Below are 144,179 nucleotides of genomic sequence, written 5' to 3'. Positions count from 1 at the left end.
ATTTCGTAATTTTACCTAATCGAAATTTCTCATAATTTCTCATATAAGTTCCTTTAACATTTAATCTTGGATGATATAAAATATAAGTTACAAATCCAGGTTGATTTCTTTATCACTAAACACAAAACATGTAATTTAATTCTAACTATCCCTCAATTTCTTATAAAAATCATCTGAACCATAATCAATTATTGAACCCTTTCACCATATTCAGATCGAGTGTAGAACCTAATTAACTACACAAATGAGACCAACACTATCTTAATAATGCATTTACCAATATTCACATGTTCCATAAAGCATAAAGAGATAGTAAAGTATTACATCAATTTACGTGTAATACTAATCGACCATAAAAATTCCATTCGAACGCCTTTGATCTTCAATTCAACTTCCAATAATTCCTCAGATACATATCAACATAAATTATATAAAAAAACGGAGCTTAATTACGATAAACGGATCGAATCGGGTGATAAATCAGTGAAAAACAGCTTACTGGGTTCGAATTTGGCTAAACGAACCTCGGATTCGGATTCAGGACGTCGAAAGCATAAAATATGACTTTTCAGAAATTTAGAATTTTCGGTCAAAATCAAAAGGCAATGGGTTTGACCGGTAATTTTGAGGCCTTCGGGTTCGAATTTCGAAAAACAGACTGTGGAATCGGATTTGGAACGTCGAAAAATATTAGGATAGGTATACTCGGTCAAAGTCAAAGGTCGTTTAATGCACGTTCAAAGCCCATCAAGGTTTTGGTCAACTTTGGTCAGCACCGGTCAACGGGTCGGGTCCGGTCAACTGGTCAGGTCGGGTCAACGGGTCGGGTCGGGTTGTAACCGGTCAAAACAATTCCAAAACCGGTCAAACCGGTCACTTTTGCCTTCCCCAAGCGCAGTGGCGGCACGTGGGGGCGCGTGAACAGTACCCTGATGTCAGAAAATTCCCGGAAAAATTCCTAAAAATTATTTTAAGCAATTTTGAGATACTTACAAAGCTCGGTTCAAATTTTTGAACAGCGGAGAGCTCGATTTCAACGAATCAAAAGCTTTAACCGCTTCACCTCTTCACGCGCCGCCATCGACGGAGACCAAAGATGACACCGGTGGACTCGGAATGATGCAAGGAACACGATGGTACTGGTGCGGGAGGTGTCGTAAACGAATGCTCGGATCCTCGTGAATCGATGAAAAACCAACTGAAATCTGGTTATTACCGACGATACTTCTGACTGAAATTAACGACGAACGGCGATGATTCATGACGTAAGGTTTAAGGGGTTTTGTTCCTCGCTCGATAACGAACACGATGGTGGTTTTGACTCGTCGATCGAAGGTCGGACGACGAATAGATCGGAGTTGGAAGAAGAGTTGTTGGAGAAGAGGAAAATGATAATCTGCAGAAAAAACATACTGGAGGTGGTTATAATTTATTCCAAAAGAAAAATGGGTAAACTATGAGTTTAGCCACTGAATTTCCTGCACTTCTTAAAACGGTCTGCCAACTTTGAAATTTTACAATTTAATCAATCGTTTCTTTCAAAAATACCAATTAAATCCACTACTTTATAATTTCTTAAATTTAACCCCTAAATTGGGGTGTTACAACCAAACAAATTTCAACCAGTGAATTAGAAATACCTCAAAACTACCTCAAATATATTACCAAATAAACAAGTTTAATTAAAATATTATATTTAAACGAGCGACGTTTTGGCCGAGTGGTTAAGGGGTGTGCCTGCAAAGTACATGGGTTTATCCCGATAGAGTTCGAATCTATTAGGCTTCGTTTTTTTTTAATTATTCATGACATAATTTGATAAATTGTTATCAAAATCATTATCTTCATAATTATGGGGTATCCACATCTACTGATTATATATTTTTTTATTAATTTAAGATGATTACAATAGTAGTATTTGTTTTAAAGACTTTCAATAATTTGACAATGAACTTTTGAATACCTTGTAGTCGTTGGTGTTCAACTCAAAAACTCTAGGGATAACAATCATTTATTTAATATCAGGAATGAGCACGATACTCGAATTCGACGGGTTTTGGCCCGATCGGGAGTTTTAAAAGGAAATCGGGTTCAAGTCGAATTCATGTTTAGGGTGACAAATTCGACCCAACCCAACTTGAAAAATAATATAAAAATATATTATATATTTAAGGATAATTACAATAATATCTCTCTTTATATATATATATATTTTAATTATCTATTTTATTGGAAAAATAATAATAATTTTATATTATTTAGGGTCAAGGCGAGTTGGAGTTAGGTTTTATCTCAAAAGTTGGATCGAGTTTCGGGTCGAGTGAAATTACCCTAAACACGAAGCGAGTCTGGTGAAGGATATAAATTTTTTGGATCAGTTGGGATGTGCCTGCAACCCGACCCAACTCGACCCATGTCCATCCATATTTAACTTTATATGTGGTAGTTAGTAGTACTATTTTCCTCAATTTAGATTTAGGGGGTTTAAAAAAAAGTTTAAGGAAGTTTTTAATGAGGGCTCAATTTTAGGTTTTAATAAATAAAATTCTTATTGCTTAGAAAAAAAATTGACAATAAACATTCAAATATCCTGCCATTGTTGGTGTTCAATCTAAAATATCTAGGAATAACAATTATATTTTGAACCACTAAAATCGTTTGGTTAGGGCACGTCTACCTTATTCATTATTCCTTTAGGGCTTTCTTCCACGATTGGATTGTCTGTTCCATAATTTGCTGCTGAGTTTAATTTTGAGATTTATTGTTATTATCTGGTGGTACTTTCGTTTCGAGTGTAGTTCTTTTTTAATAGTTTCGGAGAATAATAGTATATATTTAGAATCATTTTTATTAATAACGTACATCACTTTAAAGATTCAGTTGCTTGAATTTAATACCTTTACGGTGAAAAGGTTTTCTTTGCAAAGTCAATATTTCATAACTTCAACCGTTACATAACATTACACAGAATTACTGGGGATAAAAGCAAGCTGTTCAAGCCCTAATAAAAACAAGCAAATATAAGTTCATTCGGCCTTCAAATATAATAAAATCCTTTCACATCCAACCAACACACAAACAGATAGAGAAACACATATGTCACTGCAATCATCTTCGAAAACGAAATACCCATTTTTACTTGAGCAGTTGCTGGAAATGCTCGGTCGAGGCCTGCACAGAATCATTGAAAAGAAAGAAGCAAAAAAATGGCGAATCATCAGCACAAACAAAACCCGAAGCTGAAAACACAATATACGCTTGCAAATGAAATCAAACACTTGCATCATTCAGCTTGGGTTGATCATCAGTCTCCAACATGAGTCCAAAATCAATGTGAGGGAATCGTGCCCACTGTGGCAACATATACAAAGTCTGTCAGATTGCTAGCAATTAAATATCTGACATTATTTTATTAATGTTAAGCTTAAGTTCTTGGCAGCAGTGCTAAATGCTTCCCTGTGGCTGATATCAGGATTGTTCATCTTGATCCTTTGAATCTCCTCTCTTCACAAAACAAACCCCATATTTAAAAAAAAAGTATAAAAATAGTTATCAATGATCAAATTACAGTCACTTTATTGTAATTACTTGATGAACTGATTGTACAACGAAGGTGCTCTATGCCTCTTTTCAGGAGCTGCAAAATGAAACAGTCCATGAAATGTAGATAAAGAGAGAAAGTTATACGAAAAATGTAGGTTAAAAGATCTGATACTCACGTCGATTCACAACCCTTTGTTGAACGGTTGTTGTTGGTCGCTTTGGAAGCTTCGTCTTGACTCTGGAAGAGGAGCTTAACTCAATTCTATACTCTGACGAGGTATACTTAGGCACCTAAAACATTCAATAATATTTTCAACAGACCAACATCAGTTAGGTAATATCATTGACCTGACCAAGCAACTAATCCCTGGCTTATTACTGGATATAGTAAGTTCCAGAGAGTAAAAAGATTTTTCCTTCATTGGGCTTAACTAAATCCTCTCTTTTTATACATTGCCAAGGGTTTGCCTTCATATACCAACTTATAGATTATTACGTATTTTCATATACATACAGTCATTTATGTTTAAATAAAAAGTAAAAACTTCAGTTTTAGGTAAATTATCTCTAGAGCAAGTAGCTAAAATCTTTCGGTTAACATCTCTCTTTTCTTTTAGATTGTGGGTCCGATATTTATTAGGGACTAAATCAATGATAAAAAAAAGTAGGTGTTTCTTTTAGAAAACTTAAAAAATAAATAAGAAGAAGAAAGCTTCGAGGGATATAAAAGCTGAATCTTTGAAATTTGGAACAAAATTTAAGAAAGAAGGGGAAAGATCAGCGTAGTGACTAAAAGCCTACAAACCCTAAAATTCATGTCAATCAAAATCGAAGTCAAATCCTTTTACAAATGACGGCTCAATGGAGATTAAGATTGAAAAGGAATCCCTAAAAAATGTCAATTTGCCCTAAATAACCAACCCATATACCGGCTCTTAACAGAGCTTTGAGGAATTAGGTTTTATTTGCAGGTAATTACAGCAGCACCGAGAACTATGGGGGAAAAGAAGCTTTCAAAATCAAATGAGGATTAAAAACCCTAGATTTCAACCCCCTGTGAATATTTACTGAAGTTTCCTTAGAAAGTGACGAAACCCCAGAAAACCTAACTAGATATCCAAGAAGGCAAGAAACAAGTTTGGAAAACCTGAATATCTTTCCCAGCTCTCGATTGAAAGGAAGCGGCCATGTTTATTGAACACAGATTGGAGCACTGCCCACATCGAATTGTCAGGGTTTCAAACAAGCTGCTGCATGGAACATTCACCTGCAAAAAACATGTAAAAATTTTCAGCTCTTTCTTCTTCTTTTTTTTAATAAAAAAAACATAATTTGCTTAATAAAATTTAGGGTTTCTGAAGAGCTATAGGTTATGCAAAGTTTCATGATCTTTCAGAGGAAACAAAAGAGGTGATAAATTATACTAAAAAATTGGACTTTCAAAGCAGAAGGAGTAGCAAAATCTGGGGGGGGGGTTCGTTTTTCAGGGTAGTCAGCACTTGTGAAGTACGTGAGAATGGGGTTTTTGAGGAAGACAACGGAGATAGTCCCTTTCGTTTTCCATGACCGTCCCAAAAAAAGAAGGTTTTGAATTGGGTTTTGCAGAAGAAGAACTCAAGGCAGGTACCTGCAGTATCTTAATGAGGAAAAGTTTGAGGTAATCAGAGCAAATATGCAGGATATGTCATCTTCATCCATTATAATATATATACACACACATTTTTTTTTATAGCTATAAATTTAAGATCCATATTTAATAACTTCTCTCAAAGGATAAGTTCTGCAAAAGAAGAAAAATCAAGAGAATTTATGACTTTTCTGCAATCAAATTAGAAAAATAAGTCTTAGGATAGTGACCTGACTTCATTACCCAGAACACCCTAGACTATTTAAAAAAACCCAAAGAAAATCATAAAAACTAGAAGTTCAGGCCTTTATTATAAACAAAAATAAAAATAGGGTAGGGTAGGGATCAAAGTTAAAATACCGCGAGAATCATGTTGCAAAGGTTGCAAGGAATGTAACAGAGTTGTTCTGGTGCATAAATAGGGTTGGAGCTTGACATCTTTGAGTTTTCTTTTCTTTTCTCTGATATCAAACAATTTTCGTTTTGTTTTAGGTTTAAGCCCAGAGAAACGGAGAGAACACCAGAAAGAAATACCCGGAGTTCGTATTTATGATCAAACAGCAAAGCAGCACAATAATGAAGAAAGAAATCGAGAATTCAAGAACTGTAAAGAAGGTGAAAGCAGACAGACAGGAACGTGGGATTCGTAGAGCAGTGGCAGGCAACACCGAAAAACAAAAGAGTGTACTCGCTGAGTCACTCATTAATATTTTCAGAGTCACTCACTCTCATGAAAGAGAAATGGCGATGGGGCCTTGTGGAAGTGGACAAAACAATAATGGGGGGTTAGGGTTATATTAGAACAATGAAAGGGAAAGGTTTTAGGGTACCATCAAACTTACAATGAAGGTGATGTATTGAATGAGAATTGGAAATTATTTGTGTGTTATGGTGAAATGAATGAACAAATTATAGGGTTTGGGTTCATAGACAATAGTCAAGAACATATTCACAAACACGTGCAAATGTTGTAATATTTAGGGGACAAGGTTACTTTATTCGAGAGTGTTAATTTAAAGTGTTCTGTCCGAAACCAATGGATCCTGTTGTAGTTGGCTATGAACTAAGACACCGGAAGGGATTTTTTTAAGATGTTTTTCTCATTAACTGCAATCTCGAGCTTAATTAGTTTCCAAAAGTAATGATTTTGCAAGACTCCAACAATCTTTGAAGAACATAATTTTATGAGACATTTAGTTAATAGGTGTAATAACATGTGTAGTACTCATTTAGTCTAAAAATTTAAATTATCGAAAAGTTTGTCTCTTCTCGAGACACCGGAAGGGTTATTGTATTTTTTAGATTTTTTTAATATTTTTTTTATTCATAATATATTTTTGTCTCCCTAAATTGTTATAAGTTTGTCTTTTCTTGAAAATTTAAAAATTCATATAAAATATTTCGTCCATCCCAGAACATGAATAACTACTTATTTAGTACTTGGGTATTTTTTTAATAAGCTAAGGTGATTATATATGTACTAAATACGTTCAACCATTTGACAATGCACACTCAACCACTCTGTTGTAGTCGCTAGTGCTCGAACCGTGATATCTATGAATAACAACGATTTCTTTAACTATTGAAATAAGTTGATTCATGCTAATACATGAATACTAAAATAGTTTGTAATATAACATGTTCATACTAAATTAGGTCTCATTTAGTTGGTAAGTGTAACAACATGAGTACCACTTATTTTAGTGCACTAGCAATGACCAGGCTATGTACACATTGGGAGGGCTATAGCCCCAACTTTTAAAGTCTAGGCTTTCTATTATTTTAAATATTAATTAATTCAATTATTTCTTTTTAATTTTAATGTTTAAATATTAATACATTTAATATTTACTTCAATATCATATTCTGAATTCGCCCTTGTATGTCAGTACTAAAATAGTTGTAATAGCATGTAAATACTAAGTTAAGTCTCGTTGTTTGGTAAAAACAAAAATGTTCAACAATTAAACTACAATTAGGAAAATGTTACTTTTGGAGTTAATAAAACAAATTACCTAATTACTTAATTTTTATGATTGATAAAATATTTTGAATCTTATTTTTTTATAAAAATAGTCTTAGGTTCATTTATTTCAAAAATTGATATATTTAAAAAATATATTATTCTTATGGAACTACATTCTAAATTTATTTTATATTCCTATCAAATAAAGTTAATTCAAAAATTATTTTAAAATAAAAATATTTTATAAGATAAAACCAAACAAAACTTAGCATGTACTTTTTATGTGAAAAAATGAAAGTTGGATTTTTTTTTTTAAATTATAAAAAAATCAAATTGTATAATTTTTAAAAATTGTAGTTTAGATAAATATAATTTTATATTTTGAGTAAGGACGCTATAGAACAAAATAGAAAATGGAAAACTTCTTATTAGGCATGTAAATGAACAGAAGCGTTTAACGAACCGTTCGGCGAGAAGTTCATTTATGTTCATTTATTTATTAAACGAACGAACATGAACAAGATTTTAGTTCGTTTGGTTAAATGAACAAACACAAACAAGAGGCTCGTTTGTTCACTAATGTTCGATAATCTGTTCGTTTATGTTCGTTCATTTATATTCGTTTATGTTTGTTTATTTATATTCGTGAATGTTTTTAAACTCAATTAATTTTAAACGGAAATAAAAAGTACTCAAATCAATTAAACAAAATATAAATCCTAAAATCATTTGAAAAATAAAAAACTCATCTCGAATATAAACCCAATTAATTTTATGCTCATTCCTTTATGTTCGTTTGCGTTCGTTCGTGGTGTTCGTTATGTTCGTTCATTTGTGTTCGTTTAGCATTTCAACGAACGAATATGAACATGCTAAATTTCTTAATGAATGAGAAATTCGATCACTTAGTTGTTCATGTTCGTTCATTTGTTCGGTTAAAGTTAACGAACGAACATGAATGTACATAACCTCGTTCACATTCGTTTGATTTCTTTACAAACCTACTTTTTATATTAGAATTAGATCTAAGTGATATTTTAGATCATGAAGTTAACTTTATTATCATTTTAATATTTGAAAGACTTTTTGATTAATTGATATTTAAACTGTTTAATTATAATGTATGTTATCCTTAATTTACATAAATGCTAATTATAGTTGAATTTAATTAATGTCATTATTATTATTATTATTATATTTTAAAAATGTCATAAATTCAAATTACATTTTAACAATGAAATGACAAATAAATGAAATTGATGATTTTGAATGTGGGCTTTGGTTAATGTGCTCTCATCTGTCATTTCGATCCCATGTTTATACGCTCGGCGTTTACAGTCTCCGAGCATCGCATAAGTAAATAAAACAAAACATAATCATAGTCTCGGAATTATCAGAGACACACACTTTGACTAGAAACTGATTAATGGCGAAATCGGTTAAGGTAAACATTTTTAGATAATACAGTGAAGAAAAAAGATCGGCTTAGATAAGGGATGAAAATGTTATCTTTTTCAATTAAGAATGTTTGTTATAGTGTAGGTAGGAAAATGTTTGGTTTATTTGATTGATTCTAGAAGATATTTTAATTGTATAGTTTGTTGAATTATATATAATATGTAGAAGATATCGTATCTTTCATTTGTTTTCCTCTAAAAATATTATGTCCTCTATGTACGCTTCTTTTCAAGACGTAAAATGCCCTTCACATCTTCCTACTTACATCCTAGCAAACACCTTAATTGAGAAAATAGATTAATCTATTTGAATCATTCTTTTTTCTCATTGCATTGTCTAAAAAAATTTCCGACCCAAAATTTTACCTTATTATATTTTGGTATTTAAATGAATACTTATCGGTTTGACTAAAGAGATACCTAAAAAAATAAATGCTCTTTCCCTTGTTAAGGACATTAGTCTAGCTGTTACGTCCTTGCACAGACGAGTGATAAAAATACCGTATTGGGTTATATCAGGGTTTTAAATCGCGATTGCGGTCACGTTTTCGGTCATTTCGGATTTATCATGATTGCGGTCGTCGCGGATACTACTGGGCACTATTGCGGGTGTAGCAGGTAACTCGGACGGCGGCGAAACCGCTATTTCGCGGACAAAATCACGTTTTCGGAATGTGATTTGAAACTCTGGGTTAGATGGACGAAACCACCATAAGGCTTTTGGATTCTTAATATAGATGCTGCAGGGAAAGCAACAACAGGTTTAACTTCAACGGTTGGCGTGATCTGAGATGAAAATGGATCTTGGACTTTATGCTTCGGATATGAACGACAAGTTACGAGGCCGCGGAGTTATTGGGAGCTCGCCAAGGGATGCTCCTGCCCAAGTCCCTGAATATCACGAATCTTATTGTAGAAATGTACTCGAAGTAGGCGATGGAAACCCTAAACGGATAACTAACGTATGACCGGCATGAAGACGTGTTGGTTAGAGACTACAAGGTACTGATAAGTGAAGGTTGGATTAACGAAACTAGACACATCTGGAGGGAGGGAAACAAGTGCGCATATAAACTTGCCAACTTGGCAATAGTCCAAGAGGAAGAGCTTAAATCATGCCTGAACAACTTGGCTATTAGAGGGGGACGTCAGAGGCATCGGGTGTTTAATACTGTAGCTCGCATAGTTTTGTCTTTTGTACTAAGAAAAAAGAGTGGACTAATGTTAATTATATGGGGCAAACTGATAAAATAGTTTCTTCGGAGTGGACAGACTTAGGGATAACATATGATTTAACCCAAAAATTTAAAAGGAAAAAACAATTTGTCCACTTCTTGCCCTTGGTGGTTCATTGGCGTAATAAGTTGTACGGGTCAGAGGCAGCAGCAATGAACTTTTGGACTCCCAAATTAAAGATAAAACAGAAAAGAAGGAAGAATTGATATTTCATAAAGATCAAAATTACTGACAGATTAAAGAGGCTACGAGATTAGATGATTAGTTAGGGTGAGGTCTATATCAAATTTACTCTTGAAAAAAGGCTTTGATTTTGGAAAAGAATTATTCTGCGAAATTGCTCATGAATTCCATGGGATTCTGCATTTGTCAGAACCCATATGCTATGGAAGAAGACAACCTAGGGTAGAACCTGTAAATCTCAGAGGCTATGGAACCTACGCCTTTCTTTTATCACAATAAAAATAGATTATTTAACCGATAATCGGATCAGGAAACTATAATATATCCTTATTATTTTTAGAACAATTACAGTACATCAAGATAAAATATTTATATACTTGTTTAACTGATCATTCACGATAACTAATGTAAAAAGGAAGCATGAAGGAGTCTTTGTGAATTGTTTGTTCTTGTATCTAATTTTACACAAATAAGTTGAGACATGCATAGCGTTCCAATTTTACCTTACCTACATACCATAATCTACAATGCAGCCAAAAGGAAATTAATGACAAATCCCTACACTCTAACATATTTTAAAAGTTTTCAATTTTCTCACTTAACTTAATATATTAAATTTTTTTCACATAACTTTTATTCTCTCTCCTACTCTGGTCACTCCGACGTTAAAAATGATATTGTTTTAAAAACACAAAATTTTCACTAATATGACGTCGTTTTGCATCTATATAACAACTCATTTTAATGCCGTTAATTATTTAACAGTCGAGTGACGAAAAAACTCAATGTATTAAGTTCAGTGAGAAAGTTAAAAAGATTAAAAATACAATAAATGAAATATGAGAGATAGTAAAATTCAGTTACCAATTTTGTAATTTATCCTTATAATTATATGGAAGATTATAAAATTAATTTACATCTATATATTGTTGAAAATATCGCTTTTGTCCGGAAGACTCATTGAAGTTTCTTTCCGACGAGCCAGTACTATTAGAAAAAGGGTAGTGAATGGTAATTTTCAACAGGAAGCCGAGGTGCTGTTGGGGAAAAAGTTGGATGAGAAAATGGTCAGGTTTTTGTGTCTTGAAAGAATTAGGCTAAAGAGGACATGACAACGATTGAGCTCATGTTTCACAAAACGACTAGTCGCTTTAAATGGTGTGAATGCCTCTGCCACTTTGGACACTCCCATTATTCCTTTTTCTTTTTCGTTTTTAAACAAGTTATGGCTTCAATAATTCAACCCTAATAATTGGGTTTATTTCTTTATTTGGGTAAACTGCACGTTTGGTACCTATATTATTACTTTTGTTCTATTTTAATACTCAAACTTTATTTTTTCCAAAGGATGTCTAAGGTTTAGTTTATGTTTTATTTTAAAAATCTGTCGTTGAAACTTAACGGCAATGTTGGAATGTCACAATAAGGTAATGTTACGTCATCATTGAGAAAAAAAATACCATGTCAACAGTTCTGTTAATTTTTTAATGGTAGGATACCGATTTAAAACTTAAATTAACTGTTATATATTTTAAAAAATAAATTTTAGATACTAAAATAGAATAAAATATAATTTAAGTATTAATCGAGGTTTAGATACTAGTCCTCTCATGAGTGTAGGACAATAATATAAAGTCAAAAAGTTGATATAAATCATGAAAATATACATGAATGTCGGTTAAATATGAAACGTAACACATGAATGGGTATATTTATTTCTTATAACATGTACAATCAAATTATATTTACACCAAAAAAAAATTAATGTATTAAAAATATATTAAATTCAAATTCATTTCCTTGAAACTTTTTTTTATATTAATGTTATCTCATCAGTATTATGATAAAACCCCTTAAACCAAATTGAGAAAATAAAACAAACAATTCTATTTTTGAAGTTACAATTAATATTATTTTAAGAGTATTAACCAAATTATCTAAGTGGTTAAAAAAAATAATTGTCGTTCTAGAGGTCTCGAGTATTAGAGATTGCAACAAAGGTGATTAAACATTCATTGTCAAATAATTAAGAGTATTTAGAATATATACTACTTCGCAATTACATTGGTTTAATAAAAAAAATACTATTTAAGATTTTTGTCACATTTATAGTCATTATATATAAAACAATTAAAATTATATTCAGATTTGAACAAAAATATTAATGAATTTCATATTCAACTCCCATACTACTCTCTATAATAAATTAAAAATTTATATAAATATATTTTTATATAATACCTAGAATATCTAGATCCGAACACACATCCTCTTGAATATTATATTACAAAAGTATCAATCAAACTAAATTTAATTTGATTTAAAGATATATTTATATAAAATATAAGTTAGTAGTAACAGGTTTCTCATGATATTAGAGTATATTTGGTTTTAGAAATAGGATTTTTGAGAATATTACGATGGTATCAATGCGGGAATTTTACCCTATTTAATTAATTTAATTAGACCATAATTACGCTCACTTGACTTTCTTTCTAGTTTCTATCCACACCATTCCTCTCTATTTCTGCCCTTTTCCATATTTTTCCTTTGTTTTCCTTGGTGCTTTTTTTGTTCTGCATTTCTGTTTCGGTAATGAAGGAAGAGGAAAGAAAGGAATAAGAGAAGAAAATAATATGGAGAGAAATCAAAGCTCCAATTCCAAGTTGAACATAGCCATCATACACCCAGATCTTGGCATAGGTAATTATTTAATTTTCAATTTTTTGTTGTACTTCGTGTAGACACCCGTTTTTGTCCGGTTTTTTTTTCGTTATTTTATTATTATTATCGTTATCTTATTATTTTATTATTATTTATTATTACAATTTTTGCAGGCCTAATCCCTAAGCCCAACAGCAGAATTACAAGACTGGGAGCCCAAACCCGGTTCAGGCCCAATACCAATCCCAGGCCCGCTCAGTAACCCAAAGTAATAGGGTTTGAAACCAACCCTAAAATCATCATCCAGCCGCCACCGCCAACAGCAGATGAACAGCCCCCACCGTCACTGTTCGGCTCACTCCGATGGTCCAGCCGCCGTTCCCGCGCCACCATCTTCATCTACAGTGAAAAATCATCAAACAGCAACCCCATCAATCCCAATCAACCCAATCAGTAAAAAAAATATATATATCCAAACCCTAAATAAAAAATCCCTATAATCCCGAAAATCCGGGATTCAATCACCCTAAATCAACAACCCATAATTCCCCTACCTAGACCTCATCATCTCAACCAAAGGCAAGATTAAAGCACAGTAGAGAAAAGGGGGGATTTTCATTCGGGTTCAGGGAGAGAAAAAAAAACCAGAAAAAAACAAGAAAAAAAAGATCTACTCGAACCAAACAAAAAAAAAATAAAAAAAAAAACAAGAGGGAAATAGAGAGGGAGGAGACATACCTTGATCGGAGAAGTCATCGAGAGGAGGAAGGGTCACCGGTTTCTTGTTTTCTCAAAAGGTACCTTGGATTTAAGGGTTTAGGGTCGGTTTTAGGTTAGGTAGGGGTGATTTTGGGTTGAGGGTAAAGGAGGGGGGTCTTTTGATGTTTACTTCCTCCGACCGCCGGGCACTGCCGTGCCGGCCGTCATGGCCTCCGGGATAGCCGCCGGTATGAGGCGGCCCTTTCTTCCCCCGATGGAAAGAAGTGAGAGTTTTAAACTCTCCTTCTGTTTCTTTGGCTAGGAGGCAAATGAGAGGATGGATGAGTGAATGCCCGTTTTTGGCTTATGTAATTTGACCAACGGCGCCGTTTCAAGGGTCTGGGCACCCGTGTTTTGCAAGCATGGGGTAACTACAGTTTAGGTCCCTTCTCCTTGTAATGCTTTATTTAAGTCATTCAATGAAATTATTATTGTTTTATTTCGAGCCTTTTAGTTTTTAATGATTGCATTTCAGTCATTAATTTGTATATTATGTTTGCTGATATTATAATTTGGTTGTGATATTATATTTATTTCGTTTAGTCACTGTTTCAGTTTATTGGCATTTTCCTTTGATATTCAGATTGGTCCTAAAATTTGCAAATGTTGATATATTAGTCTCTGTTCATGTTTTATATCATATTGTCTATATTTGATTCTGGATTTAATATTTTCAAATATTTAATTTAATCACTGATCCCATGATTTTATTATCTTTACATGCATTTTATTATCTTTACTGTTATTTGAGTTGGTCATCATATTCGTATATTTTATTTTAGTCATTATCTTACTTTTGGTTTAATTATGATTCGGCCTTCATGTTTTTGGTTATTGCAGTTTAGTCCTTCTTTAAGTGCTTGTAAATGTTTAATATTTTGATTTTGGCTCTGTTTTTTTATTTACCGATTAATCTTCTATTTCTATTTATTTCATTTAGTCCTTTGAAATTCATGTTTGTACTATTTTGGTCCTTTGAGTTATATGTTGATTTTGGGTTTTGTAATTCAAAGTACTTTTTGTCATTATAGTTTGGTTTGTAATATTATTTTCTTTTATTTTAATCCCCTATGTATGTACATTTTTCATGTTATGTATCTATTTGTACCATATGTAATTAAATAGTTTAATTTTATTGTTGTAAATATTTATTTCACATATTTCTATTTCTATTTATTTCCATTTTTTTATTTAAATATTGTCCAATACTTTTAAGAACGTATGCGTAGAATGAGCGTGGAAAGTATCACTTTGTCGAAGTGGTGCGATCCGATACGGCATTTTAACGACATAGTAACTTAAAATAAGTTGAATATATTTTGTTAATTTGTGCAAATGATGCAATGTGTGTTATTTAAATAGTAATTTATTTTACTTATGTAAATATAAACTTCAAATTTTTTTCCATCTTATTTGCGATTCATGTTTAGTTAATCAATTTATTTTGTTGTATACAAACGTCAATTTATTTATATTCGATTCACATTTTATCAAGAGGGAAATATTCTTTATGGATGAGAAATAGTCGAGTTAGCTTTCCGATGGAGGATTGCTAATTTCGAGATTCTTTTCGAGTTAAAGAATTTTCTCTAATTATTTAATTCGAAGCAAATAATCAACGTTCGATAATAGATATTTTAACTTTATATTTATAATTTCCACCATTTAAAACGATGTGTAAGCGACACAGTACCAATTTTGGGCGTTGTGGGGGTGTTTACCCTTCCCCGCACGTAACGACCCGAATCCATTAAATGAATCTTTGGTAACGCAGACCGAATCTTGTCTTAAAGAATGATTTTTCTTAAAATTGTTTTAAAAGACGTTTTTAGGTATTCAACCTACCTAACACAAAGGTTGATGGCGACTCTTTTTAATTTTATTCAAATCAATTCAAAATCACCCATTTTTTCCAAATTAAAGTCATAATTGTTTTAAAAAAATATTTAATTGTTTTATAAAAAATGGTTATGAGCGACTCCGCTGGGACCTTTTTTTTGAGAGTCAGGCTGTATGTCGTTTACAATTGTCATCTTGGTGGAATTATGATTCTAGTTTTTAGTAATTTATGATCCATTTATTGAAGTTTTTAATTGCTTCATTTTTAATTATCATACTAACATTTATCTTTTTGCTTTCAGCTCTGTCCAAGTTTTGTCGAGTTTTTTCTTTTTCATTGAGTCAAAGGTAGGTATGTTCCTCCTCACACACATCACATACATGTGCATAACATAAGCTCCAGACACGAGCTTCGATCCAAATTAGTCGGGGTGAGTGCTTTACTCTCGTAAGAATTTATTCTTCGTATGAGTTTTAGCAAACCCATGGGATACATATCTTATACCTTCGTAGGGATTTATTCTCGTATGGGTATAAGACATTGAATCCCCTCGAATTGAACTCGTTCCGTTAGAAACCTGTAATGGGTGAGGATCGAGGGTTTGGCAGTCCAAGGGGGCACCGACATCAAGGACAATTCGAGTCCCATTTTCCGTTAGAGCCGAAACCAAGCATATAGTGAACCGTCGAACGATCACCCTAGGTATAGTCATACCGAACCTTTGTCCGTCAGTAGGTACCTAAAATAGGTGTACACAAAGGAGGAATATTTCTAAACCTTATCTTTGTTTTAATTTCGTAGAATTTGTTTTCTTTTGAATAAAAGCATGCGAACTAGATACCATGCGGTTAGGACCATTTTTGAAATTATTCATTTGGGTAGATAACATGTACGGGTAGGACTATTATCTATTTAAAGCATGCTCGGGTAGATATCATGATGGGTAGGTTATATTCATCTTTTAATAACACTTTTATCTATATCGATTGTCTTACCTGTACTAACTAATTTCTTTTATTTCTTTGTGTGCACTAACTTATTTATTTTCTGTTGTTTTTGTTTTTTCATTCTTCTTTACATTGCATCATAACATAATGCGAAAATGTTGATCAGCAAGGGGATATTCGAGAGAAATTTCACAAGAAGAGATAAAAGTTTTCAACCAAGCAGTCGCGTACACAGACATGCACGAAGGCTAAAAAAGAAATGCACAGAGTACGAGAAGGAGACTTGCTCAAGACGATCGTGCAACGTTCGAGAATAAAATGATGAGCCACTGATCCGATGAGTGATCCAGCAGTCGATTTTTATCTACGATCATTTCATCGCTATTTATCAAGGAGCGGCACACTGACTTCCGCACCACTGGGGCATTAACAGAGTTAGGTTACAGAATGTTTAGGGGCATCAGTTCCAAATACAAAGATCCGAGACAAAGCAGTGAGCTCGAAGATCGTGCAACATTTAAGACTGAAGTCTGGGGATTAATCCAGCAGTAGATTATTTACGATCGTTCCGACGTTATTCATCGAAGAGTGATGCACTGACTTCAGCATCGCCGGGGCATTAAAAGAGTTTGTTTACAGAGCGCTTGAGGGGCATCATTATTGAGGACGAAGATCCGAGATGAAGCAGTGATCCATTCCAGGCTCACCATCTAATTAATCCAGCAGTAGATTATTTACGATCGTTCCGACGTTATTCATCGAAGAGTGAGCACTGACTTCAGCATCGCCGGGGCTTAAAAGAGTTTGTTTACAGAGCGCTTGAGGGGCATCATTATGAGGACGAAGATCCGAGATGAAGCAGTGATCCATTCCAGGCTCACCATCTAAGCGAAGACATGTCTGTAAAGTGGATGTCTTGTAATGTGAAATTTTTATCTCTGGTGGGAATTGTTCTACGGTATTTATCGTTGGGATCAATATTTTGCATCCGCATTTGTATCATTGCATTTTATTCAACATTCATTAAGCATTGTTACGTGCATTAATCATACCTTGTGGAAACTTTGAGGAAGCGCTTCTAACTGTGCAACTGCATTCACACAATATTGAAAATGGATGCAAAATTTGAGGAATTGAATTGAAGAAAGAGCTGAACGAGAGTTGCAAAAGTTGCAAGCAGAGTGGGAGGGTTAGAATGGAGCAGATGCAAAAGACCACCGTGGATCGTATCTTGCAAAACCAAAAGACCTAGTTGACCAAATGGTAGCAAAGATGGCTGAGCTAACCAAGAAAAGGCCAAGAAAGATTTCATTGACCCGTGAAACAGTTGAATGTGTAAAGGCACAGGCTAGTTCACAACCAATTATATCGCCCAACAGGATTTCTAGTCACCTAGCGACGAGAAGAGCCAAGAACGAGATCCCAGATAATTTGAAACAGTGGTGCAGAGAAACATTCCATGGAACGAGGGGACAAAACTCTCACAACGGGATGGATGCAACAGAACTAGTACTAGTTCCTGACCTGGTGCTTCGCCCAAATTCAAGATGCCTGAATTTGAAAAGTATAGTGGAACCAGTTTGCCTTAATTCACATCTCACGATGTTTATCCAAAGGATGACTGTATACACTAACAATGATCCGATGTTGATCCACTGCTTCCAAGATAGTTTGGTTCGACCTGCTTCTCTGGGTTAATCAACTGAGTCATACCCAGTCCGCTCCTGGAGGGATTTGGCTAGTGCTTTTCTGGGCCGATACAAGCACATGATGATATGGCCCCGATCGAGCAATGTTTCAGAATATGAAGATGAGAATTATGAGAGTTTCCGACAATATGCTCAACGAGGGAGGGATGTCGCATCTAAAGTGCATCCACCAATGACTGAAAGAGAGTTCATCACTTATTCATCGATACATTGAAGTCTCCATATATCGACTACATGATAGGGGTTGCCACTAAGAGTTTCTCTGACATTGTCATGTGTGGAGAAATGATGATGAGAGCAGTCAAGAATGGCCAGATAGGAGGCACTAGTCATTCCGACAATGAGGAAAGAGATGATATTAACATTGAAGGATCTTATCTAGCTAATCTGGGACCAAACCTCATAAGGCATTCTGTCGCATCGATCCAATCCAATGACATATGAGGAATTGCTCCCAATGCTAGTTGAGAGGAACCTGTGACTCCAGTTCAATCCAAACCAAGAGAGACCCCATATCCTGAAGGCCATGATATTAACGCCATATGCAGCTATCATGTTGGAAGCTCGGGGCATACCACTGACAACGGCAAGACACTAAGCACAAAATCCATAATATGATTATTAGGGTATCTAATACTAAGCCAGAGAAGTCATTGCATCAACCACTTGCATCATAGAGATTGTTTGTTTGAACTCGTTTTTGTTCTTTCTTCAATGTTTGCTTAAATATTTTTAATCTTTGATGACTGAAATGATGCTATCTTATAAGGTTAAATAATGAACAAATTTAATCTTTAGTTCTTTGAATATCGATGAATTACATATTCTTTTAATTCTTCAAGAATATAGATTTTTGACATATGGCAAGATTAGACCTATTTTATCCTGTCTAAAACCCTAAAATAAAATCTCTCAATTTTTACCCGAAATAATTCCTGGTCATTACCAAATAACCAATTTTCGACATTCTATTTCTTTGAGACCTTGAAATATTCTTTTCGACCTTGAAACATTCCCTCTCTTTGAGACCTTGAAATATTCTTTCCACCTTGAAACACTGTATTTACTTTTGAGACACAAAAGTCATACCCATACCTTTCTTTGAGCCAATAAAGTCATCATTGTCTTCTTAGACGTAAAACCAACATTTTCTACCAATGAAACCTACAGACATTGATACAAGATGTTCACTTGAACATAAACCTTCCTACAAGAAGATACAGTGTGGGGCATTTCGCATCAATTTTCTGAAGACGAGTATGAGCAATTGAGACATGTTGAGAGCAAGAAGCGAAGAAAAAATAGAATTCACTCAAAATAATTCTATCATGCTTAATTACTGTTTTCATTTAAATAAAAATTAATCGTGAAATAATCCCCTGGGGATACCTCTTCTGCAAGGACTTCTATGTATGAGATGATGAACGGCTTTCTTTCTTTATCCCTTCACAAAGGAGAAAATATCCCTTGTCCCCTTTGAGCCTGAATGATATTTCTTTTGATTCAACCCTAACCAAGGATCACCCTCCACACTGGGGGGCAATGTGAAGGAAATCTGAGTGAAGAAAATTGATCCAAATGAGATACGAAAGGTGAACCAGACGCAGAGTGCAAAGATCAAACCAAAGAAAAAAAACAAAGAGCAAAGAGAAAAATCAAAGCAAAAATCAAAGAAAAGCAAAGAACAAAAGAGGACAAGAACACAGACAAAGAGTCTCCTGACTTAAATGACGCATCAAGCTGTAAACTATGAGATGGATCAAGCACAATCATTTCATAATCACTTTATTTGAAGATCATAGAACATTAAGAGAAAAACACATGTGAGCAGATTCAAATTGAGCAAGACAAAATCGAAGGCATCAGAATGAATTGATCCTTGGTTTCAATTACCCGTAAACACTGTTTGGGCCTTTTATCCATTTCTTTCATAACCCTGAACCATGACCTACATTACGTGCCTTACAAGTCCCTTCTAATCATACAGGATTTCTAAGCGGAAGAGACTATCCTCATATTTCATCCCGCCTATCAGGATTAATATTTACTTATAAAGATTTTCTAAAATCTTTAATGCATGATAGAGAAAAATAACAAAGGGGGGTTAAAGACGTAAAATTCTGAGTAACGTCTTGAAACCAACGGAGGATTCGAGTTGAAAACCTGAAAGGGCGGCTCGAATATGAAGCTTATTACATAGGAGACGATTGCTCAAATCCCTTGATGAGGCCTCGCACAAACTGAATAAGAACATGAGAGTTGGGAGTCCGAGAACACTTCCAATAAATGAGTACAGAAGCTACTCCATCAGGCCAGTGAACATCAAATAAATGAGAACACTATACTTTTGACCAAAATTAACCACTTGAGACTTTTTATCCTTCCTTTACTTAACCATCTCTCAAAGATAGCATTGATCTTGACACTTGTCAAATAGCTATAACTTATTGAAGGATTAAAAGAGTAATTAATTCTTTGATATCCAATGAACTCTTGTTTTATGAGTTGTCAATTGAGAAACCTTGAAAGGAGCAATATTTTCAAAACTTTTGATTAAACATTTTTCAAAACTATTGATATTTTCAGACTTTTGAAAATGAAAGAAGAAGAAAAACATTTTTAAACAAGATAATCTCTCTGGAGGCATATATTAGAATTCAACGAAGATCCCTCTGAAGCTCAAGATTGAAGCTGGGGCAAGAAAAGACAAATTTTTGGGGAAATTTTGATGGGGCAAGGAAAACAAATTGTCTCAGTTTGAGGTTTGCAAGAGTACACATGGTGGAAATGAAGACAAAATAAATCAAAGATAGAGTGAAGACTGCTCTCGCAACTATTCTCCTTCCAAATCGAGAAAACATATATCAATGCATACATACATCAACACATATATACATATTACATGAGTTTGCATCGTTGTATCAAACATTTATCATCATGTGTATTAAAGATATTTTTCTCCTCGCTGGAGGACAAATTCAATAAAAAATCAAATACATTTCATCTTGACATCCATCATTACATCCAAGATAGTCAGTCAAAAATACATCATTTTGATCTCTCAGGAAATCAAAGCTCAGAAATGACCAGAAATCCCTAACTTGAAGAAGCAATGATTTGACTCCTTGAAGTCAACAATCAAGACATTTCCTCAACATACAGGAACAAGAAGACTATCTATCATCTTTTGAGGTTTTTTATTGAAGTAAAATTCAGTCTCTTGAGACATTTTTCCACAAACTTTGAGATTTTTCTAAAAACAAATTTTGTCTCGCTTGAGACAATTTATTTCAAAACAAATTTCGTCTCATTGAGACATTTTTCCTTTGAGATCCAAATTTTGAATTGTTTCACATAAACAAAGTGATCTCTTTGAGATCGTATCTATTTCAAAACAAAATTTTTGTCTCACTTGAGATTTTTCCACAAATTTTGAGAATTTTAAAACAAATTTTTGTCTCGCTTGAGACAATTTCTTTCAAAGCAAATTTGTCTCGCTTGAGACAGCTTTCTAAAACAAATTTTGTCTCGTTTGAGACAATTTCTTGAAAAACAAATTCGTCTCACTGGAGACATTTTTACAAATTTCGAATTTGATTCACATTAAACAAAGTTGATCTCACTTGAGATCGTTTTCTCAAATTTTGTTTTGCTTGAGACAATTTCTTTAAAAACAAAGTTGTATCACTTAAGACAAATTCTCTTAAACAAACTTCGTCTCGCTTGAGACATTTTTCCTTTGAGATACAAATTTTGAATTTGATTCACTTAAAACAAAATTAATCTCACCTTAGATTGTTGTTTCTTTCAAAACAAATTTCGTCTCGCTTGAGACCTTTTCCCTTTGAGATCCAAATTTCGAATTTGTTTTACATTAAACAAAGTTGATCTCACTTGAGATCGTTTTCTCAAAACAAACTTTGTCTCGCTTGAGACAATTTCTCTAAAAACAAATTTTGTCTCATTTGAGACTATATCTTAAAGCAAATTTCGTCTCGCTTGAGATTTTTTGAGATACTAATTTTGAATTTTTCCACTTAAAACAAAATCTCACTTGATATTGTTGTTTATTTCGACAAATTTCGTTTCGCTTGAGACATTTCTCTGAGATACAAATTTAAATTTGTTGTACTTGAAACAAAATTAATATCACTTGAGTTTTTCAAAATCGATTCGTCTCGCGTGAGACAGTTTCCCTTTTAAAAAATAAACACATTTGAGATTGTTTCCCTAGAAACAATATCGACAATCTTTGAATCTTTTTCTCTTAAAACGAATTTTATCTCTGGAGACAGTTTCTCTTGAGATAAATCTTTGAGTCTGTTCCTTTTGAATAAAAAATCTTGGAGTTTGTTCCTTTTGAATAAATATCTTTGAGTTGTTTCTTTTGAAAAAATCTTTGAGTCTATTTATTTGAAACAAAGTTTTGTCTCTCTTGAGACAATTTCGTGAAAAATCTTTGAGTCTGAAACAAAGTGTTGTCTCTCTTGAGACAATTTTGTGAAAAAATCTTTGAGAGTGTTTCTTTTGAAACAAAAATCTTGAGTTTGTTTCTTTGGAAACAAAATTTTGTCTCTCTTAAGATAATTTCTTTGAAACAAAAATCTTTGAATCTGTTTCTCTTAAAATGAATTTTGTATCTCTTGAGACCGTTTCTCTTGAAGTAAATCTTTGAATATGTTCATTTTGAAAATCTTTGAGTTTGTTTCTCTTAACAAAATCATCTTTGAGTCTATTTCTTTAAAAACAAATGTTGTCTCTCTTGAGACAGTTTCTAATTAAAAACTAACTTTTGAGATTGTTTCATTTGAAACAAATTTGGTCTTACTTAAGATGTAATCCATCTTTGAGTCTATTTCTTTTGAAACAAAATTTTATCTCTTAAAGACAATTTCTTTTGAGAAGAAAATCTTTGAGTTTGTTTCCTTTGAAAAAAAATTTTCTCGAGACAACTTCTTTTGAAAATACCCACCTTTGAGATCGTTTCTATTAAAACAAATTTTGTCTCGCATGAGACAATTTCCTTTCAATGTCATCTTTGAGTCGTTTCCCTTGAAACGAATTTTGTCTCTTGAAACATTTTCTCTTAAAACAAGAACATCTGTGAGTTTGTTTCTCTGAAAACAAGGTTTTCTCCCTTAACATAATTTCTTTTGAAGAAAAATCTTTGAGCCTGTTTCTTTGGAAACAAAATTTTGTCTCACTAAGATACAATTTTCTGAAAAACAAAGTTTTGTCTCTTATGACAATGTCTTTTCAAAAAAAAAATCTTTGAATTGAATCTCTTTCTTTGGAAACAAAATTTTGTTTCTCTCGAGACAGTTTATTTGAGAAAAATCTTTGAGTTTGTTTCTTTGGAAACAAAATTTACCATCTTTGAATCTGTTTCCCTTGAAACAAAACAAACATCTTTGAGATCGTTTCCCTTGAAATGAATTTTGTCTCATTTGAGACAATTTCCCATGAAACGCCGATCTTTGAGAACGTTTCCCTTAAAAACAAATTTTGTCTCGCTTGAGACAATTCCCTTTAAATGCCATCTTTGGGTTGTTTCCTTTGAAACGAATCTTGTCTCTTTCGAGATAGTTGCTTTGGAAAAACTTATCTTTGAGTTTATTTCACTTGAAACAAAGCAAATATCTTTGAGATCGTTTCTCTTGAAACGAATTTTGTCTCCCTTGAGACAATTTTTATCAAAATCCAATCTTTGAGTTTGTTTCTATTGAAACACATCTTTGAGTTGGTCTCCTTTGAAACCATTATCCCTAGAGATAACCAGCCGTCCTCATCACGTAGGAACCATGTTATCACCTTTAGATGGCCAAAACTCTTCATCACGTATGAGCCGTGTCATTCCCCGACCAGATCTCTTCATCACGTATGAGCCGTGTCACCCTAGATAACCAGCCGTCCTCATCACGTAGGAACCGCGTTATCACCTTTAGATGGCCAGAACTCTTCATCACGTATGAGCCGTGTCATTCTCCGACCAGATCTCTGTATCACGTATGAGCCGTGTCACCCTAGATAACCAGCCGTCCTCATCACGTAGGAACCGTGTTATCACCTTTAGATGGCCAGAACTCTTCATCACGTATGAACAGTGTCGTCCCCACCAACAAAACTATCCATTTTTTTCAAACCAAAAAGAGGAGAACCAGACAAAAACGTGTTTTCTTGTCGTCTTTGCCCTATTCTTGTTAACACAAGAATGTGCAAAGAGGGGCAGCTGTAGACACCCGTTTTTGTCCGGTTTTTTTTTCGTTATTTTATTATTATTATTATTATTATTATCGTTATCTTATTATTTTATTATTATTTATTATTATAATTTTTGCAGGCCTAATCCCTAAGCCCAATAGCAGAATTACAAGACTGGGAGCCCAAACCCGGTTCAGGCCCAATACCAATCCCAGGCCCGCTCAATAACCCAAAGTAATTAGGGTTTGAAACCAAACCCTAAATATCATCATCCAGCTGCCGCCGCCAACAGCAGATGAACAGCCACGCCACCGTCACTGTTCCGGCTCACTCCGATGGTCCAGCCGCCGTTCCCGCGCCACCATCGTCATCTACAGTGAAAAATCAATCAAACAGCAACCCCATCAATCCCAAATCAACCCAAATCAGTAAAAAATATATATATACAAACCCTAAATAAAAAATCCCTATAATCCCGAAAATCCAGGATTCAATCACCCTAAATCAACAACCCATAATTTCCCCTATTCCTAGACCTCATCATCTCAACCAAAGGCAAGATTAAAGCACATGCAGTAGAGAAAAGGGGGGATTTTCATTCGGGTTCAGGGAGAGAAAAAAAAACCCAGAAAAAAACAAGAAAAAAGAGATCTACTCGAACCAAACAAAAAAAAAAATAAAAAAAACCAAGAGGGAAATAGAGAGGGAGGAGACCATACCTTGATCGGAGAAGTCATCGAGAGGTGGAAGGGTTACCGGTTTCTTGTTTTCTCAAAAGGTACCTTGGATTTAAGGGTTTAGGGTCGGTTTTAGGTTAGGTAGGGGTGATTTTCGGGTTGAGGGTAAAGGAGGGGGGTCTTTTGAGACTGTTTACTTCCTCCGACCGCCGGGCACTGCCGTGCCGGCCGTCATGGGCCTCCGGGATAGCCGCCGGTATGAGGCGGCCCTTTCTTCCCCGATGGAAAGAAGTTGAGAGAGTTTTAAAACTCTCTCACTTCTGTTTTCTTTGGCTATGAGGCAAATGAGAGGATGGATGAGTGAATGCCCGTTTTTGGGCTTATGTAATTTGACCAAACGGCGCCGTTTCAAGGGTCTGGGCACCCGTGTTTTGCAAGCATGGGGTAACTACAGTTTAGGTCCCTTCTCCTTTGTAATGCTTTATTTAAGTCATTCAATGAAATTATTATTGTTTTATTTCGAGCCTTTTAGTTTTTAATGATTGCATTTCAGTCATTAATTTGTATATTATGTTTGCTGATATTATAATTTGGTTGTGATATTTATATTTATTTCGTTTTAGTCACTGTTTCAGTTTATTGTGCATTTTCCTTTGATATTCGGATTTGGTCCTGAAATTTGCAAATGTTATATATTAGTCCCTGTTCATGTTTATATCATATTGTCTATATTTGATTCTGGATTTAATATTTTCAAATATTTTAATTTAATCACTGATCCCATGCATTTTATTATCTTTACTGTTATTTGAGTTTGGTCATCATATTCGTATATATATTTTATTTTAGTCATTATCTTACTTTTGGTTTAATTATGATTCGGCCTTCATGTTTTTGGTTATTGCAGTTTAGTCCTAGATGTTGTTTATGGTTTATTTTCATTTCTAGTGCTTGTAAATGTTTAATATTTTGATTTTGGCTCTGTTTTTTTATTTACCGATTAATCCCTTCATATTTCTATTTATTTCATTTTAGTCCTTTGAAATTCATGTTTGTACTATTTTGGTCCTTTGAGTTTATATGTTGATATTTTGGGTTTTTGTAATTCAAAGTACTTTTTTGTCATTATAGTTTGGTTTGTAATATTAATTTTCTTTTATTTTAATCCCCTATGTATGTACATTTTTCATGTTATGTATCTATTTGTACCATATGTAATTAAATATGTTTAATTTTATTTGTTGTAAATATTTATTTCACATATTTCTATTTCTATTTATTTCCATTTTTCTTTATTTAAATATTGTCCAAATACTTTTAAGAACACGTATGCGTAGAATGAGCGTGGAAAGTATCACTTTGTCGAAGTGGTGCGATCCGATACGGCATTTTAACGACATAGTAACTTAAAATAAGTTGAATATATTTTGTTAATTTGTGCAAATGATGCAATGTGTGTTATTTTAAATAGTAATTTATTTTACTTTATGTAAATATAAACTTCAAATTTTTTTCCATCTTATTTGCGATTCATGTTTTAGTTAATCAATTTATTTTGTTGTATACAAACGTCAATTTTATTTATATTCGATTCACATTTTATCAAGAGGGAAATATTCTTTATGGATGAGAAATAGTCGAGTTAGCTTTCCCGATGGAGAGGATTGCTAATTTCGAGATTTCTTTTCGAGTTAAAGAATTTTCTCTAATTATTTAATTCGAAGCAAATTAATCAACGTTCGATAAATAGATCATATTTTAACTTTATATTTGATTTATAATTTCCACCATTTACAACGATGTGTAAGCGACACAGTACTAATTTTGGGCGTTGTGGGGATGTTTACCCTTCCCCGCACGTAACCGACTCCCGAATCCATTTAAATGAATCTTTGGTAACGCAGACCGAATCTTGTCTTAAAGAATGATTTTTCTTAAAATTGTTTTAAAAGACGTTTTTAGGTATTCAACCTACCTAACACAAAGGTTGATGGCGACTCTTTTTAATTTTATTCAAATCAATTCAAAATCACCCATTTTTTCCAAATTAAAGTCATAATTGTTTTTAAAAATAATATTTAATTGTTTTATAAAAAATGGTTATGACACTTCGTTCATTAGTTTTGTTCTTGTTTACGGGGGAAAAAATGGAACTTTGAGGTAATGCTATTACTGCTATCTGTTTTTTGCTGAGAAATATTTATGGAAAAATTTTGGGGGATGGGGTTGAAATTTGGTGGATTAATAAGTTTCAAAGTTTTGGTTTTTGAGCCGAGAAGGCTTATTCTTGTTATTTGGAGTATTGGGATTATGAGTTTCACGCCAAATTAAATATCTTTCCAAGTAAAAAAAATGATGAACATTTATGATATTATTCATCTGTTCGGATTTAAAAGGTGGAGCTGAAAGATTGATCGTTGATGCGGCTGTTGAATTATCATCCCGTGGGCACAATGTTCATATTTTCACAGCTCACCATGACAACAAAAATCGATGCTTTGAGGAAACCCGTGCTGGTAAATTTCTTTTCCCATTTGTTCTTTCTATAATTTTAGCCACTTGTTTGTGAAGCTGTGAGAAAACAGATTGGAAAGAGGAACTTTTTTTTCCAAATCATAACGTACTTTTTGATGTTAATTCAGAAAACCTAGTGCACACTAAAACTAATAGCAGTTAGTATACTTATCGATTATAGCGAAGTAGGAACGTAGAATTCGACTTGGTTTTGTTTCATGTTAATATGCATATAATGCTATATAGCTAAGCGGAAGAAATAAGAATGCCTGAAATTCTAATTCTACCTTTTTTTTCATTGTTATTCTTTGGTCTAACTGAAATTGAACAACACCCTTTTATGAAATCCAGGTACCTTTCCAGTAACCATACACGGCGACTTCCTGCCACGACATATTTTCTATCGTCTTCATGCTGTTTGTGCATATCTTCGATGTATCTTTGTTGCACTTTGTGTGCTGTTCATGTGGCCATCATTTGATGTTATACTAGCAGACCAGGTCTCTGTTGTCGTACCGATGTTGAAACTTAAGCGGTCAACGAAGGTATATTAAATTATTTCTTTTCATTTCTTATTGAATATATCTGTTGCGATGGCTTTTTTTTAACAGAGGTCCTTTTTATTTATTTATTTTTCCAGGTTGTATTTTATTTTCATTTCCAGATTTGTTACTGGCTCAACATACAACTTTCCTGAGGAGGATATACCGGAAACCTATTGATTTTTAGAAGAACTGACAACAGGTTGGCTCTTTCATTTTATGCATTATGGAATACGGAATAATTATGTTCATCATCGTTTTGTTTTCTGCTATGTTTTGGAAATTGGAATTCTTATTGATTTTTTAGAAGAACTGACAACAGGTCGGCTCTGCATACAGTCTCTTTCTTTTTACGCATTATGGAATATGGAATAATTATGTTCATCATCGTTTTGTGTTCTGCTATGTTTTGGAAATTGGAATTCAGGAATGGCGGATATGATACTCGTTAATAGCAGATATACTGCATCTACCTTTTCAAAAACATTTAAGCGTCTTCACGCACGAGGAATTAGACCAGCTGTTCTTCACCCTGCAGTCAATGTGGATCAGTTTGATGAGCCCCATTCTTATAAGTAACCAACATGCTTGTACATCCCTTCGTCTCTTATTTTTGTTCTCGATGCTTGTTTAAACTTTCATCTAACATTTATTCATTTCTATAAAACTTCCCACCATAAGTGTCTCTCTGAACTGTACATTTTGTTCTTTTGGCTAGGTTGAATTTTCTCTCCATCAATCGTTTCGAAAGGAAAAAGAACATAGAGTTAGCAGTTTCTGCTTTTGCGACTCTTCACACCCTTGAAGGAAGTGTTCATCAAACTTCTAAGTTGGTTGATGTCGATTTAACAGTTGTCGGCAAGTTTCCTTCCCATTTTAACATGAGTATTACCATTTTTCTGCTGGCTGATGGATTTCTTATGCTGATGGAATTTAATCATCACATTATTTTCTATGGTGAAGTGGGGAGCATATCGAATAGGATTTGTGATTTATAAGTGCAATCTACAGAAATTGAATCATGCATTTCTTCTCTTTTATTCATTCAAATTTCAGGTGGATACGATAGACGCCTGAGGGAAAATGTAGAATACTTGGAGGAACTGAAAAGCTTAGCAGAGAGTAAAGGAGTTTCCGGTCGGGTTAATTTCGTTACATCTTGTTCAACCGCAGAAAGGAATTCGCTGCTCTCTCAGTGCCTGTGTCCTTTACACTCCAAGAGTATGTTGGCATATATTAAGTTATAACAATTTATAAGATTGATGCAAGAAAACTAGGTTTTAAGTTGCAAATATTTTTTCCAACTCGATGTAGGATGAACACTTCGGCAGTGTTCCATTAGAGGCAATGGCAGCGAAAAACCAGTTATAGCTTGCAACAGCGGGGGTCCAGTGGAAATGATAAAGGACGGGGAAACAGGATATCTCTGTGATCCAAGTCCAAAGGGCTTTGCTTTGGCCATGGCTAAACTCATTAAAGACCCGGAGATGGCCAGGCGAATGGGGGAACAGGCTAGACAGCATGTCAATGAATCGTTTTCGACAAAGATATTCGGCCAGCGTTTGAATCAGTTTCTCCTGGATGTTGCTAGAACTAAGCAGGACTGAGAATAGGGAAATACACAACGATGCCCGACCCTTTTTGAAAACATAATTTGACAGAGTCAACATTATACTTGAGATGTTAGAAGTGTTTTCTTTCATGAGTTTTATGGATGTGATTTTTTCAACAGTTTTTGTTGGATTTTACAGCTACTAGTCAATTGTTATCTGTGTTTGTGAATCTCAAAGTATAGATTATTATCATTACGATTGTTGTTTTGTTCAATCGTAAACCGAATCAAAGATGTCACATCGAATGATCGAAACACAACAGTTTAAAACAAATCAAACATTCCACCAATATAATTCATGCAATTCATTTTTGATTTTACATTTTAATCTTAATTTTAATTTCGAAATCGAATTTAACATGCAATTAAGTTAAACATTCAAACACGGACTAAATTGAAAACCTTCAAAATCTTAAACACTTGTGTTGAATTATCGAATCATTATCAGCTTATAACTCATTTTACCTTCATTAGAAAACATAAGCCAACCTCTTTAACTGAAACCTTAAAACACAATTTATTCATTAAGCCAGCCAGCCAAATACACATTTAGGGACTGAACTATAAACTCTTAAAAGATTTATTGCTTTCATTACCCAAACCATAGTTGACTTATAATATGTTCATATAATTCACAACCCAACTATTCATATAATCTTTTCAAAGATTCATAAAAGTTGAGGACCATTGGTTATTAATCTTTCTTTTTTAATCACTCCCGTTTAGGTTATTGATCTTTACTATTATTCTTTTCTCAAAGAATAACTTCAAATAATCTCAATTTTACATTAACTATAAGATAAGCTGACGATATCTTGAATAGAATAACTCTAACCATTTTCTTTATCGTAACAACATTTCTGTTAGAAACATTTGAATTTCCACACGTCTTCTATAACTTGCCTTTTGCTTGTGTTTTACTTCAAAAATTCATGGAAATCATATGGGTTATGGTGCATCCATGTCCTGCACGTAACATCATATGCACCGGTAAATAACTTTGAAATCAATACTATGAACCGATCTATCTCAATGATAAAAGAATTATTGTTATTTCTTGAGGTCCCGAGTATTTTGATTCAAAATTAATGTCAAAGGGGTAAAAAATTGAAAAAAAAATGCGATGGAAATAGTGGTTTCAAACCAGCAGCAAAAATTAGAATTTTTAACCTTTTCATTCTAATTTTGTGTTTAGAGACAAATTTATGTTTTTACCCTTACTAATGCACGAGCTCCACTCAATTAAGTATTTACATTTTATTTTTATAATTTAATACAAACATCCTCAAAAAATAATTTATTACTCTTAATAATATATTTTAATTATTTAAAAATAAATAAAATTCTTAATTTATATATTAAAATATTGACAGTAAGTTACATAAATTATATTTTTTATTTATATTTTTATTATAGTTTAAATTGATATAATTCATATATAAGTATAAATATAATTTAAATGTTGTATTTTTAATTTATAACAGATTGTCCATAATGAATATTTTATCATTTGAAACTTAACTTTTAACGGTAATCTCAAGCATTTAGATTTTAAACTGTATTTTTAAACAACACTTCTAAAAGTTCGTTTTTACAATACTCTTAAAATTTAATTTTAAAAAACAATATCAAACTCGCCCTAAACAAATCGAATTGAAGGTGTATCTTAGAATTTGTATATAAATCCATACCGGACAGCAACTTGCAAAAGAAACCATTCATCGACCGATAAGAAATCATAATCGAGAACTGCCTCCCATTATTCGTCGTGCCAAACTCATCGCAATCCTCCTTAAACCCACTTTCAACTCAAACATCATTTCCCATTTTATGCGTTTTGATCCACTCAACTCTTTGTCGGCTAGGAGTTACATTAGATCAAAATTTTACGTTAAATTAAAAAAATCTTAACTGGGATATTTTGTGGTTGTAGTCCTCATGAATGTGATAAAATTTCATTAAATTTGCAAATTATTATTACTTTTTGAATAGAAATTGGTTCCATCGAGTTGAATAAAATTACAAGGTAATTAAATTCTTTACATCAAATACTTGGTGTATTTTGAAAGATTATAGTCTAAGATTATGATTAAGCTAAAATAATCCGCATGTGCATGAGGCACCAACGTGCGTCAGACTCAGACTCCATCACCACCGCCAATAGCTTACCCACTATGTTTCTTTTTCACCTTTCACCACTCACCACCAAGTTGGCATCATGCATGAACATAGATGAATTGAGGTTAATTCGTGTTCTTTATTTTTTTTTGGTGAACTTCGTGTTCTTTAAATTTTTAAACTCTCGAATAATTTTGATATTTTGATATTCTATATTCTAATATTCTATATTGATTATTTAATTATATATCATAATTTTTTATATAATTTTTTAAATTAACATTCTTTAATATAAAATCATATATTTGTTTTTTCTCCTCGTTACAACAACATAGTCCAAATAGAATAATTAAAGCCAATAACTTATATATATATATATATATATATATATATATATATATATACACACAGACATTGGTTGCTACATCTTGACAAGTTGGCAATAGCCCCCACTTCCCTACCCCCAGAGGATAAAATAACCTTAAACTATATATATATACACACACAAGCACGCTCAAGTCCTTCGCAAGTTAGGCAATTAGAGCCCTAAAATCTCCACATATATCACAAAATAATGAGTCTAATCCATGCATTTTTACTTTTACTTCTTGGCACATTGGCATCTCTTGTCATGTCTCGGACAATCCCCGAAGCCGCCATTGTTGACAAACATGAGCGATGGATGGTCGATCACGGTCGAACATACGAGAGCAAATTAGAGAAGGAAAAGCGTCTCGATATATTCAGGGAGAACTTGGAATACATTGAGAGCTTCAACAATGGCGGAAATAAGAGTTTTAAGTTAGGCCTCAATGAATTCGCCGACATGACACAAGATGAATTCATTGCGGCTCACACCGGATATAATAAGAAGCAAGAACAAGACAACTCCACGCTGTCCGAACCAACATTGTTTATGTACGAAAAGTTCTCGGACGTTCCCATAAGTTTTGATTGGAGGGACCATGGTGCCGTCACTCCTGTTAAATATCAAGGCAGATGCAGTTAAGTGTTAATTTCTCCATAACCTTTTTATATAATCCATGGTTTAACGATTTGATCTTGGTGTTTGCAGATTGCTGTTGGGCGTTTTCAGCAGTAGCAGCTCTTGAAGGGATAATAAAAATAAAAACCGATAAACTGATGTCATTATCCGAGCAGCAGCTGCTGGATTGCAGCAGAAATGGAGTAAATCGGGCTGCAACGGCGGATGGATGATGGATGCATTCGAGTACATTACACAAAACCAAGGTATAACCACAGAACAAAGCTACCCATACGAGGCAAAGCAAGAGACTTGCGACACCGAGAAACACATGAACAAAGTGGCCGCCATCAATGGCTATCAGATGGTGCCCGCAAACGATGAGGAAGTGTTGCTCAAGACGGTCGCGAATCAGCCTGTGTCGGTCGCACTCGATAGCCGTGGACGAGACTTTCAGTTTTACGCCGGTTCTGGAGTGTTTACCGGAGAGTGTGGGGATGAGCTCACATGGAGTCACCATTGTTGGGTATGGGACGAGTGAAGAAGGTTTGAAGTATTGGGTGATTAAGAATTCATGGGGGAAAAGTTGGGGTGAAAATGGATTTATGAAAATTCAAAGGGGTGTGAATGCACGGGGTGGTTTATGCGGTATCGCTAAGATACCTTCGTATCCAGTGGTATAAGTTGATGTAATTGGAATATCTCTACATCAATATATCTACTAAATGAAAATATTAGTGATATTACTTGGAGTGGCGGCACAGAAATTAAAAAATGGATCCAATATTTTAATATTATTTTCTTTAAAATAATGGGCATGCAAAAATTTTATTTTCTCTATTTTCTTTAACATATTAAACTAAATTTTAAAATTTTCCCAAAATAATGGTACGCGCTTGATCGCCTAGGGAACTTAATGCATCCGCCCTTGATTACTTGTTTGATTTTCTGATGGATTTGTATTGGTTTATATCAACATATAATTCCAAATAAAAAGATAAAATATGTAACATCGTCAGACCGATGCGAGCGACCTGATCCGATCTGAGGTGTCACATTAGGGTTACCTGAGCGACCCACGATAAAAATCCAGAAAAAAAATTAATTTTTTGTTAAAACACGTAAAATCATAAACCATTTTATAAATAAAATACAAGTTCAGAAAGTCATTCATATATTATAAACAGAATTGAAATCATATAGGTTTCAAAGTGTTTATTAAAATCAAATGTGACCTACATGCTCCTAATTTCACCTGTACCGTACTTTGCAAGCAACACCGAAGGAACTCCCATTACTGATGTCGATACTACATGGGATCAATTCTTTTAACCTGAAATGGTAAATAACATAGTGATCTTTGGGAAAGTTCAGTAATATAAAACTACCAAATAATGCTAGATGATAAGCGGATAAATGACAAAGCATTGAATTTCCTTTCTTATCCAAGCAATACAAGTCCTACAGATGAGTTTAGATTTCACTATTAAATCTTCAGGTAACCATAAAGAAACTTACATTTCAGATGAAAAGTTTAGAGAGATAGATTCTGGAAATCAGAATAGGACATCTAGTGTGTTCCCACAAAACCAGAGTAAATGAAATCATAGTTTAAATACAATAGTAGTTTATTTTAGTAAAACAATTTTTTTTTAAATCATTGCCTACCCTCCAACCAATCACTCCATATACAATTCCCTAAAACTACATCCATAAGGACTTACCTTAGGTCCATTGGGCTCAAGAGCTAACTTAAGGAAACACCTAGGGTCTATAAGGATTTACCTTAGCCGAAGCGTATGAGCCACATAAGAAGAATGCCCCCAGGTCCATAAGGACTTACCCTAAGCACACAATAAATGAGCCACCATATGGGAGTTCCATAGGGCATAAGGTCTTACCACTAGGCCCATTGAGTCGAAGAGCCTACCCAGTAGAACTCCATAACATATCCCAGTAGTACCATAGTATAAATCATATTATACAAATAGTAAATAGTAACCAATAATACCAGAGATCAAAAGCGAGATATAATATATATAAAAAATAAAGATTAGAAATCAGATTTTTTATTTCAGATATCTGAGTCATACTTTTTATAAACAGAGAAAACATCATTTTACATGGGAACACACTAGAAGATTCAAATATTTTTCGAAAGTATTTGGTAGTTATTAGAAATAGAAAACATGACCTTATGTAAAATTTATCGGATTTCAGGAATGAGGTCCCTATTAAAAATGTTCGATTACTAACGAAGCTAATTAAACTTTTAGAGATTGATGCCTCTGGATCATATAGGATTCAAATGCACCAGGAAAGTATTCAGGGACCTTTACATCAGAATAATCTAATATTTCAGATACAACCAAAGTGATTCCATTATTTAGATCATCAGGGGTATTTTGAACATTTTGATTTCTGGTAGATTCTAAGTGACTTAATTCAATAAGGGTAAAATGATAATTTATGATATTCAAGATTCATGTCGATTTATCAATATATCAGGGTCAAATCAAGTTGAACAAATCTCAACACTCCAGTAATTACAAAACATTCGAACCAATATCCTTCAAAATGTTCACTTCTTAATACTGACTGCACTAGTTAAACTGATAACCATCAAAATCACCACTAAATAGATCTCGAGGGGACGAACATGTATTTCGATGATATTTATTTTTGTATAGCAACTGTATCCAGAATGACCAATGCACTTCAGTCGTGCTCCAAGACCTTTAGAGATAGTACAACACTTAGGTTTATAGGCGTTTCCAGAATATATCCAACGACATCCACTTATTTCTAGATCATAAGGATACTTAGGTCTTTTTAATATCCGATGTTATTTTAGTCATTTCAAGACTCCAAAGTATTTTTGTCGTTTCAAACAATTCAGATACATATAGTACTTCCAATAAATTAGTATTCAGATATTTATTCTGAAATCAGAATATCCGAGTATATTGAGATCTCGAAGACTAGGAACTAACTATCATAATTTTTCAAACATATCATGAATTTAATCTATGAATCCATAATTCTATCAAATCAGAATGAATTTTTAGGTCATTTCCACTATCTGGAGATATCCATGTCTCTTTTTTACCTTAAAGGTATTTCAATCTATTCTTCCAATTCTGTTATATGCATTACTTCTAATAAATTAATCTTTAAGTGTTTATTCAAGAATATGAATTCTAAGTTCTTTGTCATCTCAGAGGTCATAATCAATTATCAGGGTTTTTTAGGCAAAATAAGACTTTAACAGGTGAAATGGTAATTCCATCAGATGAAGTGTAGCTATAAGGGTTATTTTCAATTTCAGGGACAAATCTTATCTTTTTACCTTGCAAGGGTAATTTCGTAATTTCTTATATACGTATTTCTCACATTTAACCTTTAACGAAAATAACTAGAAAAGGATCCCGAGGTTAATTAAATCACCAAATAATCATTGATCTCAAATTATTTATTATCGACCTTCTAGTTTCCTTAAACGAGTTATCTGAGTCTTATTCAGTTTACTTCCTTTTTACCCTATAAAGTATTAGTTTCAAAGTAATCATCGATAAACACGTGATCAATCGTTTTCATTTATGCATTTATCAATTATCAACGAGTACCTAACATTCAAAAGGTAGTAAAATATTACCTCGATTTTTGAATCACATCGACCGATCATTTCAACTCCATTCGACCGCCCTCATACTCGTACTCAATGTTCCATAATATCTGGCTCGAACTTGACAAAATCATCCTCAAAAAGAACTCAGGACGTCGAAAAACCCAAAACAAGTCTTTTTCAGAAATAATCAACTACGTTACCAGAACTTTACTATCGCCGAATTCAAGCTTACTTTGATTCCGAGCTTCAAATCTTTATTATAAACCCGTACGATATTTATTATGAAATCAAATCCAATTAATTCCACTCGCCATAAAAGTAACATACTAGACTCAAACTTGGAGGACTCATGCTGTGATTTACCCTTCACCATTTGTTAACTTTTCCCAAAACCACGTGCTTTGTACAATCTTTCATTTCTTATTTTATTTTCTTCTCCTACGCTCATTTCTTCATTCCTTTTTTATTTTTTTTCAAGGCTTCAACCCGTGTTCAGTAATGGACAAGAAGCTTCGTTGATCGATAATCGACCATAACGCCGATCGTCGTTACCTATCGTCGACCAGGACCCAAAATACAATGCTCGAACCACCTCATGCTCCTTGTCACAAATCAGACCTCCGATCATCCAAAAACATCGTCGATCGACACAGATCTAACGAAAACCATTCGATTTACTCGAAGCAAAACACATTGATCTACCTATGATGATCGTCCAATGGCGTCGAAACTGAGTTATGTTGTTCAACGCTGTCATTCCAAAATTTTCACCGCACAGATCTTTCAACTGACACCTGGATCGTTGAAAGTCGAAAAACTCACCCTTGCCGACCCCTTTTGATTTCTTTTCTTGTTTTTACTACTGTTTGGTTTTCCATTTCTTGGTTGTTGGTGTAGACACCCATTTTTGTCCGGGTCTACCAAAAATATTATTATATATTTATTATTATTATTATTATTATTATTATTATTATATATTTATTTAAATCATATATTACATATTTTGTAGGCCCATATCACCAATTGGACTCAATTACAAGCAAACCCACCCAGAAGCCCAATTACAACCAGCAACCCAAGACCCAGTTACAAGCTGCCAACCCAGCAGGAGACCAAACTCGAGGCCCGAAATCCAACCCATCATTCGACCCGGAACCAGACCCGATCTAGGATCTGACCTGGTCCTCTAGGTTTTTTGAAACCTAAACCTAGGGATATCATGCTGCTGCCGCCGCCTGTCCACTGCTGCCGCTGACTGTCCCACCTGCACCGAACAGTAACCTCCATCAACTCAACAATCCTTACATGGCAAATCAAGCAAAAAGGAAAAATAATAAAAATTAAAAAGCTATCATCTATTTGCCAGCAGTGTTATCTCGAGGAAATCTAGGTGAAATGATAGCCTCCCAGAGACAACATCTATCAACAACCAATCACACATGCATCAAAATAAAAACTGAAGGAAGAGAAGATTAAGGGGAGATTTGAGGGGTTTTAAGGGAAATAAAAGAAATGAGAGAAATACCGAGGGATTTGAGGGTTGAGAGAAAACAAAGGGGTTTCAAAGAAAAATAAAGAGATAATAAAAAAGAAAACATAAAGAAAAGAGGATAGGGAAGATAATGTACCTCGGCCGAACGCCGATGAAAGTCAAGGTCACCGGAGCCGAAGAAATCGAAACTTTCTTCTTAGATCTACTCCATTTAGGCCATTTTTAGGCCAAACGAGGCCCAGATCTTTGCTCAGGGCCAAAAGATGCTTCGGGTGACATCTTTTTCTCTCCCCTCCGGCGCCAACATACGGCGGCGGTCATCGATCGGTGACGGCCGACACAGAGGAGTTCCACCGCATTCTGGGCTTCGTTTGAAGCTCCCAAAGCTTTCTCTCCATTCTCTCTCTTTCAAAAATGGGGAAAGAAAACAAAATGAGGAAGGTGGGTATGTTTGGGATCGATATTTAACTTAAATATAAAGCTCGGAACGACGTCGATTCATGGAGGACCCTGAAGTATTTTTACGTGTGGGTTTATTACTCGAAAGGTCCTTTGGAATTTGTACCTTCTATTTTAGTCATTAATGCAAATTTATTTTCTTTTAATTCGATCTCTTGTTTCGTGTATGTTGCAATTTAGTACTGTTATTGTATAGTATGTTATTCTTGTTAATTTTTGAATTTAGCTCTAACGTTTGTAAATATTTTATTTTAGTCACTGTTCGACAGTTTGTTTAATTACGGTTTGATCCTTTAGGTTTCTAGTTTATTTTATTTGTCATATATGATTTGTGGGTTATTTTCGTTTCAAGTGCCTGTATTATTTAACATTTACGATTTGGGCTCTGATTTATTTTATAATTACTATTTAACCCTTTTAGTTTATGTTAATACCATTTAAGACCCTTTAAGATTTTGTTTTTACTGTTTTAGTCCTTTAAATATATGTTTTTTCTATTTTAATCCCTTAAATGTATGGTTTTACTATTTTGGACCTGTAAATTTCTATTTTTGTTTTTTGGTCCTTTAAGTTTCTATATTTGTTATTTTGGTCCTTTAACTTTATGTATTTATTGTTCAACCCTTTTAATTTCTGTTAATTTTATTTTAGTCTTGTAAATATTTGTATTTTAATGATTTTATTTTGGTTTGTAATGTTTACTTATTTTTATTTTAGTCATTTATGTATGAATGTATTTTACATATTTTATGGTTATGTGTATTATGTAAATAATGTTTTTAGTTCCATTTAATGTAAACATGTTATTTTGTATTTTAATTACATTTATTTCCATTACATTATCCATGGATGAAATATTCGAATCGTTTCAAGAACACGTATGCATAAAATGAGCGTGGAAAACATCACTTGGTCGAAGTGGTGCGTTCCGACACTACATTTTACGACATGGGACTTGAAATAAATCTAGTTTATTTTATTATTTAAATATTTTATGTGAATGATTCAATGTGTTTTTATTAATTTATCATTTTACGCAAGTGTCAATTTTCAATTTATATTCGATTCACTTTTTATCGAAGAGGGAATATTCTTTACGAATAAGAAATAGTCGAAATAGCTTTCCCGACGGAGGATTGCTAATCTCGATATTTCTTTTCAAGTTAAAGAATTTCCCCTAATATTTCATTCGAAGCAAATTAATTAAACTCAATAAATGTATTATATTTTAACTTTATAATTGATTCGTGATTTTCACCATTTCAACAACGTGTAAGTGACATAATATCAATTTTGGGCGCTGTGGGGGTGCTAAGCCTTCCCCACGCGTAACCGACTCTAGAACCTGTTTTAATTGAATCTTTGTAAATGCAGACCAAATTTTGTCTAAAAATGATTTTTTTAAATTGTTTTTAAAAGACGTTTCTAGGTATTCGACCTACCTAACCCATAGGTCGATGGAGACTCCTATCCAATTTCATCCAAATTAATTCCAAATCACCAATTTTTCCAAATTAAAATCATAACTTTTTTTAAAAAAATAATATTTAATTGTTTTTCTAAAAAATGGTTATTACAGCTTGGCGACTCCGCTGGGGACCTTTTTTTAGAGAGTTAGGCTGTAAGTCGCTTACGCATTGTCGGTGTGGTAAAAATCATGTGTTCGGGTTTTTAGTTAACTTATGATCAGATTATTGAAGTTTTTAATTGCTTCATTTTTAATTGTCATACTAACATTTTAATTTTTGCTTTCAGCTCAGTCCAAGTTTTTTGTCGAGTTTTTCCATTTCCGTTTTTTAGTCAAAGGTAGGTACGTTCCTCCTCACATACATCACGTTCATTTGCATAACATGAGCTCTAGACACGAGTTTCGATCCAAATTAAGTCGGGGTGAATGCTTTATTCTCGCAAGAATCTATTCTTCGTATGAGTTTTAGCAAATAACCCATGGGATACATACATTATACCTTCGTATGGATTTATTCCTCGTATGTGTATAAGGTGGTGAATCCCCTCGAATTGAACTTGTTTCGTTTGAAACCTATAATGGGTGATGATCGAGGGTTTGGCAACCCAAGGGGGCACTGACATCAAGGACAATTTGAATACCATTTTCCTGCTAGAACCAAAACATGCATATAGTGAACCTTATAACGGTTACCCTAGGTATAGTCATACCTAACCTCTATCTGTCAAATAGGTGCCCAAAATACGTGTACACAAAGGAGGAGCATTTCTGAACCTTTACTTTTGCTTTACATTATGTTAAATAAAAGTATGCATATTAGATACCCTGAGGTTATGATTAATTTATTGAACAAATCATTGTGGGTATAAAGCATGTCTGGGTAGGATTACTATCTAATAAAAAGCATGCTCGGGTAGATATCATGATTGGGTATGTGTTATATTTATCCGTAGATATCATCTTTTAACTCAATTGATTATCTTGCTTGTACTAACTCGTTTTTCTCTTTTGTTTGTGTCACTAACTCGTTTTCTTTTATGTTGTTTGTTTCATTTTTCATTCTTATTTGCATTACATTGTCATGACATAATGCAAGAGTGTTGATCCACAAGGGAATATTCGAGAGAAATCTTCACAAGAAGAGATACAAGTTTTCAATCAAGCAGTCGCATACACATACATGCTCCGAGAGCTAAAAGAAGTTCAGAGTACCAGAATGAGACTTGCTCAAAGATCGTTCAACATTTGAGATTGGAGAGATGATCCTTTGATCCAAGAAGTAATCCAACAATAGATTCTCATCTATAATCATTCCATCGCTAACCACCAAAGAGTGGCGCACCGACTTCAGCACTGCGAGGCATTAACCGGCTAGGTTACAGAGCGCTTGAGGGGAATCGTTTTCAATGATTAAGATCCGAGACGAAGCAATGATCCACTTCAGACTCAACATCTAAGCGAAGACATGTCTGTAAAGTGGACTGTCTTGTAATGTGAAGGCTTTTATCTCTGGTGAAAATTTTTCTACGATATTCATCATTGGGATCAATATTTTTGCATCTGCATTTGCATCTTTGCACATTGCATATGCATTTTATTCATTCAAGAATTTTCGCATACATAGTTCATGAAAACATGGAACCAATTCGTGGAGGATTTGATGAAGTGGTAGTAATCATGTTGAAAATAGAAGCAAGATTTGAATAAATCAGTACGGTGGAAGCCTATTCAGCTGGTTGTAGAACTGAGCCTTCTAGGATGATCCGAGAAAAGAGTCTCGTTCCTTGAGGTCCATGATGTTGATAACACATAGGAAGCTCCAAACATTCCGCTAAAAAATGTAAGGCACTGAAGTGCAAGATCTAGAACCTGACGGATTCAGGGGCATGTACAATCGAAAAAAAGAGAAAGCATTGCATCTACCACGTTGCATTGAGAGCATTGTTATATTTGAACTCATTTTTGTTCTTTTTTTAATATTTGCTTAAATATTTTTAATCTTAATGTTTGAATTTATGTTACCTTCTAAGGTTGAATAATTGAACAAATTTTAATCTTTAGTTCTTTGAATATCAAATGAATTACGAATTCTCTTAATTCTTCAAGAATTATAGATTTTTGACATATGGCAAGATTAGACCTTTCTTATCCTGTCTAAAACCCCAAAATAAAATCTCTTGATTATTTACCCGAAATAATTCATGGTCACTACCAAAGAATCAAATTTTGACATTCTCTCTTTGAGACTTTGAAATATTGCCTTTATCTTTTCGATACACAAATACCCATACCTTTCGTTGAGCCAATAAAGTCACCATTGTCTTCTTAGACTAAAAACCAACATTTTTCTACCAATAAAACCTGAAGACATTGAGTACAAGATGTTCATGACATGAACCTTCTCCTAAGAACACAACTTGAGGCATCTCACATCAATCTTCTGAAAGGGAACCTGAACATAAAGACGTGCTGAGAGCAAGAAGCAGAAAAAAAAACAAAATTAATTCGAAATAATTCTATCATGCATTAATTACATTATTTTCAAGTGAATAAAATTAATCATGAAAATCTATCCCCCAAGGGATACCTCTTTTGCAAAGACTTCTGTATATGAAATGATGAACGTCATTATTTCATTATCCCTTCAGAAAAGGAGAAAATATATATCCCCTGTGTTCCCATTTGAGCATGAATTTTATTTTCTTCTGATTCAACCCTAACCAAGGATCACCTTCCACACTGGGGGGAAAGATGGAGGAAATCTTCTCGCATGAGTAAAGCCATCAATCCAGCTGAGATACCGAAAGGTGAACCAAATGCCAAGTGCGAAGATCCAATCAAAGCAAAGAGAAACAGAAGGAAACAAAACAAAGAGCAAAGGAAAAAAACAAAGAGAAAAAAACAAAAGAAAAATCAAAGAAAAAGAAGACAAGAAGCACACACAAAGAGTCCCTCGACTCAAATGACACATCGAGCTTCAAACTATGAGATTGATCAAACATAATCATCCCAGAATCACTTCACTCGAAGATCATGGAACATCAAGAGAAAATAAAAGACAAACGAGCATATTCAAATTGAGTAGGACAAAAGTGAAAGCATTAAAATGAATTGATCATTGGTTCAATCACCTTTAAACACTTGTTTGGGCCTACTTATCATTTCTTTCACAACCGTAAACCATGACCTACATTTCGTGCCTTAAAAGTCCCTTCTAATTATACATGGATTTCTAAACAGAAGTGCCTATCTTCAGATTTCATCCTGCCCATCAGGATTAATCTTTTATTTACAAAAATGTTTTCTAAAATCTTTAATGCATGATAGAGAAAAAATAATAAAGGGGGGTTCAAGACGTAAATTCTGAATAATGTCTTGAAACAAAAGGAGGATTCGAGTTGAAAACCTGAAAAGGCGGCTCGAATATGAAGATGGTGCAATTATTACATAGAAGACGATCTCACAAATCCCTTGATAATACATCGCACAACCTGAATGAGAAAATGAGAGCTGGGAGTCGAAGAACAGTTCTAATAAATGATTACAGAAGCCATTTCATCATATCAGTGAACATCAAAGAAATAAGAAGGCCAAACCATTGACCAAAATAACAACTTGAGACTTTTTTATCATCTCTTTACTTAACCATACCTAAAAGATATCATTATCTTGAAACTTGTCAAATAACTATGATTTATTAAAGGATTAACAGTGTAATTAATTCTTTGATATCCAATGATATCTTTTTTTATGATTTGTCAATTGTGAAACCTAGAAAGGGGAAATATTTTCAAACTTTTGTTTAAACATTTTTCAACATCCTTTTAATTGATATATTCAGATTTTTGAAAATAATAGAAGAAGAAAAACGCTTTTCAAACAAGGCAATCTCTCTGGAGTAGATCTTAGTAGCTGATATGTGGCTCTCAGACACAAAGCTCATGCTTAGAATCAGTGCTTAAGTAAGAAACATCGAATGTTGGGGCATCTTTGGAGATTCAACATCGAATATTGGAGCATCTTTGGGGATTCAACATCCTGATGCGAACGATAAGATCTTCTGAAGGACTTTCCTCCACCAGCAGGAACAAGCAGATTATCAGTATCCTTTGAGTTATTTCTCTTGAAACAAATTTTGTCTCTCGAGACAGTTTCTTTTAAAAAAATCTTTGAGTCTCTTTCTCTGGAAACAAATTTTTGTCTCTCTCGAGATAATTTCTTTTGAGAAAAAAATCTTTGAGTTTGTTTCATTTGAAACAAAATTTTGTCTCTCGAGATAGTTTCTTTTGAAAACACCTATCTTTGAGTCTGTTTCCCTTGAAACAAAACACCTATCTTTGAGTTGTTTCCCTTGAAACAAATTTTGTCTCTTTTGAGACAATTTCTCTTGAAGCATCATCTTTGAGTCGGTTTCTCTTGAAACTATAATCCCTAAAGATGGTCTGCCATCCTCATCACTTAGGAACCATGTCATCCCTCGACCAGACCTCCTCATCACGTAAAAGCCGTGTCTCTCCTAATAACTAGTCGTCCTCATCACGTAGGAATCGTGTTATCATTCTTAAAGATGGCCTGCCATCCTCATCACGTAGGAACCGTGTCATCCCCCGACTAGACCTCCTCATCACGTAGGAGCCGTGTCACCCCTGATAATCAGTCATCCTCATCACGTAGGAACAATGTTATCATTCCTAAAGATGGCCTGACGTCCTCATCACGTAGGAATCGTGTCATCCCTCGACCAAACCTCCTCATTACGTAGAAGCCGTGTCAACCCTAGATAACCAGTCGTCCTCATCGCGTAGGAACCGTGTCATCCCCCGACCAGACCTCCTCATCACGTAGGAGCTGTATCAACCCTAGATACCCAGCCATCCTCATCGCGTAGGAACCATGTTATCGCCCTTCCTAAATATGACATATCGTCCTCATCACGTAGGAGCCGTGTCGTCCTCCCCTAACAAATACATCAAATTTTAAAATAAAAAATGAGAACCGGATAAAAACATGTTGTCTTTTTTATCTTTGCTCTATTTTTGTTAACACAAGAATGTGCAAAGATGGGCAGCTGTAGACATCCATTTTGTCCGGGTCTACCAAAAATATTATTATGTTATATTTATTATTATTATTATATTTTTATTTAAATCATATATTACATATTTTGAAGGCCTATATCACCAATTGGACCCAATTACAAGCAAACCTACCCATAAGCCCAATTACAACCAGCAACCCAAGACCCAGTTACAAGTTGCCAACCTAGCAGGAGCCCATACCCAAGGCCCGAAATTCGACTCGGATCCAGACCCGATCCAGGATCTGACCCAGTCCCCTAGGGTTTCTGAAACCTAACCCTAGGGATATCATGCTGCTTCCGTCGCCTGTCCACTGTGGTCGTCGACTGTCCCACCTATACTAAATAGTAACCACCATCAACTCAACAATCCTTATATGAAAAATCAAGCAGAGAGGAAAAACAATAAAACTTAAAAAGCTATCATCTATTTGCCAACAATGTTATCCCGAGGAAATGATACCCTCCCAGAGATAACATCTATCAACAACCAATCACACATGCATCAAAATAAAAACGGAAGGAAGAGAAGATCAAGGGGAGATTCAAGGGGGTTTGTGGGAAAAAGAAAAAAAAAAGAGAGAAACACCGAGAGATTTGGGGGTTGAGAGAAAACAAAGGGGTTTTAAAGAAAAATAGAGAGATAATAAAAAAGAAAATAGAAAGAAAAGAGGAGAGGGAGAGAATATACCTCGACCGAACACCGAGGTCGCCGGAGTCGAAGAAATCGAAAGTTTCTTCATAGATCTACACCGTTTTGTCCTTTTTAGGCCAAACGAAGCCCAAATCTTTGCTTAGGGCCAAAAGTTACTTCGGGTGACATCTTTTTCTCTCCCCTCTGGTACCGACATACGACAACGACCGTCGATCGATAGCGACCGACATTGCGGAACTCCACCGTATTCTGGGCTTCGTTTGAAGTTCCGGAGCTTTCTCTCCATTATCTATTTCAAAAATGGGGAAAGAAAACAAAATGAGGAAAGTGGGTATGTTTGGGACCAATATTTAGATTATATATAAAGCTCGGAACGACGCCGTTTCGTGGAGGACCCTAGAAACATTTTTGCGCGTGGGTTTATTACTTGGAAGGTCTTTTGTAATTTGTACCCTTCTATTTTAGTCATTAATGTAAATTTATTTTCTTTTTAATTCGATCTTTTGTTTCGTGTATGTTGTAATTTAGTCCTGTTATTGTATAATATGTTATTCTTGTTAATTTTTGATTTTGCTCTAACGTTTGTAAATATTTTATTTTAGTCACTGTTCGGCAATTGGTTTAATTACTGTTTGATCCTTTAGGTTTCTGGTTTATTTATTTTAGTCATGTATATGATTTGTGGGTTATTTTCGTTTCTGGTGCCTGTATTATTTAACATTTATGATTTGGGCTCTGGTTTACTTTGTTATTACCATTTAACCTTTTTAGTTTCTGTTAATACCATTATAGACCCTTTAAGATTCTTTTTTTACTGTTTTAGTCCTTTAAATATATGTTTTTGCTATTTTAATCCCTTAAATGTATGTTTTTACTTATTTGGACATTTAAATTTATATTTTTGTTTTTTGCTCCTTTAAGTTTATGTATTTTTTATTTTTGTCCTTTAACTTTATGTATTTACTGTTCAACCCTTTTAATTTCTGTTAATTTTATTTTAGTCATGTAAATATTTGTATTTTAATGATTTCATTTTGGTTTGTAATGTTTACTTATTTTTATTTTAGTCATTTATGTATGAATGTATTTTACATATTTTATGGTTATGTGTATTATGTAAATAATGTTTTTAGTTCAATTTAATGTAAACATGTTATTTTGTATTTTTAATTACATTTATTTCTATTGCATTTTATCCATGGATGAAATATTCGAATCGTTTCAAGAATACATATGCATAAAATGAGCGTGAAAAGCATCACTTGGTCGAAGTGGTGCGATCCGACACGATATTTTACGACATGAGACTTGAAATAAATCTAGTTTATTTTATTATTTAAATATTTCATGTGAATGATTCAATTTGTTTTTATTAATTTATCATTTTACGCAAGTGTTAATTTTTAATTTATATTCGATTCGTGTTTTATCGAAGAGGAAATATTCTTTACGGATAAGAAATAATCGAAATAGCTTTCTTGACAAATGATTGCTAATCTCGAGATTTCTTTTCAAGTTAAAGAATTTTCCTTAATATTTCATTCGAAGCAAATTAATTAAACTCAATAAATAGATCATATTTTAACTTTATATTTGATTCATAATTTTCACCATTTCGATAACGTGTAAGTGACACAATATCAATTTTGGGCGTTGTGGGGGTGCTAATCATTCTACACGTGTAACCGACTCCCGAACATGTTTTAATTGAATATTTGTAAACGTAGACCAAATTTTATCTAAAAAACAATTTTTCTTAAAAATATTTTTAAAAGACGTTTTTAGGTATTCGACCTACCTAACCCAAAGGTCGATAGAGACTCCTATCCAATTTTTCAAATTAATTCCAAATTACAATTTTACCAAATTAAAATCTTTTTAAAATAATATTTTAATTGTTTTACTAAAAAGATGATTATTACAGTTGGTTATTTGTTACTTGAATAAGGCTAAACGGAGGGAGAGACGATCGCCTTTACTACTTGTAATTGTTGCCGGAGAAGAGACGGTCGTTACTATCGTTATCGGATCACTCAAGTTCGCCGAGATTGTCACCTGAAGGCTAATCTGAGGCTGTTGGGAGTTCACGATAGGTGGCTGGGTTCATATTTTGGGTCAAGTTAACTGGCATTCCCTTAGAAAATATCTTCTATATGTGGTTCATCATTTTTCTCAATAAAAATAATACTTATTCATCACATCAAATCAACATATTGATATAATTATGGTTCATCATTTTTCTCAATAAAAATAAAAATAAAATTCCAATTCCATAAAAATAAATTGAATAAATGTTATTAGAGAGAATTATATTCGACCGGATTATGGTTTTTGAGATTCAAGGTGTTACAAAATCTAAATTTATTTATTCTTTGTTTTGTTTAAATAATTTAAAAATAAATTAATTGATTCCACTACAAAACTTATTATTTTACATAAAATGATAAATGATTTAAGTATTTATTTTATAATAATAAGTATCATATAATTATTGATATCTCGTTTATTGATTAATTAGTTTAGATTATATATTTTGGAATTAATTATAAAAACCGTTCTTCTAACTCAATTTATTGTATTTATAATGCTGGTATTTAAATTCTTGAATCTTATTTAAAAAAAAATCTAATTCTTCATTCTATTGGATCAATTATTTGTTAGTATAAGCCTCAAAAATATTATTTTTATTTTTTTATTTTTATGTATAAAAATATTAAATACATATTATCATTATAATAATATTAATTATAATTTACAATAAAAATAATTTAATGATTTTTAGTTGAACAAATACTCAATTAACTCTAGAATTATAAACAGAATCAAAATTTCAACGGGTGAAAATTTTATTCAATTTAAAAATTTTAATTTAATAAATTTTTGAATCAAATCTATTTAAATTATATTTTAATTTTCCTAAATTAAATAATATTCGACTCAACTTATTTACGTCATACATGAAACCATAATCATTTGGGCACCTGAAGGCTGAAGCAGTGCCGAATTCTCCAAGCCCAAACCTTGTAAAGTCTTTTGATTCTCGAGCCCAATGGTACAATTTGGCCATACAGGCTACATAGTCACGTGCAAACCCGAATAATCACGTGCCAACGAGAAACTATTCCCTTCCCATCCATCCCTATATTTAGAGAGTAGTTTCCTCCCCAGAACTCAAGGGAATGGCGGGAAAATCAGCGCCGAAAATCTCCCATATCTGACTTCAAAACCTCCCTAAGAATCGAAAAGAATGTCCCAAATCGAAACCCTAGGTATCCTCGACGAGATCCAAGCTCTCGTCTGCGATAAACTTCAAGTAGTAAGTTCACTTAGGATAGGTTTTATTTGAATTTGCCTTCATATTCACTCAATTCTTTGATTTTTTGCTGATGCTTTGTTGATATTTCTCCTTTACCTTTGCAAAATTTATTCTTTCCCTCTAATGGTCTTAAATTCATGGACTTCCTTTCTTATTTTTTTTTACTAATTTATTGCATAAAATGATTACTGGTTTGGGTTAAAATGGAGCCTCTTTTGATTACTTGGGGAACTCCCAGGAAATTTGGTCCTCTTCCGTTCTTATTGTTTTTTTTTATTTTGTGTGGTTTTATATTTAGATTTTGGGAATTGAGAAGAAGCTGGTAAGCTTTGAACGTGACATGAGCTGAATTAAGCTCTTCTTTAAAGTTTTCGTTTATGTATTTTCACTGCAAGATACTAATTCTGTTTCAAGGTGGAATTCTAGTGTATCAAGTTTTTAGTAGAAATGATTCGTTGTTTGCACAGGATAAATGAAGAATTTGATAAAATAATATTTAGGATCAAAGCAACGACTAGAATCTCATTGTCTTATTGATTTTCAATCTTAAAAGAAAATTGTTTACAGGAATTTTATAATTTGGGGCCTGTGAAATTACTTTCCTTTTGTTAGTGGGCTAGATATTTCATTATATTCTGGGAGTGTATATAATTTCCTTTTTTCCATTCGGTTCAAAATGAAATATCCTTTCAGGTGTCCTACAAGTGGTTAAGTCGTAACTTTCTGGTCTCCTCCAATGTCGCAAAGAGGTATTACCCCCACCCACAAAAAAAAAAAAAAAACAAAAACAAAGAATGTAGTTATAAATTCAGGGATTTAAATAGCGGTCCGCAACTGTATTACTGTATGCGATATAGTGGTAGTGGTGCCCCCCGCGACCGTTATTATATGACCGCGATACCTGTAATCCCCACAATAGCGCCTGCTCTGTCCGCAATCATGATAAACGTGAGCGCAACTGCTATTTGAATCCCTGGTTATAATGATTATATTTGCTGACTAATAAATAGTTGTGCTCATACTTAGGTTGCTTGCCGAGTTTGTTGAGAAACATAGAAGTGGGTTAGAAGTTGTATATAGTTTGTCTGGCTGGTGGAAGAACTCTCCATCAAACTATCATATTCAGCTTGTGACAGGGCCTAAACTTTCAGGTTAGACTTCCATGACAATTTCATCCTGTTCCACTTATTCTAATATCTATGCAGTTAAGGGTGTTTATGGCTTTATGTCTTTGCTTGTACAAGCTGCATGACTTTTCTTGGAATAGATGACCTATGAGTATAATAAGGAAATCATATGCAAAGTAGATGGCATTTCATTCCATTATGAATCTCCATAATAATTTTTATGTTTTTTTGGCTATAAAAATGAGATAAAAGTGATTAATGACAATTCTTTTTTCCTTTATTTCTGGCAGAAGCCAAGCAAGAATATGATTGCAATTGCACAGTTCATGTGTATAGTGTGCAAGCTTGCATCCCAAAGGACCCAGCTGCACTTTGGAATACTGAATTTATACAAGCTGAAGAGCTCTTCAAGCAGCCTACCACAGTGGATAATTGCTTGAGAGATAACAGGTACCCTACTTCCGTAACTGATTATTACAGCTAAAAGATTTCATGCTGCATTGACGGTTCCTTCCTGTTAGTTGTTGCTGGTCCTTGTACTTACTATTGGGATATTTTAGTTACTTATGTATACATTTAATGAAAGAGATTTTACTAGCATGTTTCTTTCCAGTTATTCTTTTTTCAATAGCAGTTCATATAACTGTAGTAGGAAGAAATAAATGCAATGTCCTTTTGGTTCAGGGCGACAGGAGTGATTTTCTAACTTAAAGATATGTAAGCTCATTTTAATCATTAAGTCTTGGCAGGGTTCAACATGTCAGTTCCTTGATCAGATAAACATTTAGAAATCTGTCGGTAATGTATATTTTTTTTCCTTACATGTTTTCTTCAGATTCTGTGGGATTTCAACTTCATTTGTCAAGCGCAATGTTGATGGAACTACTGCAAGGGTTGCGACTGCACAGCCAAATAGTGTAGGAATCTCAGGACTGTCGAAACATACTTCTGCGCATACCAATGCAGCTTTACAATCTCAACAAAATAAGGTTCAGCAATCAAGCTCCAAAGTTGCTCAGCAGCCTCCCATTGTGATTAAAGATACCAAAAGTGACAATATCAGTAGAGGAGTCCATGGTCTGGCCACCAAACCTTCTGATAAAGAAAAAGTTACTTCCTTGCCTTCTAATAAAAAGAAAGGCCAGAATGATAAAGGTTCCGCTGGAAATGGAGGCTTGTTAGCAAATTTCTGGGATCGGGCATCTACTAAAGCAAAGACCTGTACTGCAGCAGCTGATAACAGTGGTCCCATCCAAAATTCCAATGGTTTGTTTCTGCTTGTTCTATTACTGGAGTTTCTTTCATATTTGAATTTTTAAATTGCATTCTATAGATCATATAGCAAATTTTTATTCAACAATCGAGAGCTAAAATTATTTCATTGGTTCTGCTATTTAAACTGCAGATGTACAAGTTTGTGCTCATGAAGCAGCAGAACATGAGAACAGTGATATGGATGCTCAAGAAGTTAAGTTTGGGAAAGCTTCTAGCAATGAAGGCAATAGGAAACGGAGGGTAGTTTTCGATTTCTCAGATGAAGATGAGTATGAAGATGCTGTCAATCTAGCTTCACCTGATCCCCCTAAAAGGAAATCATTTTAGATTCAGAACAAAATTCTAAACCATCAGTTCAAGAGAGACCGATTTTGGTTGTAGACAAGCCAAGCAAAGGCGAAGCAAAAGTTAAGGAAGAGAGAACTATAAATGGAGAATCCAGTAGATCATTGGGACAAGAACCTTCACTTGTCAGCAAAAGCACAAATGATAAGAATTCCTCTTCAGTTAAGCTTGAAAGCCAGCTTCCTGAAACTGGTCTAAATAAGAAGGATAAAGTGACTGATGGCACACCAAATTCACCGAAAAGGAGGAAAGTGTTGAAGACACGTATTGATGACCGTGGAAGAGAAGGTAAATACAATACCTAGCCTCTCTTCAGTTAAGCTTCACTTGCTTGTTCTTAGGTCAATGGGAATTTCAAATATTGAAAAATATAGGGTTTAACATTGACTTTTGTTTATTCATTTTATCATAGCCATCATCGTGCTACATTTGTTTATCAAAGGTATACATACTCTTCCAAAGTTCCTTCAATGCCTACAATTTTGCTAATGCAATTAATAATTCTCATGGATATGCTAGACTTAAATTTAATCACTGTAAATTTTTTCTCGAACAGTTTTGTACATCTTACCGTCAATGAGATATGAAAACTGGTGTCAATGCATGTTTATCTCCTGTCTCCTTGAATGAACAGATTTATCCTCTTTTCCCCCCTTAAGTGCACTAAATTGGAGTGAAAAGTATTCTAGCTAAATTAATATCTTATATCATCTTTTTCCATTTATGTTAATTTTAGTTACTGAGGTAGTTTGGGAAGGCGAGGAGGCAGAGGTGAAGAAAGCTGAAAGTGACATGCAGAAGAAAGCTGGAAGTGGGACAACCAATGCTAACACCAACACTGTCTCAAATACTAATAGCAGGTGATGCTACAACCCCTCTATTTTTTTCTGCTTGTTCTAATTCTCTTTTAGCATAAAATTGTGTATCCCAACTCGAAGGAGGGAAGAGAACAGAGAGAAGGGGCAAAGGAATTGTATATCTTGTTAATATAATGCATAAACTATTCTGGTGCTCGTTCTGCGTTTTGTCTGATTTTGTTAGTTTTAGCTTTTGACATATTGCTAGGTTTCCATGCTATGCCATCAGTGAGAATACTTGCCTGTTCCTGTTCCTTAGATATTTGATTGTCGGTGCAATCTAACTATTTGAATCCTTGATGCAGACCTGCTGCAGCCAAAAGTCCCCTGCAGTCGGAACCACTGCACCATCTAATCCAGGAGGGAAAGCTGGAAACAAGAAAGCTGGAAATGCGAAGGATCCTAAGCAAGGAAATATTCTTTCTTTCTTCAAAAAGGTTTGATCATCGGTATCAAGCGTGTTTTACCTTTTGTTTTACTTTCTATGTGAGCTTTGTGGTAATGAAAAGTTGCTTTAACAGACATCAATGTATGTTTACGTACATTTCCATGGATTATTATGAATGGTAAATTGAGCTCAATGGAACTGTCTTACTCAATTCAAACAAATGTTTATTCCCTTTATCATTTCATGAGAGAAAATTAACAGTAACCTAATCAGCATCAAGTTAAAAGGGTACCTAGTTGACCCTGAGTTTATAAAAGGTTTCAAGGAAGACGAGGGAGTAATATACATGATTTATATTCAACCTTGCATTAGAATCGGTCTTCAATTTTCTCGGATCAAGTTTGTCGGCTCACTCAAAACATACTTGGGTAGTTCGTACTTGGCACCTGCAAAGATGAGTTGGTGCAAGGCATGCTAAGAAGAGATTTCAACCCAGAAAAAAAGCGATATAGAAATCTGATGCAGCAATGTCAGTTTACCTCTTTCATCATAGCATATAGTTAAATCAGCATTTTGCACTATGACCCCTGCACTGTCCACAATCGCTTGAGCAAGGTCTAAATCTGCTTCAGCTGCAGCCTGAAGTGCATCCCAGATTTCTACAGTCTAGAAGTCGGCATTTACATCTCAGATTCATGTGAAACATCAACCAAATTATTTACATTGAAGCAGATTAAAAGTAAAAACGCTATACTGCAAGAAAAAGGGTATCGATTTCAATCATTTCATGTTTATAGTTCCTGGCTTAACTCACGAATAGATCAGTTCAGTTTGATTCAGTTTTCAGTAAAATTGGATCCTGCATACTGGTGGGTTAATTGCTATTATCAGATTTTCAACTCAGATTTTCAGCTCATACAGGAAAGAACTTTGTTTAGTTAACACAAGATCAACAACATATCTTCTCATTCACAGAAATTGATAACTATATACAAGCAAAGATGTTATAGTAGGGTAACTACCTTTCCGGCCACCGTAATGAGGTGCGGTGTCCCAAAACTCTTCACGCATCTGCACGATTTGAGACTGCGTTATCGGCTGAGGATGTTTCCATGGTTTTGGCTTTCGGATCTTCTTCACATTCCCTATAGGAGCCAAAAGGTTCACGAGTTGATTAACTAGTCCCATTGTCCCTTAAGTTTCCAAATTTCCAGACGATTTTCTCAGAAACCAAACGGGAAAAAAGAAAATAGAACAAAAAGGACAAGTAAAATGAAAAGCCCTCACCGTCTCCTTTAGCTGGCGTCGATCCAGCACACCCCATTCTGAAATTCTTGTAAAGCTCAAAGGGCCACAATTTCCAATGCCAAAAAGGGAAATTCAGAGCAAATTCTTGTTCGTTGCAAGTTTAGTCAAACTATGTCAGAAGAAGAGGATAAGGAGATGAAAAATCCACGGTGGAAAAGCCGGCAACTTTTCCGGCGAGTTTAATTATTTAAAAAAAAAAGGAAAACAGCTGATGATTGGGTATACAACAATGTGATAATTAAAAAAGAAAAAGAAATTTAAAATCGATCGAGACTGCGGTAGTTGGGATGGTTGTCATGTTCCAATGTTATTGTTGGACTTCCAATAAGCAACTTTATCCTATGTTTTTGTCAAATTTTATAATGCAATCCTTTCAGGTTTGATAGTTTTACAATTAGGTCCTCCACACTTGAAACTATTCTTTAATAACATTTTTTTAATAGTATGATGTGATTATAATATAATATTTGATCATAATTTTCCTTAGCCTATTGGCAATGCGCACATGCATCAAACAAATATAATTGTTCGAATTTAAGTCCTTTAAGAAGTTCAATATTCTCTTTTAACATTGAGACCACCCAATATACTCTTAATAACATTTTCTTTAATTATAGGAATGAACCGAAATTTAAACAAATCCATACACCTAAAGTATTGTCTATGGGATCTTTATGATGGTTTAATATTTGTGTTATTTCGAAGAAATATCATCTAAATTTTAATTAAAAATGTGTGTTAGATATTTAATAAAAATATATTTAGAAATAAAAATTTCGTGGATAACATAAAATTATAAAGTAAGTTGATTGGTAGAAGAGAAAATACCAAGTCCATTGGATGATGATTTTAATTGCTTCTGGGTCCGCATTGTAATTCCCCCTTCAAGATAATTGGGACCCACATAGGCTGCTTTCGAAAAATCTAATGATCTTGGGAGTGTGGTATTTTCCCTTTATTTTTAGTATGAAAAATAGTATATATAATACATATGGCCCCAGTTTCAATCCATAGGTTTATATTTCTAAGTCATTAATCTTATTTTTAAAATATTGTTATATACACTCATTGGAGTTCTTTTTTTTCACATTACATTATTGATTATTCCAAATCCTTAATATGGATTAATTTAGTTGGTTCAATGTTTATTAGTATTTTAAAAAATCAAGGTTTGGATTTTATTAATACTTAAATTTGTTGAGCAAGATAAAAATAAAATAATCGAATTTTTAAAGTTAGAAATTAATCTACAATATTGAGCCCTCTTAACTTTGATGAATTCCATTATCTTTTGTCCTTGCTGTAAGTTGACAAGCAAGGCTTTCACCATCAACAATGCTTAGAGTTGTTTCAATTTTTAAACATGTTTTAACATCTACACGTACATAAATTTTATGAAGATTATTCAACCTAGTATAAATTTTATGAAGATGATTCAACCTAGTTATGGTTAATCAGTGTATACATGCATCTGCTATGTTTCTAATGGCAGGATTCATGGTATCATCAACATATATGTTCCCCTTATCATCCATGGTTACACCTCTAAGATGGTTGTTGTAATAACCTAGACCAATATGACACACAATCGATTGATCTGGGTGTTACACGGAGCTACCGGAGTAGCTGACCAACTTTCTTCTTTCTTTCTCTGACTTAAAATGACCATTTAAATAAAACAATTATCTTAAAATATAATAAAACTTTTACATTTGAGGGCCCTCAAAATAAATAAATAAATAGATAAATTTCGAAAATATACAAACTAACTCTTAATTGACTTTACAACTTAACATTACACAGGGTTTATGAATATACATACACTTCAAGAAACTTGTGACGTACTCTGCTCTGCGCTGGGTCTGGACCTCGGTCTCTTTCTAAGGCACTTCAACTGTTCGATCTATTAACAACAGAGTCATACTAATAGTGTATCACTGAAATACATCAAGCTACTCAATCATCAGTGAATTTCCTCGTGATATTCACTCTCTACTCTAATGGTAGACATCATGGTGCGGTTTAGGGATTTGTGCATCTCGGAGCTCACACACCCTTATAGTCTACCGAGGATATGGAATCCGTAATCTCTGCATCAAACACCATACCCCCGACTAGCCCACCCCTTGCGAGTGTCGGACCTTGCGCCCTAGCTAGTCAGTTTTAAGGGCCTTTAACCCTACCTAAGGATATATCTGGACTTCATCTATACTTTCGACTCCACTAGCATCTAAAGGAACTCGTGTGTCTGAATCGTTTCCAGAGCATCAAACAAGGCTAGTCTTATCTCATCCTACTTTATTTGGTTTCTACGTTTGAATTAAGCATTATTATTGTTCCCACTTGTAGTCTTATTTGGGAAATAATTAAAAGCTTTTAGGATCTCCATTAAGACTATTCTTAAAGCTCTCTTGAACTAAAGCCTAAACTGAACCCTTAGTATCGATAATGACCTTACAATATCGATACCCTCACTTACCTCTACACTTTTTCTTGCTTTAAGCTCAAACCATATCCTTGGTATATATACTTGGCCTTACAGTATTGATACTCAATCTGCAGTGTCAATAACCTACCTAAGGTATCGATACCCCTATAACTATTTCATCCATTGTAACCCAACTTTAAACACATTCTCTAACACTTATTCTAGTGTTTTACACCTATTCGATCCCATTTATGTTCATAATATGGGTCTAGGGCCTTTCAGACAATGTTTTTCGCCAATTTTGACATTTTGGGTAGGGGTTTCGAAACCATATAAGGGGGTTTCGAAACCTCTACTGTAGAATGTCATTCTAGACAAGGGGTTTTGAAACCAACTCAGGGGTTCCGAAACATATACTGCGAATTTCACTTTTTCACTCGAGAAAACTCTCGAATACACTCTCAAAACCTTCCCAAGGTCCTCAAATTCCTACCAATTATTATTAAGTCTTATTTGAATTTTAGAGCATAAAGAAGGCTTAAAACAATGTACCATAAAAGCTACATGCTAAATCTCATCATATAAGCTATCTTGCATTTCTAATGATTAACTAAGGGTATGAAGAGTTGTTAGTGTGTTACCTTTTTTCTTGGCTGCTAGAACTCTCTCAATTTGACAAAGGATCACCCTTTTTCTTTCACCCTTTGCTTTGGAACTCTTTCACCTCTTTAGCTAATCAAAAGGTAAAACTACGAGTTACTAACTTATTTAATACTTAAAACAAGGTTAGGAACACTCTAAACAACTCAAATTCACCCAAACTAACTTAAATCAATTTGTTTTCTAAAACTCTCAAAAAACCAATTTTGAAATCATAACCCAAAACCTATGATTTAGGGATTAAATTGAAGCTTAAGGGAAGGAGATTAAGACACTTACCTTGGTTTCTTCAATTTAAGATTGAAATCTCAAAGGCTCTCACCTTTTTGCTTGATATTGGGAGAGGAAAGGAAGAAGAAAAGAGATTATATTTTGGGGATGATGGTTCACTTGAATTATAGAATAATATGGGGGTTTATATTATAACCATTAAAACCAATTATGGATAAACTACATTTTTGGTCCCTCTCTTTTTTATCTCTACTTAAAACCATCACTTACCCTTAACTCTTGGGCCTTACTTAAGCCCAATGCCTATATAACTTGGTCCAACTATCTTGGGAGGTATAATTGGCTCGACTTAAAGGTATCGAGTTGACTCAAACTAGTAACCTGTATTTCAAGGTATTACAGTTGCCTCCAACTAAGTAACCATTTCAATCATTTAAGTTTGAATACCTCAACTTGTGGACCAAGTGACTGTACATAGTTAATAATTCCTCTTGCATTCCTTGATTTCCTGTAACCTACAAGAGCCAATAAAAATCTTACAAATAAACCACACTAGCAGTTTTTGTAATACCCATAACCCGTATATGTCTCAAAACATGAGCCATAGATGTCACATCAACTTGAAAAATGTTTACTGAGCATAAATGCGTAAAATTTTGTTTCGTTTTAAAATACTCCTATTTTAAACTTTAAATATATTTCCTTAAAAGAATATAATTATAAATTAATAGTTTGTCGTAGAAAACAAATTTATTTTTCAAACAGAGATTAGATAATTTAGTGTATTTTCCGTAAATCGTTTAGAACTGCCTGCTAACTATGCTACTCATGTATAATACTGATAACACTAGTCTAGTCAAAATAAAACAGTCAAGTTTACTATTACAGACCATTTAAAAGCAAATCCGATAAATAAAACTACTAACATAATTATATATGCCATTAAAAGTCAAAAGTAACATCGTAGATGTGTTACTGATACTGATGATAGATATAACTTCCAAAAAGATACTTGAGAGGCTCCTCACTACTCGTCTTATTTCTATTAGAACCTGTTGATCACGTGTAAATATATAGTGTTGTGGCACGTAAACCTGTACAAAGTATACACAATCGATGCAAGTAATATAGTAATGGTGAGTACCATCTTCGCAAGGATTGGAGAGCTTTTAAAAGATTGCTACAGTTAGGAATAAGTATCACTAACTAATCTTAAGTATATAAGTCTAATGATATAAACAAGGAAAATATGCAATGAAAAATGATATGAACAGATGGAAAAAGTTTGTTGCGGCAAAAAAAGTGTGAAGTGAAGTAAGCAGATAAATTTTGTCGTGGAAGAAAAATATGCAACTGTAAACAAATAAAAGTTGCTAAGGCTAAAATTGTCAAAACTCTAGAAATAGACTGGCAACTTCACACAATCAGACTTCTAACGGAGCTCTTGGTTTGGATTTGCTATGACGAGAAATTATTCTATGTCTAGGATGATCTTAATACACTATGCCTATGTTACTCGACAGGATGTACTAAAGTATTCTTAAGAGTATATCTAACATGGAACCTGGCAAACTATTGCTACGTCAAAACTACTCAGCGTAAAATACAACCCTTGGTTTGTCAACCTATTGCTGTGACAATACCCTTCAGTGTAAATTGTAGCACTAGCCTATATACTCAAGCATTTATCCTTCTTAGTCAAATAAAACCCTCTCCTTATCTTTAAGGCAGATTTGAACCTCACCATTCAGGATTAGTTCCCTTGTTCACGTAGACCTAACCTAACTCTCTCGATATTAGGTATCAATTCCTAGAAAAATTACAATCTTTGAAAAGCTCTTACAAAGACTAGAATGTTTTGTCGAGGCACCAGACAATCTTTCAAAAGCTCTTACAGTACCAAGGCAAAAGATTAAAATAACAAACAAAACAAAATTTAACAAGAACATACTTACTCATCCATTAATTGTTAAATAAAATATCATCCAAGCATTTCCAACACCAAATAAAACATTTTATGGTGTATTAAACATCATTCCAAAAATATTCATTAAGTACAAGCCCTTAGAAAATTAAGAAATAAAGAAAAAGGAAGAAAAACGCCCAAAACAGAACTTTGCCATGACATCATACCACCACCAAGACTGCTCTAGCATAACAGCCTCTCTCGAGGGCCTGGCCACTGGTCCGACGAAGCCTAGCTATGGAGGGCAGCAAGGACGGACTAGAGAGGGATGGTGGAAAAGAAGAAGATGGACCCACCTTTCTCCAAAACCTTTTTCTAGGGTATTTTCTCTCATCTTTAGGGTGGTATAATGAGATATTTATATTGGGAATTTCTAGGGTTTAGTGCCCCTGGAAATTTCCTAAATATCATTGGTTTCATACCCATTGTGTGAATAATATGGCAGCTGGTAGTGGTCCCAAATTCCTTAGTAGGGGCATGGTTTCACGTGAGGTGTATCGGAAAACTGGTTAAGTGATGTCAGCAGTTTCGTCTTGTGTTGCGTCAAAATTGTGAGATAGAAACTTGCATTCGCAAGAAAATTTATTCCTCATTGTCATTGTCTTATATTCCAATGGTCCTAGAAAATTAATTTGTATTGAAAAATAAATTATTCCTCAATCATTTCCTACATTATCACAACCAATAAACAACCCTTCTCCTCAGCAGCATCAATTTAATCAAATAAACTTTACCTTAACAAAACTTATCCACCACATGCAAATATGTCCTAAATACAACTATATGCAACTAAAATGATATGTCAATTGCTTTTAGACAATCAATAACTTAAGTAAAAAGACCTAAAATATAGTCTTTTACGGAGTTATCACACCCCAAACTTAAGCTATTAGTTATCCTCAAGCAATGGATAATGAGCAATAGAAAAATGAAATGCTACAGAAAAGTCTAAATCAAGACAGTCAAGTAGTTTAAAATTTGAGCCCTCAGCAACAAAATTGGCCTCAACATGCTAGACTGAACGAGAAATCATAGATAATGCTTGGCCAAAAGTGTTTCAATTTACCGTGTTATTTGTGCATAAGGGTGGACATCGTCAACAATATCATCGTTTGTGCCAACACCAATTGAGTCTTCTTTCTAAGTGGGTGCAACTACCATAGGGATTTACCCTTGTCCACATGTTTGGGAGTTTGTTATTCTAAATAAAAAACTAATATTAAAAGTAAATAAAGAAATAAAGCAAAGAAAAACAAACACACAAACACAACAAAAAATAATAATAATTTTTTGTCATGATAAAAAAATTAAAGAGGGTTGAAAGGATACAAACTCAAAACATAATAAATTGATAAAGTAATTTTGTCGCATTCGATCGGAGCACCAGTATAGACCAAAATGCCCCACACATATAATAGTTCCATCTTCAAAATATTTTTGTCTGGTATTTCGTGTCTTTCACATCTGAATTGTAGAACATTTTCCTCTCTCCTTCAAAGTGCTCTCCGCATAAAGCTGAATAGTAGTGAAATAAGATATCTTTTTTCTCAGCTTTGATGTGGAACCTTTTAATCATTTGGGAAATAAATTCTTTGAAGAGGTAGGGGCCATCCCAATTACAGTAGCCATCATCGTGTATAACCTTGTTCATTCTGTGGTTATTCAAGTAAAGAAGCAAAACACAATGTTAGCATACCATAAATCTACCATGACAAATAATAATTTCTCATTAGGGAATTTTTCCTTAATCTCGATTTCATTTCTTAATTCTTTCAGAATTTCTAGCCTAGATAGATGGGCAGTTATTTGAGGTTTAGGATGAGTAAATTCAATTAAATCCAAAGGTTCAAATTTTGTACCTGGTTTAGCTATGAGTAAGCTAGACTAACTCATCTCCTTTGGAATATCCTCGAGCTCCTCTTCATCTTCTTCATCAAGTTGCAAGTGATTATCAGTGCATAAAAATTTGTTGCGACAAAATTCTACAGTTTTCCTTTGGTCACCAACTCCTGGTGATGGGGGCTTTTCTTTTACCGTGGCAAAATTTTTCTTGTCTTCATTGGTTTCACTCTTCAAACACTCATCCTTATTTTCCATAGAATGTGAATATTATTGCATCTCTGGATCTTCGTACACAATCTCATGATCGTGTTCTCCGAGTGTCTCCCCCCAAACCTAACATCTTTGTAGATTTTGGTGCCACTCCTTAAGGTGAATGCACCACAATGCTCCCTGAATTGAGCCTTAGTGACTTCATATCACTAGGTAAATTGCCCTGTGGGTGTGCATGTATTGTCACAGAGATTTTTTTTACTTGGATTTCCAAGGCTTGCAAAGATGAACTATGATGTTGCAAACAAGCCCCTTGATTCTGTAATAATGCTCTTTGGCTCTCAATAGATGTGGCATGATCTTGTAATAAAGCCTTGGTAGTTGCCATGAAGTCTTAGAGAGTAGCTTCCATAAAGCTGGTGTTCGCTGAAGATGATGACTCATGGTTAATATTTTTCCACAACAAATTTTGTTGAAAACTTAGGGGTTCAATCTTGTTATGATGCCAATTCAAGTTGTTGGCATTGTTGGCTCCTTGATTACCCCCAAGAAAAATTTGGATGTTGAAGCCATCCTCAATTATAGGTATTAGAGTAGGGATTATTGTTGCTTCTATTGAAATTGCCCACAAAATCAATATACTCATGATTTTTTGGGTATTCACTCTCATGATGGTTGTCGCAACAAAAAATGAATAATGAGCTAGTTACCTTGACTTCCTTCACCTCGCTGCAATGTCGCAAAATTTTCAACATATTTGTTATGGCAAAAAGTTGGATAGACACTAAATCCTTGGCATCAAGTTTAAATGCCCCAGACACTTTTCTTCCAGTTCCAAGCCTTATAGACAAGAATTGATAATCGTTGTTGGCTATCCTATCAAGGATATCAAAGCCTTCGTGGGTGATTTGTCAAGCTGAGTACCATTCGCCAAGGTATCCAACATCATGCGAGTCGGTGAGTTTACTCCATCGTAGAACATCATAACTTGAGTCCAATCGTAGAATCCATGATTGGTGCACTTGCAAAGCAAACTTTTGTATCGGTCCCAACACTCATACATAGACTCTTCATCGCCTTGGAAAAAAGATGCTATGACATTCATAAGATGGTTGTTCATATTGGGTGGATTATGTCGTAGCAAATTTTTTTTGCACAAGTCTACCCAAGACCTTATCGATCCGGAAGGTAGTCCATTAAGCCATGCCCTGGCGTGATCTTTCAAAGAATATGCAAATAACTTCAATTTCAACACATCTTCATGCACAACTTGTTGTCGAAAAGAGTCACAAACCTCCAAAAGTGATCGAATATGTTACCTTGCATCCTCATGAGGAGCACCACCAAACTGTCCAATCAAGTCCAACATGTCGAACATAACCGGTTTGAGCTCGAAGTGGGTTGCTTGAATCTTAGGAGCTATAATAGCATGTTTTAGGTCATCCAAGGTAGGAGCTAAGTGATCTCTAATAGTTCGTGGTCTTGCAACATTTTTTTTATTTTTATTTGCCGCATCATTTAATTCTTCAGGTTCCTCCACTTCATTTTGAACTTCATATATAACTCTTTGAGCTCCTTGAACACATCTTTTTTTGACAGAACATTTTTTCGATCTCAGGTTCAAAAATGAGATAATGGTTTCTTGGGACTTATATAAGTCATGCAACTGCACAACACCTAAAAAAGGTAAACAAAAATAACGAATAAATCCATAAAATAATAATCAAAATAATAAAGAAACAAATTAATGATATAAAAAAACTTTTAAAAACACCAATTGTCAATCCCCAACAATGGCGCCAAAAATTTGATCGCATGTAAATATATAGTGATATGTCATGCAAACCTTTGCAACTATACACAATCGATGCAAGTAATATATTAACGAGTGAGTATCGTATCCGTAGGGATTGGGGGCTTTTAAAAGATTGCTACAACTAGGACTATGTGTCACTAACTAATCCTAAGTATCTGAGTCTAATGTTATAAACAAGGAAAATATTCAGTGGCAAATGATATGAACAAATGGAAAAGGTTTGCTGAGGCAAGAAAAGTGTGAAGTGAAGTAAGTAGATAAATTTTGTCGTGGCCAGAAAAATATGCAATAGGAAACAAATAAAAGATGCTAAGGTAAAATTGTCAAAACTCTAGAAATATACTGGCAACCTCACTCAGTCAGACTTCTAACGGAGCACTTGGTTTGGATTTGCTATGACAAGAAATTATTTTATGTCTAGGATGATCTTAATACACTATGCCTATGTTTCCAAAAAGGATGTACTAAAGTGTTCCTAAGAGTATCTCTAACACAAAACCTGACAAACTACTGCTACGACAATACTACTCAGCGTAAACTACAACCCTTGATTTGTCAAATTATTGTTACGACAATGCTCCTTAGCATAAACTATAACGCTAGCCTATCTACTCAAGCATTTATCCTTCTTAGTCGAATAAAACTCTCTTCTTGTATCTAAGGAGAATTAGAACCTCACAATCCCATATTAGTTCTCTTGTTCACGTAGATCTAACCTATCTCTCTCGATATTAGGTATCAACTCCTAGAAAAATGGCAATCTTTCAAAAGCACTTACAAAGACTATGAATGTTTTGCCGAGGCATCAGGCAATCTTTCAAAAGCTCTTACAATGCTAAGGCAAAAGATTGAAACAACGAACAAAACAACATTTAACAAAAACATATATTTACTCATCCATTAACAATAAAATAAAATATCATCCAAGCATTTCCAACACCAAATAAAACAATTTATGGTATGGTAAACATCATCCCAAAAATATTCATTAAGTGCAAGCCCTTAGAAAAATAAGAAATAAAGAACAAGGGAAGAAAAACTCCCAGAACAGAGCTCTGCTGTTACATCAGACCACCACCAAGATTACTCTAGCGCACCAGCCTTTCTCGAGGGCCTAGCCGCTACTCCGACGAAGCTTGGCTATGGAGTGCACCAAGGACGGACTAGAGGGGGACGGTGGAAAAGAAAAATATACGACTCCTTTCTCTAAAACCTTTTTCTACGGTATTTTCTCTCCTCTTTAGGGTGGTATAATGATGTATTTATAGTGGGAATTTCTAGGCTTTAGTGTCCTTGTAAATTCCCTAAATATCCTTGGTGACATAACCATTGTGTGAATAATATAGCAGCTGGTAGTGGTCCCAAATTCTTTAGTAGGGGCATAGCTTCACGTGAAGTGTATTGGACAGTTGGCCAAGTGACGTCAGCAGTTTCGTCTTGTGATGCGTTAGACTTGTGAGATAAAAAACTCGCATTGACAAGAAAATTTATTCCTCACTGTCCTCATTTTGTTTTCTACTGGTCATAGCAAATTAATTTGTTTTGGAAAATAAATTCTTTCTCAATCATTTCCTGCATCATCACAACCAGTAAACAACCCTTCTCCTAAGCAGCATCAGTTTAGTTTAATAAACTTTTCCTTGGCAAAACTTATCCACCACATGCAAATATGTCCTAAATGCAACTATATACAGCTAAAATGCTATGTCAATGACTTTTAGACAATCAATAACTTAAGTAAAAAGACCTAAAATATAGTCTTTTTACGGAGTTATCACCTACGCATGAAAATTATCACACACTAAGTATAACTTTGTGAGGCAGTAATAAGCTAAGGTGAGATAAAACATGAAAATATCATAAATATAAATAAAATAATTTAAATAAAACATTAAACTTGCAAACTGACTTATTCAAGCCAAATTCTTGATCGTAACCTAAAATTCATCTTAATTCATGATTTCATAAAGATCATGATAAACAATATCATATAAAATAATCATATCATGCTTTCTGTTAACTTGACATCATTCACAACTTTCGTATTCATTTTCATAACCCAATCCATATTTATGAGAACACAAGGTACGTGAGTATAACATAAGGTGCGCACTAGGCACATCATGATGCCAATCTTAACTGAAACATATAATGCACTCCAAGCGCAATCATAACATGAGCACCAAACGTTGCAGATCATAATATACACGAAAATACCATAACTTAACTGGGAAATACTTAACTTAATGGCATGCCAAATGTACCTACGACTCTCAATGCAACATATAATGGGCTTATATATCATAATAGAATTAATTAATCAACGTTTGAAAATCATAAATCTTAAAAATTCATCATCAAAAAAATCGTACTTGGACAGTTCATACCCTAAATCACTCATAAAACTTATTGAAAATATTATAAAAATCATCAATAATTAAAAGTTATAAATCATACTTGAAAATAAAATGAGTTGACTTATTGCAAGTCGTCATCGATCACAATAATTAAATAAATAAAAAGCACTTACCTTTGCCTCACTACTGAACTTTTATATATTAGTTCTTTACTCACGTGTTTTTTCCTTTCCTTTCGGATCGCTTAGATCACTAGGTTTATCATGATCTGACAACATCATATAATAACATAAAATATTCAATTATATGTTAGTATCAAACTAACATAATCTAAATTTAATAAAATAAATATCTATAAAAATAAAATCGATATCAAGCTAAATCATATTTTTCATCATTTATCCTTCAAATTTTACTAATATCATAATCAAGACACTAATTATGAATTTTTTTATATAATTCACCTTAACTTTTTCATTAAATTCATAATAGCCCTTCGCTATTATTATCACTTCACATTAAATACTGAAAAAAAATCTAGCACCTTAAAAAATACTCAAATCTATACTTTAACATTAAAAAACTTGCAATTTCATCTTAAACTTTATAGAGATTTTTCAATTTCAACCACTTATTTTAATAAGCTTTCAAATTTCTTCGAACTTGTAATCAAACTCTAAAAATCAGCATATCAATAAAATTTCCAGCATAGTAATATTTTTACTCAAATGATACTTCACATTTAATAACTTGCAATCAAATCCCCATATTCCAAAGATTTTTTGAATTCTACCCCAAAGTTGACCAAATTTGCAATTTGGTTCCAACAAATTTTTAACTTATATTTCCAACATTTCAAATATTAAAATTCACCCTTGAGTACTTTAACTATCACATTTATGCAATATTATCCCATAATTTTCAAAACTTGTAAATTAGCCCTTCTACTTTCTCAAGGCTCCAAATTGATCGAAATTAATCTCCAAAACATATAGAACACTTTGAATACTAATTCTAGACCATAGGAAATTTTACAAAAAAATTTCCCTATTTTTTCTTGTATGGCCAAATACCCCTAGTACAATAAAGCTTGATTTCCAGTCAATTTCAAGCATGAATTCAACTTCTCACAACAAATTCATGTTGTTCTAACCATTATAATATCAATTTGAACCAAAATCAATCAATCTCAATAAACCCTAGAAATGGTCGAACACTATATAAGCATGTACAAAAACTTTAATTATCATACATGCCTTAGAATTAATCTCCAACCTCAAAAACATAAAAATCCTTAATCAATTCTTCAAAATGACAAAACTCTACATAAACCCTAATTTTCAATCTCAACACACAAGCATCTTCACCACGTAATATTTATACCAAATGATAGAGAATTTCATGTAATTTAATTCTCTATCTATTAGCTTGATCCAAAAACTAATCGTGTAGCTTTAAAAATCAAAATGAAATTCTTATCTTAGCAACAATGGTGGTTTCGGACAAGAGAGAGAACAAGCTGAAAATATGCTAATTTTCTTGATTATTCTAGTGTTAATTAGCCTTAACACTTGTCTTAATAATATAATTGAATGTTAAATTCAATTAATGAGAAATCCAAAATTGTCATTAATGAACCTTGATAATCACCAAATGTCATTTCCTTATATCCCATTAGTCAAATATGAATCAACTTAGCTTTGACTTTCTATTTTGGCCATGCAATTTTCAAAAACTACATTTTAGTCACTAAAATTCTACTATTCGGCCAAATCTGAAAAATTACATTGATCTCAGCCAAATTTATCTGATCTAAAATATAGAAATGATATTTCCAACCATTATCTAACATCCTTCAAATTTTCGTAAAAATTCGGTTTGATCATTCGATTTCTATACCGAAATTTAACGCTTTATAGATTTTAACACAAATCTTGTACCGAAAATCTGACTACCAAGAAAATTCTTATTTTAGGACCAAGTGTTCATTTACGGTATAAAATATATAACTTTTTAAAATTTCATTTTTGGTCCTTGAACTTTCCAAAGTTTATACTTTAGCCACCAAATTTTTAAAACTTACATTTTAGTTACTATCCAAAATTTGGGACATTACAGTTCTAAGTAATTATTAGAAGCTAATTTAATGGTAAACTTTTAGGTATTATAGCATTCAAGAAAAACACGCCTATAGATGGTTGCAACCAAGTACACTCCCTGAAGAAATCTCTCATCTTTCTTTTGATTGTATCTTTTCTTACTTGAAGTCATCACCATATCAACAAACTAAACCTTACAGCTTCAGAGTTAGTTTCATGGTGATCCTGCATATTACAGAAAACATATAGCTAACAATGACTGACTTTAATGTTTATGATCCATGTTCTCTGCACCCAATTTATGATGTACCAAACAGTCTTCAGTTTAATTACAATGAATATCAGGCATGAAAAATGAAATATTTTATTTTTAAGAATAAATACAACTAAGAACCAAACTTAGCATAGACCCGTACCTTTTTTTTGGTCCCGCATACGAGTATGATGGCTTTTAATCATCTTCTTGTGTTTGACAATTCACAAAATTTTATCTCAGAGAAAAAAAGATACAACTATTTCAACAAATATTTTAATTTTAATTTTTATGACAATAAATATCATATTTAACTAGAGAAAAGCAACGAAAAATCCATACAACTATAAAATAGTCAGGAAAATGTTACAACAAAATTATATAGTGATGAAATAAGCAAGTAACTAAACAAATCCAAACTATCAAAATTGATTATTTAATGGCCCGAAGCTAACATAAATTCTAGTTGATAGAAAGGTCTGCTGCTTGTTTGATTTGTGTCCATCTTGATTTTGCAGTTGAAGTTTGAATTCCGAAGAGAGCCTAGTACATGAGAGCAAATGAGTGAGAAAAAAAGAGTAAATTAGTTTATTAATTTTCACCATCTATGTGTGATATATAGGACAAGCATACTCATTACTTACCATCTTTATCAAACATGTTCGATGCTATTTACAAACCTTTGTTTGATTTTCTTCAGCTCAACCACAACGTCCTTCATATCTTTTCTTTTTTCTGGTGTCTCAGTTGAACAACCCAAAGCTAAGTCCATGATGGATGCAATACAATTTGCTTTAACAACAAAGTAGTCGTCCTCTCTTCTTAATAAATCAGCATCTGCAATATCTATCATTCCTTTAGCCAACGAGCTTTCCACCCGATCCCTCATATTCATTTCATCAGTGAAAACTTCATCAGTTGGCCTTTTCTTTGTGAACGTTTCTATTAGGACAATCCCATAACTATAAATGTCACATTTTATAGAAACACGTCCTGCTGATCCGAATTCTGCTTTTCAAGCATAATCAAAGAGTTGTTAATTCTTAATTATTTCTGAAATGCCTTATCCAATTATATATACACATACACATGAAAGAATATAAAAGGGAGAAAAAGGAAAAATGATGATAAAAAAACTGAAATTCACCTGGAGCCATATAACCGATAGTTGCAAGAGTCATGGTATGTTTCATTACATCACCTTCTCCCAACAATTTGGCAATGCCAAAATCTCCCACATGTGCAACCATGTCATCATCAAGTAGAATATTACTCGGTTTTAGGTCGCAATGAATTACTGGTGTTGCATGTCCAGTATGGAGATGTTCTAGAGCTGTTGCAACATCAATCATTATGTTCATCCTTTGTAAGATATCAAGAGAATAGTTTTCAGAATGTAACCAATTCTCAAGGCTTCCATTAGACATGAAATCAAGCACCAAGGCTTTAAACTCGACATTAGAGCAGCAAGTAATGATCTTGACAAGATTCCGATGAACTATATTACGCAATGCTTCACATTCAATGTCAAAGCTCCTAAATGCTCCTTCTATCTGCAAATTGAAGACCTTAATTGCTACTTCCATTCCATCTGAAAGTCTTCCTCTATATACATATCCGAAACTCCCTGAACCAAGCAAATTGCTTTCCCCAAATCCATCGGTTGCTTGTGAAAGTTCAGCTTGTGAAATTCTTCTCCAATTTTTCAAAGACGGTGAATCATCCTTGACTGGTAGAGTTGTACTCTTTCTTTGGCGTTTTCTGTACATAATAGTTAAGACTATTAGTACAATGACAATCCCAAATGCAGGTAAACCATACCTTAAAGCATGCACTATCATCATCTTGCAGTTTTTGGAGATGTTTTTCTTGCAAGGTGGGACTAGCAATCTTGGTGGACCACAAAGTGCAAAATTGTTCATGAATGACGTGCTGGAAAAGTTTGGAAAGCATCCATTGCTTGGAATTTCTCCTTCAAGTCTATTGGAAGAAACATTAAGATAATTTAGAAATTGAAGTTTTTCCAAAGATTTGGGGATGGCTCCGGAGAGATTGTTATGGCTTAAATCCAAGAGTCCCAAACTAATCAAACCACCAAATGATTCAGGGATATGACCATGTAACTTATTATTTGATAAGTCTAATGAAAGCAGTGTTAGAAGACCCCCAATTGAAGATGAGATATCACATGTGAGCAGATTCCTTGATAAATTCAATTCCACCAGACTCCTCAAATCTCCAACATCTAGAGCATGGGAATTGTTGAGGTAATTTGATGATAAATCTAACTCTAAGATATCTTTAAGATTCCACAAAGTTGAAGGTATTGGAGAAGTCAATTTGTTGGAAGCCAAGTCAAGATACCTCAAAGAAGTCAAATTACCAAAACATGTGGGTACAGGTCCTTGCAACTCATTCAGCGATAAAAGCAAGATGTATAATCTCTCCAAACCACATATGCTTTCTGAGACGGGACCTCTTAATTTATTAGAGCCAAGGTACAAACCTTGGAGATTTCTCAGCCCTCCTATTGATGTGGGAACAGATCCACAGAATTCATTGTAGTTAAGTGCCAAAACCAACATGTTACTTAAATTACCTATTTCCATTGGAATATTACCTTTAAGCTCACATCCTGAAGCGTAGAAGTATTGAAGGGATTTTGACAGGTTTCCAATGTAAGAAGGAAGAACTCCTTTCAATGGATTTCCCGAAACTTCTATAAGTGTCAAATTCCTACAATTAGCCAAAGAAGAAAGAAATGTCAAGCCATGAGTAGCAGATTCTGTGGTCAAATTATTGTCATTGACTTGGAACCATTCAAGGAGTCTTAAGTGGCCAAGCGTATCTGGAATTGGACCAGAGAAGAAATTATTGTTCAAGGCTAGAAGCTTGAGCATGGAAGCATTGGAGATAGAGGTGGGAATGTTTCCGCTGAGTTTATTTCCCCACAAAACAAGCTTCTCGAGCTTTGGAGCGTTGGTCATGGGAGGCAAGTTTCCTGTTAAAACTGCATCTTTTAGTATATATAAATATCATGTGATTCAAACTAAACACTGAAATCCTAGCAAATCTTTACGTTACTTTTTCAGCTTAAAAATTCATTGAATGCCAAATTTACAAAATATTTACATAACCACTTTTATTTATTTTGCGAAACTTTTTCAAATAAAAATAAAATTTATGCTCTAAGAAATGCAATCAAACTTCCCCAAGGTTTAATAGAAATTACAGTTAATATAATATATCTTAAATATAAAATATTTTTAAAAAATGCCAATAATGATAATTATATTTTCTTTTTACGTTTATTTTATTTTAAATTTTTTTAAATAAATATATGTCAAATATTTTAAACTTAGTTTTAATTTATTAATTTTAAGCTTAATCATTTTCTTTTTTATATTTTAATCAGTTTTCTCCGTTAAAACCTTCTAGAATGTATTATACATAGCTTATCATTAATTTATTTATAGTGCTTTTTACCCATATATTATGAATTAATAGTTCCTATGTCATTAATTGGTTACAATGTATTTTCATTTACTATTATAGTCATCTACTTTAATTTTTTAAATGCATTGATATATTATCAATCAATTATGAATTAGGGTAAAGTATAGAAATGGTCCATTGATCATAGGATAATGTTTTGTTGAGTTCCCCGGCTATTAAAAGCTACAAATGGTCCCCTAATAATAAGACATTATTTTGTTGAGTCTATCGACTATTAAAAGTTAAAAATGATCATCTAACTACTCATTATGTTCCAAACTGGTCATTTTTCATTAAAAATTGACGATAACTTGAATTTTACGTTAACATTCTAACTGGATATGATAAAATCTGATTTCAGAATCTTAAACGATTATCATATCTCTGTCAGCATGATAACGTCCAACTTAAACTACCGTCAATTTTTAACAAAAAATGACGAGTTTGGAACATAATGAATAGTCGGTGATCATTTTGTAACTTTTAATAGTCGTGAGACTCAACAAATCAATATCTTATAGTCAAAGAACCATTTTGTAACTTTTAATAGTTGAAGGCTCAACAAAACAACATCCTACAGTCGAAGGACCATTTGTGTACTTTACCCTATGAATTATTATATTGATTTTAAATATTTAGAAGATATTTACATCTTTTCATTTTGATACTTTTGGTGTCTACACTTACGTATGACGAGTGACGACGACATATATGACCAAAAAGGAAGAAATAAATTAAAGTAAATGCTATTGAACTTGGGAAAGTATTAAAAAGAAAACAACATACCTTGTAAAATGTTGTCATTTAGAGATATATTTTGGAGCATGGTTGAATTCCAAATATTTGTTGGAATGATCCCTCTGAATTTATTAGAGCCTAATGACAAAACTCGAAGGTTATAACATTCATTTATGCTTGGTGGAAGAGAACCTGATAATTCATTTGAAACCAAATAAAGCTCTTCAAGTTTGGGAAGAGGGTGACACAGATCATCAGGCAGAGTTCTTGATAGACTATTGTTAGAGAGAGAAATAATCTTGAGAGAAGAAATGTTGAAGATACAAGTCGGAATTTCACCTGTAATCATAGTCCAAGTGTTAAAGCTTAGTATTTTGTTATGAAAATCAAAGACGTTTTTATTTTCTAGAAATATTAAATTTTTAATCGTATTTGAACTCATTTATAAATCAAACTTAATATTTAGTTCGAGGGAAACAAAAATTCTGACATTTCGTATCTATTATGAATCGAAGTTTAAATAAAAAAAAATGTGTTTAAAAGTAAAAACTCATACCTTCTAGATTATTGACTCCCAAATATAATTCTTCGAGTCGTGTCATATTTCCCATGCTTCTTTGGAATGGTCCCACTAAATTTATTAAAAGATAGTGCCAAATTTCGAAGGTTGCTGCATTTGCCTAGAGTTGATGGGATATTACCGAATAATTCATTTCTATTCAAGTGAAGCACCTCAAGATTTGGAAGATGGACACACAAATCATCGGGCAAGCTTCTAGAAAGACTATTATCTTTAAGATAAATCCCTTTCAAAGAGGTAATTCTAAAGATGGAAGATGGAATCTGACCAAACAGTTGATTGGCTCCCAAATTTAAGATCTCTAAATTGGACATGTTGACAAGCCACGATGAAATCTCTCCATTAAGACTGTTGAAGCTTAATTGAAGGACCCTCAAACGATGTAGCTGTCCCAATTCTACAGGCAGATGGCCATAGAAATGGTTGCTGCTCAAATCAAGAGAACGTAGAAATGAAAGATTCCCAAGGTGTGGAGGGATGTTACCCGCAAGATCCATGCTTGTAAGATTCAAAGCTACAACTCTTTCATGGATGGAACCACAAGAAACACCAACCCACTTGCAAACAGAAGTAGAGGCCTTCCAGCTGTTAGCCAATATATTTTGAGCATCCAAAATGCCATCTTTAAAGTGGACAAGTGCAGACTGATCAGTGGTGAGATTCCTGACAGCTATAGCTGAGCAAACTATGAAACATCGTACCCACAAAACAGAAATTAGATGGGAGCATGGGTTGTACTTCATGATTTTGAGACGAAATAAGCCAAAGAAAAGAGAAAGTAGGAAGAGGGGATTTGAAGTTGGATGATGAAGAAAAGAGAATATGCTTAAATAGGTACAATTTCTGGTTTGAAATTTCTCTTTCTCCGGTGCATCCTTTTTTGCGTGCAATTCCAACGCAAATTAATTTAGAGTTGAGTCACCAAATGAAAGTGACCTGAGCTCCAGCAATTATCACTAATTCCATATTTATGGAATCTCCGAATGAAATAATCAAATGATAATATCGTATTTTAAATCTATATATACATCTAAAACACAACATAAAATATCACATGTTAAAAATATATATATATATATTTCAAATACTGAAATATCTCAAAATTTACATGATAGAAATTATTAAAATATTAAACTTTCTAAAAATATTACTTTAATTAGATGATACAACAAAGGACAATTATATAAATATAATTAGATTTTTTTATTAAAGAGGATAATTATTAAAAAATATATATATTTCTCTTTCTCCGATGAGCACCACCAACAGTGAACACCATTAATTTAATTTATAAAAATTTAAAATTCTAAAGGCACAACATATAATTATAAATTAGTTAAAAAATAAAAGATAAATTACTTAAAATAAGGGTAAACTATACCAGTGACCACTTAAGTATTGCTCCTTTTTATTTTGATCACCATTTTTTAAATTTTGTCAATAAGGTCGCTCAACTATTTAAATGCATTCGATTAAGCCACTCGCCGTGTAGTGTTTAAAAATATTTGGTATAATTACACATTTGGTCATTTTTACTTATTTATTCTATCAAATTGGTCCTAATTTTAATTTATTAAAATTAAATATTATATAAAATTATTAGATATATTTATAATTTTATTTTTTATAAAAGTATTTTGAAAATAAAGTATTTATTTAAAATATAAAAAATTAAAGAATTATGTGCCAAGGATTAGAAAAAAGGGATAAACATGAGATCAAAACATATATATTTCGGTTATGAAAATTCTGTGTTGTACATCATTTTCTCCAATTAATACCAAGTAAATTGCAAGAATAAAATGACTTAAACTGTTAAAGGGATGATTATTAACCTTAAAAGTTTTATGTTCAAGCACCATCGACTATATGATATTTAAATATTCATTATCCAATATTTAAATGTTCATTATCAAATAGTTTAAAGTCTCTAAAATATATATATTGTCACTTGTAATTACCCTAAATTAATAATAATAATAAACAATTCCAATTCAAATTATTTAGACATTCCAAATGTGAATTAATGAAGACGTTAAGACTTAGAGTCCAGTCACGAAATCAAAGTGGGAATATCACAATCATAATGGAATTACTTGCATACCCCATAGGCGTGGAATCTTCTCGCTAAATTTCCAGCAACATAACCGAATTTCTCAATCACAATTACTTGCATTAACATTTTAATATGAAATTTTACTAAGAAAAGCTAATTTGAAGAAGTTAAGAATTACCTATAAAAAAACTTTGATTATTTTTTTGGTTACAAATATTTAAAGGTGTATTTGGTTCGTTCATGTTCAAGAACGAGCTTGTTTATTTACTCATTTATAAACTCGTTTACTGGGTTGTTTTTTTTCTTTTACCTTTTTTTATATTTTAAATATTAGTGAAGATATATACTAAATTGAATACATTGTGAACTTTGAAGTTCAAGTAATTAAGCCTAAGGAGTTTGAGAACTAGTTATATAATTTCATCACCGTGTCAACATGTTCACAGACGTTAAGTGAATATGTTCGCGAACGTTAAACAAACATATTCGTGAATGCTAAACAACTATGTTTGTAAATGTTAAACAAACTGAATATGAACGCATTCAAAAACAAATAAACGAACACAAGTACTCACAAGCGTCGTAATTGTCAAATAATTAATCATTTTTATTGGATAATTATGCTAAGAACGTAATATATAGAAAAAGGGTGTCGGTCCATAGGGAGTCAGAAATTTCTAATATCAATCTAAATTGATGTTTAACCAATAAATCTATAAAATAAGAAAATTAAAAAGAGGGGTTTTAAAATAATCAAGTAAACTAAATAAATAAAATAAAACTAAAGTAAATTGATAGAAATAAGAAAGAAAAAATGCAAAATTTTAATTAAGATAAGAGATAGCCTCTAGCTTCACTTTGCCTTAATCTATCTTAATCACTGAAATAAATTTTACTTCGGATGCTTGCCAGTTATAGTCTAAAAGGCACAACCCTTGTAACTTGCTCTTCTCTCTATTGAACTAATTTCCAAAGTCAATCGTTGAAAATTAGCCCTTGTTTGGATTAATATCAACTATCGATATTAACACCAATGCTGGTTTAGGAACTAAAAAATCTCGCACTTAGATTATGGTGTCTTGATGAAAATCAAACCCTATCTTGGTTTCCCTAAGCAGACCGCCGCTAAGTTTGTTCTTACGGAATTGAATTTGCTACAAGCCGACTCTCCTCCCCAACTATAGATCACAATGCCGATCAAACCAATGTGCTCTATACACTCCTTGGATTGAAGATATTGAGATATTGAAGGAAGGTCGATTGCCTCTACTTGTTTGCAGAAAAATCAAGAAAGAAATATGAAGATGTTACGTAAAAGAAGATGAAAAAGAAAAATAATTTTATTAAACTAAAACCTAAAAACAAATGAAAAGCCAGAACCAATTCTATATTGAATTCTAAACTTGTACCCCCTCAAGCTTTACCCCGAGGGGTATTTATAGTCTTGAGTTAACCTAATGAAAATAAAATACTAACTTTTTGTCAACACCGTTTTACACCCTAGTGGGGAAAACCTCGTACCGACTTGGGGATTTTTATTTGAAAATAATTTTGAAATGTGAGGAGTCGCAACTAGTCATTTATGGTGCGATTGGGACACCATAAAAATTAGGTGATTTTAACAAAATATTTTATTTTTATCAAAATACCAAGTTTAAGGTCTACGAAAATCCAAAAATCAGGTTCAGGAGTCGATTACGCATGGGAAAGGATTAGCACCCCCACAAGCACCCAAAAATTGGTACCTAGTTGATTACCCTATATTTAGAATCAAAAATTTTGAGTTTGAACTTTATTTAATTTCAAAATCATTACAGGTGCAAAGCTGAAAAGGGTATTCATTTATTAAGGGCGATTGGGGGAGATAAGCTATTGTGCCCAATAATCGAATATTGCCTCGATATTTTAGAAATCATGATGCAGTTTTGAAAAAGATGTCGACATATTTCGGGAATCACCAGTAGTCACCCCCTGAGCATACTTGCGGTAAATATACTATTAATTCCCTAATAAGTTAACATTACCTTAGGTTTAAAAATAAAATGCAATCAAACAAATTTTTATTCATCCTAATTAAGCCAAGGGTAAATTAAGGCTCTCTCTCTATCCTAAAGTGACAAATTATGAGAATTAAAGGACCTAAAGGCACAAACCTAGAAATGTAGGTTCTAATATTAACCCTATTTGATTTTAAATCAGTTATTGAATCGAATAATCAAGATGGTCCTTTGAGCATTTAGGTAAGGGCTGACTCGAATTATTCCCTAAATTAAGAGGACTATATTGAAATCTAGCTAAAAGTGGATGCTCTATTTAACCTATTTGATTATGTTAATCTTAAAAGTCTAATTAAAGTTCAGGGACTAAAAGGGTGAAAGATCTAAAATACCAAGTTCTAAGAGACTAGAAGTTCAGGGGCCTAAATGAATAACTCCTAAAATTTAAGGACTAATCAAATCAAAATTGTAAATAAGATCTAAATTAACCTATTAAAATTTATGGGATTAAATTAAAAGAGTTTTAGAAAATTAGTCGATGATTAAAAATTTAAAAGTTTGAAGAATCGACTTGAGTAATCGGGCATCTTATGCAAAAACTCAGTTTAAATTGCTCCCTATTTAAAACTAAGGTGTCACCCTAATTACTAGATTCGATTAGGTTTATTAAACTAATCTAAGGAAGAAATCTAAAAAAAACTAATTACCCAAAAACTATGAAACACTAGTTATAATAACAAACACAATCAACTATATTAAAATAAAAACCAAACATCAAAGAAATAAAAATTAAAAAAATGAGGATTAAATTGCATGAATATAAAATTACGAGGATTAAAGAAAATAAATTAAACATGTAACAAGGGCTAAATTAAAACAAATTAAAATTTAATGACAAAATCTGAACAAAAATAAAAACAGGTTCGTGATTAAAATGTAAAAACACGCGAAAGTTTAAGGGACCTAAAACTAAATATCCATAAGCCTAAAATACCATATTAAAAAAAATGGGAAAATTAAAAAATTAGTCAAACCAAATTAAAATAAAATAAAAGAGTCACTACATATGACCAAAGTGTAAAAATACTCTAAAATTATAGGGACTAAACAATAAATAACCCAATAATATACAAAAAAATAAAAAATTATAAAATATAAAATAAAAGTTTCAGTCCTCATAAATGACAGAATTCAAAAACATGCTAAAGTTAGAGGGACTAAAGGGTAAATATACAAAAATTATATAACATGCAAGGAAAAGGAAAAATAACAGATTTTGTCCCTACAAGTGACCAAAACATAAAAATGCGCTAAATCTATGGGACTTAAGCGTGATTTTACCCTAAAATCTCTCTATATATACTATTTTTTCATTTTACACCGAAAACACAAAAAAATCACAAAAAATCCTCTCCCCTCTCTCCTCCGGCTCGCACCCCGCTCTGACCGTCGTTCGGCCACCACACGCGGTGGTCAGAACTCCTAAACTAACCTAAAAAGACCCAAAACCCCATATATACTAACTTAGGCACCTATTTAGGGCTAAAAATACCAAAAAAACTCCCTCAATACCCTAAAAATCCTCCATAGACCTTTCGATTTCCTCAACTCCGGTGACCTCTAACGAAGCCCCCTACGTCTCAGGTAAACTCTGATCTACCCTCTTCATCTTTTCCTTTTTTTTACTATGAAAATACTTGGTTGTTGTTTTATTTTGAAACTAAAACATGTTTCTTTTTTCTTTGTTACTCTTGTTGTTTGCTGGTTATTCGAAACGAAAAATAGGGTCATTTTTTTATGTTGTTTGAAACTAAAAAAAATCTTTTTTATCTGAATCTTAAAAGAACAAAAAATAAAACTAATACCTTGAAATGTGGCTTTTATTACTTCTGAAAAATGGGAACCAACCCTTATACACTGCTTATGTTGGGGGTTTTATACCCATTACAGAGGAAAGAAAATGATTACAAGTTTGTTTTCTTGCTTTCTGTTTTCTGCAGGTAGAGTGGAGTGCTGGAGAGTGGTGGCGTGCATGGAGCAACCTTCTTGCATTGGGGCAGAAATCGGCAGTCGCTATTGGGGTGATTGGGGGCGACTATAGGTTTAGGTTAGAGTAGGCTTCGGGTCGAGTTTTGTTTGGGCTTTGGGTCGGGTTCTGTTTTGGGTATTTTGGGTCTAGGTTTTTGTAAAGGGGCTCAGGTTTTATTTTGTAAAGCGACCCATTTTTTTCTTTTTTTGGGCTTGTAATATATGTATTGGGCTATTGGTTTACAAAAAAATAGTAGAATTTATAATATAATAATATTAATAATAATATATAAGTAGATTGAAAAATGGTGATTACAGCTGTCCCTCATTGCTCATTGCAGTGAAATAGGAATAAAGAAAAGACACACAAAGCACCATTTTTCGGCTCAGTCCTTGTTCTTTAAGCTGTAAGTTCTTCTCATTATGAACTCTCTACTGAAAATGTTGATACCTCGATTGAGGCATCGCTGATTCAACACCAAATGCGATGAATTGAGCTAAGGTTGAACAAGTTTATCTCATTATGAACTTATTCTCTCTCATCAAATGAGTTATTCTCATTACGAACCCTCCACTGGAAATGTTAATTCCTCAAGTGAGACATTGTTGATTCATCTCCATATACGATGAATCAAGCAAAAGTTGAACAAGTTCTTCTCATTATGAACTTCTTCTCCCTTATCTGTTGAGTTCTTCTTATTACGAACCCTCCATTTGAAATGTTAATCCCTCAAGTGAGCCATTTCTGATTCAACTCCATATGCGATGCATCGAGAAAAGGTAAGTTCTTCTCATTATGAACTTCTTCTCCCTCTATCGAATGAGTTCTTCTCATTATGAACTCTCCACTGGAAATATTAATCCCTCAAGTGAGGCTTCACTGATTCAACTCTATATGGGATGCATCGAGCAAAGGTTGAACAAGTTATTCTCATTATGAACGTATTCTCCTTCTATCGGATGAGTTCTTCTCATTATGAACTATCCACTGGAAATGTTAATCCCTCGAGTGAAGCGTCGCTAATTCAACTCCATATGTGATGAATCGAGAAAAAGTTGAACAAGTTCTTCTTATTATGAACTTCTTCTCCCTCTATCGGATGAGATCCCCTTATTATGAACCCTCTATTAGAAATATTAATCCCTCAAGTGAGGCGTCACTGATTCAACTCCATATGCGATAAATCTAGCAAAGGTTGAACAAGTTCTTCTCTTTATGAACTTCTTCTCCCTCTATCGGATGAGTTCTTCTCATTATGAACCTTCAATTGGAAATGTTAACCCTCGAGTGAGGCGTCGCTGATTCAATTCCATATGCGATGAATCAAGCAAAGGTGAACAAATTCTTCTCATTATGAACTTCTTCTCTCTCTATCGGATGAGTTCTTCTCATTATGAACTCTCCACTGGAATTGTTAGTTGGTTTATCATCTCTTTAAAGAGTTTTAAACATGCAAAAAATTATTGTATGTTAGTGATTTTTATTTGAAGCACCCAAAGGTAATGACCTGATGGTCCTTAATTTCGATATTCAACTACCTTCGGGTCCTTCGTCTCCCATTCTCCCCTTAGTTGGTACACTACTAATGATACTTTAATTGTTTTGACCTTTCTTTCAATGGTTGCCTTTAACCTCATAATGCATGCTTCGTATTTTCCCATATTGTTGGTGCAAAAAATTCCAATATACTTGTGAAATGATAGTATATCTCTTCTGGAAAAATCAATACTTCCCCAATTCCTTTCCCTAAAGTATTAGAAGCTCCATCAAAGTAAAGTGTCCAGGATTTGTTTCCATGGATTTTTTTTTCATCGGTAGAAATGCACATCAAATTCTCATCTGGGAAATTGAAGTTCAGGGGCTCATAATCTATCGAGGTACAACTCGTAAGAAAGTCATCTATGGTACTCCCTTTATTATCTTTTCGCTCACATAGTCAATATCAAATTCAGACAACAACATTTTCCATCTAGCCAGTCTGCCGTCAGAGCAGGAGACTCCATTAAAAATTTTAATGGATCTATCCTCGATATCAACCATGGGGTATGGTATAACATGTACTACCAGGTACTAGTACTACTAGTATAGGGGCAATTAGACATGTATTTCTTGATAATTTCCAGAATCTCCTGGCAGTCGTTATTCCAAACCTTAGGATTATTCTTCCTAAGCAATTTGAACACCAGATCGCACTTATCGGTTAGTTGAGAAATGAATCACGATATGTAATTTAGTCTTCCCAGGAACACTCGGACTTCTTTCTACGTGCAAGGTGCTGGAAGGTCTTGAATTGCCTTGACCTTATCTGGATTGATCTCGATTCTCTTCTTACTCACCATAAAGCCAAGTAGATTTCCTGATTTTACATCGAACATCCATTTGGATGGATTGAGCTTTAATTGGTAGTTTTTCAATCTTTGGAACAATTTTATCAGATTCTGCACATGCTCTTTTTTTGTTCGGGACTTGGGAATCATGTTATCTACGTATACTTCAATTTCCTTATGCATCATGTCATAGAAAAGAGTAGATTGCCCCAATATTTTTCAAACCAAACGACATCACTTTCTAGCTAAAAACTTTCTAGGTTGGTTTCACCCAGTAATCATGTTGATAGGCAGTTCATTCAAAGCTTCTCCCATCAATTTCTCCTCTTTCATCAACCTCTCAATCCTGATAGCACATGCCAATTATTTTACTACGTCGTATACTCTTCTGAATTTGAAAGAGTTCTTTAGAGGTAGAAAGAACATACATTCTGAAGGGACATCCTCTCATTTCATCATGTCTTTTATTGCTTCGACCCTTTTCCTCAACTCTTGGCTACTTTTTGGAATATGGGCTTAAACATTAACCCAAAACGATCTCTCTTCCATTCGATAGGTATAGGTCATACCAGTCTTTGTAGATTCTTTCCAATTCCCTTGTCGACCTCTGCCTCACTTTCCAGGGTTTGTCTTACTGTCATCTTGGTACAATCCGATAATACAGGGCATGGAACTTTTCTTCCTTCGGCTACATACGTTGCGTTAATGAACTCTAAGGCCCTGAAGGAGCATTCCAAGGCATATTCATTGATGATGATGTATAGGCATCAGATGTTACAAAAGAAATGATTTCTTCTTCAGCTCTGATACTGACCAATCTCCATCAATCATGAATTTTAACTTATGATGTAGAGATGAAGGAACTGCCCCTGTAGCGTGGATCCAGGGTCTCTCTAATAAGCAGTTATAGGTCCGGTGGATTTCCATAACTACAAAGTTAATATTGTAGATGGTAAGTCCAATTAACAAGGGTATCTCCATTTTCCCCATCACGTCTTTTTGGGTTTCATCGAATGCTCTAACAATATTTTGATAATCTCACATGTGTGAGCTATCTACGGGTATCCTTTGCAGTGTAATCAAAGGCATCACATTTAATGTAGACCTATTATCTATTAGAACCCCTTGTAAGACATGGTCATGACAGTGATTCGTAATATTTAAAGCTTTGATGGATCCTATTCTTCCTTCCGATATGTTATCATCAGTGAATGTGATATAGTTATTTGCAGCTATGTGTATCACGATTCGGTTTAACTTATGTGCCGAGATATCCTCAGTGACTAATGTCTGGTTTAGTACTTTCAGCAAGGTATTCCGATATACCTCTGAGGTTATTAACAAATCCAATATTGAGATTTTCGCATGCTGCTTATGAAGCTGCTCTACTATGTTGTATTCGCTATGCTTGAAGAACCTCATGAATTCATGACCCTGGCCTTAAGTCCCTAGCTCATTAATGACTGGTGGAGGTTCTTCGTTAAAATTTTTTGGTACTAACACTGGCTTGGCTTTGGCTTTCGCCCTGTCTGCCTTTATGGATGTTTCGGGAGAGTAACATCTTCTACTCTTCGTAAAGTGGCCCACCTCACTTACTTCTTCCGTGAGTGACTTTTTTCCTCTCATATCCTTTCAGAGGACCTCGACCCCTCTAGTATAGATACATTTACTGCATAACTCCATGGAACTTGTCGTGTTTCCTTCAATGGGAAGAGAGACATATTTGTAATCATAACTTTAAGAATTATTGACGACGAGCTCTCCTTTATTGGTTTAACGGTGATGATCTCAGGCTTCCTTATTCCTTGCATCCTGCTAGATCCATTCGCCATACAAATATCCATCTTTCGTCGGCTTTTCTCTTTATTAAAGAATTCCACTTCACCATTGCTCATCAATCACATTAACTCTCTGTCCCTATGATTGGGTAAGGGATAAGTGTTTGCAGTTGGTGCTTTAAGCTCCAAGTCTCTAGTGTTGATGAGATTTTGCATAATCTTATTGAATGTTAGGCAGTTCTCGATGTCATGCCCGGTGATACCTACATGGTACTCGCAGTGGGCGTTGGCATTATACCAATGAGGGTAAGGCGGTTGTAGCAGGGTCAACTTGTACTAGCATATCAAATTTGCTTTCAATAGAACAACATATATATCTAAATTCAATACTTGCACAGACGAGAAGATCATCCTCATGGTCTCCCTCCTTGGTCCTCTGTTCTCATGGGCATTCGATTTTTCTACCCTAGGTTAGGTGATCGTAACACTAGCCGAGAGGTTCTTATGGTAAGCGTTCACGTGATTCACCTCATTTTCCTTCCTCTAATAATAGGGATTATTTGACTCATCTCATCCCTCAATTTTACCACTCTTAATGGTATTTTCAATCAATTTTCTTGAAATGACCAGGTCAGCAAAAGTTTTAGTGGCATTTTCTAACAGATGCCCAAGATACGGTGCCTTCAAGGTATTTACAAAAATGACGGTAGCCTCATTTTCCAATAATGGGGGTTGCTCATATGCTGCCACATCACGCCACCTCTGGGCGTACTGCCTAAAAAATATTTTTGTGTCATTTCTCCATGTTTTTCATAGTCCATCTATCAGGTGCTAAGTCAGTAACATGGGAGTACTACTCCAAAAATACCCTGGCTAAATCCCTCCATGATTTAACGTGGGATTTGACTAACTGGTTGTACTACTTCACAACCGACCCATTCAAACTATCTTAAAAAACAATGTATCAATAGCTTTTCATTCTCGGTATAGCTCTCCATTCTTCTACGGTACATAGTGAGGTGATCAGAAGGGCAGGTGGTCCCATCGTACTTTTCAAAGTCTGGTACTTTGAACTTTAGGGGAACTATAAGATCAGGGACAAAGCTTAGCTCCCTTGTATCCATTCCATAAAATGGTTCTACTTCTACCGACCTCACTCTTTCCTCCAGACTCTTTAGTTTCTAGGTTATATCACTATTGTCCTTATCTTTTTCTTCTAATTCATTGAATTCAGGCGATAGCTCTTCTACGCCTGATTCGACAGGACTTACCCTAGCAGAAGGTGGGTAGTTCATTAGGAATGAGAGCTCTGTGTGGTGTTGTTGGTTTGCCACATAGATTCCAGGTCAAATATCTTATGGAGCTAGAGATCAAACATGAATGTGCACAGGTGTAAAACCTAGAGGATGCGAGGGATCCGGTGTAAAAACTGATGGGCGCTGTGGGTCGGATATATACCCAATTGGGTACAATGATCCAAACCCAAAACTCGGGGGATATAATGGTTATTGATCGGACGATGTTGGCTGGTTGGTAATGGCCTTGTCGGTCGTCAAATGCTTTTTAAATATATCTTCGATCTTTTGCAGTAAATCAAGCTGTGAGCTTGCCATTTCTACTTCAATTTTACTCAACCTTTCTCTCATTTCCTCTTGTGCATCCTTGTGGTCCTATTCGATTTGGGATAGTCTCTCTTCCATTTTTTGGTTGACATACGAGTACCGTAGGGGTGTGAGGTGTACGCCTGGATCACTAAAAATCATCGAAAACCGTATTTTATTATTCGATGTCTTATTAAATGAATGAATGTTAAAATGCATGCATTAAGACTTAAACATTAGAAAAACATGAAAATGCAAATGCAAACGATATTGATTCCAAAATAACTAGTTCATTTAAAAAGTTCTCAATAACATAGTGCCTAAGCACTTCAGGTAAAGAAAGTGCATCCACAAAGAGCTATATATAATATCTAGCCATATCTCCTAATTTCTCGAGCTCTATCATCATCTCTATAATGCACCGCTCTATGGTCAACCCATCTTCCAAGTTAGGTTTCGGGGTGTTATCATTGATTCTCCTTAACCTCTAAATCTCATAGGCTTGCGTGACTACTGGTTCTATTATCTTGAAGGTCATAAAATAAGGCTTTTTCCTGGTAATATAAATCTTCGAGATCCAATCTCAATAATTTAGGGTAGAAAAAGAAAACTTTGCCTCCTTCAACCCATGAGTAGCTGGTGCGAAAATATTGGGCACTAAATTCTCGAAGTGCTATCAAGAGGGTATAACCAAATGCTCACCACAACCTAGGCAACATAAAAAAATTATCATTATTGCCTCTGTACAGTATGTTTTACTTGGGCAACCAACAAACTCTCCAGACTATGTCGGCGTCTTTTATATTTCATAGGGCCTTAATCCAGTTTTTTCTTTTGCGAGGCTCAAGAATTTGACACTTCTCAAGGAAATCCACCATATAAGAGAAATATGATTGATGCTTTCAAGCCCAACCCTTTTCAATTATCCAGGAATGACTCCATCACCATACCAGCAATAGAGAGGAACAACTGGTAAACTGACCTCCACCTGATCGCCTACAATGGTTCAAGGACATGAATGTTTCTACTAAGATGTTCGGTGCGGGTTTTTTTCCTAGAAATGACTTCAACAAAATCAATTATGGCAATGTCAAAGTGATCTTCCTTTCTCGAGAAAACCACCAAGCCATACAATGCGAGTGCAAAGTGATCTCTCATCTTCTTGGATGATGTTTTCTCGTAATCAAACTTTTTAGTTGAGCCCATGATATCCCATCATCCTGAATATATTCCTTGACCCAATCTTTAGTCTTTATTGTCAAAGTAACCATCTTAGTTATGAATCCTTTGGGTCGGATCACCTTAGTGTAAAATGAGCGCCTTTTGACATTTGGTATGTTCAGCAAAGTAGTGTACTCTTCAATGGGTTGGGGTCATGTCTATCTTGGCAAAGGTGAAGCAATGATAAGTAAGATTCCAATATTCAACCAAGACCACTACTACATCGATCAGTACCGGCAATAACTCTACTATGTCCCTGTAGGTTTCTCTGAATAGCATCTTCTCAGTCTCATCCCAACTAGCCCATATTCTTGATAACTCGGACCAATGTGCTTGCTTGACAGTGATAATAACCTTCTTTGGCAACACTAATTCTTCACCAGCGGTATTACTATCCGTAAATCATATTTGCCCATAATCTGACCATGTCTAAACATTTATCACATTCTCAATCGTATCAGAAGACATTGATGTCTTAAGCTTTTTATATAGTAACTAGATAATCTAGAATCAATATCTTCTATGCAATGTTATGAAATGAAAATGGAAATGATACATACATTCAAGAAACAAAGAAATGGGTCAGTAAAATTTGATTAATTCAAAGAATTCAAAGAATAATTAAAGCAGACTAGCAAAATTTAAATAATTTAGACATAAAACACACCGAAGAAAATTAAAATCCTAACTGCATGCTTTCTAGTTATCCTAGGTTATCCACATGGCTCTACCGGGGTAGGTTTGCTAAATTCTCTATATGTGATTGGGTTCTATCAAAGGTTCCCATGGCATCAATACAACCTACTAGGGTTGACCCCGATTTTGGCCTATTCCAGACTTGCGAATCAAATTCAACTCAGATGATCATACCACTAAAAGCGTATCTATGATCCAATATCTGATTGGCAACTTAGGATGCTTTCCAGATATACTTTATCAGACCCACACAAGGAAACGCAATGCTCCTCATGAGGTGTGATGTTTCTCTCTACTTAGATAAACCGAGATCGAGTTCGGGTTTAGAGCTATGATTTGCAACAGTCCTAAATAATTTTATGAAAGTGTAAGCATTAACCAGAGAGAAAATCTTTTTTCTTTTGGAATAACATAATGAACCGTAAATTAAAATAAGTTCAAACTCATAATTTTTAAAATCCTAAATATAGGTAACCAACTTGTGCTGGACTCTCAAGCTATTTTAAAAACAAAACTTCCCCCGGAGCTGTTAAGCTATCGACACTATTTTTTGCCCGGGCAGGGAAAACCTTGTACCTACTTGGGGGGTTTTCTTTGAAAATAATTTTAAAATGTGAGGAGTCACCACCAATCATTTATTGTGTGATTAAGAAACCATAAAAATTGGGTGTTTTTAACAAAACATTTTCTTTTTATTAAAATACCAATTTTTAAGGTCTGCGAAAATCCATAAATCAGGTTCAGGAGTTGGTTACATGTGGGGAAGGATTAACACTCCCACAAGCTCCCTAAAATTTGTGCCTAGTTGATTACCCTATATATAGAATCAAAAATTTTGAGTTTGAATTTATTTAATTTAAAAGTCATTATAGTGCAAAGTTGAAAAGTGTATTCGTTTATTAAGGCCAATAGCATTCATTCCTAGCATGAATGCGGGAGATCAACTATTGTGCCCAATAATTGAATATTGCCTCGATATTTTAGAAGTCATGATGCGGTGTTGAAAATGATGTCGACCTATTTCGGGAATCACTAGTAGTCACCCCCTGAGCACACTTGCAGGAGATATACTATTAATTCCCTAATAAGTTAACTTTTCCTTAGGTTTAAAAATAAAATGCAATCAAACAAATTTTTATTCATCCTAATTAAGCTAAGGGTAAATTAAGTCTCTCTCTATCCTAAAGTGTAAAATTATGAGAATTAAAGGACCTAAAGGCACAAACCTAGAAATGTATGTTCTAATATTAACCATGTTTGATTTTTAATAAATTATTGAAATGAATAATCGAGATGGTCCCTTGAGCATTTAGGCGAGGGCTAACTCGAATTATTCCCTAAATTAATAGGACTATATTAAAATTTAGCTAAAAGTGGAGGCTCTATTTAACCTATTTGACTATGTTAATCTTAAAAGTCTAATTGAAGTTCAGGGATAAAAAAGGGTGAAAGATCTAAAATATCGAGTTCTAAGATACTAGAAGTTTAGGGGCCTAAATCAATAACTCCTAGAATTTAAGGACTAATCAAATCAAAATTCTAAATAATATCTAAATTAACCTATTAGAAATTATGGGATTAAATTGAAAGAGTTTTAGAAAATTAGTCGATGATTAACAATTTAAAAGTTTGAACAATCGACTCGAGTAATCGGGCATCTTATACGAAAACTTGGTTCGAATTACTCCCTAAATAAAACTAAGGTGCCGCCCTAATTACTAGATTCGATTAGGTTTATTAACCTAATCTAAGGACGAAATCTAAAAAAACTAAATAACCAAAAACTATAAAATACTAGCTATAATAACAAACACAATTAAATATATTAAAATAAGCAAGAAAACATCAAAGAAATAAAAAATGAGGATTAAATCACATGAATAAAAAATTACGAGGATTAAAGAAAATAAATTAAACATGTAACAAGGGATAAATTAAAACGAATTAAAATTTAATGACCAAATTTGAACAAAAATAAAAAACATGTTCGTGATTAAAATGTAAAAACACGCGGAAGTTTAAGGGACCTAAAATAAAATATCCTTATTATATAAGCCTAAAATACCCTATTAAACAAAAATTAGGAAAATTACAAAATTAGTTCAGTAAATTAAAATAAAACCAATCAGTCACTACATATAACCAAAGTGTAAAAACACGCTAAACTTATAGGAACTAAACAATAAATAACCCAATAATATTATAACATGCAAGGAAAATGGAAAATAACAGTTTCACTCATCACATATGACCATAATGTAAAAACACACTAAAGTTAGAGGGACTAAACAGTGAATATATAAACAATTATATAACATGCAAAGAAAAGGGAAAATAACATATTTGGTCCCTACAGATGACTAAAACGTAAAAATATGCTAAACCTATGGGGACCTAAGCGTGATTTTACCATAAACTCTCTTTATATATACAATTTTTTCTTTTCTTCTTTCATTTTACATTGAAAACTAAAAAAAAACAAAAAATCCTCTCCCCTCTCTCCTCTCTCCCTCGGTCGGCCGCCTCGCACCTCGCTCCGACCGCCACACGCGACGGTCGGAACTCCTAAACTAACCTAAAAAGACCCAAAACCCCAGATCTACTAACCTGGGACCCTATTTGGGGCTAAAATATCGGAAAACTCCCTAAAGACCCTGGAAACCTCCCTAGACCTTTCAGTTTCCCCAACTCTGGAGACCTCCGACGAAGCCCCCTATGACTCAAGTAAACTCGGATCTATCCACTTCCTTTCTTTTTTTTTTACTATGAAAAGACTTGGTTGTTGTTTTATTTTGAAACTGAAAAAGGTTTCTTTTTTTGTTTGTTGTTGCTTGAAACTAAAAAATAGGTTTTCTACTCTTGTTGTTTACTGGTTATTCGAAACGAAAAAAGGGTTCTTTTTTATGTTGTTTGAAACTGAAAAAAAGTTTTTTTATTCGAATCTTAAAAAAACAGAAAACAAAATTAATACCTTGAAATGTGGCTTTTATTGCTTTTAAAAAATGGGAACTAGCCCTTGTACACTACTTATGCTTGGGGTTTTATACCCGTTACAGAGGAAAGAAAATGATTACAAGTTTGTTTTCTTGCTTTATGTTTTCTGCAGGTAGCGTGGAGTGAATAAGGGTGGTGGCGTGCGTACAACAACCTTCTTGCATTGGGGCAGAAATCGACGCCTGCTAATGGGGTGATTGGGGGCGGCTGCACTAGAGTTAGGTTTAGGTTAGGGTAGGCTCCAGGTCGGTTTGGTTTGGGCTCCAGGTTGGGTCCTGTTATTAGTTAGGGTAGGCTCCAGGTCGGTTTGGTTTGGGCTCCAGGTTGGGTCCTGTTATGGGTATTTCGGGTATGGGTTTTTGTAAAGGGGCTTGAGTTTTATTTTGCATAGGAGCTCAGTTTTTCTCCTTTTTTTCGGGTTTGTTATATATGTATTGGGTTATTGGTTTGTAAATAATAATAGTATTTAGAATATAATAATATTAATAATAATATATAGGTAAATTGAAAAAATGGTGATTACACTCTTAAAATATTCAAACTCTTAATTCTAAAAAAACTAAAAATCCTAATTAATAAATATTAAAAATCCTAAATAAAATTCTATGGAAACTAAATTCCTAATAAAATCTCAAATGTTTGAATTCAATTACAACTTTTAATTCCTAAAGAATTATAGTTCCCCTTGCTTTCCTCCTTTAATCTTGCTACTTGGAATATTTAATTAGAGTTTGTGCTTGGATTGACATTTGAATTTGAGTTAGCATCGACTTTTCCCAAATAAGTAGAAAAATCTGTTTAATTTTCCTTTTAATTGTTATTTCCTGAAAAATCATACACAAATTCGAATCAAAACAGCCAAAATTAGCACTATAAAAGGAGATAACACAGTTTAATTAAAAACAAAATATTAACCAAATAAAAACTCATCAAATACACTATTAGAATTTTAAACAAACATAAAATAAATATAATTTTTTAAAATAAACAAACGAATAAAAACATAAATTTACTCTTTCAAACTCAAATCATTTACATTTGCACAAACATTTATTTTTCTAAAACGACGGGCAATACAAATAATTCATTTTTTAAGAACAATACAAACAAGTCAATTTTAAAACAAACGGGTCTTTAGGGTTATAGGTCAATTACTGTGGGAAATTTCCACAATTTTTCCCATCGAATTTGCGGGTGATTTGGGGATTACAATTAGACCGCATGTACTTTCAGTTGCATTTAAGACCACATGCTTTTTTCAGTCTTATGATTTTTTTTATTTGAAAACAATAAAACATTGAAATTAAATTTGCTACTCTGCATTCAATTTTGAAAATTCTGTTTGACACGTTCTTTTTCTACATAGGATTCCAAAGCAAATGAATTAGCATTCAAAATATGAATTAGTGAAGACTTGAAGATAGGGATGAAGAAGGGGATATTGGGTACGATGCTACCTTTTAAAATTTTAAAATTTTCAAATATTTCAGATTTTTTTATTTTTATTAATAATCTAATTTCACACTCTCTAAAATTTTATAATCTCCCACCACCTAAAGACCCAAATAATTTAAAAATGTTAGAATTTTTTTAAGATCTAAAAAAATCATTATTTATTTTCTTAAAATCATAAAATTATTTTTAAAATTATAATTAAAAACAAATTTCAAAAAGCATAAAATTATTTTAAAAAATCTATAAAAATGTCCAAAACTTCAAATGGATCTAAATGAGCTTAATTCAAATATAAAATAATTAAAGATAATTTAAATTTAAAAATATTTGAATAAGATAATCTCATAAGGTACTATAAAGATAAACGTGAATATTCCGATACTAGTCTTCGGCTCTCTAATGAGATGAACTTGTCAATTTTAACACTTGCAAGTCTATGAGAATTGAGTAGTTTACAGTTTAACTCTAGACTCATTTTTCCACATTTAAAAGTTGTTTAAAAATGTTCCTCACGACACTCCACGTGATTCATCATAATTAATTTAAGTTTAACTTTATTTTATTTTTCTTAATAATAATCTTTATACTAAAATCTTCTACCAATAGAATATATCCAGATTTTATTACTACTTTACTGGGATATACATTTTTAGTGCCAAGAGATTAGAAAAATGGGATAAACTTGAGATCAACACATATATATTTCGGTTATGAAAATTATGTGTGGTATCTACAAATAATACCAAGTAAATTGCAAGAATCAAATGACTTTAACCGTTAGAAGGATGATTATTATTCTTAAAATATTTATATTTAAGCACCAACGATTGCAGGATATTTATACATTCATTTTTTATTTTTATTTTTTGTAACAAGGAAACCACTAGGGAGCTAGTGGATTAGCCAATATCAAAGTATGTATGATCCAGGTCGAGAAACCTCTCAACAACAACTAGAAGTTCCTGAAAAATCCAAAGACCCAGCTGGTAATCTTTTCCAACTCGAGCAAGAGCATCAGCAAGTGTGTTGGCTGATCTATCAATGTGGTTGAAGCTAACTCTCCATTGTTGGTTAAGACATCTTCTAATTCGTCGAATGGTGGCATCATCGTTAACCTGCTCGACAGAGTTGAGACATCGCACCACCTCACAGTTATCAACCTCTACTACAACATTAAAGTAGCCATGGTTCCAAGCGATAGTGAGCCCATTAAGCACCGCCCATAGTTCAGCTTGGAAGGTAGAACAACGGTCGATGTTCCTATGGTAGCCTAAGATCCACGAACCATCACTGTCCCATAATACTATTTAAATGCATTCAATCAAGCAACTCGCCGTTAATATTTAAAAATATTTAGTATAATTATACATTTGGTCATTGTTACTTATATATTCTATCAATTTGTTCCTAATTTTAATTTATTGAAATTAAATATTATATAAAATTATTAGATATATTTATAATTTTATTTTTTATAAAAGTATTTTGAAAATATAGTATTGATTTAAAGTATAAAAAATTAAAGAATTATGTGCCAAGAGATTAGAAAAAAGGATAATCTTGAGATCAAAACATATATACTTCACTTATGAAAATTTTGTGTTGTATATCATTTTTCTCCAAATAATACCAAGTAAATTGTAAGAATAAAATGACTTAAACGGTTAAAGGGATGATTATTAACCTTAAAAGTTTTATGTTCAATCACCATCGATTATATGATATTTAAATATTCATTATCCAATATTTAAACATTTATTATCAAATAGTTTAAATTCTCTAATATATATATATATACATATATTGTCACCTGTAATTACCCTAAATTAATAATAATAAAAAAGAATTCCAATGCAAATTAATTAGCCATTCCAAATGTGAATTAACAAAGACATTAAGACTTAGAGTCAAGTCACGAAATCAAAGTGGGAATATCACAATCATCAGGAATTACTTGCCATACCCCATAGACGTGGAATCTTCACACTAAATTTCCAATAACATGACATAATTTCTCAATCACAATTACCTGCATTCAACATCAATTGATTTTAAACCCGAATTCGGTGGTAAAAATAAATTTTATCCTTCTATACGATTTTGAATTTTAATAACTATATTTTCAAATAAAAATCTAAATAAGTATTATTTTATAATCACTTCATACAATTCAAAAACAAACAAGCATCAACTGATGTCTATTTTCTATATATACTTTTTTCTTTTTCGCTCAACAAAAGTTTTAAATTAATATTTAAAGAAAGCAAAAACACACTAACGTGTGTTTGCAGAAAAATTGCAAAATCGTCTAAATTGATCAAAGTCTGCAAGCACCTAAAAGGTAAACGAAAAATAAAACAACACGAAACATTAAGATCAAACGTATACGTACAGTCAAAATCATAAAATAAAAGATCAATAACATCCTTCAATGTCAAATCTCGCTAGAGAGAACGCCAATCCGATAGCTTTTCTCCTTCACCGATAACCTTTTTATTTATTTTTCAAATGAGTAGTGAATTTACTATTATTTTTAAATAAACCGCTGTACTTCAACTCTGTTTTAAAAAGTTACTGTTTTACTCTATCCAAAGAAATTATACTACTAAAAATATTTTATGTATCCCTTATAAATTTAGCGCATATATTTGACATATACTAAAATCATATATATTAGTATTATACATGCTCTTTATGTGGATACTGTATATACTAAAATTCTGTTTAAGAATAATAATATTATTTTCTAAAATAAAAAATTAATAATTAATAAAAATAGGTGGAGGGATATAATTAGTGTGGAACCACAGTAGACCATGCCAGTATTTGTAAGAGAAATGTTTTTAATATTCATATAAAATTAAGGATAAAACTAGTCCAGATATCATTAAAAAAATTTATATTATTAAAGTTTTAACTTTTTCCATTATAATAAATAACTTTGATTTTCATTTAAATTATATTATCAACTCATTAAATAGTTAATGATACGGTGACGTGGCTAACGATTATCGATGTGACAAACATATCAAAATAGTCTCGTTTTGGCATATTTGTTTTGACGTCCAAATTGTAAGAAACGATGTTATTTTATTGGTGAAAAAATATTAAAATATTACATTAATACATTTAAAGGATTTTGATCTTGAATCTTTTGAAAACAAAGAATAGAACTTAACCATTCAATAATCTTAAGCTTTTATTAGATTGTAACAAAAATAAATAAATATCAAACTACACTTAGAGATTCATTTTTTCAAAATCAATGTATTATTTACAATACAAATAATATTAATATATAAAATATATTGTTATCATATTAATATATAATATAAATATACTATAAATAATATTGATATATACTACTTTTATATGAAAAATATATTATATTTATAATATTATAAATAACATGAATATATATATATACTACAAATAGTTGTATTAAAATGATGTTATTTTGGTGCGACACTCACATCAAAATTATCAATCATGACACTAATTCATTAATTCTTTAATGATTTAGTGATATAATAAGAAATAAAATTAAAATTCAGTGTTATAATTTGAAGAAACTGAAAATTTAATGGTATGAACAGTACATCACCCAATGTTCAGTGATATCTAATATTATTAACCTAATATTAAAATCAGATGGATAAAGATAATCTTTTGGTGTATCTATAATAATAAACTTGAATGTTCTACAACTAGTCTTGTTGTTCTATACAAACATTTATTTTTTCTAAGAGGACAAACCATACAAACTGTAATGTTTTGAATACCCGGGTTAGTAGTTTTAGTCAACCCGAAGCCCGTAAGTCATGCCAGTTAGACCTCCTAAGATAGTTTGGACCAGTTTATGAGAGTTTTGGGCTTAAGGTTGGCCCAAGAGTTAAGACAATTGATAGTTTTAAAAGAGAGTTAGGAAGGAGAATGACCAAAAGTGTAGTTTACCCATAGTGGTTTTAAAGATTTAAACCCCCTTATTTCCATAAAGTTCACGTGAAAAACCAAACCCAAGCTTCCCAAAAATATATTCTCTTCACTATTCCTTCTTCCTCTCCAAGAGCCAACAAAATATCAAAGCTTTAAGGAATTCCAAGCCTAGATTGAAGAAACCAAGGTAAGAACCTTAATCTTCATCCCTTGAGCTTCATTTCAAGCCCTAAATCTTAGGTTTTGGGTAAGGTTTGAGAAAAATGAGTTTTTGGGGAGTTGAAAGAAACCATGTGTTTTAAGTTGTTTTTAGTAAACTTGAGTTGTATATAGTGTTTTTAACATAGTTCCCAAGCCATAGACAAGTTAGTAACCCATATTTTGTTTTTGATTAGTCAAAGAGTTGGGTGAAGTTCTAAAGAAAAGGGTAAAGGTAAGGTGGCTCCTAGTTGAGTTGAGAGAAGCTTTAGCAAACAAGGAGGCTAGATATCACACTCACAACTCTTCATACCATTTGTTGGTCATTAGAAATACAAGAAAGATAGAAAGTTTAGTTTAAAGCATGATAAGTAAGTTTTAATGGTAGATTTCATGTTTGATGTTATTAGTATGTTTTAAAGCCTTCTTTATGACCCCCAAGATCAAATAAGACTTAATAATACATTGGAAAAACTTAAAGTAGTAAAGTTAGGGAGATTGGATAGCATTTTCATGCCAAAAAGGGTAATTTTTAAAGGTTGGTATCAATATTGCATTAAGCATTATCGATATTGTTCTTGAGAGAAGGTGAAGATCGATTTTTTGAGGAACATTATTGATACTCCTTAAAGAAGTATATACAGAGGGTTTGGTATCAAAACCAAAAGGCTTGGTATTGAAACTGAAATTCTAGTAACCATTTTTGGTATCAGTGCTCAAGGGAGTATCGATACCCAAGGTACCAGTATCGATACCCAAGGTACCAGTATCGATACTCCTATAAGAATATAGATATTTCCCTTTTTAGCAAGTAATTTAGCATTAGGGTATCGATACTACAGATAGGTTATCATACTGTAAGGTCAATATCAATACCAAGGGTTTGTTGAGGGTTGTGAATCAAGAAGATTTACAGAGGCAAGTGAGGGTATCAATATTGTAAGGCCAGTATCGATACCAAAGTTATGTTTTAGGCTTTAGAGCAAGGAGAATTATAAAGATAATATCGACACTGTAGGGTTAGTATAGATACCAAGGCTTTTGTTGAGCAGTAAAGAAGAGACGTTTATAGTAATTAATGATTTCCAAAAGCTTATAATTACTTCAAAATAAAACTACACGTGAAAACAGTAATTGAGTAATTTCAAACATAAAAAAAATAAAGTAGGATAAAATAAGACTAGCCTTGATTAAATGCTCTGGAAACGATCATGACACCAGAGTTTCTTTAGAAAGTTAGTGGAGTTAACAGTATAGATGCAGTCTGGATATATTCTTAGGGAATATGTGACACACTTTAATCTGACTAACTAAGGCCGAGGCCTGACACTCGTGAGGGGTGGGTTAGTCGGGATATGGTGTTCGATACAGAGATTATGGAGCCATATCCTCAGTAAACTAGAGGGGTATGTGAGCTCCAAGATGTAGCCCCTCAGCCGCACCATGATGACTATCATAGAGTAGAGAGCAGAATAGTAGACTTGATAGTATGAGCCTTTTAGTGACACACTCTTAGTATGCTTTAGTTGTTAGTGTGGTGCTGAACTAGTTAGATCAGCTGTCGGATGTTTCCATTGGTAGGTTAATAGTTCGAGAAGCCTTAGGAAGACCAAGGTCCAGATACAGTGCAGAGCAAAGTACGTCATCAAGTTTTTAAGTGCATGTATATTCATAAACTCAGTTGTAAAGTCAGTTAAGAGTCAGTTTGTAATAATTTGAATGTAAATTTTTTTAGAGCTCTAGTGTAAAGTTTCATTTATATTTTATGAATGATTTTATTACAAAAAAGATTATTAAAAGGGTTATTTTTAAGTAAAAGATTGAGAAAAAGCTTGGTCAACCACTCCGGTTGTTCCATGTGGCACTCGGATCGGCCGAATGTGTGTCGTACAGGTTTAGAGTGTTACATTTAGTGGTATCAAAGTAAAGGTTTAGGCATTCCTAGCATCTGTGGGTTAGTGTCGGTTAGTATCGGTATAGGATATCTGAAAACACCTATTTCGACATTCCTAAAGAGTTATGACGTACTTCTGTATCTAAAATAGTAGAGAGCTCATGCCGCAAAAGAGAGGTATAGGATATCCGAGAAAACCTGAATCAATTGCACGAAACACTATTGCGGCTGACTTAATGGGCATGAGGCTTAACACCCTCGAGGGGTGGGTTGGCAGGTGTGATATCCTTACCCAGATGCGTCATAGTAAGTGAGCGAGGCACTTCGACAACTTAAAGATAGGAAGAATATGAGATTAAGATAGTGATGATTATTGAGAAGCCCAAGGGTTTAAAGAAAGTGTCATCCATTATGGCATAAAAGGATTTCTATAGTGAAGGTTTTATGGAGGAACCATGAGGCCGAGAAAGCAGTTGATTAGAATATATGAGTATTAGATTAGAGTTGCACAACAGAAGCATAGAGATTGACACTAGTGGAAGTTTTGGCAAGTGCCATAAGGTTTCAGAGTTGTCTATGTCAATGGATAGAAGAGATTACCAGGTTATGCTGTAAGTTAGCTCGATTAAGTAACCTTAGTAAAGGAAATATATGATGTTAGCAGTGAGTTGTGGATTGTTGTAAGGATTCATGTACCCGTTATAATCTAGTTAGAGAGAGTTTTAGTCGATGATTTTAAGATAAGGGGAATTTCTAGCCCTTAGAGTTAGATGTTCTAGTAGTCAAGATCTGTTGTAGATGCCCAGTAGAGTTTTGGAGCGAAAACTTTCTCTAGAAAAATTTCAATGACAAAATTTCTTGTAGGAGAGGAGATTTGTAATACCCTGAATCTCGGGTTAGTAGTTCGATTCAACCTGGAACCCATAAGTCAAGCCAGTTAGACCTCGTAAGATAGTTTGGACTAGTTTATGAGAGTTTTGGGCTTAAAGTTGGCCCAAGAGTTAAGACAAGTGATGGTTTTAAAAGTGAGTTAGAATGAGAGGACCAAAAGTTTAGTTTACCATAGTAGGTTTTAAAGGTTAAAACTTTTTTCATTTCCAGAAAGTTCACATGAAAAACCAAAACCAAACTTCCCAAAAATATATTCTCTTCGCTCTTCCTTTTTCTTTTCCAAGAGCCAACAAAAGATCAAAGCTTTAAGGAATTCCAGCCTAGATTGAAGAAACCAAGGTAATAACCTTAATCCTCATCCCTTAAGATTCATTTCAAGCCTCAAATATTAGGTTTTGGGTAAGTTTGAAAAAATGGGTTTTTGGGGAGTTGAAAGAAACCAAGTGTTTTAAGTTGTTTTTAGTAAATTTGAGTTGTATAGAGTGTTTTTAACATAGATCCCAAGCTATAGACAAGTTAGTAACCCTTAGTTTGTTTTTGATTAGCCAAAGAGGTGGGTGAAGTTCTAAAGCAAAGGATAAAGGTAAGGTGGATCCTAGTTGAGTTGAGAGAAGCATTAGCAACCAAAGAAGCCATGTATCACACTCATAACTCTTTAATACCCTTAGTTTGTCATTAAAAATGCAAGAAAGCAAAAAAAATAGTTTAAAGCATGATAAGTCAATTTTAATGGTAGATTTCATGTTTGATGTTATTAGTATGTTTTAAAGCCTTTTGTATGGCATTTTGTACCAAAAAGGGTATTTTTAAGGGTTGGTATCGATATTGTATGAAGTAATATCGATATTATTCTTGAGAGAAACTTAAGATTGAGTTTTTGAGAAGCAGTATCGATACCCCTTAAAGGATTATCGCTACTCAAGGGATTATCGATACCCAAGGTCCTAGTATCGATACTCCCAAGGTCCCAGTATCGATACTCCGATAAGAGTATCGATACGTCCCCATTTTTTAGAAAGTAATTTATCATTAGGGTATTGATACCTTGAGTAGGGTATCGATACTATAGAGAGGGTATTGATATTGTAAGAAGGGTTTGTTGAGGGTTGTGAAGCAAGATGATTTGTAAAGGCAAGTGAGGGTATCAGTACTGTAAGGCTAGTATCGATACCAAAGTTATGTTTTGGTCTTTACAACAAGGAGAATTATAAAGGAAATATTGACGCTAGAAGGTCAGTATATATACCAAGGCTTTATGTTGAGCAGTAAAGAAGATACGTTTAGAGTAAGTAAGGTTTCCTAAAAGCTTATAACTACTTCAAAACAAGACTACAAGTGAGAACCTTAACTGAGTAATTTCAAACATAGAAACAAAAATAAAGTAGTATGAAATAAAATAGCTTTGTTTGAATGCTCGGGAGTGGAAAGTATAGATGCAATCTATATATATATATATATATCCTTAGGGAGTGCGCGAGGCACTTTAAGCTGACTAACTAAGACCGAGGCCTAACACTTGTGAGTGTTGGGTTAGTTGGGGGTATGGTGTCTGATGCAGAGATTCTAGGGGCCATATCCTGGGTAGACTAGAGTGGTGTGTGAGCACCAAGATGCATCCCCTCAGTCGCACCATGATGTCTACCATTAAGTAGAGAGTGAGTATACAAGTATACTCACTAAAGTAGAGCAGAGCAGAATAGTAGACTTGATAGCATGAGCCTTTTCAGTGATGCACTCTTAGTATGTTTTAGTTGTTAGTGTGTGTAACAACCCGGAAAATTTGAAAAAATAATAAATTGTAATTAAGTAATTTGGTGAAATTTGGGGATTTAAAATAAAAGTTTTCAAAACTTGAAGCCTATTTTAGAGTTTAAGGAAACTCATGGACCTAGCCCTGAATTATACCAAATAGTGTCTGCATACACTCTATTAAATGTTGAATCAGATTTACGGGGAGTTAATTCATAAGTAAAATTGCTAAGTTTTCTTCATTCCAACGCCCAACTTACAAACCAACTACCGACGCCGTTCGACCTCCGATTGTCCTTTTGAAACCACCACCGTGTTCGTCATTGAGCGATGAACAAACCTCTTAAATCTATTAAAGTGACATGCTGCCAAACGCCATGAATTTCAAGTCAAAGTCTCAACGTTTTTTAACACCATCGCCGAGAAAATCTTAAATTCATCGTCGATCGTTGCTCCGTTTTTGACACCTCTCGTACCATCATGTTCTTTGTGTCGTTTTAAGTTCGCCGGTGTCCTCATTGTCTCTATTAGATTTTTTGAAATTGAGCTTGTGAACTGATCTTTGTAAGTACCTCAAAATCGCTCAAAATAATTTTTGGAAATTTTTCTGTAATTTTTCAGACGCCGGAGAAGGTTTGTTGAAAACATTTTGATATTTCGATATAACAAATTAAGTTTAAATGAATTTTAAGATTTTGCAATTGATTTTATAAGTATATTTGATTGAATTAATCAAATATCAAAATTATTACTCCAAGCATTTCAATATCAATTTTAATCCTTACTAAATGTGTAAAATTGTGATTTGTACTTAAACTATTTTTGAAATAATTTTCACAAAGTATTTTGAACCAAAATCAAGCCTAAAATCAATTTTTCAGAGTGATGCACCAATGCAACAATCCATACATAGATGCACCATGAATTAAATTGAACATCGAATGCATTTCATGCATCGATGCACACACCATGCACCGATGCACTAAGGTTTTTATGAGAACATCGAATGCATTTCATGCACCGATGCACCAGCCATGCATCGATGCACTCTGGCTATTTTGAAACATCGAATGCACTTGATGCATCGATGCACTCTTAGTGCACCGATGCACTAAGGGTCCAACGGTCAAAATATTTGAATATTACACTGATGCACCGATGCACCATGGGTATGCATCGATGCATGAGACGCTCCCAACCACTAATAATTAATTGTTTTCACACTTAAACGGCTCTATTGATTCCACTAATCATCCCCAACGTTCAGAAGTGATTCAAGGTGTATTTAAACAAGATTAGAAGCCATTGATCAATAACAAGAAACAACAAGCAACTAGAATCAAGAGAGAATCAAAGAGAAAGCATCAAACTCATTGTTTGAGCAATTCAAGCCTATTTTTCATTCAATATTCATTTTGCTTTCAAGAACACTTCTTGTACCTAATTGTATTTATTTTTTAGTGTTCTTTTATTTGTTCTAGAATTGTGCAAACAATCTACCTTGTGAGGATTTCCTTGTAAGTTTGCAAATTTGTATTGTTCTCTTTGGGAGAGAGTGTTCTCAAGAATTTAGGGAATAATTCTTGAGGGTTTGTAAGGTTACTCTTTGTCCTCAAAAGAAAGACAAATTAGTGAATTTGTGGAAAATCCTTAGTGTGGATAGCTAAGGTAGTGGACGTAGACTTTGGTTGAGAAAGTCGAACCACTCTAAATCGATGTGCAATTACTTTCAATTTTCTGCAAAAGCTTCTACCAAAAATTTAATTGCCAATTCACCCCCCTCTTGGACGATTCCGTCAATTGATTAACTCAATAATTGGTACCAGAGCCTAACTCATTTGAAGGTTTAATCGCCTCTTGAGTCGATTCGGGAAGAGTTATATCGATAATCAAAGTCATCAATGGCCTCCGCTTCAAACTTCGACTCCGGTCTCGATTCGATGCCCGTCAACAAGCCTCATTTCTTCAATGGAGCTAACTATGCCTATAGAAAGAATAGAATGATGTACTTCATCAAGCAAGTGACATGGGAGCATGGAATGTCTCAGTAGAAGGATACATCAAGCCTCTCACTCATCCAAGATTGTGGAGTGAATGAGAGACAAAAATGTTCCAGCTCAACTCTAAAGCCATTCATATCATATTTTGTGCTCTTGGACCAGATGAATACGGAAGAGTTTCATCTTGTACAACTGCCAAAGAAATATGGGACAAACTTCAAGTCACTCATGAAGGTACCGATGAGGTAAAGAAATCTAAAATTAGTATTCTAACGAATAGCTATGAAAATTTCAAGATGAAACCAAATGAAGATATCAAAGCTATGACGGATAGATTTTTAACGATTGTCAATGGTCTCAAATCATATGGAGAGATCATTTCAAATGAAAAGCTTGTGAGGAAGTTAGTCTACTCCCTCCCAAAATCATGGCAATCAAAGAAGACGACAATCATCGAGTCTAAGGACCTAACGTCCTTAACTCTTGAAGAGCTAATCGGTTCACTCCTCACTCATGAAATGATGCTTGAAGATGAGGTAGACCTTGATAAGATTGAAGAGACACCACAGGAGAAGGAGAAGGAGAATAAGAAAAATATTGGAGTTGACCTCAAATCCACAAAAGATGAGAGTGATTCGGATGAAGATGACGATGACGAGGAAATGGCATTGTTTGCCAAACAGTTCAGAAAAATGATGAGACCTTACCGAGGAAGAAAATTCAAACAAAATGAAGGCCTCAAAAATGAATCAAAAGAGAAGGACCCGATCATTTGCTATAAATACAAAAAGTCGGGGCATGTCAAATATGATTGCCCACAATTGAAGAGAAAGGGTCAATCAAAGAATAAGCACAAGGCTCATGTGGCTACATGGAGTGACGAAGAAGGTTCCGATGAAGAGGAACAAGAAGTAGCAAACTTGTGCTTGATGGCATTCGGGGAAGATTCTAAGGTAACCTCTAACTCATCTGATTTTGATGATTTATCTTATGATGAGCTATTAGAGGAATATAATGGGTTGGCTTCGGATTATGAGAAATTGTTTTTAAAATATAAAAATGATGTTTCAAAATTGAAAAATGAAAATAAGCTCATATCCAAAACCAACAACGATCTTGAAAGTAAAATCAAAGATTTGTAAATCAAACTAGAAGAGTTTGAAAAGAAAAATTTAGATTTGCAAAATTTACTTTCAAAGGTCAATGATGATCATCAAAAGAAAATTGATGATCTCAAAGCTTCTTTTGATAAAGTTGGAATAAAACGTTTTGAAAATGGAGAAAATTCAAAATCCAACTTTGTTAGAAAAAGTTTTAAAAACTACAATCATAGAGGTCCCCAAAGAACCTCTAATAGAAAAATCGTTAGAAGTATATGGCTTCCTAAAGAGCTCATTACTACTAAAGATAAGGATATCCTACATAAATGGATACCTAAGGGGACTAGGATTTTGGAAACTAATGAATATGGACCCAAAAGAATTTGGGTACCAAAAATTAGAAATTAATCTATGTTTGTAGGAAAAGGAGCATTACTACAAGGCACGAGAAACAAATTCAAACTCATGGTACCTTGATAGTGGATGCTCAAGACACATGACCGGAGACAAAAGCCAGTTCATTAAGCTTAACGCCAAAAATAGAGGAGAAGTGACTTTTGGTGATGATTCAAAAGATCACATTGAAGGTATTAGTACTATTGGTAATACCTCTTCCATATGAATTAAGAATGTTTTATATGTGAATGGATTAAAGCATAATCTATTAAGTATTAGTCAATTTTGTGATAAGGGATTCAATGTCATGTTTGCTATTAATGGTTGTAAAGTCATTGACATTGCATCTAATCGGATTATGCTTGTTGGTCATAGAATAGGAAACATATACATGGTGCATTTAGATTCTATTGATATGACTAATTTTTGCCTAGTTTCTAAAGATGAACATGATAGTTGGTTATGGCATAGGAGACTAGGACATGCTAGTATGAGTGTTTTACAACGGCTAATTCAAGGTAATTTAGTTCGAGGGTTGCCTAAGCTTAAATTTGATAATAATAAAATTTGTGATGCTTGTGCTAAAGGAGAACAAAAGCGAGTTTCTTTTAAATCCATTAATGACGTATCAACTAGTAGAGTATTACAATTGATCCATATAGATCTTTTTGGGCCAACTAGGACTACTAGTTTGGGTGGAAAACAATATGCATTTGTCTTGGTAGATGACTATTCTAGATATACTTGGGTTCTATTTTTAAGTACTAAAGATGAAGCATTAGAACATTTCATCACATTTTCAAAAATAATCCAAAATGAAAAAGGTTACTTTATAACTAGTGTTAGGAGTGATCATGGCACTGAATTTGAAAATCTTGGATTTATTAAGTTTTGTAATTCTAATGGTATTAGCCATAATTGTTCAGCACCTAGAACCCCTCAACAAAATGGAGTTGTTGATAGGAAAAATCGAACTTTAGAAGAAATGGCTAGAACCATGCTTTGTGAAAATAATTTGCCAAAATATTTTTGGGCGGAAGCCACAAATACCGCTTGTTATGTTGTAAATCGAGTAATGATTAGGCCAATTTTAAAGAAAACTCCATATGAAATTTTCAAAAATAAAAGGCCTAACATTAGCTATTTTCATCCTTTTGGATGTAAATGTTTTGTTTTAAACAACGGTAAAGAAAACCTTGGCAAATTTGATGCTAAAAGTGATGAAGGAATTTTTCTGGGTTATTCTTTAAATTGTAAAGCTTATCGAGTATTTAATAAAAGAACTTTAGTTGTAGAAGAGTCTATACATGTTTTCGATGATAATCTCCTTCTGAGGAAGGATTCTTGTGTGAATGATGATGTAGGTGTTATAAATACAAATGACGTTAGACATGACGTTGGAGAACCATCATCAAAGGAAGAAACGAAAAATGAGGAAACTCATGATCCTCTTGAGAATCCAACCATTGAAGAATGGGAAGTATCTTATCCAAGAGAGTACAACTATGTCAAGGATGGTGAGATTATAGGTGATCCATCCAAAGAGGTAACAACTCGATATTCTCTTAGAAATATTTGTAATTATGTTGCATTTATCTCATGCATAGAGCCTAAGAATATTAAAGAAGCATTAAATGATGAACATTGGATTATGGCTATGCAAGAAGAATTAAATCAATTTGAGAGAAGTAAAGTATGGACATTAGTTGAAAGGCCTAGTAATAAATCTACTGTAGGTACTAGATGGGTATTTAGGAATAAGCTTGATGAGAGTGGTAATATAGTGAGAAACAAGGCTAGACTTGTTGCTCAAGGGTATACTCAAGAAGAAGGCATAGACTATGATGAAACATACGCTCCCGTAGCTAGGATGGAAGCAATTAGAATGTTATTAGCATTTGCATGTTTTCATGAATTTAAATTATATCAAATGGATGTTAAAAGTGCATTTTTAAATGGTTTTATAAAGGAAGAAGTGTATGTGGAACAACCTCCAGGTTTTAAAGATTCAAAATTTCTGGATCATGTTCTTAAATTGACAAAAGCTCTTTATGGTTTAAAACAAGCTCCTAGAGCTTGGTATGAAAGATTGTCAAATTTTTTAATTGAAAAAGGTTTTTCAAAAGGGAAGGTTGACACTACATTGTTTTTAAAGCATAAAGGTAAAGATTTATTAGTAGTTCAAATTTATGTTGATGATATAATATTTGGTTCTACTAATGATGTTCTTTGCCAAGAATTTTCTAAGCTAATGCAAAGTGAGTTTGAGATGAGCATGATGGAGGAGCTTTCATTTTTCTTGGGACTCCAAATCAAGCAAAGAAAAGATGATATCTTCATCAATCAAGCTAAGTACGTCAAAGATATGCTCAAGGAGTTTGGACTAGAAAATGGGAAACCTCATGACACTCCAATGAGCTCTTCAACAAAGCTTGACTTAGATGAAGGAGGTAAATGTGTAGATGTTAAATTATATAGGTCAATGATTGGCTCTTTGCTTTATCTAACTGTAACTAGACTAGACATTATGTTTAGTGTTTGTTTATGTGCTAGATTTCAATCATGTCCTAAGGAATCACATTTACTAGCTGTTAAGAGAATCTTTAGATACCTTAAGGACACTCCTAGTTTAGGACTTTGGTATCCTAGAGACTCTAGCTTTAGCTTGCATGCTTTTTCTGATGCGGATAATGGAGGATGCAAATTAGATAGGAAAAGCACCTCCGGTACTTGCCAATTCCTTGGAAATATGATGATTTCTTGGTTTTCAAAGAAACAAAATTGTGTTGCATTATCTACCACTGAAGCGGAATACATTTCAGCCGGTAGTTGTTGTGCACAAGTTTTATGGATGAAACAACAACTTTTTGATTATGGAATTGAAGTAGGTACTATTCCTATCAAGTGTGACAATACTAGTGTCATTTATCTCACTAAAAATCCCATCCAACACTCTAGAACTAAGCACATTGAAATAAGACATCACTTCATTAGAGACCATGTCACTAAGGAAGATGTAGTTCTAGATTTTTTGATACTTTGCATCAATTAGCGGATATCTTTACAAAACCTTTAGTCAAAAAAAAGATTTTGGGCACTTAGGAGAGAATTATGTTTAACTGACCTATCTTCACTTAGTGTTTAAAATAGTTTTTAGCACTTTTAAGAATAAATGAAAAATGCTTATAATGATAATTTTTTATTGCATTTTTTGCTATTAGTTAGGGGGAGTTTATGTTATTTGGTGAAAATTAATTTTATGTTCAAATATTATTTAAAAGATTAAGTTGATTGATTGAACATGGTTAATTTTCAATATATGAGTTGCCAAGACCACTAGAGCTAATCAATTTAGCATTTTAAGTCTTTAAAACAGATTTTTGGACATTTTTGTGCTTCATGCACCGATGCACTTAACAATGCATCGATGCATCCCTTTGAATGTGCATCGATTCATCATGTTGATGCACAGATGCATGCCTTGAATGTGCATCGATGCACGGGGTCATGCATCGATGCATACGTCGGGTTTTGGGTTAAAATGCCTCATTTTCTTCATTTTCTCAAAACCTAAAAACTTTTCTCTCCAAGCCGTTCGTCCCTATCTCTCTCTTAATCTCTATTCTTGCTCAAAATCAACAATTTTTCATCGGAATCTTCAAGCTTTTCAACTCTCAAACCTGCTTCAATCATTAAATCGTGCAAAACAACTCCTCATCCCTCTCAATCCGAATTTTCAAGGTATTTTTCTAAAAACCTCTGTTTTACAAATTTATAATTTTAGAACTAGTTTTAATTAGTTTTAGAATGTACATTATATCGGGCATTGATTGTTTGTTGGTTCTAAACTAGATTTTACTACCAATTTCGTCAAAAATAAACAATTTTTCAAAAAAAAAATTGAATTTCGAAACTTAAAAAAACGAAAATTAGTAAGATTTTTTATTTAATTGTTTTGTTTTCATGAAAACTATATTATGATTATCAAATATTATTTTTTAAATAGTTTTCAAAACATGCCCATTAGGATATGGTTTAGAGAACCTTGAATTATTGAGGACTCATTTGAGTTTTGGGAATTGATTGTGCATACATGTGTTTCAAATTGCAGGTGATATTCCTTATTCTGATTTACTTTAATCATGTCTAATCCCAAACGTCCTAGATCTTCGTCTAGTCGTTCTCGTTCAAACCAACCGCCAAATCCCGTTCCTCCACCACCCACTAGTCTATTAGGATCTTGTTTTAACATGCCTAAGCGTCGTAGAGACAAATTGTACTCTAGGTACATAAATTATTTCCAAACTTATAGAATCCGTGAAGAGTGTATTCCTTCGCTTCAAGCCATGGTTGACATTGACTTCAAATACCTTCCAATTCTTAAAACTTGGAAGTTTGATAAATTGTTTCAGCTTAAACCTATCTTCTATCAACAATTGGTCTGTATTTTCTATTCCAATGCGGTGTGTATTCAAAATGAAACTCAATGTGGAACTATAGCCATTAGATCCTATCTCTTAGGCCAATATATTAATATTCACCCCGAGACTATAGCTTTTCGATTTGGGTTAGATGATAGTGGTGTTTATAATGAGAGTGAAAATGTGGAATATCCCTATGTTCTAAACTCCAATGTTAGTACTCTACGATCTCATCACGATCATTTTCTCCATTTGATGATATCTTGGTGGTTTAGACCATCCGGAGGTAGGTACTCCACACTTTGTGCCACGGATTTATGGTGGATGTATTGTATTAAAAATAAAATCAAAATAAATATGTCCCACATTATTTTCAGTCAACTAGTGGACATCATAAACATTGTTCCTTCAAAACATGTTGAAACATTGATTTATGGATGTCTTCTTAGTAACCTCTTTATCAAACTTGGTCTACACGTCTCTCTCGACAATCCTATCCCACTCCAAAATCAGATCAATCTCACATCCTTAAAGAAAGCAGATTGGAAACAAGACGAAGTAACCGGTCAATGGGTTTTTAGACCCAGCAAGCAAACTTCGGGAGCTAGTTCCTCACGAGCTGCTCCTAGCTCCTCTCGTGCTCCTCCTCCTCCAGCTCTGGCTGATGACGATGATCCTGAATTCCAAAAGCTTATGCAAGACATCGATGATCACGTACCCGATGACGAGCCTGCACCAGAACCAGCTCCATAAGAGGATCAAATGCCTCCATATTTTTTATCATTCTTGGAGACGTTTGATTTACGATATGCTCCCATTGAATCACATTTGACTGCTACTCACGAAGCAGTAAATCAACGTTTAGACACTTTGGAAGCTCGACAGATGGAGTTTCAAAGAGAGATGCTTGCACGCATGGATAATCTCTTACTTGAGATGCAAGCCCGTTTTCCTCCACCTCATCCCGATCCTTCTATGGACGAGTAGATCTTGTTTTTTTGTTTGGATCGTCTTGAACATTTATTATTAAACCATTTTGAATATTTTGGGGATTATGGTTTGATTTACTTGACTTTGTTTGGATATGTGATTTGGATGTTTTATGGATTTTTACTTAATATATATTGGTTTGGTTTGAAATTTCATTTGGAGCTTAATGTTTATTAATTTTTGCATCATCATATTAGTTGCATTATGACCAATTATCCATTTATGATTATAAATATTGATTATGAAACTAATGGCTAATCTCTCTTTTGATTGTGATCTTAGCAGCCTAATATATATATAATATCAATTGGCTATGTTTTTCACTGACTTGTTTAAAACGTTTTGAAGCTTTTTGATTTAACAAAAAGGGGGAGAAATGTTAAGTGTTGAAATGTTTTTTTAAAGGATGACTGTTTTAGTAAGGGGGAGTAATCTTTCAAAATTGATTTTCAAATTTTAGAAAATCTTAAAATAACACAAATGTTTTGTTATATCAAAAAGGGGGAGATTGTTGAAAACATTTTTATATTTCGATATAACAAATTAAGTTTAAATGAATTTTAAGATTTTACAAATGATTTCTAAGTATATTCGATTGAATTAATCGAATATCAAAATTATTACTCCAAGCATTTCAAGATCACTTTAATCCTTACTAAATGTGTAAAATTGTGATTTGTACTTAAACTATTTTTGAAACAATTTTCACAAAGTATTTTGAACCAAAATCAAGCCTAAAATCAATTTTTCAGAGTTATGCAACAATCCATGCATCGATGCACCATGAATTAAATTGAACATCGAATGCATTTCATGCATCGATGCACACACCATGCACCGATGCACTAAGGTTTTTATGAGAACATCGAATACATTTGATGCATCGATGCACCATCCATGCATCGATGCACTCTGGCTATTTTGAAACATCGAATGCACTTGATGCATCGATGCACTCTTAGTGCACCGATGCACTAAGGGTCCAACGGTCAAAATATTTGAATTTTACACTGATGCACCATGGGTATGCATCGATGCATGAGACGCTCCCAACCACTAATAATTAATTATTTTCACACTTAAACGGCTCTATTGATTCCACTAATCATCCCCAACGTTCAGAAGTGATTCAAGGTGTATTTAAACAAGCTTAGAAGTCATTGATCAACAACAAGAAACAACAAGAAACTAGAATCAAGAGAGAATTAAAGAGAAAGCATCAAACTCATTGCTTGAGCAATTCAAGCCTATTTTTCATTCAATATTCATTTTGCTTTCAAGAACACTTCTTGTACTCAATTGTATTCATTTTTGAGTGTTCTTTTATTTGTTCTAGAATTGTGCAAACAATCTACCTTGTGAGGATTTCCTTGTAAGTTTGCAAATTTGTATTGTTCTCTTTGGGAGAGAATGTTATCAAGAATTTGAGGAATAATTCTTGAGGGTTTGTAAGGTTACTCTTTGTCCTCAAAAGAAAGACAAATTAGTGAATTTGTGGAAAATCCTTAGTGTGGATAGCTAAGGTAGTGGACGTAGACTTTGGTTGAGAAATTCGAACCACTCTAAATCGCTGTGCAATTAATTTCAATTTTCTGCAAAAGTTTCCACCAAAATTTTAATTGCCAATTCACCCCCCTCTTGGCTGATTCTGTCAATCGATTAACTCAACAAGGTTCCACGCGCCGTCACTGCGTGTGGGGAAGTCTTGGTTGTAGCTTGAAACCGGTTTGAACGGTCTGACCGCTCTGAACCGGTCCGACCCGACCCGACCGTTGATCCGACTCGACCATTGACCGTTAATTTGGGTGTTAGTTTCGTAAATATTTTTAAAAGGGTGTTAGTTTTGTAATTAATTTATGTTAGGGTGATAATTGTGTAAAACAGTTGACCACCTTTGACTAGAACTTTGACCGGTGTTGACTGGCCATTAAACAGTCATTGTTATACTTTAGCCACTAAATTTTCAAAACTTACATTTTAGTCATAATCCAAAATTTTGGGTATTACAATTCTAAGTAATTATTAGATGCTAGTTTATTGGTAAACTTTTAGGTATTATAGCATTCAAGGAAACACACCTATAGATGGTTGCAACCAGGTACAAGTCCATGGAGAAATCTCTCATCTTTCCTTTGATCATATCTCTGCTTAGTTGAAGTCATCACCATATCTACAAGACTACACCTTATAGCTTCAGAGTTAGTTTCATGGTCATCATGCCAATTACAGAAAAAATATAGCTAACAATGACTGACTTTAATGTTTATTATGATCTATGTTCTCTGCACCCAATTTATAATGTAACAAACAGTCTTGAGTTTAATTACAATGAATATCAGGCATGGAAAATGAAATATTTTTTTAAGAACAAATAAAACTAAGAATCAAACTTAACATAGGTCCGTACCTTTTTTTTGGGTCCCGCATACGAATATGATGGCTTTTAATCATCTTCTGGTATTTGACAGTTCACAAAATTTTATCTCATAGAAAAAAATACAAATATTTCAACAAATAGTTAAATTTTAATTTTTTTTATGACAATAAATATCATATTTAACTAGAGAAAAGCAACGAAAAATCCATACAACTATAAAATAGTCAGGAAAATGTTCATGATGGATGAAATTACTTACCGTCTTTATCAAACATGTTCGATGCTATTTACAAACCTTTGTTTGATTTTCTTCAGCTCAACCACAACGTCCTTCATATCTTTTCTTTTTTCTGGTGTCTCAGTTGAACAACCCAAAGCTAAGTCCATGATGGATGCAATACAATTTGCTTTAACAACAAAGTAGTCGTCCTCTCTTCTTAATAAATCAGCATCTGCAATATCTATCATTCCTTTAGCCAACGATCTTTCCACCCAATCCCTCATATTCATTTCATCAGTGAAAACTTCATCAGTTGGCCTTTTCTTTGTGAACGTTTCTATTAGGACAATCCCATAACTATAAGAGAAAATAACTTCAGTGACCAAAAATCCCAGATAATATACGATTTTGATCAACTTTTTTTGGATTTGCGAAAATGACCAACAAAATCGCAATGCGATCTCTAATTCGCATTGCGATCTCCACTATCGCAAATTCGCGTTGCATTTCGCGTTGCGATAGTTGAAAATCGCGTTGCGATTTTCCATTTCGCGTTGTGATAGTCTACAGTTGTCGTTGCGATTTTCCAAATTCGTTGCAAAAATTCGTTGTGATAGTTAAAAAAAAAGATTTTGTTTCTTAAGAATTTTCTCTAAAAAGATAGTATCCGCGCGGACATGTCGAAGACACGTACGACCACGACCACGACCACGACCACGACCACGACCCGAGACGAGACGGCGGCGGCGGCGGCGCGCGAGAGTCCCCCTTGTTCTCTTCCACTCAACAAGGAAGTGAGAAATTCAAGCCTTAAATACCATTCCCAATAGTGTTTCCAATACTATGTGGGATTGAGCATTACCAACACCATAGAATCTTAGTTCCCGACCATATATCAAAACCGTTTGATAGTCATTTTAAATATAGAGTAATTAAAATGTTTATAATAATAATATAGAGTTTTCCTGACACAACTTAAAATTAATTGTCATTTTAAATAGAGTAATTTTTGTATAAAAAAAAAGAAATGGATGCAGAAGAGGCAAGGTAAATGTTTTATGCTTAAATACTTTCTTTGAACAATTAGTAAGCGTTAGAAATAATTAGTGAAAATCAAATTAGGGTGGAGATGAATGCACCTTTAGTTTACAAAATTTTAAAACAATGCATCCACAGTTGAAACATATCAATTATAAAGTGAAGTTACTGTTGACGAAAACGGGTAAAGAAAACAAAAGAACACGAGAATTTTACGAGGTTCGGCAATGTGCTTACGTCCTCGGTGCCTAGGCGGCGCTAGAAGTTTTTATTCAATGATATTTTAGGTCTAGGTTACATCTCTATTTATAATAGAAAACCCTGGTACATAATTACAAAATTAACCCTGTACCGTACCGCGGGGGCTGCGCCCCCGCACCCCCAACCCACATAATTCGTAACCCCACAACGAGACTTTCTTTGTAAGGACAGTTGATGTTCGCTCACTCCGCTCCATCTCCTGTCCTCTTTACTGGTATATTTATGAGCCATACCTAACAAATCTCCACCTTGGCGAATATCCTGCCTCTTGAAAATTCAATATGGGTTGGGTTACCTTGATTCTTTAACAACTCGAAACATTCAACAAGTCCAAGCAATGCTTGAACTTGTCTGTCGTAACTGGCTTAGTGAACATATCAGCGGCATTTTCATCAGTATGTACCTTCTGAAACAAAACCTCTCCAGATGCAACCAACTCTCTGATCTTGTGGAACCTTACATCAATATGTTTAGTTCTAGCACGATACACCTGATTCTTAGCCAAGTGAATAGCACTTTGATTATCACAAAGCAACTGAACTCCACCTTGTTGAACACCCAACTCCTTCACTAAACCAGTAAGCCATAAAGCTTCTTTTGCAGCTTCAGCCGCTGCCATGTACTCAGCTTCAGTTGTAGATAGAGCCACAATAGATTGAACAGTAGACTTCCAACAAATAGGCCCTCCACCAAGAGTAAAGACATACCCTGTCGTAGATCTTCTATTATCCAAGTCACCTGCATAGTCTGAATCCACATATCCTACAACCAAAGGATTATCCCACTGACTCCCAAAAACAATTCCATGTCCCACAGTACCCTTTAAGTACCGAAAGATCCACTTGACTGCTTCCCAATGTTGCTTACCAGGTTTAGACATGTACTTACAAACTTGACTAACAGCATGAGCTAAATCAGGACGAGTACATACCATCGCATACATCAAGCAGCCAACAGCATTAGAATACGGAACCTTTGCCATATCTTCAGCTTCCTTATCTGTCTTGGGGCACTGTTCTGATGAGAGCTTAAAGTGATTCGCCAATGGAGTGCCAACTGGTTTTGCGCTGCTCATCGCAAACCTTTCTAGCATTTTCTCAACATAACCCCGTTGAGATAGCCGCAGTTTCCTTGAGTCTCTGTCCCTGCAAATTTCCATTCCAAGAATTTTCTTTGCAGCACCTAAATCTTTCATATCAAATTCCTGACTCAATAAAGTTTTCAAACCGATAACATCATCCATGTTCTTCGCAGCAATCAACATATCATCAACATACAGTAATAGAAAAATAAAAGAACCATCATCAAGGCTCTTAACATAGACACAACAATCATACTCACATCGGTTGTAGCCAATCTTGATCATATAGGAGTCAAACCGTTTATACCACTGTCTCGGAGACTGTTTCAACCCGTACAAAGATTTCTTCAATCTGCAAACTAAATGCTCGTTTCCAGGTTGAGTGAAACCTTCAGGTTGCCGCATGTAGATCTGCTCCTCTAAATCACCATGCAAAAAGCAGTTTTAACATCCATCTGCTCTAAATGCAAATCCCAACTAGCCACCAATGCAAGTACTGCTCGGATTGAAGTGTGCCTGACCACAGGAGAAAAGATTTCATCATAATCAACTCCTTTCTGCTGTGAAAAACCCTTCGCTACCAAACGAGCCTTGAACTTCTCCCCCTCTTTTTCTGTTACTACTGGTTTCTTCTTATACACCCATTTGCAACCAATTGGCTTCTTACCCTCAGGAAGGGGAACTAACTCCCATGTGCGATTGTGATTCAAAGACTCCATCTCCTCAACCATGGCTGCCATCCACTTGTCGTTTTCTTGACTAGTAACGGCATCATGAAAAGTAACCGGATCATCACTGCTAACAATAAGTGCAAAAGATACCAAGTCTTCAAAACCCAATCTGTTCGGAGGCTTTATATTCGTCCGTCTCACCCTGTCTCTGGCGAGATTATAATCCTGTAAATCATCCGTAGTGGAACCACCAGAAGTCGGTTGAGAAGTTTCTGGTTTCTCAACTGGAAACTGCTCGAAATCCACCACTGTCGTGTCTTGCTTCTGCTGCAACATGGATTGTTCATCAAAAACGACATCTCTACTAATCACAACTTTCTTCGCAACTGGATCCCAGAACTTGAATCCTTTGACACCTTTCTTGTAACCAAGAAAAATGCACTCCTTCGATTTTGCATCAAGTTTGGATCTCTCATCAGCAGGTACATGCACATAAGCAGGACAACCAAAAATCCGTAAGTTATCAAAACTAACATCATGACCAGTCCATACCTCTTCTGCAACTTTCCCAGCCAGCGATGCCCTTGGCGATCTGTTGATAAGGTAACACGCCATGTTAACAGCCTCAGCCCAGAAGTGTTTGGGAAGCCCCGCATTCAACCGCAAACATCTGGCTCTTTCATTCAACGACCTGTTCATTCGTTCCGCAACACCATTCTGTTGTGGTGTCTAGCGCACTGTAAAATGCCTCTGAATCCCATGCTCCTTACAGAATTGTAGGAACTGTGAATCTGTGTACTCCGTACCATTGTCAGACCGCAAACACTTGATTTTTCGTCCTGTTTGGTTTTCTACCTCAGCTTTCCACAGCTTGAACTTCTCAAAAACTTCAGATTTCTGTTTCAAAAAATACACCCAAACTTTCCGTGAAAAATCATCAATAAAAGTAACATAGTACCTAGATCCACCCAAAGACGATGTCGTGGAAGGCCCCCATACATCAGAATGCACATAATCAAGAATCCCTTGAGTTGTGTGCTTCGCAGTCTTGAAACGGACTTTAGTCTGTTTACCAAGAACACAATACTTGCAAAAGTCGAGCTTACAACTTTTGACACCATGCAACAAGTTTCTCTTGTGTAATTCTGCCATACCACGTTCACTAAGATGAGCAAGGCGCATATGCCACAATTTTGTCGTATCATCACAGGACTCAACAGAGTGAACTCCACCTGCAACGGTACTCCCTAACAATCTGTAGATATTCCCTGCAGTCATCTTGCCTTTCATCACAGTCAATGCTCCTTTAACAATCCGAATGGTTTCCCTATCCTCGTCAGCCTTAGGGATAAAACCATTCTTGTGCAAAGTGCCCAAGGAAATCAAATTCTTCTTCAAGTCTGGGATATGTCGAACACCACTCAACGTCCGAACGGAGCCATCGTGCATCTTAATTCTGACATCACCAATACCAACAATATTGCAACATCGATCATCACCCAAATAAACCGAACCAGAATTAACCGACCTGTATGTCGAAAACCATTCCCTATTTGGCGTGATGTGATAAGAACATCCAGAATCAAGAATCCAAGCATCCGTCAATTGTGTCGTTGAAATAGAAAGCATATCACCCTCACTGCAATCAGAATTATCATCCTCGACCACGTTCACAGACTTGGATGAGCCATCACGCTTCTCATCAGTCTGCTTTTTCAACAGTGAATCGTCTTCTTATCCCTGGATTTGGATCTGGAATTCCGCTTCCCGGACCCTGCCTTCTCTGGCTTCCGTCCACGGTCTCGATTACCCTTGACATATAAGCTATCGGCTTGAGAGCTTTCCCCTGCATTCTGCTTCCGCTGGTTGTGAGCCAACAAGGTTGCAGTAATCTCCTCAACATTGATAGTCTCTTTCCCATATGTAAGAGTAGTCACCATGTGTTCGTAAGAGGGAGGCAACGAACACAACAGAATCATCGCTCTGTCTTCATCCTCAATTTTCACATCAAGCCGAGCCAGATCAGAAACGATTTGATTGAAGACATTCACGTGTTGCGCCAAATCGTGATCGTCCTGCATCTTCAGCCCATACAGCCGCTGCTTCAGATACAGTTTTGTCGTTAAGGATTTGGACATAAACTGACTTTCCAACTTCCTCCAAATTTCGTCTGGAGACGATAGATGCATGACGTGATACATGACCTCGTCCGCCAAGCATAATCGTATGGTTCCTGCCGCTCGCTGCTGCAATTCTTCCCAATCTTCCTCATCCATCGACGTCGGCTTTGTAGATCGCAAAGCCTTCAAGATCCCTTGCTGCGCCAATAGATCCTTCACCCTCGTTTGCCATAATCCGAAGTTACCCTGACCATCGAATTTCGCGACTTTGAATTTTGCTCCTGACATCTGATACCAATTGTTGACGAAAACGGGTAAAGAAAACAAAAGAACACGAGAATTTTACGAGGTTCGGCAATGTGCTTACGTCCTCGGTGCCTAGGCGGCGCTAGAAGTTTTTATTCAATGATATTTTAGGTCTAGGTTACATCTCTATTTATAATAGAAAACCCTGGTACATAATTACAAAATTAACCCTGTACCGTACCGCGGAGGCTGCGCCCCCGCACCCCCAACCCACATAATTCGTAACCCCACAATGAGACTTTCTTTGTAAGGACAGTTGATGTTCGCTTCGCTCACTCCGCTCCATCTCCTGTCCTCTTTACTGGTATATTTATGAGCCATACCTAACAGTTACAATTGACAATATCTAGACGTCTCATTCTATCACCTCCCCAAATTACATATGAATCAATAATGCATCAATTATTGTAAAGTTATCAGCATGTCGCTGCCATTGACAATATGGACCGTTTTGTTTTCCATTCAATCAAAATTATGCCAACATGCAATATTCTCTATGTATTGATTGTAACCACCCTATTGGTTGAACAAATTAATATTCTCTATGTTTTATGGTTCCACTCAACAGATGCTTATGTATGCAGTTTAACAGTCCCTTCATATTTCGGTCTCTTTGATTAGTAAAGTGGTGGTCGGGAACTAAGATTCTATGGTGTTGGTAATGCTCAATCCCACATAGTATTGGAAACACTATTGGGAATAGTATTTAAGGCTTGAATTTCCCACTTCCTTGTTGAGTGGAAGAGAACAAGGGGGACTCTCGCGCGCCGCCGCCGTCTCGTCTCGGGTCGTGGTCGTGGTCGTGGTCGTGGTCATTTTCGCAAATCCAAAAAAAATTGGTCAAAATCGTATATTATCTGGGATTTTTGGTCACTGAGGTTATTTTCTCTAACTATAAATGTCGCATTTTATAGAAACAATTCCTGCTGATCCGAATTCTTCATTTCAAGCATAATCAAAGCCTTGTTAATTCTTAATTATTTCTGAAATGCCTTATCCAATTATATGTACACATACACATGAAAGAGTATAAAAGGGAGAGAAAGGAAAAATTATCATTAAAAAAAACTCAAATTCACCTGGAGCCATATAACCGATAGTTGCAAGAGTCATGGTATGTTTCATTACATCACCTTCTCCCAACAATTTGGCAATGCCAAAATCTCCCACATGTGCAACCATGTCATCATCAAGTAGAATATTACTCGGTTTTAGGTCGCAATGAATTACTGGTGTTGCATGTCCAGTATGGAGATGTTCTAGAGCTGTTGCAACATCAATCATTATGTTCATCCTTTGTAAGATATCAAGAGAATAGTTTTCAGAATGTAACTAATTCTCAAGGCTTCCATTAGACATGAAATCAAGCACCAAGGCTTTAAACTCGACATTAGAGCAGCAAGTAATGATCTTGACAAGATTCCGATGAACTATATTACGCAATGCTTCACATTCAATGTCAAAGCTCCTAAATGCTCCTTCTATCTGCAAATTGAAGACTTTAATTGCTACTTCCATTCCATCTGAAAGTCTTCCTCTATATACATATCCGAAACTCCCTGAAGCAAGAAAATTGCTTTCCCCAAATCCATCGGTTGCTTGTGAAAGTTCAGCTTGTGAAATTCTTCTCCAATTTTTCAAAGACGGTGAATCATCCTTAACTGGTAGAGTTGTACTCTTACTTTGGCGTTTTCTGTACATAATAGTTAAAGACTATTAGTACAATGACAATCCCAAATGCAGGTAAACCATACCTTAAAGCATGCACTATCATCATCTTGGAGTTTGTGATAGGGAAGCGGTGGCGGGTTAATGAACGTTGCTCTTGTTGAAGAATCAAACCTAGAAAGATCTAAACTCGATTAAGAACAAAGTGGATGAATAGGAGAAGGTGGCAACAGTAACTAGAATTCTTTAGGGTTTCTTCAAGGCAATAAGATTAGAACAAAATAAACAAAAGATAAAGAAATTGAAAATAAAATAAGATAAGATAATAAAGAAATCAAAAGATCTCCCTTACGAAGGTGGACGGTAAAGATGATTGATGGTGCAGATAGATTTGTGGAAAAATAGATGGATAAGTGTCCTATCGAACCCTCCTAGTCGCAATGAAAAGGCAAACTCGATAAATGCCTCTAACCAACCCTCCTAGTCGCGATGAAAAGGCAAATTGGAGTGTGAAGATTAATCTCCCTCACAAGAACTTGAAAGAATTCCAGGAGAAGAAGCTTCGAAGGCACAAGGCAATCAGCACTTGCAAAAACGAACTCTCGTTGTATTATTAATCAAAGAAATCTGATTTACAAAGTTGAATGAAGCCTCCTTTATATAGGGGCTGAATTCTAAAGGTCCTAAATAACTAAAGAATAAAATATTAATAAACTAAACATGTTTTAACTCTAATTCCTAATAAAATAATAATAACTAAAAATATTGTTTTAACCCAACCTTAATTACTAATAAAATAATAATTCTGATCCTAAAAGATAATTAATCATCATATATTAAATTATATTACAAATAATCAATATAAATATTGAAAATTCGTAATATTTACAAAATAACGTATTAATCCCGTATAGGATTTCATGCATGCATCGTATTCAGTAAAATGGCCATATCTTAAGTTCCCGATATCGGATTGATTCGATTCAAGAACTGTTGGAAAGATAAGAGATAGACGGTTGTATCTCCAGAAGACATGTCGATCGGATAACAATTGGATCCCCTTCAAAAAGTTGTTGTAAATCTGCTGCTATTAGACCCTTACGGATGAATGCTTGAACTGCGATTTGAAGCTTGTCTTTAAGAAGTTTTGTCCGGCCTCGTGTGATAGGGCCAAGTGGTATAGTAAATTCATCATCCTTAGCTTTAGGGCGTGTGGTGCATGTATCATCTCCCCCTTCCTTAAAAGGATTCGTCCACGAATCTAAAATATCAAAATGAGATAAGTCAGAAACATTAAAGGATGCACTCACGTTATACTCACCGGGAAGATCAATGCGGTAGGCGTTGTCATTGATTCGTTCAAGGACTTGGAATGGGCCATCGCCTCGTGGGTCTAGCTTGGATTTCCTTTGTGTCAGGAACCTTTCTTTTCTCATGTGAACCCATACCCAATCTCCTGGTTCAAAAGTGACATGTCGTCGGCCCTTTTTAACTCGGTTTGCGATTGCCTCGTAGGTTTTCTCCATCTTGAGTTTGGATTTGGCGTGAATGTCTTTGACAAGGGCAGCCTTCTTTTCACCATCTAAACTGACAACCTGATCTACCACAGTTCTTAGCAAAGATCCTAGAATCCGATTTATTACTTCGGTTTGTCTATCGGTTTTAGGATGACAAGAAGTGGAATAGAGACGTTTTGTGCCAATCTTACCCCACAATACCTTCCAAAAGTGGCTTATAAACTTAGTGTCACGATCGGACACAATGGTGCGAGAAATGCCATGAAGGTGGACAATTTCTCGAAAGAATAAATCATCAATATGTGTGGCATCGTCCGTTTTATGGCAAGGAATGAAGTGTGCCATCTTTGAGAATCTGTCCATAACCACAAAAATACTATCTCATCCTTTCTTAGTGCGGGGTAAGCCAAGTAAAAAATCCATCGATAAATCGATCCAAGGAGAAGAAGAAATTGGTAAAGGCGTGTACAAACCATTAGGATTTACCTTTGACTTTGCTTGTTTGCACGTGATGCATGATGCACAAATCTTTTCCAATGTTTTATGCATATGCGGCCAAAATAAGTGTTCCATGACCATATCAAGTGTTTTGTGAATACCGAAGTGTCCCATAAGTCCTCCGGCATGTGACTCGTGAACCAAGAACTCTCGCAAAGAGCCTTGTGGTATACACAACCTGTTCATGCGAAAAAGAAAGCCATCTACAAGATAAAACTTGTTAAAAGCACCTTTTACACATTGTTTATAAATCTCAGAAAAATCTGGATCGTTAGGATAATGTTCTTTGATATGTGCAAAACCCAGAACAGTAGCATGCATTCGAGTGATAAGTGTGTATCGTCGAGATAATGCATCAGCTACAATGTTATCTTTCCCTTGTTTGTATTTGATGATGTAAGGAAAAGATTCAATGAACTCAACCCATCGAGCATGTCGTTTGTTTAACTTACCTTGTCCATTTAACCATTTGAGTGATTCATGATCCGTGTGAATGACAAACTCTTTAGGGAGAAGATAATGTTGCCACACTTCGAGTGCTCGGACGAGTGCAAGAAGTTCCTTGTCGTAGGTAGAGTAGTTCAATTGTGCACCTTTTAACTTTTCACTAAAGTAAGCGATAGGTTGTCTTTCTTGCATGAGGACGGCACCAATGCCTATGCCTGAAGTATCACATTCTAGCTCAAAGGTGTTAGAAAAATTGGGAAGACGAAGAATAGGGGAAGAACATAACTTATCTTTAAGAAGTTCAAAAGCTTTTTGTTGTAGTGGTCCCTATTTGAATTCAACTGACTTTTTGATGATCTCGGTTAATGGTGCAGCAATGGTTGAGAAATCTTTGACAAAGCGACGGTAGAAACTTGCCAAACCATGAAAAGATCTTACCTCGGTGATGGAAGTAGGCGTGGGCCATTCTTGAATTGCCTTGACCTTCTCTTTATCTACATGAATACCCTTTACACTAACTATAAAGCCTAAAAACATAAGCTTATCACTGCAAAACACACACTTATCCATGTTAGCATATAAATGTTCTCGTCGAAGAACTTCGAGAACCATTCGAACATGAATGACATGAGAATTAAGAGAAGATGAGTATATAAGAATGTCATCAAAGTAAACGACAACAAATTTACCTATAAACTCCTTAAGAACGTGTATCATTAATCTCATGAAGGTGCTTGGAGCGTTTGTGAGTCCAAAGGGCATAACAAGCCATTCATACAAGCCGAACTTTGTCTTGAATGATGTTTTCTATTCGTCTCCTTTTTTCATTCGAATTTGATGGTAACCACTCTTCAAGTCAATTTTGGTGAAGATACTTGCACCATGTAGTTCATCCAACATATCATCTAGGCGTGGAATAGGATGCCTATACTTGATTGTTATCCGATTGATAGGTCGACAATCTACACACATTCAGAATGTGCCATCTTTTTTTGGAAATAGAATGACGGGAACTGCACAAGGACTAAGACTCTCACGGATGTGTCCTTTTTGTAATAATGAATCTATTTATCGTTCTAATTCCTTCGTTTCCTCAGGATTGCATCGGTAAGCGGGGCGGTTTGGTATGGTTGATCCAGGGATAAAATCGATTTGATGTTCGATTCCTCTTGTAGGTGGCAAACCATCCGGTGGGTTGCTTAAGACATCTTGAAACTCCTGTAATAGAGAAGAAAACACAGTAGGCGAATCTGTGATGTTAGTGATAGTTGATAAAATGGAGTCCTTGAAACGAACTAGAATGCACGACCTATTTTGAAAAAGGGTCTCTCTCATAACTTTTGCACTCGCATAAATGTTTTGAGACACTCTTTTATTTTCACATTGAGGTTCACTCACCACCCGTGGGTCATTTGTTTGGCTTTTATCGGTTGTGACCTCTTTTGCCTTTTGTTTCAAATTCCCTATTTCCTTGAGAATTCGTTGTTGATCTATGAGAATCTCTTTGGGGGGTAGGGGGTTAAGTCGGAACGGTTTACCTTTTATTGGAATTGTGTAAGTGTTCTTTCAACCATAATATGTGACGTCGTTGTCGTATTGCCAAGGCCGTCCTAGGAGAATGTGGGATGCTTGCATCGGAATTACATCACACCATACGTCATCACAATACTTTCCTATCTTGATATTAACGAGGCATTGTTTAACCACCTTCATCTCGGCACTCTCATTAAGCCATTGTAAGCAATAAGGTTTTGGATGTCGTTGGCAAGGAAGTTTGAGTGATTCAACAACGTTGGAGCTAATGACGTTGACACAACTACCATTGTCAATGATGATGGAGAATGGTTGTTCCTTGATTAGGCAGTGTGTGTGGAAGATGTTGGAACGTTGTATGTCAGACTCGTCGGATGCTTGGATGTTCAATGTATGACGGATCACCAAGATTGTGCCATTGTACTCATCGCTTCCATAGTCATCACTATCTTCTTTGGCTTCGACATGTACTGGAATGTCGGCGATGTCGTCATCGGAGTCAGAATTGTAAGATCCATCACCTAGTATGGTTAAGGTCCTCGTGTTTGGACAATTGCGGCTGATATGGCCTCTTCCTGAGCATTTAAAACACTTGATGTCTCTTGCTCCGGTGTCGTCTTTAGGGGCTGGAAGTGTCTCATTCTTTGCTGGTCGTTGTTTCTCTTTGTCGAGTTTGTCATCTCTCGATTTTTTTTGAGAAGATGGAGTAGAAGATGAGGAAGGATTTTAAGAATTACCTTGGTAAGAGAATGAAGTACCTTGGTAATGTTCTCTGAATCGGAATCTCCTTTGTATTTGTGCTTCGATTGTCATTGCTTTCTTCAGTGTATCTTCGAGGTTTTCGTACCCATGGAGGTCAAGAAGATCAGTGATGTTTGAGTTCAAGCTGACGACGAATCTTGACATGGTGTCCTCTTCTTCTTCAGTTATGTTAGCCCTATTGAGTAAGGATTGCATCTCCTTGTAGTAATCTTCAACTGAACTTCTACCTTGTCGAAGTCGGTGTAGTCGTTGTTTAACTTCTCGTGTATAATGTGTCGGTAGGAATCGGTTCCTCATGGCATGTTTGAGTTCGGTCCAAGAAGTGATTGGTTGAATTTGGTAGCTGTCGATCTTTTTCCTTGTTTGCATCCACCAAGTGTGAGCATATCCTTCAAATTCCAAGGTGATGAGGGGAACTTGTTCAGCTTGGGGGCAGTCATGGTATGCGAACAAGAGATCAAATTTTCCTTCCCAATCAATGTACTTGTATGGATCGTAGTCTCCTTTAAAAGACGGGATCGTGAACTTTGGTTTTGCAAAGAGTTCGGGTGTTTGAAAACGTGGTTGTGCTCGCCTGGGGGCCAAAAGTTCAGCATTATTTGGCCTTGGATTCTGGTTTGGTAGATCCAGTTGTAGTTCTTGTCGTTCTCTCAAGGCATTGTTAAGTTGATCAAATTGAGTTGTGAGTCTTTCAAGTGCGGCTAAGATGGCCGTAAGTGTCTCATTGTTATTGTCGCCCATCCTGCAATTATAACACTCAAAAGAAGATTTTAAAGTAGAATAAAAATAAAAGAAAATAAATTTAACAAAGCAAGAAACCTCACAAGTCACTCCAAGAAAGTAACACAACGAGAGGCAAGTAAGCCGATCTTGTACTCTTTAAAACTCATTTTACCAAGTAGTCTTTCACAGTTCGTATCGGAGTTTGATTACTAGCAAAGGCGATAAGAAAAACCTAAAAGCTCTAAGAGGCCAAACAAAGGTTAGACTCCAAGAGAAAAAGAATGCAAAGAAGGAAGAAGTATGCAAACTCTTTAGTCCTACTAACACAAGGAAGATAATGTGTTAGATAATGCAAAAGAACAATAACATGGAAAAACAAAAGAACCTAAAGCACTAAGAGTTAAAGAAAAAAAGGACCAAACCAGAAAACCTAGAAAACGCTGGATCAACTTGAGCAACGTTTTTGAGGGGGTTACCGGTATCCAAAAATTCTGGAAAAATTCTTTAATGTCTTTCGATACGTCAAGAAACCACCTGTAAAATTTTAGAATCAAATACCTTCAGTAGTATCCAGTAGACTCTGTTGAACGGTGAGTCCTCAAACAATCTGTTTTTCTTGATCACTTTGTTCGAAGTTGTTATTGATCTCCAAAAATTCTGATTTTTTGTGTGAATGATCTCCAATATATGTAGTTTTAATCTGGAAATTTTCACCACAAAATTCCTCCTGTAGAATTTTCAAGAAATTCGACAATATTCTAGACCGAATCTGCCGATAAAACTTGAATGATGTATTTGAAGGATCTAATGAACTCTGAACGAAGTGAATTTTGGACTGGAGATTAAACTTAAGACGAATATGATATCTGGATAAAATCAGCCCTAAATACCTTTGTTTGCAATTTTTTTTGAAATTTTGGCTTTTTTGTTTTTTTTTTGAAAAAAAATAGCAAACTAATAAGAAGGATTTGAATCTAAATTAAAATTAAAAAAAAATAACCTGAAACGATGAATATTCTCTGAACTAGCTCCGTTGGGGTACCTTGACGGTGTTGTGTGCAAGAACAAAGAAGATTGCTTGCTTCTTTCCAAGAATCGGTCCAAATCTGATACCAATTGATAGGGAAGCGGTGGCGGGTTAATGAACGTTGCTCTTGTTGAAGAATCAAACCTAAAAAACTCTAGACTCGATTAAGAACAAAGGGGATGAATATGGGAAGGTGGCAACAGTAACTAGGATTCTTTAGGGTTTCTTCAAGGCAATAAGATTAGAACAAAATAAAAAAAAAAGATAAAGAAATTGAAAATAAAATAAGATAAGATAATAAAGAAATCAAAAGATCTCCCTTACGAAGGTGGACGGTAAAGATGATTGATGGTGCAGATGGATTTGTGGAAAAATAGATGGATAAGTGTCCTATCGAACCCTCCTAGTCGCAATGAAAAGGAAAACTCGATAAATGGCTCTAACCAACCCTCCTAGTCGCGATGAAAAGGCAAATTGGAGTGTGAAGATTAATTTCCCTCACAAGAACTTGAAAGAATTCCAGAAGAAGAAGCTTCGAAGGCACAAGGCAATCAGCACTTGCAAAAATGAACTCTCGTTGTATTATTAATCAAAGAAATCTGATTTACAAAGTTGAATGAAGCCTCCTTTATATAGGGGCTGAATTCTAAAGGTCCTAAATAACTAAAGAATAAAATATTAATAAACTAAACATGTTTTAACTCTAATTCCTAATAAAATAATAATAACTAAAAATATTGTTTTAACCCAACCTTAATTCCTAATAAAATAATAATTCTGATCCTAAAAGATAATTAATCATCCTATATTAAATTATATTACAAATAATCAATATAAATATTGAAAATTCGTAATATTTACAAAATAACGTATTAATCCCGTATAGGATTTCATGCATGCACCGTCTTCAGTAAAATGGTCATATCTTGAGTTCCCGATATCGGATTGATGCGATTCAAGAACCGTTGGAAAGATAAGAGATAGACGGTTGTATCTCCAGAAGACATGTCGACCGGATAACAACTGGATCCCCTTCAAAAAGTTGTTGCAAATCTGATGCTATTAGATCCTTATGGATGAATGCTTGAACTGCGATTTGAAGTTTGTCTTTAAGAAGTTTTGTCCGACCTCGTGTGATAGGGCCAAGTGGTATAGTAAATTCATCCTTAGCTTTAGGGCGTGTGGTGCATGTATCAGTTTGTGGAGATGTTTTTCTTGCAAGGTGGGACTAGCAATCTTGGTGGACCACAAAGTGCAAAATTGTTCATGAATGACGTGCTGGAAAAGTTTGGAAAACATCCATTGCTTGGAATTTCTCCTTCAAGCCTATTGGAAGAAACATTAAGATAATTTAGAAATTGAAGTTTTTCCGAAGATTTGGGGATGGCTCCGGAGATATTGTTATGGCTTAAATCCAAGAGTCCCAAACTAATCAAACCACCAAATGATTCAGGGATATGACCATGTAACTTATTGTTTGATAAGTCTAATGAAAGCAGAGTTAGAAGACCCCCAATTGAAGATGAGATATCACATGTGAGCAGATTCCTTGATAAATTCAATTCCAACAGACTCCTCAAATCTCCAACATCAAGAGCATGGGAATTGTTGAGGTAGTTTGATGATAAATCTAATACTAAGATATCTTTAAGATTCCACAAAGTTGAAGGTATTGAAGAAGTAAATTTGTTGGAAGCCAGGTAAAGATACCTCAAAGAAGTCAAATTACTCAAACAAGCGTGTATAGGTCCATGCAGCTCATTGAACGATAAAGACAAGAGGTATAATCTCTCCAAACCACATATGCTTTCTGAGACGGGACCTCCTAATTTATTAGAGAAAAGGTACAAAGCTTGGAGATTTCTCAGCCGTCCTATTGATGTGGGAGCAGATCCACGCAATTCATTGTAGTCAAGTGCTAAAACCAACATGTTGCTTAAATTACCTTTAAGGTTACAATTGTAAGCATAACAGTATTGAAGGGATGTCGAAAGGTTCCCAATGTAAGATGGAAGAACTCCCTGCAATGGATTTCCCGGAACCGCTATATATGTCAAATTCCTATAATTAGCCAAAGAAGAAAGAAAGGTCCACTCATGAGTAGCAGATTCTGTGGTCAAATTATTGTCACCGACATGGAATCTTTCAAGATGTCTTAAGTGGCCAAGCGAATCTGGAATTGGGACAGAGAAGAAATTATTGTTTTGAATAGACGCTTGAGCATGGAAGGATTGGAGATAGGGGGGAATGTTTCCGCTGAGTTTATTTCCCCACAAAACAAGCTTCTCAAGCTTTGGAGCGTTGGTCATGGGAGGCAAGTTTCCTGTTAAAACTGCATCTTTTAGTATATATAAATATCATGATATTCAAACTAAACACTGAAATCCTAGCCAATCTTTACATTACTTTTCAGCTTAAAAATTCATTGAATGCCAAATTTACAAAATATTTACATAACCACTTTTATTTATTTTGCGAATCTTTGTCAAATAAAAATAAATTTTATGCACTAAGAAATGCAATCAAACTTCCCCAAGGTTTAATAGAAATTACAGTTAAATTAATATAAGTATATCTTAAATATAAAATATTTTTAAAAAATGCCAATAATGATAATTATATTTTCTTTTTACGTTTATTTTATTTTAAAAAAATTTAAATAAATATATGTCAAATATTTTAAACTTAGTTTTAATTTATTAATTTTAAGCTAAATCATTTTCTTTTTTATATTTTAATCAGTTTTCTCCGTTAAAACCTTCTAGAATGTATTATACATAGCTTATCATTAATTTATTTATAGTGCTTTTTACCCATATATTACGAATTAATAGTTCCTATGTCATTAATTGGTTACAATGTATTATCATTTACTATTATAGTCATCTACTTTAATTTTTTAAATGTATTGATGTATTATCAATCAATTATGAATTACGGTAAAGTATAGAGATGGTCCCTTGACCATAGGACAATATTTTGTCGAGTCCCCCGATTATTAAAAGCTACAAATGGTCCCATAATAATAAGACATTATTTGTTGAGTCTATCGATTATTAAAAGTTATAAAATGATCACCTAATTATTCATTATGTTCCAAACTGGCCATTTTTCATTAAATATTGACGATAACTTGAATTTTACGTTAACATTCTAACTCGATATTATAAAATCTGATCGCAGAATCTTAAACGATTATCATATCTCTGTCAGTATGATAACGTCCAACTTAAACTACCGTCAATTTTTTAACAAAAAAGGAAGAGTTTGAAACATAATGAATAGTCCGATTATCATTTTGTAGCTTTTAATAGTTGAGGGACTCAACAAAGTAATATCTTATAGTCAAGAAACCATTTTGTAACTTTTAGTAGTCGAAGGACTCAACAAAGCAACATCCTATAGTCGAAAGACCATTTGTATACTTTACCCAATGAATTATTACATTGATTTTAAATATTTAGAGGATATTTACATCTTTTAATTTTGATACTTTTGGTGTCTACACTTATGTATGACGAGTGACGACGACATATATGACCAAAAAGGGAGAAATAAATTAAAGTAAATGCTACTGAACTTGGGATAAGTATTAAAAAGAAAACAACGTACCTTGTAAAATGTTGTCATATAGATATATACTTTGGAGCATGGTTGAATTCCAAATATTTGTTGGAATTATCCCTCTGAATTTATTAGAAGCTAATGACAAAACTCGAAGGTTATAACATTCATCTATGCTGAGTGGAAGAGAACCTGATAATTCATTTGAATGCAAATGAAGCTCTTCAAGTTTGGGAAGATGGTGACAGAGATCATCAGGCAGAGTACTTGATAGACTATTGCTAGAGAGATCAATAATATTGAGAGAAGAAACGTTGAAGATACAAGTCGGAATTTCACCTGTAATCATAGTTGAAATATCCAAGTGTTAAAGCTTAGAATTTTTTATGAAAATCAAAGACGTTTTTATTTTCTAGAAATATTAAACTTTTAATCATATTTGAACTCATTTATAAACTTAATATTTTGTTCGAGGGAAACAAAAATTCTTACATTTCGTATCTATTATGAATCAAAGTTTAAATAAAAAAATGTGTTTAAAAGTGACAACTCATACCTTCTAGATTATTGACTCCCAAATATAATTCTTTGAGTCGTGTCATATTTCCAATGCTTCTTGGAATGGTCCCACTAAATTTATTAGAAAATAGTGCCAAATATTGAAGGTTGCTGCATTTTCCTACAGTTGATGGGATATTACCGAATAATTCATTTCTATACAACTCGAGCACCTCAAGATTTGGAAGATGGACACACAAATCATCGGGCAAGCTTCTAGAAAGACTATTATCGTCAAGATAAATCCCTTTCAAAGAGGTAATTCTGAAGATGGAAGATGGAATCTCACCAAACAGTTGATTGGCTCCCAAACTTAAGATCTCTAAATTGGACATGTTGACAAGTGTTTGAGGGATTGTGCCTGTGAAATTATTACTATACATTTTCAACATTTTAACTCTGTGCAAGTTCCCAAGCCACGATGGAACCTCTCCATTAAGACCGTTGAAGCTTAATCGAAGGACCCTCAAACGATGTAGCTGTCCCAATTCTATAGGCAGATGGCCATTGAAATGGTTGCTGCTCAAATCAAGAGAACGTAGAAATGAAAGATTCCCAAGGTGCGGAGGGATGTTACCCGTAAGATCCATGCTTGTAAGATTCAAAGCTACAACTCTTTCATGGATGGAACCACAAGAAACACCAACCCACTTGCAAACAGAAGTAGAGGCCTTCCAGCTGTTAGCCAATACATTTTGAGGATCCAAAATGCCATCTTTAAACTCGACAAGTGCAGACTGATCGGTGGTGAGATTCCTGACAGCTATCGCTGAGCAAACTATGAAACATCGTACCCACAAAACAGAAATTAGATGGGAGCATGGGTTGTACTTCATGATTTTGAGACGAAATAAGCCAAAGAAAAGAGAAAGTAGGAAGAGGGGATTTGAAGTTGGATGATGAAGAAAAGAGCATGCTTAAATAGGTACAATTTCTGGTTTGAAAAGAGCATGCCAAATGAAAGTGACCTGAGCTCCAGGAATTATCACTAATTCCATATTTATATCGTATTTTAAATCTATATATACATCTAAAACACAACATAAAATATCACATGATAAAATTATATATATTTCAAATACTGAAATATCTCAAAATTTACATGATAGAAATTATTAAAATATTAAACTTTCTAAAAATATTACTTTAATTAGATAATACAACAAAGGACAATTATATAGAGATAATTAGATTTTTTTATATTAAAGAGATAATTAGATTTAAATCTTATTTTGGTGTTAATAAATACACAAACAATATGAATGCAAAAACATCGGGTTTATTTCATTTCAGATTTGATCACAATTTCATATCTAAATGTTAATTAAAAGTTTATTCCAATTATATATATATATATATATATATATATATATATATATATATATGAACCAAACGATTTAAATAGTTAATAGATTTGTTGTTATTCATTTGATGTCTCGGATTCCAACAACGCGTATGCAGAGCTATGAACGTTCATTATCAAATGGTTGAGTCTCTGAACAGATATTATCTTGTATTTATCTCAGATTTGTTAAAAAGTATATATATATATATATATATATATATATATATATGATGACCAAAATATTATGTACATAAAGTTATTAAATTTTATAATATATAGATTATATATTTTTCATGTATAATTATTTAATATGTTGACAATGAAATTTTATTTTTTATTATAACAATTTTATTTTTACCACTAGTGTACAAAAAATTAATCATACATTTTATTACAATATATACTAAAGTAACAGTTTGGTATTTTTAGAATTTTTAATATTAACTCTAAAATATTTTAAAAAATTTAGATTTTTTTAATCTAAAAAAATTCATAATTTATTTTCTTAAAATCATAAAATTACTTTTAGAATTATACGTACTTTTTTTTAAAAAGCATACAATTCTTTTAAAAATAAATAAAAATCTCCAAAAACTCTAAATGGATCTAAATGAACTTAATTCAAATTCTTCAGCTCTTCAATGAGACGAACTTGTCAATTTTAACACTTGCAAGTCCTTTTTTTTAAAAAAAAAGACGAAAACACCAAATGGATCTAAATGTTCTATAACTAGTTCTCTGGGAAATCCATTTTTAGTGCCAAGAGATTAAAAAAAAGTAGGCTTGTAAATGAACTCAACGTTCAGAGAACCGTTCATGAACCTGCGGCGAAAAGTTTGTTTATGTGCGTTTATTTATTAAATGAACGAACATGAACAAGATTTTGCGTTCGTTTAATTAAATGAACGAACATGAACAAAGGGCTCGTTCGTTCATTTACGTTCGTGAACGTTCGATTATATGTTCGTTTATGTTCGTTCATTTATGTTCATTTATGTTCGAACAGAGGGCAAGTTAAATATGTTACGAAGATTATTAAGGTTGTTTGGATTTTAAGAAGATTGTTTTGTTGAACAAAATAACTTTAAGAGTTTATTATGTTCATATAACTTATTTATAATTTATGTATGTTTTTTTTCGTATTCGAATAAATTAACGCTAAAGTTGCAGGTTATATTAATGAATTTTAAGTTGTTATTCTTGTTGTTTACTTTTTTTACATTCGTTTGTTGTGTTCGAATAAGTTTTTTTTGTGTTTGTGTTGTTCGTTTATGTTCGTTCGTTCGTGTTCGTTTATGTTCGTTTATTTATTAAATGAACGAACATGAACAAGCTATATTCCTTAATAAACGAACATGAACAAAAAAAAAATTGTTCGTTTATAACGAACATGAACATACCTCCGTTCGTGTGCGTTTGGTTCGTTTACAGGACTAAAAAAGGGTTAAATTTGAGGCCAAACTATATAGATTTCGATTAATATATGTATGCCACATTCGATGAATACCGATGAGCAACACCAATGGTAAACACCATTAATTAATTTATATAAATTTAATTAATTTATAAAAATTTAAAATTTAAAGACTCGACATATAATTATAAATTAGTTAAAAAGTTAAAGGTAAATTATTTAAGATAAGGGTAAATTATACCAATGACCACCTAAGTATTGCTCCTTTTCATTTTGACCATTATTTTTGAAATTTTTTCAATCAGATCTCTCAACTATTTAAATGTATTCAATTAAGCCACTCACCGTTAATATTTAAAAATATTTGATATAATTACGCATTTGGCCACTGTTACTTATATATTCTATCAATTTGGTCATAATTTTAATTTATTGAAACTAAATATTATATAAAATTATTAGATATATTTATAATTTTGTTTTTTTATAAAATTATTTTGAAAATAAAGTATTGATTTAAAATATAAAAAATTAAAGAATTATGTGCCAAGAGATTAGAAAAAAGGGATAAACCTGAGATCAAAACATATATATTTTGGTTATGAAAATTTTGTGTGGTACATCCTTTTCCTTCAAATAATACCAAGTAAATTGCCAGAATCAAATGACTTAAACGGTTAGAGAGATTATTATTAACTTTAAAAGTTTTATGTTCGAGTACCAATGATTACAGGATATTTAAACATTCCAATATTTAAAGGTTCATTATCAAATAGTTGAGAGCCTCTAAAATATATATTATCACCTGTAATTTCCCTAAATTAATTTTAAAAAAAGCAATTCCAATACAAATTAATTAACCATTCCAATAGTGAATTAATGAAGACGTTAAGACTTAGAGTCGAGTCAAGTCACTATGGACTCATTTTTCCACATTTAAAAGTTGTTTAAAATTGTTCCCCACGACACTCCACGTGATTCATCATAAATAATTTAAGTTTAACTTTATATTATTTTTCTTAATAATAATCTTTATACTAAAATCTTCTAAAAATAGAATATATTCAGATTTTATTACCACTTTACTGGGATATACATTTTTAGTGCCAATAGATTAGAAAAAAAAGGGATAAACTTGAGATCAAAACATATATATTTCCGTTATGAAAATTCTGTGTGGTACATCATTTTCCTACAAATAATACCAAGTAAATTGCAAGAATCAAATGACTTAAACGGTTAGAGGGATGATGATTAACTTTAAAAGTTTTATGTTCGAGTACCAACGATTACATAATATTTAAACGTTCATTATCAAACGGTTGAAAGTCTCTAAAATATATATTGTCACCTATAATTACCCTAAATTTATAATAATGAAAACAATTCTAATGCAAATTAATTAGCCATTCCAAATGTGAATTAACGGAAACGTTAAGACTTAGAGTCAAGTCACAAAATCAAAGTGGGAATATCACAATCATCATGGAATTACTTGCCATACCCCATAGAGTAGAATCTTCTCGCTAAATTTCCAGCAACATAACAGAATTTCTCATTCACAATTACCTACATTCAACATCAATTGAATTTAAACCCAAATTTAGTGGTAAAAATTCCACCTTATAATCATCTTATATAATTCAAGAACAAACATCAACTGATGTTCTATGTTCTATATATATTTTTTCTTTTTTCTTTTTTCGTTCAACGAAAGTTTTAAATTAGTATTTAAAGAAAGCAAAAACACATTAACATGTGTTTGCAGAAAAATTACAAAATAGTCTAAATTGATCAAAGTCTGCAAGCACCTAAAAAGTAAACGAAACATTAAGATCAAACGTAAACGAACCGACAAAATCATGAAATAAAAGATCAATAACATCCTTCAATGTCAAATCTCGCTAGAGAGAACGCCAATCCGATAGCTTTTATCCTTCACCGATAACCTTTTGATTTATTTTTCAAATGAGTAGTGAATTTACTATTATTTTTAAATAAATGGGTAAACCGCTGTGCTTCAGCTCTGTTTTAAAAAGTTACTGTTTTACTCTATCCAAAGAAATTGTACTACTAAAAATATTTTATGTATCCCTTACAAATTTAGCGCATTGACATATACTAAAATTATATATATATATATATATATATATATATATATATATATATATATATTATATATTATACATGCTCTTTATGTGGATACTATATATACTAAAATTCTGTTTAAGAATCTAAAATACAAAACTAATAATTAATAAAAAAAATAGGTGGAGGGATATAAATAGTGTGGAACAACAATAGACCATGCCAGTATTTGTAAGAGAAATATTTTTAATATTCATATAAAATTAAGGATAAACTAGTCCAGATATCATTAAAATTGTTTATATTATTAAAGTTCTAATTTTTTCCATTATATAATTAACTTTCATTTTCATTTAAATTATCTTATCAGCCCGTTAAATAGTTATATTATCAACACTTAAATAGTTAATGATACGGTGACGTGGCTAACGATTATCGATGTGACAAACAGACCAAAACAGTCTCATTTTGGCATAGTTGTTTTGACGTCTAAATTGTAAAAAAATGACGTTATTTTATTGGTTAAAAATATTAAAATATTACATTTAAAGGATGTTGATCTTGAATCTTTTGAAAACAAATAATAGAACTTAACCATTCAACAAACTTAAGCTTTTATTAGATTGTAACAAAAATAAAAGATTCATTTTTCAAAATCAATGTATTATATATAATATAAATAATATTAATATATAAAATATATTGTTTACATATTAGTATATAATATAAATATACTATAAATAATATTAATATATACTACTTTTATATGAAAAATATATTATATTTAGAATATTATAAATAATATATATATGTATACACACACAAATATTTGTATTAAGACGATGTTATTTTGGTGTGACACTCACATTAGAATTATTAGTCAAGTCACTGATTCATTAACGATTTAATGATTTAGTGATATAAGAAGAACTAAAATCAACATTCAGTGTTATAATTTTAAGAAACTGGAAATTTAATGGTATGAACAGTACATCACCCAAAGTTCAGTGATATCTAATATTATTAACCTAATATTAAAATCAAACTGATAAAGATAAACTTTCGGTGTATCTATAATAATAAACTTGAATGTTCTACAACTAGTCTTGTTGGGCTATACAAACATTTATTTTTCTAAGAGGACGGGCCACACAAACTATAATGTCCCGTATCATGGGTCAGTAGTTCGAGTCAACCCGAAACCCATAAGTCAAGCCAGTTAGACCTCCTAAGATAGTTTAAACTAGTTTATGAGAGTTTTGGGGTTAAGGTTGGTCCAAGAGTTTAGACAAGTGATGGTTTTAAAAGTGAGTTATAAGGAAAGGGACCAAAAGTGTAGTTTACCCATAGTTGGTTTTAAAGGTTAAAACTCCCTTATTTCCATAAAGTTCAAGTGAAAAACCAAACCAAGCTTCCCAAAAATATCTTCTCTTCACTCTTGTTTTTTCCTCTCTAAAGGCCAACAAAAGATCAAAGATTTAAGGAATTTCATGCCTAGATTAAAGAAACCAAGGTAAGAACCTTAATCCTCATCCCTAAGCTTCATTTCAAGCCCCAAACCTTATGTTTTAGGTAAGGTTTGAGAAAATAGGTTTTTGGGGTGTTGGAAGAAACCAAGTGTTTTAAGTTGTTTTTAGTAAATTTGAGTTATATAGAGTGTTTTTAACATAGTTCCTAAGACATAGCCAAGTTAGTAACCCTAAGTTTGTTTTTGATTAGCCAAAGATGTAGGTGAAGTTCTAAAGCAAATGATAAAGGGAATGTGGCTCCTAGTTGAGTTGAGAGAAGCTTTAGCAACCAATGAGGCCATGTATCACACTCACAACTCTTTCTTACCCTTATTTGGTCATTAGAAATGAAAGAAAGCTAAAAAGTTTAGTTTAAAGCATGATAAATAAGTTTTAATGGTAGATTTCATGTTTGATGTTATTAGTATGTTTGAAAGTCTTCTTTATGACCCCCAAGATCAAATAAGACTTCATAATACATTGGAAAACCTTAAAGTAGTAAAGTTAGGGAGATTCAATGGCCTTTTCATGCCATAAAGGATGTTTTTTAAGGGTTAGTATCGATATTGCATAAAGCAATATTGATATTGTTCTTGAGAGAAGCTTAAGATCGAGTTTTTAAGGACCAATATTGATACTCCTTTAAGGAGTACCGATACTAAGTATCTAGTATCGAAACCAAAGGGCCTGGTATCGAGACCGGAATTCCAGTAGCCATTTTTTGTATCGGTACTCAAGGGAGTATAGATACCCAAGGTCCCAATATCAATACTCCCATAAGAGTATCGATACTTCCTCTTTTCTTAGCGAGTAATTCAGCATTAGGGTATCAATACCTTGAGTAGGGTATCGATACTGTAGAGAGAGTATCGATACTGTAAGGTCAATATCGATACTAAGGGTTTGTTGAGGGTTGTGAAGCAATAAGTATTGTAGAGGCAAGTGAGGGTATTGGTATTGAAAAACTAGTATCAATATCGAAGTTATGTTTTAGGCTTTAGAGCAAGGAGAATTATAAATATAGTATCGATACTGTAAGGTCAGTATAGATACCAAGGCTTTGTGTTAAGAAATAAAAAAGAGACATTTAGAGTAAGGTTTCCCAAAAGCTTATAATTACTTCAAAATAAGACTATAAGTGAGAACAATAATTGAGTAATTTCAAACATAGAAACGAAAATAAAGTATGCTGAAATAAGACTAGCCTTGTTTGAATGCTCAGGAAATGACCAAGATACCCAAGTTTCTTTAGAAAGCTAGTGGATTTGAAAGTATAGATATAGTTCGGATATATACTTAGGGAGTACGCGAGGAACTTTAAGCTTACTAAATAAGGCCGAGGCCTGACACTCGCGAGGGGTGGGTTAGTAAGGGATATAGTGTCTGATGTAGATATTCAGGGGGCCATATCATCAGTAGACTAGAGGGGTGTATGAGCTCTAAGATGCAGCCTCTCAGCAACACCATGATGTCTACCATAGAATAGAGAGTGAGTATACAAATATACTCACTAAAGAAAAGCAGAGCATAATAGTAGACCTGATAGCATGAGCCTTTTAGTGATGCACTCTTAGTATGCTTTAGTTGTTAGTGTGGCGTTGAGCTGGTTAGCTCAGCCTTCGGATGTTTCCGTTGACAGGTTAGTAGATCGAGAAATTTGAGAGGCCTTAGAGAAACCAAGGTCAAGATCCAGTGCAGAGCAGAGTACGTCATCAAGTTTTGAAGTGCATGTATATTCATAAACTCAGTTGTAAAGTCAGTTAAGAGTCGATTTGTAATAATTTAAATGTAAATGTTTTATTTTTTGGAGCTTTAGTGTAAAGTTTCATTTTATATTTTTTGAATGATTTTATTCCGAAAAAGATTATTAAAATGGTCATTTTCAAGTAAGAGATTGAGAAAAAGTTTGGTCAGCCACTCCGTAGGTTCTGTGTGGCACCCAGATCGATCGACTGTGTGTCGTAATGGTCTAGGGTATTACATTTAATGGTATCAGAGTAAAGGTTTAGGTGTTTTAGGACTCGCGGGTTAGTGTCGGTCAGTGTCAATAAAGAATTTATGAGTATACATGCCCTTAAAGAGTTATGATGTACTTCTACATCTGAAATAGTAGATAGCCCAAGCCCCAGAAGAGAGGTGTAGAATATCCGAGAACACCTGAAGTAAGTGCACGAGGTACTATTGCGACTGATTTAATAGGGGGGATGCCTAACACTCTCGAGGGGTGGGTTGGCAGGTGTGATATCTTTACCCAGATACGCCACAGTAAGTGCACTTCGGTGACTTAAAGATAGAAAGAAGATGAGATTAAGATAGTGATGATTAGTGAGAAGCCTAAGGGTTTGAAAATAGTGACGCCCATTAGGGCATAGAAGGATTTCTCTAAGTGAAGGTTCTATGGATGAACCATGAGGTCGAGGAAGCAGTTGATTAGAATAGATGAGTATTATATTAGAGTCGCGCAGCAGAAGCATAGAGGTTGACATTAGTGGAAGTTTTGGCAAGTGCCATAAGGTCTCAGAGTTATCTATGCCAAGTGGATAGAATATGTTATCAAGTTGTGTTATAAGTTAGCTCGATTAAGTAAGCTTAGTAAAGGAAAGATATGATGTTAGCAGTGAGTTGTAGAGTGTTGTAAGGATTCATCTACCCGTTATAATCTAGTTTGAGATAGAGTTTTAGCTAATGATTTAAGATAGGGGTTCAAATTTCTAGCCCTTAGAGTTAGATGTTATAGTTGTAACATCCTCAATATCGGGCTAGTGACCAAATTATAAAGTTTTAAAAATTGGTGACTAAATTAGAAGAATTGAATAGTTCAATGATTTACCTAGAAATTTTCCTGAAATTTGCTAGAAATTATTAAGGGAATGGAAGGGCAAAAGGGTCATTTGATAAGGAAGATTTTTATTTCTCTTTATAAGATAAGAGAATCACGTGGGAAGGAAAGATTTCTCCAGAACTTCTTCCTTCTTCTTCTTCCTCTCCTCCCGTATCTCCAAGCTCAAAGGTGAGTTTATATTTAGTTAATTTCTAGTTAAATTTAAGGTTGGGTTATGATCATTAGATGATAACTAAGTTTAAGGAAAGCTTAAGTTATCTTAAAATCAAAAGATAAAGGAGTTAGAAAGGATTAAAGGAAGGAAGTGAATAAATGAGATTTTAGTAGAAAGACATTTATGGGATTTCCAGACCAAATTTGACTTGTCAAGGGTCCAATTAAGAAGTTAGAAACAATAGAATTGAATTTGGAACATGTTGAAAATTTAGTGTAATTATTGAATTACATATGGAGAATATGATTTTGATGTTAAAGAGGTGATTAATGAATAGAAATGAGTTTGAATATGAGCATGTAAGTTAAGAATAAGAAAAGGGATGATATATGAAGTAATTAAGCTGAAAAGAGTGGATTTTTGGGTATAAATTGGAATTATGGGCTATGTGCATCGGTGCACATTCAATGTGCACCGATGCATCAAGGGTAAATTTCCAGAAATTGTTCAGTGTAGATCAATGCACAGGAAGTGCATCGATGCACCCATTAAAAATGGAAACATCGAATGCAATTAATGCATCGATGCACACGTTAAAGGATGCATCGATACACGGTAGGATGCATCGATGCACTTCAAGGGGAAATTGAAATAAACATTTCAATTGGTTTAAGAAATGATAGATTAGAGTATATTAATGGGATATTGATATGTATCAATGTATAATTATGTATATATCGAACACGAACAAGTCCCGGAACGATTATCAAGTTATGATTCAATCGAAAGAAAGGAAATCGTAAAAGCGATATTGACTAGTGAGGCCAGGTGAGTGCGCATTATTTTATATATTATGTTTAATGGGAAATAAGACTTGCGATAAGTCTATTTTCTATAGTATTGTGCATAAAGTATGAACATGAACATGTGTTTGTTATGAGTGTTTGAGTTATATATTATGGTATGTGTTAACATTTTATTGTGTATGTATTTCATGGTTGATGTGAATATATGATATGTTATGATGATATAAACTATATGATATGATAAGAAATTATATGAATATAAAAGAGAAGTTATGTGATAAGATCTTTGAGATATATAGAAATGGAATATAAGACTACGCGAATACATAATATGGGATAAATTAGGTAATAATATGGGAATATGGTAAAAAGCAAGTTTAAAAGAAATGATATGAATGAAGTAATCAAATGTAAAGGTTATATAAATAATAATAAGGTGAGTTGGGCAAGTAAATAGTGGTATGAACATTTATGTGAAATAATAAAATCGAATTATATCATTGAATGAGAATTAAAACAAGATAGATAATATTGACCTATATGATGATATGAGAATAGTGGATCAAATAGAAGACTTGAACATAAGTGATAATAGGAACATATAAGATGAGCTAGATGGGAAAGATACATATGCTTAAATAAAATTATGATATATGGGTTGTATGATAGAAATCTACGGAGTCATATTATAAAGTTATAGACACTATACGAATTGAATTAGGTAAATAGATTAGATTAGTATATAAATGAAATAACAAAAGGGATATATGTTTATGAGTATGACAGAGGTGATATGATCTAGGTGAATGTCATAGAATGAGGTATAAATTATATGATATGATACAAATTATTTTATACATATATGATATAAGCTCTTAATCAGGACATATGAGATTATGAGAAGGATAATATAAATGATGTGAATACGAGTATAAGAAAGATGATATATATATATATATATATATATAGGAAGATGAATTATATGAATACACATTTGGATGATGAAATGATGGATTATATGAACATGTGAATATCTATATATATATATATACATGATAAGACATAAAAAAATAAGATATAAGCAATGTGGTAAGAAATGTGAAATAGTATGAAAAGTGGATATGAGCTACGTAATATGTGAAAGTGATCTACGTGTTTATGCGTATATGGGATTCAATTTATGTGACATAATCTACGTGCTATATGAAAGTGAACTACGTGTTTATGTGAAAATGTGAAATGACATAAATGATGATGCCGATGTTATGTGTCATGAGAGCTAGGGTATAGTTGGCATGCCAAGAGTCGAGGATCTACGCGGTCCTTCGGGATATATATGTATTCTTTGGAATATGTGTGAGGTCTTTTGAGACACATACTTGATCCTTGGCATATGTATATGATTCTTAAGGAATTTTCTACGTGGTCCTTAGGGACAACCTTATATGGCACTTCGGTGCATTTCTACGCGGCACTACGGTGCAATTCTACGTGTCACTTAGGTGCATTTATACGAGCTGTGGTGACAGCATTTGTGCACAACCTCAATAGACTCACATATCTACAGTTTTCACATGTGTACATGGGCTAATAAATAAATAATAACAAACATATTACATGTGACTTATATCCTTTTGTGTTATGAATGGTATTATATGATTTATATGATGGTATGTAGATTGTATAATTAAATTAGTCAAATGTTGGTTAAAATGCTAGGTATAAGAGGATATGTATTAAGTGATACAAACGATAATAATATTGATAATGAAATAAGGCTAATGATGGAAATGATGAGTGATGAGTATATGTGCGTGTATATGTTCTTATATATAATGATATATATATTGCATATGTGTTATAGGGATTTGTTACAGGAATAAGGGTATGAGTGATAGTAGTAATCTTTCATGCATGATTACAAGTTATAGTTTATATTTTATTCTTATTTGCCTCACTAAGTCATAGACTTAGCGTGTGATGGTTTCACACGTAGGTTAAAGAAATGAGAAGAGAAGTGAAGTGAAGAAGAGCAAGACAGGTCAGCATCTCCCTTACAAAAATTTTAGATCATAAAATAGATTATTTAAATGTGTTTGGTTAATTTGAATATAGTTTGCATGTACTAATTAATTGAGTTGAATATGCTAATATAGATTTTGGTCAACTTATGTAAATAAACCATTTTTATTCTAATGAAAGTTTTAAATTTTCTTTGAATTTTGTCAAGAGTCGGTTTGAAAAGTCAATGTGACACCTCAGACTCGTATCCGGGTCGGGTACGGGGTGGGGATGTTATATTTAATGGTATTAGAGCTAAGGTTTAGCCGATTCTAGGCTTAAATCGAAGTCAAATGAGTTTTAAAAATGTGTACATGCCAACATAAAGTGAAAATTTCTGATCTGATAGTGTAAGGAGTGTGTTGTCTTGCTAATAGAATTAGATTGCTAAGTTATAATAGAAGTATAATTATAATAATTTCGAAATAAAGTGAAAGGTAATATTCCTGATTGGTATAGCTATTCACCTGCCCTGGCCAAGCAGGATGAAGAGCGGACACCTCAGGAAGTACCTCATAAAATCAAAAGTTGATTTCAGAAGTCGAAATCATATTAGAATAATGATAGAAGATTTTCCCAGTTTTGAATCAGAAAAGTGATGTGAAATATTCTTATTATTCCTTGGATACGATAGAATATGGTGAACAAGTGTCACCATAAGAAAGTTAAAAGATCTAAGAATGCGATTAGAATTTGTAGAGAGTTCGAGAATAAGTGCATCAGTGACAAGCGTACAAGATATATACAACCATAGTTTATAAGTTTGAAATAAATGAATAGTACCGTGTATAAGCAAGAATGTGAATAGAATAAGGATTTACATTTTAGATGGAAAGAGTTAGCGTTGGCTAACCAGATTATGTGATGGAATATATATAAAATTTTGAGATGTTGTCAGGATAAGACAACCAAAGATGAGGTGGATCGGGTTACAGTTGTATATTTTGATCCTAATAATGTGACATAGTGAAGAAGATGAGGATTTGTATGTTTGAGTAAAGCTAAGGATTGATAAGAAGAGTTTCAGAATGGGTATATCGATGATCAGTTTATAAGATAAAGGAAGTCAGAATGTTTAGTTTGAACGATGGAAATTACATTATTTATGTGATTGGTTGACTAGAGTTTGTGCCCTAGATTGGACAGATGTTATTGACTAACTGTCAGAGTAAAGGTGATAGAGTTATAAGATTGGAAGAAAGGAAAATACAAGTATAAAAAATGATAAAGAACGAAGTTCTGTATAAAAAAATGGGTTATCAAAGTTATGAGGATGCAATGAAGATTGGTACATAGCGATGAGTATAGGTGATAAGATAAGAGTATGTGAACATGAAAGGAAATATATGATTTAGGTATAAGGAATAAATAAAGAAATGAAAGGGATGTGTTAAAGGATCATTTTTGATAAAGTTTATATGAAAGTGTAGATGACAATTTTGATATAGAAGTAAGAAAAGTGTGCAAGGTGATGTGAAAAGATTCTTTAAAGTGTATGTTAATTATATTTAAAGAAGATCTAATGTTGTGTTCTCGGTCAAATGATGTTGGAAAACGAGTTGGTTATTGTTATAAGATAATTAAAGATGCATTTATGAGGGTAAGTGATGAAAATGGATGTTACTGTCTCCATGATTAGTGACATTATATGAAATTTCAGAAAGGTCAAAGGAAATGCATAATCGAATAAGAGAAAATACATAAATGGAATGAGGTTATGGGTTACTGTGTATATGATAAGTGACAGTAGATAAATGTATAAAAGAAAAAGACAATTGAAGAAATACAGGAAGGAAATTAAGTAAATGAAGTGGCATGAAAATATTAGAAGATATGTTCTTATGGATATGTTCAGTGAAATTCGAGGATGAATTTTCTTTAAATGAGGGGAGATTTGTAACATCCTCAATATCGGGCTAGTGACCAAATTGTAAAGTTTCAAAAATTGGTGACTAAAGTATAAGAATTGAATAGTTCAATGATTTACCTAGAAATATTTCCTGAAATTTGCTAGTAATTATTAAGGGAATGGAAGGGCAAAAGGGTCATTTGACAAGGAAGATTTTTATTTCTCTTTATAAGATAAGAGAATCACGTGGGAAGGAAAGATTTCTCCAGAACTTCTTCCTTCTTCTTCTTCCTCTCCTCCCGTATCTCCAAGCTCAAAGGTGAGTTTTCTATTTAGTTAATTTCTGGTTAAATTTAAGGTTGGGTTATGATCATTAGATGATAACTAAGTTTAAGGAAAGCTTAAGTTATCTTAAAATCAAAAGATAAAGGAGTTATGAAGGATTAAAAGAAGGAAGTGAATAAATGAGATTTTAGTAGAAAGACATTTATGGGATTTCCATGCCAAATTTGACTTGTCAACAGTCCAATTAAGAAGTTAGAAGCAATAGAATTGAATTTGGAACATGTTGAAAATTTAGTGTAATTCTTGAATTACATATGGAGAATAGGATTTTGATGTTAAAGAGGTGATTAATGAATAGAAATGAGTTTGAATATGAGTATGTAAGTTAAGAATAAGAAAAGGGATGATATATGAAGTAATTAAGCTGAAAAGAGTGGATTTTCGGGTATAAATTGGAATTCTGGGCTATATGCATCGATGCACATTCAATGTGCACCGATGCATCAAGGGTAAATTTCCAGAAATTGTTCAGTGTGTATCGATGCACAGGAAGTGCATCGATGCACCCATTAAACATCAAATGCAATTAATGCATCGATGCATAAGGAGTTCATCGATGCACACGTTAAGGGATGCATCGATACACGGTAGGATGCATCGATGCACTTCAAGGGGAAATTGAAATAAACATTTCAATTGGTTTAAGAAATGATAGATTAAAGTATATCAATGGGATACTGATATGTATCAATGTATAATTATGTAGATATCGAACACGAACAAGTCCCGTAACGATTATCATGTTATGATTCGATCGAAAGAAAAGAAATCGTAAAAGCGATATTGACTAGTGAGGCAGGTGAGTGCGCATTATTTTATATATTATGTTTAATGGGAAATAAGACTTGTGACAAGTCTATTTTATATAGTATTGTGCATGAAGTATGAACATGAACATGTGTTTGTTATGAGTGTTTGAGTTATATGTTATGGTATGTGTTGACATTTTATTGTGTATGTATTTCATGGTTGATGTGAATATATGCTATGTTATGATGATATAAACTATATGATATG

General features: G+C 33.8%; 3 protein-coding genes, 1 long non-coding RNA gene and 3 pseudogenes across 5 annotated transcripts; 4 read left to right on the top strand and 3 right to left on the bottom strand.

Moving 5' to 3' along the window:
- Positions 1–2,978: 2,978 nt before the first annotated feature.
- LOC120143416 (axial regulator YABBY 5-like) lies at positions 2,979–5,835 on the bottom strand. 2 transcript variants are annotated; one of them, XM_039157742.1, is made up of 7 exons: positions 5,531–5,835; positions 4,691–4,810; positions 3,720–3,834; positions 3,589–3,637; positions 3,431–3,504; positions 3,279–3,353; positions 2,979–3,171 (listed from the first exon to the last, which is right to left on the bottom strand). In XM_039157742.1, the coding sequence occupies exons 1-7, from the start codon at positions 5,606–5,608 to the stop codon at positions 3,038–3,040; spliced, it is 645 nt and encodes a 214-aa protein (XP_039013673.1). In that variant the 5' UTR covers positions 5,609–5,835; the 3' UTR covers positions 2,979–3,037. The 2 variants fall into 2 exon arrangements, with proteins under 2 accessions (XP_039013673.1, XP_039013674.1); XM_039157743.1 differs by having other exon boundaries at positions 3,042–3,171; positions 3,283–3,353; positions 5,531–5,832.
- A 6,696-nt stretch (positions 5,836–12,531) lies between these two features.
- On the top strand, positions 12,532–29,589 carry LOC120143405 (annotated as a pseudogene).
- A 2,566-nt stretch (positions 29,590–32,155) lies between these two features.
- Positions 32,156–33,308, top strand: LOC120143406 (annotated as a pseudogene).
- A 15,213-nt stretch (positions 33,309–48,521) lies between these two features.
- LOC120143423 lies at positions 48,522–52,878 on the top strand (annotated as a pseudogene).
- On the bottom strand, positions 52,867–54,170 carry LOC120143424 (ubiquitin domain-containing protein 1-like). The gene is made up of 4 exons (XM_039157752.1): positions 53,955–54,170; positions 53,690–53,812; positions 53,207–53,326; positions 52,867–53,113 (listed from the first exon to the last, which is right to left on the bottom strand). The coding sequence occupies exons 1-4, from the start codon at positions 53,989–53,991 to the stop codon at positions 53,049–53,051; spliced, it is 345 nt and encodes a 114-aa protein (XP_039013683.1). The 5' UTR covers positions 53,992–54,170; the 3' UTR covers positions 52,867–53,048.
- Positions 54,171–67,785: 13,615 nt separating this feature from the next.
- LOC120143422 (probable LRR receptor-like serine/threonine-protein kinase At3g47570) lies at positions 67,786–129,628 on the bottom strand. Its single transcript, XM_039157751.1, has 5 exons — positions 128,749–129,628; positions 72,119–72,409; positions 68,985–70,838; positions 68,482–68,845; positions 67,786–67,809 (listed from the first exon to the last, which is right to left on the bottom strand). Exons 1-4 carry the CDS (start codon positions 129,584–129,586, stop codon positions 68,490–68,492), a joined length of 3,339 nt encoding a protein of 1,112 aa, XP_039013682.1. The 5' UTR covers positions 129,587–129,628; the 3' UTR covers positions 67,786–67,809; positions 68,482–68,489.
- Positions 118,082–125,981, top strand: LOC120143425. Its single transcript, XR_005517933.1, has 3 exons — positions 118,082–118,236; positions 122,526–122,528; positions 125,826–125,981. It is a non-coding gene; the product is annotated as an uncharacterized LOC120143425 (long non-coding RNA).
- Positions 129,629–144,179: the final 14,551 nt, after the last annotated feature.

Source organism: Hibiscus syriacus, unplaced genomic scaffold (assembly GCF_006381635.1).
Source record: "Hibiscus syriacus cultivar Baekdansim isolate YM2019G1 unplaced genomic scaffold, ASM638163v2 tig00110847_pilon, whole genome shotgun sequence".
In the NCBI taxonomy this organism is placed as follows: domain Eukaryota; kingdom Viridiplantae; phylum Streptophyta; class Magnoliopsida; order Malvales; family Malvaceae; genus Hibiscus; species Hibiscus syriacus.
Note: the sequence above shows the minus strand (reverse complement) of the source record. Positions and strands in the feature narration are given on the sequence as shown.

Coding starts and splice junctions, on each gene's coding strand:
- LOC120143416 (XM_039157742.1), bottom strand. CDS start 5,608: ATGTCAAGCTCCAACCCTATTTATGCACCAGAACAACTCTGTTACATT. Junction 3,354..3,430: donor ATTTAGCACTGCTGCCAAGA/ACTTAAGCTTAA, acceptor ATATGTTGCCAC/AGTGGGCACGATTCCCTCAC. Junction 3,172..3,278: donor ACCCAAGCTGAATGATGCAA/GTGTTTGATTTC, acceptor GATTCTGTGCAG/GCCTCGACCGAGCATTTCCA.
- LOC120143424 (XM_039157752.1), bottom strand. CDS start 53,991: ATGGGGTGTGCTGGATCGACGCCAGCTAAAGGAGACG. Junction 53,813..53,954: donor GACGCCAGCTAAAGGAGACG/GTGAGGGCTTTT, acceptor TGGCTCCTATAG/GGAATGTGAAGAAGATCCGA. Junction 53,327..53,689: donor TCATTACGGTGGCCGGAAAG/GTAGTTACCCTA, acceptor TCTAGACTGTAG/AAATCTGGGATGCACTTCAG.
- LOC120143422 (XM_039157751.1), bottom strand. CDS start 129,586: ATGAAGTACAACCCATGCTCCCATCTAATTTCTGTTTTGTGGGTACGA. Junction 72,410..128,748: donor GGGAGTCAATAATCTAGAAG/GTATGAGTTGTC, acceptor CTATGATTACAG/GTGAAATTCCGACTTGTATC. Junction 68,846..68,984: donor TATCGGTTATATGGCTCCAG/GTGAATTTCAGT, acceptor CTTGAAAAGCAG/AATTCGGATCAGCAGGACGT.